Source organism: Chlorocebus sabaeus, chromosome 11, assembly GCF_047675955.1.
Source record: "Chlorocebus sabaeus isolate Y175 chromosome 11, mChlSab1.0.hap1, whole genome shotgun sequence".
NCBI lineage: Eukaryota > Metazoa > Chordata > Mammalia > Primates > Cercopithecidae > Chlorocebus > Chlorocebus sabaeus.
The window spans coordinates 23,683,831-23,828,009 of record NC_132914.1 but is presented as its reverse complement, the minus strand read 5'-3'; positions in this window follow the sequence as shown (position 1 = coordinate 23,828,009).

Genomic DNA, 144,179 nt, shown 5'->3' with positions numbered 1-144,179 from the left:
AGCAGGGAATATGTTCAACAAGTAATCTGTGGTCTTAGGATGACTACACCCAGCAGGTGTCTCCCCCTAGTGTGTCTTTTATATCCTCCAAACATGGCAGTGCAAGGAATAAACAGTTGAGGATCCAAGGATGGAGCAAACAGGGGCCTAGATTATGCTCGATGTCACCCAAATGTTTGCTTCATCACAGACTTATCCCAGCTCTAAAGATACAGGAAAGGAGCTCACTCCAGAAGCAGTCTTGTCAGGATTTTGTCATGGAACATCCTTGTGTATTTGAGAATGAGCTTAAACTTCCTCCTGGATTACTAATTCTCCAATCTTCTCCCCAAACTAAATCCTATTTCCTAAGCCTGATATACAAACAATTTTGTTATTCTCCCCTGAGCTGTTTAATTTCAACATGGACAGAAGCCTTATCAGATACTGGGAAGCTGCTGTTGTGCAGAGGACACTGGGTTCACCAGCCCAGCCCTGATTCTAGCCAGGGTGTCACGTCCAGTGTTCCTAGTGCACGCACTCTGCTCTGCCACTTGCTTGCTGTATTATCTGAAGTCAATCACTTAACTCCTTCCAGCTTCAGTTTCTCATCTAAAAGCAAGAATACCATCACCACCAGTAATAATAATAACAACAAAATTCACATTAATAACCATAATGTGTCAATAATAACAACAGTAATAAAAGAACAACAGTCTTGCCCTCAAATAGCAGGAAAGAAATTCTTGACCTGAAGGCACATAATTTCTAGTAGATATAAAAGAAAATGGCCAATGTCCATGGCTTTCTGTCCTAACAATATTGACCCAAGGTCCATTAAGGGAACTTTCAGGGAGTCCCAGCCATGGGAGGATAATTGAGGGAGGAGGCCTGGACATCTGCAGTCCCTTACATTAAGGATCCTTTAAGTTGCTTTATGTAGTGATTGATGTTGGCCTTTGACTTTGAACTACTGCCAGACATTTCTTAGGTACTCTTGTTAATATATTTTTGAAAAAGAAAAAAGAAAAGCACCATTCTACTAACCTACATTTCATTAAAATGTTGTACTTTAAAAACTTTTTTAAATTATATTTTTGTCAGTATTTAAGTTTTTCTCTTGTATAGCTTCTGCCTTTTCCTCTACTGTTTTCTTTGCTTAATGGTTAAAAGGTGTTTTTCATTTTTAAAAAATACAATTTTCATTCATACTTTAACAACTTAATTGTACTTATCATTGCCCATTTTATTGATCATATAATTCTTTTTGCTTTGTTATGTATTCCAGCTTTTTATTTAAACTGAAGCCCTTCAAATTTTAGTTATTAGTTATTTTCATGTCTTTATATTGTCATATCGCCCTTATTTTTAATCTCCAGAGTTCTTCCCTAAGATTTGACTATATCCTTCTTTTGGATTTTTTTTTTTTTTTTTTTTTTTTTTTTTTTTTTTTTTTTTTGAGATGGAATCGCACTCTGTTGCCCAGGCTGAAGTGCAGCAGTGCATTCTCAGCTCACTGCAACCTCTGACTCCTGGGTTCAAGCAATTATCTTGCCTCAGCCTCCTGAGCAGCTGGGATTACAGGCGCCCACCACCATGCCCGGCTAATTTTTTTTGTATTTTTAGTAGAGACGGGGTTTCGCCATGTTGCCCAGGCTGGTCTTGAACTCCTGACCTCAGGTGATCTACCCACCTCGGCCTCCCAAAGTGCTGGGATTACAGGTGTGAGCCACCGCGCCTGGCCCTTCTTTTAGATTTTTAAAATTCACCCCCAACCAAAAAAAAAAAAAAAAAACCCACAGGAAGGACATGTGGCTGAGATAAAGTGGACACCTGTGAAGCTAATTTAAATCCCAGGTTCAAGAGACTGAATTTCTCTTTTTTTCTAGTTAAACCAACAGTGATAATTTTAAGCTCCCCATTATCGTTTATTCCAGAGTTCAACGTCTGACTTTAAAACCTTCAAGCTAAGTAAACTGGTAGACCCACAGACTAAAGTCTCCAGGATAACAAATCTTCCCCTAGTGGCAACGCAGCTGACCTGCTGGCACAGTATTGTCTTCTCATATTATGCTTTTAAGGGAATCCTTGGGTAAATCTCTGCCTGGGGACTAAATCTCCAAGCTCCTGACAGGCAATGATTTTTCCCTCCAAAGGAAACACAGACTGTAGCCATTTTTCCAACTGTAGTCACTGTATCCATCCCCGTAAAATATCTGCACTGAGGGAGAATAAATAACATGTGAAAATCACCAGCTTAAATATAAATTTCTCTAATCTGCTGAAAAAGGACTTGGCCCTTTTGTTTGAGGTCAAATGAGACTTTGCCTGAGAAGAGGACTTGAAGGAGATATTTTATTTTTAAAAGACCAATTGGCTGGAGTGGGAAGGTTTGAGATCAAGTCACCCTCTTTGCTCACTGAATGGCGGCCCCATATTTCCCTTCAAGGGCTCGGCTGTAGACATGGCACCACTCTGTTCTCATTCACCCTTGGTTATGGCTGAGCCATGCCAGGCAGACAGGGAGGTTCCCATGATCAGACAACAGGGCTTGAGCACATTGATGGAGTAACAAATATTACATCTGAGCAATGCGCACAACCAAGAAGAAGAGGACATAAACCCTTTTACTGTCTTTTTCACTTTGGATCTGAAAAATACATTTTTCTATATATGATTTAAAGATCCTAAACATTACCTAGCCCACAGAAGGAAAGCTCCCTAATTTTTAAAAATCCTAAATTCGTTTTAATTTCTTTATAAGGTTATCTATGACCTAATCACCATAAGCACTACAGTACAAGCCCAAGCACACCAACTGAATAAAGGCTGCAGAGAGTGGAATCTCCTATCAAAGCAGAAACACTCAATATTATAACTTAAGTTTAATCTTAAATCAACCAAAACATCCTGAACCTTCCAATAATACCTATTAAAAGAAGCTACATTAGCGAGTCTTTAGTTCAGCTAAAAGATCATTTTATATCACCTTGCTTTCCTCATAACTAGTTTTTTTTAAATGATCAATTCCTCTCAGTATGTAGATTTCCCCTCAACCCCCTTTCTTTATCATAAGAGATAAGAAAATTGTGACAAAGCCAGAGATTATACTCAAGGAGACTTTTAGAACTGACAAAAATACAAATAAAGTAATCAGAACCCTAAGTTGATAATCCAGGCGTGCTTCGAATTATAGGAACCAGAAGAATGGAGCACTTTAATCATGTATCTTTAGAAGTCTCAACTTGCTATAGAAAGAATTATCTAACTCACTGGTAAACAGTCTCTGCCCTGTAACTATTTCACTCATATATTCTTGGGGATTGAATTGTGTCCCCAAAAAAGGTAAGTCCCACCTTCCAGTATTTCTGAATGTGAGCTTATTTGGAAATAGGGTGTTTGCAGATGTAATCAAGTTAAAACGAGGTCACTAGGGTGCACCCTAATCCAATATGACAGGTGTTCTTACACAAAGAGAAGAGACAGAAACAGACTCGCAGGGAGAGCGCATGGGATGACAGAGATAGAGATAGGAGTGCAGAAGCAGAAAGCCAAGGAAGTTCTGGATTGACATTGACGCCCCCACCAGATGCCAGGGAGAAGCAAAGAGGGACTTTACCCAGATCTCAGTGAGCGCGAGGCCCTGCTGACAGCTTGGTCTTGGACTTCTGGCCTCCAGAATTGTGAAACAATACATTCCTGTTGTTTTAAGTCACATAGTTGGTGGTACTTTGTTACAGCAGCCCTAGAAAATGAATACACCTGCCTAAGAGAAAATAACTTTGAGGGCAGATTTAAAGTCTTCATAAGTGAATTGATTATACATGGATTAAGGCTTTACAAATAATTATACTATCACCAACTAAAACCCTCGTTCATTCCGACCTGACACCCACCAGGGATAGCTCACCTTTCTGCTCCAACACCTGAATGCTTGCAGTCTGACAGTCACAATGCTCAACAGTTTACACATATTGTTCCACCTAATCCTTACAGTGGCACTCTAAGATATGCATTATTTTCCCTGTTTTGCAGAGTTAAAAAAAATGAGGGTTGGAGAGGTTAAACAAGTAACTTGCCCCAGGTCATAAAGCCAGTAAGTAGAGAACTGTGATTTAAATCAGGTCTGTTTGATATTCATTTCCAGACTCTTAGCCATAATGCTTATTGATTTTACTTCGCACTTTGTCCAACAATCTTTAACCTCTTCACATCTTCTTTTCTGTTCATGATATAGAAGATCACTTTAAACAGAAGATGAGGAGGAAACAATAATCATCTAATGGGGCACTTTTTCAAACTATGATCCCCTTTAAAAAATACTAGCACAGAACTTTGGATATTCTCTCTCTCTGTTCTCTCTCTCTCTCTCTCTCTCTCTCTCTCTCTCTCTCTCATCCTGCATAACCCCATCATACCATCCCTTTTTCAGACTAAATACCACCCACCTGTCCTCCAAGTGTTACTTTAAATGCTGTTTATTTGGTGATCTTTCCTTGATGTCACATTCTAGCAGGGGACTATAATAATGCAACCTCACAGCATTTTATATTTCTCTTGTGCAGCAGATATCACGATTAAAACGACATAATTATTTGGATAGCAGGATTGACCTGCTAACAGGTCTAAGGACTGTTGGCATGATTCACGTGGAAGCCTGTGTAGCTGACTATTGTAGTACCATTGCTCTAAGATTGGAAAATACGTAGGCTTAGGCTGCATCAGCTTGGGGAAGCTGTGAATGATCAATAAGGAATGTGCTCATGCTCCAGCGTGCTCTCAGTGCTGTCCTCTGCCATCACGTCACACATTTATAAAAAGGAAATGGCTCCATTGAGGGGTCCTGATCATGTCCAGATCAAATCGTGTGCAGAGCTGCTCTGGTCTTAGGTATGGAAGGCTTTTCTTGGAGGGAGGTAACTGGTCCTAGAAGATCTGATGTGACCCTCTCTCACTCAGCCTTTTGAGGAACATGCAAGTTTCTATCTCTGTGATCAGAGGCTACTGACATTCTTTCCCTCTGCTCTAAGTCTGCCTATGCTGATTTCCTCCTGAATTCTGCAGAGAAGTAAATCCTTTTTTTTTTTTGAGACGGAGTCTCGCTCTGTCGCCCAGGCTGGAGTGCAGCGGTGCGATCTCAGCTCACTGCAAGCTCCGCCTCCCGGGTTTACGCCATTCTCCTGCCTCAGCCTCCCGAGTAGCTGGGACTACAGGCGCCCGCCACCTCGCCCGGCTAGTTTTTTGTACTTTTTACTAGAGACCGGGTTTCACCGTGTTAGCCAGGATGGTCTCGATCTCCTGACCTCGTGATCCACCCGCCTCGGCCTCCCAAAGTGCTGGGATTACAGGCTTGAGCCACCGCGCCCGGCCCCAGAAGTAAATCTTCTTTAATTCCCCAGGTGATCTTAGCTGTGTAAAATAAATGACTGCATTTCCCAAGACTTAGTAAAGCATGAGATATTTCTTTCAATAATTAAAATTGCTTTTAGAGTGAAGGAGAATGAAGAGTTAAATATGAACATTAATTTTCTAACTTTTCCTGAGGACTCTGAAAAACTTTGACTGTAACGAAAATGGATGACAGAAAACAAATTCCTTCCCTAAGAATTTGGCCTATGTGTATAAAATAGTGCTGACAGAGGAAAATGTGGCTGATCCTGTTAATCCCAATAAATGACAAAGAAAATCTCTCCTTTCACTTCATTTTCAATTAGTTATATATCTTCATTTATATGTCTCTTCTGACAAGGAGCACAGACATTCTTTAGGTGTCACTTCTTAAATTCACAGCTTTTTCTTTTCCTCTAAACATTCCATGCATCCAACATTTGGCATAAGGTTTCATTTTTGCTTTTAACCCAGAGATCTAAATGCTAGAATTGTCGATGATACTGCCAAAAATCCATTTTACAAATCTCAGGCTGGTGGCCCACAGGCGGCATCCAGTCTGCAGCTGTATGTAGTTTAAGCTGTTACGGTTTTGTTTTGTTTTTTGTTTTTTGTTTTTTTAAAAAAAAAGTTTTAATTTGTCAGGTTTTGCTGCAATATTACTGCATAAATAACCCCACATCTCCATTACTTAGAAACATTTATTTCTTATTCACAGGTTTGCCTATTGGCGGGGGCTCTGCTGGGCTCAACAGGAATGCATTGGCATCTGCTGGGATTGACTGAACTTGGATCCAAGCAGCGGGTCAGGTTCCAGTCTGCTCCAGGTGCGTCCTCCATCTGGGGCTGCAGAAAAAGCCTCTCTCAAGGTAAATGCAGGAGCACCACAAAGACGGGAAATAAAATGCACTTCTTAAAGCCACAGGTCATTTTTTTCCCTGACATTTCACTGGGCAATCCAAACCACATGGCCAAATCCAAAACCAATGAGGCAAGCAATGTCTACTCGATTCATTCTACTGGGAAGGCCTAAAGATTTACATGGCAAAAGGGTGTCAATGTAGAAATCCACTACAGGAGGAATAAAGCATTGAGAACAATGACCCAAACAAACACAGTTGCTAACATTTAAAAATTGGGACAGTTTCCACGAAAATCAGAAATTCCAGCTTTTCTTATAAATTTAGAAAATTTAGTAATATGAGCCCAGAGCTCAAAATATAATCTATCTGTATTAGTCAGGGTTTCCTACAGAAACAGAACCAACAGGATATATATATAGATCTCTCTCTTTCTCTCTCATACACACACGCGCACACACACACACACACACACACACACGCACACGCGCGCGCGCGCACACGAAAGAGAGGAAGCAAATTCACCCTTCCTCCACCTTTTTGTTCTATTCAGGCCCTCAGTGGATTGAATAAGGCCCAGCCACATGGGTGAGGATGATCTCCTTTATTCAGTCTATTGATTCAAATGCTGATCTCTTCCAGAAACACCCTAACACACACACCCAGAAATAATATTTTACCAGCTATCTTCGTTTCCCTTAGCCTGGTCTTGTTGGTGCCTAAAATTAACCAACCCAAATTCACCACTTATCAACTGAGCATCCATAACATCTCCTTGAACCATAGTTAAATCTCCAAATAAAGAAAATAATATGGTCGTAATTTCACCTAACACAATAGAACTATTATGCGTACCACTGAAACACACTAAGCCTTTTCCCAGAAGAGGAGGTAAGGTGCTTGAATAATGTTTACTGGTATCCTGTAACTTACATACTATTATGTAAAATTAACAATACTTAAATACTGATATAAAGTCAATACATCTTATGTTGCATAATAAGGAAATAAGAAAGTAAACAAAATATTTGCTTAATATATGTGTATATATATATAAACAAACTGTCAGGCCTCTGAGCCCAAGCCAAGCCATTGCATCCCCTGTGACTTGCACGTACACGCCCAGATGGCCTGAAGGAACTGAAGAATCACAAAACTGCCTCACCTTAACCGATGACATTCCACCACAAAAGAAGTGAAAATGGCTGGTCCTTGCCTTAAGCGATGATACTATCTTGTGAAATTCCTTTTCCTGGCTCATCCTGGCTCAAAAAGCTCCCCCACTGAGCACCTTGTAACCTCCATTCCTGCCCGCCAGAGAACAACCCCCCTTTGACTGTAATTTTCCTTTACCTCCTATAAAACGGCCCCACCCTTATCTTCCTTCGCTGACTCTCTTTTCGGACTCAGCCCGCCTGCACCCAGGTGAAATAAACAGCCATGTTGATCACACAAAGCCTGTTTGGTGGTCTCTTCACGTGGACGCACCTGACACAAACATTTTCAGAAGAAAATAGGAAGGAAATACTTATGACAGTTGCAGTCTTATTTCGGTATCTGGTCACGTAGTCATAGCTGATATTTGTAACTACTTTTTTCTTCTATTAATTCTGTATTCCCTCTGACATCAGCAAGCACTTCAGCTGGTCACACTATCCTATTTTCAAAAAGACCTATAGAAATAGGACCCCCAAAAGAAGACAAAGCAGCTTGATTCTTTGAATCAAAATCTATGAATCAATAATCATCTGCACTAGCAGTCCTTCATAGGCTAATGGAAGCCCACTGTGTCCCTGTGTCTGTGTTCAAATCCCGGCTCACCACTTACTACCTGTATAACCTTGGGCAAGTCACTTAATCTCTCTGAACTTCCATTTCTTCATCTCATGGAGTTTTAGTGAAGACTAATTGAGATAATATACATAAAAGTTGTTCCATGAATTGAAACATACCACACAGATGTTGCTTGTCATTATTAGCAGGGGTCACCTAGTGAAACTCAAATTACTATTTAAGAAAATGACCAATTTGCATAGCCACCTGGATTTTTACTGTCAACGACTTTGACTGGGATTCAAATGCTTTAACAGCAGGGTTATTTCATTCACTGAAGATCCAGCTGGTGTAGCAGTTTGGGATATGCACTAAAAGATGCTTGGAAATACCTGCTGGTCTTTCAGCTATTGTGCTATAAAACCAGGTAGGAGAATCCTTTTATCATCTCCACAGCTGAATATGCTTTAAACCCCCTAACAGAGCCAAAATTGTCAGACCAAATTCCACTTGTGATGAAATCCAACCAGGTTAACATGTTCTTTCCTTGTTAACCACCTAGGCTTTTCTGGATGAAATCCTGCAGCCCTAAAACAGGCAAAACTTGACTTAACTTCAAGGAAAGTTTTGGATTTCAATGGACTTTTGAAGTCCCTTCAAAAGAGATAAGGACTTCAATGACAGGTTTGCCTATACAGAGGACCACAGAGGCAGGCCATTTGTAGAAATTCAGTTCATCTAGGAGCAGAAGTTGTCTGGTGAAAATTGGTTCAGTAAGGAGGGGCTAAGTGAGGCATGTAAGTTCAAACTCTGTAGAATGAAAATGAGTCAATTTCAGATGATCGAACTTTGTTGCTTTGTATTTTTCCTCTTGAGTTTATAAAAGCAAGCCTTTTATTTTTACTGTCCCGAAGACCAATCCATTTAATGATTGTAGTAAATTAGAGCCAACATATACTATACGAAATTTAGGAAATGCCTAGTACATAATACATTATCTATATATATTTATTCAATTATTTAATTAACAAACAAGTATTTTAAAGATTTTCACAAAGGCTATGAATTCGGACTTTTACTCATGAATAAAGAACTTCAATTTATATGAAGTGCATTCTTCAACACCAGATAAGCTAAAGTGGCAATTTTTCAAACAGATCTTATCACACAATATTCTGCAATCAAGCTAATAATAATTGCATTTTGGGAATCTTCATCTCAAAATATTGCTAGCAGGGCACATTGTACTGTAGCTAAATCATTTTTACTGTGAAATGTATTGTTTTCTAAGCTGCGATAAGTGTCAAATGGTGCCACAGGAAGTTCAGTATAGCAAACGTATTTAACCAGAGCTTACTGCAGAAGAGATTCCATCAAGTAACGGTAATAGATTTATAGATAGATGATAGATAGATAGATAGATAGATAGATAGATAGATAGATAGATAGACAGATAGATAGAATTGACACTCCATAATGAGAATTTTCTTACTTGAAAATGTAATTTCTGAATATGTATTGGGATTTCCTGGAGTCCTTTCAACCTGGAAGACAGGCACTCTATCAGGTATGAACCAAAGAAGGTTCTCCTTAGCTAAGAAAGGTTTTACTATACTAATCCATCTCTGCTAGAAATTATTAAAATGTTTTCAGCTGGAAGTTGTTAAATAAGATTTAGCAATGGTCAAAATAGGAGTTCTAAAACACACTTTTTTTTCCAGAAAAAAAAAGAATACTGTATTCTTTGCTGAATTCTAATACTTCTTTTGAATCGACGGGTTTTATTTAGTCCACAGATTAAGATCTTAGTGTAAATATAATAAAAATACTTTAAAGGTTATGTATCAACAAGGTGTCAGTGTGCATAAGGATGAGGTATTCCAGTCATAATTAAATTTCAAATCTAATTATAATTTGAGGCGTCCTTTTAATTACATTGCAATATTTTCTTTTCCTAGGAAGATGAGTGGTATAGCATCTTTTATCTGTAATTTTCATTTAATTAAAAATGTAAATAAATCAAACCTCCTTCTTAAAAATATTTACTTTGCACATAAAAAAAGAGGATTTATAAAATTGGGTTTTATCTAGTTAATCATATTTACTTTGAGCCATAAACATATGATGTATGAATATATAGGCACAGAGGTCTAAATTGTCCTTAATATTATGAAGCAGGAGGAAAAAAAAAAAAGTTACTAGTAATTATCTTTCTTGCCAGTGAGAATTCTTATGCCACTTCTGGCAAAATCCTACTAATCCTTCAAAGCCAAGTTCAAATGTCACCTCCTTTGTGTGAAGCCTTCCCTAACTCCAAAAGCCAAATTCAGAGATAGGCAACTGAGCCACAGTCAGCGACTTAAATCCGTAAGGGTCACTAAAATATCCCTGGAATGTTATAAACCTCTGAGGAAAACAGCCTTCATCAGAGTTCCCTCAGAAAGAGGACTGCACATAGTTAGCAAGTTGTAGTGGAGCCACTTGGGGGAGGTAAACTACCCCACCCTGTGCCCCCAATCAGCACAAATGAGTATCAGGAATCACTAACCTGCCACCTAAAGACCCAGCTCCTTGGCAGGCTTTGGGTTTCTCCTGTGGGACAGACAAGCTTACAACCAAATGGGATTCTCGGACAGTAGATGAGAAACTGAGAACAAGCTTGAGTATTTCTCTCTTGTCCTACCCCCCATTGCCAGTAATAGTTCTGCTCTCTAAACTAATGTCAAATAAACACTTACAAACACCTCCTGGTCCCATTTTCTTACACTACTTTTGATGACATCAGACCCTAGAGTATAAACTAGGAAAAAAGAAATGTGAAAACGTGGAAGGGTAAGACACAGGAAGAAGCTGGTAAGATCAGTGAATGACAGGCCGGGCGTGGTGGCTTACACCTGTAATCCCAGCACTTTGGGAAGCCGAGATGGGTGGATAACGAGGTCAGGAGTTTGAAACCAGCCTGGCCAACATAGTGAAACCCTCTCTCTATTAAAAATACAAAAATTAGCTAGGTGCAGTGGTGGGTGCCTGTAATCCCAGCTACTCAGGAGACTGAGGCAGAAGAATTGCTTGAACCTGGGAGGCGGAGGGTGCAGTGAGCCGAGATCACACCACTGCACTCCAGCCTGGGCGACAGAGCTGGACTCCATATTCGGGGGGGGGAAAAAGATCAGTGAATGGCAAAACCTATGGTGTGGGTGGGAGGAATTTTAGAATGGACAGAGAGTTGGAAACTTAGGAGAGGGTAATCAGAGAGTGGGAACTTGAAACTGAGACAACAGAGAGGTTGTAGTTATTGGTAATAATGAAGTTTTGACAAAGGAATCAAAGAGTAGAGGACAAGGTCACTTGAGCAGAGGAGTCCTGAGAAATAAGGCACATGAAGGATTGCCCTTAAGAATAATAAAATCCAGCAGGCACAGTGGTTCATGTCTGTAATCCCAGAACTTTGGGAGGCCAAGGCGGGAGAATCACTTGAGCCCGGGAGTTCGAGACCAGCCTGAGCAACAAAGCGAGACCTTGTCTCTACAAAAAATTTTAAAAACTAGCTGGGAATGGGGGCACATGTCTGTAGTCCCACCTACTCGGGAGGCTGAGGTGGGAGGATCACTCAAGCCTGGGAGGCTGAGGCTGCAATGAGCCATGATTGCACCACTGCACTCCAGTTTAGGTAACAAAGTGAGACCCTGTCCCAAAAAATAATAATATAAAAAGAATAATAAAATCACCAAGAATTATGAAAGACAATGTCGAAGACAGTGACAGTCAGAAACTCAACTATTCAAGGAATTAGAGAGAGTGTCTCCAGGTGCCTCCTTGCCTACAGCAAGGAGGAGGTAGTAGGTTGTTTATGGTTTGATGACTTAGATTCAAAGCTGAAGTTTATAAACAGAAATAAGAGAAAATGCCTAGAAGTAGCAATGAGGAGCAAGAAGGGCATCTATCCTACATTCACACAATAATGAGAGAGGAAAAAACAGGGATCAATTGAAAGGGGAAGCAGTGTCTTCAACAGAGAACCAGCTTTTCCAGCTAGTATAGTGAAGTTACACGGATCTGATCGGAAGTAAAAGGACTGTTAAAAGACGAGGTGGAGCATATAAGAGATTTCTGCTGAAGGGTGATCCAAGAGGCAGAGTGGAAGGGTTGCAGGTATGGGAGAGAGATAGGAAACGGGCTCATGAAAAAAGATGTGCACAGCTATACGGGCAGTGTAAGAGTGGAGTTCTATCACCTCACCATGTTGGGCTTTTTGAGGTAATGAAATAAATAGGATTAAAGAATAAAATTAGATTAGTCCTATGGTCCCAAAACTGATGGTGGTGATGCGGCTCCAGTTGGGCAGGAAGAGGGCACATGGATTTGCCATGATCTGTAGAATCTTGGGGCCCTTCCAGTTTAGAACCCATGAGAAGGCAGTTTTAGCCAGAACACCTAGATCTCCGTGGTACCCTCTGTTGGCTCCTGGAGCACTCAGGGCTTCTGGGACCTCTTGTCATGCTTGTAAAAGGGCATCTAGACAATGGGGAAGGTAGACCTTATCTTGAGCACCTGAGACTCTTAACTCCTGCTATATTTTGATTTTTTTCCTTTAAAAAATAGAGATTCATTGAATTTTTTGAGGATAAGAATGATAAAATTCAAGTTGTATTTTAGGAAAATCCAGTAGCTTTTAGAAGTTGGTCTCAGAGGGCTAGTGGGCAACGGTGATGGGTAGCTTCTAAGGATTCATCCTGGAATGAATATTTTCTGATCATCCATGGCCCAGATGCTGTCCCTGAATTTTCAAAGGGCTATCAGTAATCAGAAGATATTCTCTCCAGTGTGAAACCTTAGAGTCTCCAGATTTTATTTTATTAAGAGGTCATTATTTCTTTAAAGGGAGCCATATTAAAAACCACTAGACTCACTGATCTCTCTGTGAGAACATTCTTTCCTTAGAAATACTTCCTCAGCCCCATCAAGTCATTGATCATAGGTTACTTTCTCAGCAAGCGTTCCTGGACCACCCTATTTGAAAGTAATACCTGCTTAATTTTGCTCCATGATATACCCTGAATGTTTGTTCTTTCCTAATCTCATGTTGAAATGTAACCCCCAGTGTTAGAGGCAGGGCCTGGTGGGAGGTTTTTTGGTCATGGGGGTGGATGCCCCATGAATGGCTTGGTGCTGCCCTCGCAATAGTGAGTGAGTTCTCATGGGATCTTGTTGTTTAAAAGTGTGTGAATGACACTCCCCCAATCTCTCTCTTTTGCTCCTGCTCTTGCCATGTGATGTACCTGCTCCCTCTTGGCCTTCTGTCATGATTATAATCTCCCTAAGGCCCTCACCAGAAGCAGATGCTGGAGCCATGCTTGCACAGCCTGAATAACCATGAGCCAATTCAACCTCTTTTCTTTATAAATTACTCAATGTATTAGTCTGGTTTCATAATGCTATAAAGACACTACCTGAGACTCGGTAATTTATAAGGAAAAGAGGTTTAATTGACTCATAGTTCCACACAACTGGGGAGGTCTCAGGAAACTTGCAATCATGGCGGAAGGTAAAGCAAGCACCTTCTTCACAAGGTGGCAGCAGAGAGAAACACGTGAAGGAGGAACTGTCAAACTCTTATAAAACCAGCAGATTTCTTGGGAACTCACTCACTATCATGAGAACAGCATGGGGAAACCGCCCCCATGATCCTCCCTCCCTCCACATGTGGGGATTACAGGTCCCTCCTTCAACATGTGAGGATTACTATTTGGGATGAGATTTGAGTGAGGGCACAGAGCCAAACCATTTTACCCAGCTTCAGGCATTTCATTATAGCAACACAAGAATGGCCTAATACACTCCATAACATAAATTTATAGCTCACTTATTTCTTTTGTGGCAGTCTTGCCATCCCCATCCCCAAACTAGAAGAAGAACTCTATGAAGGCAAGGATGTTTGCCAAATGACATCACTATTCATACTGCTTAGTAGCCTGATTTTTTACTTAATTTATAGAAAACTACTTTCCATGGAAGAAAATAATGGAGTACAATGATTGTTCAATAAATATTTGTTAAACAAATCTGACTTCATCTCTATTTTTTCAGCCTCATGCTCCTCTCCACATCAAATGATTCAATCACAACAGACCAGTGAAAGCTTTTTATTTGCTGTGCCCTTTCATGTCTTCACACTTTTCCTCAAGTAATTCCCTCCACCTGCACTGCACCTTTCCCATATTCCCCATTTACAGAACTTCTATTCATCTTTCAAACCTCTATTTAAATGCTATCTCCTTTTTTGATAATAGAATCATGATGTCAGTACTGAGAACAGTATTCTGATATCACCAATAAAAATATATTTTCTTCTTCCTCAGTGCTTCCAAAATATTTTAGTTTGGAATACTTTATTTATATGTCTACTTATTATATTTTTGTTCTGTTGATTATTATAGCTAGTCAATCATGTGTTTGTATCTCCAACTAGAATTTATAAGCCCCTTGAAATTAATGATTATATCCTAATCATGATTATATTTCCAAAGGGCTTATCACAATGTCTGACCTATAATCACATAATAAATGCTAGATTGGACTGGATGGAATTACTTTCTTACTTTGAGTTGCCTATGTAATCACCTCAGCCATGGTCTTCATTCTTATTCCATGATCCAGGTTTTGGCATTAATCAGCTCATCACTTGTGTAGAGGCTCTATTAAAGGTAACATGTGAACAATAACTTAAAAATTGTTCTATAGATTTTGTGACCTTAGCGCTCCCTCACTATCTGACACTTCTGGATATGATAACAGCTGGGTCATGCTTAGATTCAAAAGGGGAGCTCATGTTTCTTCATGCCTCCCCTGAGAATGGGAAAATATGAGAGCAATGACATGTTATGGTGTGTGCAAAGAACTGGGTGGGGGGCGGGTGGTTGTAGCTTCACTAAGGCATAAATGGTTAAAAGTTTGATCACATTTTAGCTGTCTCACTGTGGTTTTCCAGGTTTTTTTATATTTTTACAAAACAGAAGAAAGAAAAGAGTTAGAAGTAGAGTTTGTACTTTGAATTGAGATTGCTGAAATTACAGCAAGTAAGAGGATTCTTGATATCCTGAAGTCCATAAATAACTATACCTCCTGCAGTTTCCTCTTAGACGCCAAGCTAGAGTAAAAAACTTCAGGTTCAATTTCCGGGAAAAAAAAAAAAAAAAAAAATCTCTCTACTTTCTTTCCGTCTTTTATACAATCAACAAACTTGTATTAAGCCCATTATGCTCTAATTTTGCACAAGGAAGCTCTGTGGTCACAAAAGCAAATAAAATAAAGTCCTTTCTTTTAAAGGACAGTAAATGATTGATGCCATGATTCAACCATGCAGAGAAAATAGAAAAGAGATACATCTAACCCACATTTGCTGAACATCTGCTGTATACTAGGTCCACTCATAAATGAGATAGTCCTTGTCCCCAAGCTTATAATTCAGTGGGGAAAATAGTTTAATGCCATTCTATATGAAATGATAAGAACATAGTCTATAAGTGCACTAATCTTATTTGTGGGAGACATGGAGGGGTTGGGGGATGGGTGAGGAGAACAATTCTACCTGGTTTGGGAAGAAAGAGAGGCATGTGCATTTAAAAGTTAAAATATGATGTAGTGTTTAAGTTCAGGTTAGAAAATGAAGAATTTACTGTGTACTTCAAGACAACAGTTACTGTGCTGTCTTGCAAAAGTCACTGTGTGAAAAGGTCTCCCCCAACCTATAAGGAGTATCACAGAAATACTCTTGGAAAAGACTGCAGAAAATATCTTTAAAGTAAAAGCATCTAGAGGTGGACATTCCAATTAAGAGGTGATAGGAATACTTTCTAAGGGTCCAAGAAATTTTGATTTGGGCCAGTGAAATATTTTTAAATCTGAGGGTTTCACAAAGGATAGACAAGCTTTATTATGCTACACAGGGCAGTTTATAAAAGTACTATCATCCGAAGTTATCTTATAGATTTTTTTATGGTTTCAGGTCTTAGATTTAAGTCCTTGATCCATCTTGAGTTGATTTTTGTGTAAGGTGAGAGATGAGGATCTAGTTTCCTTCTACATGTGGCTTGCCAATTATCCCAGCACCATTTGCTGAATAGTGTCCTTTCCCCACTTTATGTTTTTGTTTGCTTTGTCAAAGATGAGTTGACTCTTGGCTTTATTTCTGGGTTCTCTATTCTGTTCCATTGGTCTGTATGCCTATTTTTATACCAGTACCATGCTGTTTTGCTGACTATGGCCTTATAGTATAGTTTGAAGACAGGTAATGTGATGCTTCCAGATTTGTTCTTTTTGCTTAGTCTTGCTTTGACTATGTGGGCTCTTTTTGGTTCCATATGAATTTCAGGATTTTTTTTCTAGCTCTGTGAAGAATGATGGTGTTATTTTGATGTGAATTGCATTGAATCTGTAGATTCCCTTTGACAGTATGGTCATTTTCACAATGTTGATTCTACCCATCCACAAGCATGGGATGTGTTTCCATTTGTTTGTTCTATCTATGATTTCTTTCAGCAGTGTTTTGTAGTTTTCTTATGTGGAGGTCTTTCACCTCCTTGGTTAAATATATTCCTAAATATTTTAGGACATTGGCAATTTTTAGACATTGGCTTAGGCAAAAACTTCATTACCAAGAACCCAAAAACAAATGCAACAAAAACAAAAATAAATAGATGGGATTTAATTAAACTAAAAAGCTTCTGCACAGCAAAAGAAATAATAAGCAGAGTAAACAGACAACCCACAGAGTGGGAGAAAATCTTCAAAATCTCTATGTCTGACAAAGGAGTGATATCCAGAATCTACAAGGAACTCAAACAAATCAGCAAGAAAAAAAAAAAATCCCATCAGAAAGTGGGTTGAGGACATGAATAGACAATTCTCAAAAGAAGATATACAAATTGCCAAAAAACATATGAAAAAAATGTTCAACATCACTAACGATCAGGGAAATGCAATTCAAAACCACAATGTGATATCACTTTACTCCTGCAAGAATGGTCATAATCAAAAAATTTTAAAAAAATAGATATTGGCATGGATGTAGTGAAAAGGGAAACTTTTACACTGTTGGTGGGAATGCAAACTAGTACAACCACTATGGAAAATAGTGTGGAGATTCCTTTAAGAACTAAAAGGAGACCTCTCATTTGATCCAACAATCCTACTCCTGGGTATCAACCCAGAGGAAAAAAGAGTCATTATACAAAAAAAGATACTTGGATACATATGTTTATAGCAATACCATTTATAATTGAAAAAATATGGAATCAGCCCAAAGGCCCATCAGTCAACAAGTGGATAAAGAAAGTTTTATACATATATATTACATATATAATAAAATACTACTCAGCCATAAAAAAGAACAAAATAATGGCATTTTCAGCAACCTGGATGTAATTGGAGATGTAACCTGGATGTAACTGGATGTAATTCTAAGTGAAGTAACTCAGGAATGGAAAACGAAATATTGTATGTTCTCCCTCGTAAGTTGGAGCTAAGCTATGAAGATGCGAAGGCATAAGAATGATATAATGGACTTTCAGGACTCAGAGGAAAGGACGGGAAGGGAGTGAGGGATAAAAGACTACAGACTGGATACAGTGTACACTGCTCAGATGATGTGTGCACCAATATCTCAGAAATCACCACTAAAGAACTTATTCATGTAACCAAAATAAATTTTTTTTAAAAAGCACTATCCTCTAGTGCTACAATGAGCTCATAAAATAAAGGCTATTTTTAAAATCTTTTTAATGTATAATGTAAATAGTTGATATCAGCCAGGCACAGTGGCTTAACACCTATAATCACAGAGATTTAGAAGACTGAGGAAGGAGTATCACTTGAGCCCAGGAGTTCAAGACCAGCCTGGGCAACATAGTGAGACCCGAAAAAATTAAAAAGATAGCTGGATGTGGCAGCATGTGCCTGTGGTCCTAGCTACTTGGGAGGCTGAGAAGGTAGGCCTGCTTGAGCCCAAGAGGTCAAGGCTGCAATGACTCATGATCACTCCACTGCATTCCAGCCTGGGCAACAGAGCAAGACCCTCTCTCTCAATAAATAAATAAATAAATAAATAAATACAATAAAATATAAAAAGAAAGAAAGAAAACAAAAGAGAGGGAGTTTGGTTGAGGTAAAGTAAGATTTTAATTCAAGACATAATCAATTTGAGGCTTATAAGGAATATTTACCTAAAATATTGGGTTTTTAAGAATAAAAATTGGCCTATGTATTGTTGGGAAACCATTCTCCATGGTTCCCTCATGTTTTGGCATGTCTTATAAGCAAAGAGCTGACTTCTGTTAGTTCCGACTATTTTTTAAGGGTATGTGTATATTAAATTAAATAGCCTTAGAAGAGAGAGAATGTCTCCCTCTAGAGTGAAGAGCAGAATCTTATGAAAGATTTAGTTTCCCTACATCCAACATTCCTCTCATGTAACACAACTACTAACTGTTCAGATGTCATCTGACCCTCTTTACATTACCCTGTGGAAACTGGGAATCATGTAAAAATGCTGATCCTTTGGCTACTTACAGCCATTGCAGTAAGTAATAAACTGTCCTTTGTCTCTGACCCAGGAGTCCCATGTCTTCAACCAGCATCCATGAAACTGTAGCAAGTTAACATGTTAAATTGCAAGTACAGTAAGATCTTACACCCTTCACAGTTCTTGACATTTATCTTTAAAATATTGCAACGTTTTAATTTATGTAAATCATTTTACTTTTATCAGTTTCAGAGACCTCACCACATTAAGGTCTTAACAATTAACTGATGGTTTCTAATATTTTTCAGACTCCTAGCACGATTAATGCATTAAATCTGACAGTTAAAGGAAATGATTGTCAATATTATGTGAAAGGAAAAATCAAGAAACCACTCATACATATATGGTTGGTTTACTATTACAGTTATTTGACATTTAAAAGACTGTTTCGTATATGGGCTCAGTAAAATGTGAATCAAATCTAATTGGTAAAAATTTGATCAAATATTAACTAAATATCTTTAGAATTCTAGGATCCACTAGAATTCTATAATCCACTGATTATAATATGAATCAATAGTATAATAGAAGTCCAAATAAATTAAGTAACAAAAAGAGCCCTGTGGACAGAATAATGATCCCCGTCGACCCAAAGATGGTCTGAATATTTATGTCCCTCCAAAATTCACATGTTGGCATTGAATCCCCAATGTGTTGGCATTAAGAGGTACCCCACCTCTTTGGGAGATGACTAGGTCATGAGAGTGGAGCCCTCATGAATGGGATTAATGCACTTATCAAAGAAGTCTGAGGAAATGTGTTTGCCCCTTTTGCCCTTCACCATGTCAGGATACAGCAAAAAGGCACCATCTACAAAGCAAAGAGTCCTCACCAGACACCAAATCTGCTGGCACCTTGATCTTGGCCTTCCCAGTCTTCAGAAATGTGGGCAACAAATTTCTGTTGTTTATAAATTATCCAGTCTCAAGTATTTTGTTATAGCAGCCCAAATGGACTAGGAAAGATGCCCATATTTCAATCTCAAGAACCTGTGAATATGCTATCTTGCATGGCAGAAGAGACTTTACAGATATGATTAATTTAAAGATCTTGAGATTGGAAGATTATCTTGAATTATCTAGGGAACCCAATTAATCATAAGAGTCCTTATAAGGAAAAGAGGGAAGCAAGAGAGTTGGAGTCATAGGAGGAGATATGATGACAGAAGCAAGTTCAGAGACAGAGAGAGAGATACAGAGAGAGAGAGACATACAGAGAGACAGATATTTAGATTTGAAGATGCTACACTGCTTGCCAAAGCTGAAGAATACTGATGCCTCTAGAAGCTAGAAACTACAAAGAAATGGATTCTTCTCAAAGACCAGATAGTTGTAGGTGTGCAGTCTTACTTCTGGGCTCTCTATTCTGTTCCATTGGTCCGTCTCTCTGTTTTTATACCAGTACCATGCTGTGTTGGTTACTATAGCCCTGTAGTATAGTTTGAAGTCAGATAGCATGATGCCTCCAGCTTTGTTTTTTGTTTTTCATGTTTGTTTAGGATTGCCTTGGCTATCTGGGCTTTTTTTGGCTTCCTGTGAATTTTAAAATAGTTTTTTCTGGTACTATGAAGAATCTCAATGGTAATTTAATAGGGATAGCAGTGAATCTATAAATTGCTTTGGGCAACATGACAAAAACAAACAATGGGCAAAGGATTCCCTACTCAAAAAATGGTGCAGGATAACTGGCTAGCCATATGTAGAAGATTAAAACTGGACCCCTTCCTTACACCATATACAAAAATTAGCTTAAGATGGATTATTTAAATGTGAAACCCAAAACTATGAAAACCCTGGAAGAAGCAATACCACTCAGGACATAGGCATGGGCAAATATTTCATGGTAAAGACTCCAAAAGCAATGCAACAAAAGCAAAAACTGACAAATGGGATCTAATTAAACTAAAGAGCTTCTGCACAGGGTAAGAAACTATCAACACAGTAAACAGAGACAACCTACAGAATAGGAGAAAATATTTGCAAACTTTTCATCTGACAAAGGTCTGATATTCAACATCTATAAGGAACTTGAACAAATTTACAGAAGAAAGACAAATAATTCCATTAAAAAGTGGGCACAGGACCAAGAGCCACTTCCAAAACTAGGCATACATGCGGCCAACAATCATATGAAAAAAAGCTCAACATCACTGATCATTAGAGAAATGCAAATCAAAACCACAATGAGATACCTTCTCACACCAGTCAGAATGGCTATTATTATAAAGTCAAAAAATAACAGATGCTGGCAAGGTTGTAGAAAAAAAGGAACGCTTATACACTGTTGGTGCAAGTATAAATTAGTTCAACCATTGTGGAAGACAGTGCGGGAATTCCTCAGAGACCTAAAGACAGAAACACCATTGACCCACAATCCCATTACTGAGTATGTACAAAAAGGAATATAAATCATTTCATTATAAAGACATATGTATGCGTATGTTCATTGCTGCACTATTCACAATAGCAAAAACATGGAAACAACCTAAATGCCCCATCAATGATAGAGTGGATAAAAAAAATGTGGTACATATGCACCATGGAATACTATGCAGCCATAAAAAAGAATGAGATCAAGTCCTTTGCAGGGGCATGAATGGAGCTGGAGGCCATTATCCTTGGCAAACTCATGCAGTAACAGAAAACCAAATACTGCGTGTTCTTGCTTATAAGTGGGAGCTAAATGATAAGAACATATTGGCACATAGAGGGGAACAACACACACTGATGCCTATCAGAGGGTGGAGGGTGGAAGGAGGGAGAAGATCAGGAAAAATAACTAGTGGGTACTAGGCTTAATACATGGGTGATGAAATAATCTGTACAACAAACCCCCATGACACAAGTTTACCTGTGTAACAAAACTGTACATGTACCCTAAACTTAAAATAAAAGTTTAAAATAAAAGAAATGGATTCTTCTATTCAGCTTCTATCTAGAAGGAATGTAGACCTGCTGACACCTTCATTTTAGCACTTCTGACCTTCATAAATGTAAGAAAACTACTACATTCTTGATAATTTGTCACAGCATCAATAGAAAATGAAAACAACTCTCAAAGTATCCCATTTCATTACAACAAATCACTTATAAACCTAACTTTCTTGGTTATTTTTTATGGTTATATCGCTTTCTATTTCTAAGCTATGCCCTTAGGCTACACTAGGCTGAAATGAATTTCACTTCTTAAACATGAATTTTCTTAGTAAGAGATAAATCGCTTTCAGAAAAGTGGGAGGAGCAGGAGTTGAAGGGGAAGGAGATGGAGTTGCCTTAAGCAGTAAAAGAAGAAAGACCATCTCTGAAACTTTCATAGTTAAAAATAATAATAAACAAAGCAAAACAAAATAATAACACCAATTTCCAAGGACCAACAATAGACCTACAAGAATAAAATAAATGACATAAATGTATGTGTACCATGGTTGAAGAGAGATACAGACTCCCCAGTTCCCCTAAAAATCTGCCTTTCTAATTTACCCATCTAGGCTGTGGTTCCAACCAATTTGTCTGATCAATCTCTCCCAGAGAAAGGAGGTCTTAATATAGGGAGTAGAAACTGAGGTCTAGCCAGGAAACATACACTGGGTATACTGATGCACATGAATCTATTACTTATATTGACTATAGGGGTAAGAAGACAAAGTTCTTTATAGAAATTCAACTCACATGTTGTGATCTATCCAACTCTCCACTCAAAGGAACTAGGTCTATAAAGAGTGCAGACATGACTCTTCCAGATAGAACGCAGGACAATGACAGAATGGGGATCTGAGAATGTTGTTGAAGGGAAAATGTGAAGTAATTCTCATGCTGACATACTTTTATAGGTTTCTGTGGTATCACATGAAGGTTCAAAGGCAGAGCTTAAAACTGGCCTGAGCTGCCTCTGAATGGTAACTTAGCCCAGTGCTGGAGCTGTTAGTATGAATGCACTAATATGCATTTTCTGCACATGCTGCTGGCCACTCCTGTGCTACCTGTCCAGGCAATCCCCAGATTTCAGCTCTTCCCACTTAGGCTGCACTGGAAGTGCCCTACTGGGAAGCCACTGCCCCTGTTGGCCAGCATGTACCACCATCATCTCAGGAGTGCCTGTTAGCTCCAGTTATCTTACCGGGCCCTTTGCTTACCTCCTTGGAAATGGTCAACACTCACACAGTTTCTGCCCTTCTTGGTTTCAAAGTGTGGTGCTCACTTCAATATCTGACACTCCCAGTGGAGCCCAGAAAGGTACCCTAGTTCAATTTAACAACAACCACTTACTCTGTGCCAGACATACTAGACATGGAGACCAAAGCATGCTCTTTGCTCTTAAGGAATTGACAACTGCGTTATATTTCAACTTTTCTGGATCATGCATCCCCTGTCCCATAAATTGGAAGGCAAGGTAACTATAGCTCCTCTTCCCATACTCCTACACATGAAGCAGTTTATCCTCCCTTAAGTTATGTGGTGGAGTGAACTTCTCCAGTCTTCTTGAATTTTGCACATTCCATGATTTACCCATAGGACCAATCTCTGTGGGGTCTACCTGATTTCATTGTGCAAACATTCTTTTTTTTTTTTTTTTTTTGAGACAGAGTCTTGCTCTGCCACCCGGGCTGGCATGCAGTGGCACAATCTCAGCTCACTGCAACCTCCACCTTCCTGGTTCAAGCGATTCTTCTGCCTCAGCCTCCCGAGTAGCTGGGACTACAGGCACAAGCCACCATGCCCAGCTAACTTTTGTATTTTTAGTAGAGACAGAATTTCACCATATTGGCCAGGCTGGTCTCGAACTCCTGACCTCAGGTAATCCGCCCGCCTCGGCCTCCCAAAGTGCTGGGATTACAGGCTTGAGCCACCAGGCCCGGCCACAAACATTCTTTTATTATACAGTTTCTCTGTTTGGGGAAGGTGGAAAGTATGAAATCATATTCTCCACTTTGCCTTAATCAGATTTCACTTTTACCCTAGGCTCTGGGTCCATTGAGTAGTCTCCAGTTCAACATTTTTCCCAGGGATAGCAACACAAGAAGCTGTCACAAAATCTCTGGCATTTTTATTTTCTTTAACTTTGAGTCAAAATAGGTATACCACCATTGTCTTTAGTCCTAGAAATCTGCATTGCCAAATTTGTCCGTGACAGTGCTCAAAGAGCTTGCAAGTATATTAAAGGCAAATCTAAGCACCCTGCCCCCGCAAAAAAAGACACAATTTCTAACCAAACAAGCCCATACGTAGAAAAAAGCACTACATTTTTGCCAGAATCATAGACTCTAAATCTTTCCAGAACAAGTGGAGGGGTCATTTCGTGTCTTGTTTGGGGTTTGACATTCTCGCAACAAGCAGTTAGTTACACCTGTGCCTGAGGGTTTTTCGAGCCTTTGTCTTCTAAAACCCCTGAAGTATTCTTTCTTCAGTTGGCACCTTATTTTTGCACATGAAGCGTTTTGGATCAGAAAGACTATGATGGAAGCACTCGGTTGGTAGTGTTCTTTTTCTAACTTGGCATGTGTAGCTACCATCCCTCTCAATTCTCATGAAAACACACATGATTCCGCGGTACTTCCCCCTCTCAGTGTATAGTAGCATCCTCCAGGCCTCTCAGAGAGGAGCCCAGGACTTTCCTACACTAATTGTCTCCCAGCCAGTTGCTGCCTTTCCTACAGCAGCCCAAGTCAGACTTTGTTTCAGCCTGCGAATATTTTCCACTCCAGAGTGTGATGCCAAAATCATTCCACAAGGCCTGCTCCAAGTTTTCCTGTCAAGATAAGCTTCCAGCCTGATGTAGAGTGGATTAGCATACAGCATCAAGACCAGACTCATAATCTTGTAAAACTGGCAGCACAGCTTCCTAAGTCAAACAATGAAATGGATACACTCTTTTAAATTGAAAGGTAAAATATAGTTTCAGAAAAAGGTACCTATTGCTGTAAAACCAACTTATTTGAAGATTTCCAGAACTTAGTTAAAACATTTTAAGAAGTGATCATTTTATATGCACAAAAATGTAGTAAATCCTGGATTATATAAGGTTACTAAGCACCACCAACATTTGCAAATTTACCCTTTGTCCATCAGATCTTATTTATTTCTACTGCTTCTTCACAAACATTTAGAAAATAGATGTCTACATGCCAAGGTCCTTCTGTTAGTATGTAATATATTAGTAATAACCCAGAAGAATCATACTGGGTTAGAACAACCTAGAAAAAAATAGACTGATTTTGACAATAATGCTAAGGGACCATTGTGGCATAAGGCAAATATCTTCCATAAAAGCAAGCTATAGATCAACAAATGTTTATGGTCTACCTGCTAAACAAATTTTTCATTTCTGAATCCTCAGTGTCTATTACTGTGCCTATTTAGCATGTTTATTTACTGAATGAAAAAAAGAATGAATAAATGAATGAACACGCCCAATTTCCCTAAAGCTGTGAATTTACCCATTCATACTCAAGCATATTGACTCCTGAAGACATTCCAGTTCCTTGGATCACAAGTTCTCTATGTTGATTACTCTTTTGAAACTGCTCTAAATCTATGTTTCAAAACCTGTTGAGTCTTCTTTCTGTTTAACTTATATTGTTTTGTGGTTTGTCTCGTTTTTTTTTTTTTTAAGTAGATACACATAAGGGCTCCCAGAAAACAATCCCAGCAGAAGTTGAGATATTAGAGTCTCCAAGCTCTATGAAAGGAAGCATTTGAGTTGGTAAGAAAACTAGGAATGGCTCTCCTTTTGATATCTGTATTACCTCTTCCAGGAAGCCTTGTAGAGCATCTACCACTTTTTTCCCTTCCCTCTCACTCCTCCCTTAAGTGTCCCCTCTTAAAGATCCCTAAATTCTTGTGCATAGTATCGCCATCTTAGAATCATCTCCCTTCCCTAGACTGTGGATTCAATACCGGCTATGACTGGGAATTTTTCCTGGCACCTCCAGTTCCTGGCATAGATCCTGGCACGTAGTGAGTGCTCAGTTAGTATTTGAACAAATGAATGAAGAAGTGAACCATGGTATTAAATTTACCTGAGACATTTGTTCTTCTAGAGGCTGGAAAACATTTCAGAGTGGGAGGGGTACTTTCTTGTGTTTGGAGAAAAGATCAAAGGATTTCAGCCAGAGAAGAGGCCTCCATATGGTTTTTATTGTCATCTTTCACCTTTCTTTTTTTTCTCTCACTTATTAAAAAGAGAGAGGGAGTCCAAAATAATCTGGGGGACTGGAAGAACTGCAAAAAGACTATGAAGCCAGTAGGGCCTTCTGGCTATCTTTGTCAACCCAGGCAAAGCTGGCCCCAGGGCCAGAAACCCTCACTTCCTCAGTGCATGGTAGGACAGCTTGTGTCTTGCAGGGCATTTCAGGAGCTACTTGGAGGCTGCCCTATCAACCCTGCTTTCTCTTCCTGCCAGTTCTACAGCCTAGCATGCAGCAGGGCTCACAATGCCTTCTTGCTGTGTGGGCTTCCCGGCTAAGATTAGACTTACCACTCACTCTGCTGACTCTCATTATGGACTCTACCTGAGTGTTTGCCAGCCTCCTGTCCTAGCCTCTCTCTTATTTTGTCTGTCTGGCTTGTCCCTTTATTCCTTGACAAGAGTTTGACACATATCCTGACCTTGAACTGGATCCATCCCTTCCTGCTCCAAAGATTTCTTCTACCTGAAGAATCTGACAGAAGTCTCTATTCAAAGCTGAGAGTAAGTAATCAGACAAAGCTCTGTGCATTGAGCAGGCATTGAAGACCATAAAGGTAACTAGCCCAGCATCTAGAGAAATAACCAGGGCAGTAGGGAATCTAGAAAACAAGCAGGGAGCGTATGCTGTGGGGAATTAAAAGCTCAAACAAAGAATTAGCATTACAGAGAGCCAGGAAGCCAAAGAGCATGGGAAAGAGCTACAGGGTTACAGCAACAAGACCTTCTTTCTGTGCTGATTCATTGCCTCTGCCAAGTGAGTTTGTATTTATGTCCTATTAGTGAAAGGGAAAGAATCCAGAAGTAGGACTGTATATGGTTTTGAATCCGGACTTTCTACCCTTAGTCCTTGTGTTGGACTAAGTACCTAGCCTCGCTGCCTCAGTTTCTTCTTCTACAAAATAGAGCTAATAACAGTACCTACACTAGGAAGCTTTTTGGAGCATTATATGAGATAATACTAAGTAAATCACTGACATATTCTTATTCAGCAGAAAGTACCCAATGAATATTAACTGTCATTGTTATTACACTGAAGAAGACAGTTTTTAATGTGACTAGCATGGGGCATGCTGATAAAGGTTAAGGTTTTAGGATCCCCTTAGAAATTAAAAGAGCCAGCAGGATGACTTTCACTGATGCGTAGCTTTGAAGTGTAAAAATGTTGAAAGTAAAAATTAATTATTTTTGTTAGGAATTTTTTTAGCTTTATTGAGGCATAGTTGGTATACAATAAATTTTGCATTTTTAAAGGGTATAACTTGATGGTTTTTGACATATGCCTACACGCATAGAGCCATCACCACAATCAAGATAATGAACATATCCATCACCCCCGAAACTTTTATCATTCCCCTTTATAATCCCTTTCTCCCACTCCTCCTGTTTCCAACCCCCACCCTCCCATTATCCTCAGGCAACCACTGATCTGCTTTCTGTCACTATAGATTAGCTTACATTTTCTTAGATGTTATATACATGGAATCGCACAGTATCACTTTTTTTGAGGGGTTGGAGGAGGTCTGGCATCATTCACTCAATGCAATTATTTTGAAATTAATCTTCATTGTTGCCTGTTGTCAATAGCTCATTCCTTTTAATTGCTGAGTAGTATTCCATTGTATAGCATGATTTGTTTACCCATTCATCTGCTTATGGAGATTTGGGTTGTTTCCAGTTTGGAGCTATTACAAATAAAGCAGCAGTAAACATTCATGTGCAAGTCTTTGTGTGGACCTGGACTTTCATTTCTCCCGGGTAAATATTCTAGGACTAAAATGGCTAGGTCATAAGTGCATGTTTAACTTTTTAAGACACTGCCAAACTGTTTTCCAAAATGGTTGTGCCATTTACATATTTAACAGCCAAAGACTATCTTTGCAATTATTTTTATAAGGGTACGAAACAGGCTTGGTTCTTGTCTCTGTCTGCAGCTGAGATTGCTGGCTAAGTCCCACCTTTTTTTGGAAACTTAACCTTATTTGTTTTGTTTTTCTAGGAGAAGAAACTTCTTACAATGTAAATTTATAAAATTAAACAAATCAAATGATAAAAGCAAGTATCATAACAACTATTGGATAAGTCACATTTATTGGTTTCACCTCAATCTCTTTTAAGAGTCAACAGGAGATGCCTGAATCTAACAGTTCACCATGTGATAAATAAATCACCTATAAACTCTCTTTATATACATAGCTTTCGAGCCTATCGCCCTCGGTCATTGTCATCCTCTCACACTGGAGTCATAATATAGTACCAAGTCCATCAATCATATCTATAAGGTCTAAGGACACCCATTCCGTATTCTTATTCTCAACTCCCAGCTTTCGCCTCTCTGGGTGCCACATGTGACTGCCCAAAATGTTACACAACAATAATGGAAGAAATTTTCATGTGAGTGTCAAAAAAAAAAAAAAAGTTTAGATTGCTAGCACACAGTATTTTGTTTATTTGTTTGAGACAAGGTCTCCTTGTGTCACCCAGGCTGGAATACAGTGGTGTGATCATGGGCTCACTGCAGCCTTGAACTCCTGGGCTCAAGCAATCCTACCCCCTCCACCTCCCAAGTACCTAGGACTAGAGTATGTGACACAATGCCTGGCTAGTTTTTAAGCTTTTTGTAGAGATGGGGGTCTCACTATGTTGTCCTGGCTAGCCTTGAACTCCTGGCCTCAAGCCATCCTCCTAACCTGGCCTCCCAAGTTCTGGGATTATAGGCATGATCCATCACACCCAGCCAGCAAGCACACAGTATTGTTCAAAATAATTTTTCATCTTAATTCCAAAAGGTTATAAGTCTCTGTTTTAAGAACCTGGTTTGAAGAGAAAGAGAGAAAAAAAAAAAACAGTAGCAAATAGATGTTCTAATAATAGAACCATCAATCCTACTGCATTTTTGGTTGTCAACTGCTCGTTTAAATCAAATTCCACTCCCTCCACATCCTTCTCCCACACCTAAATCCCAATTCTCTCTCTGTAGCGCTCATTTTTTCTCATATGCATGAGAACTCTGCTTTCCTACCTAAAAAAATAAGAGGACATTTGGTTATGAAGAAGGGGCCAGGAAAGTTGAAGAGGGAAATGGAAGATAAGAGCCTATCAAATGAGTTGCAGCACCTTTGGTTAGAGGAGTGAAGGCCAGAAGCTATTCAAGCTTGGGGCACTAGGTAGAATTCTGAGTATAAGCCAGGTTACTTCAGGTCCAGGGCACAAATATGTGCACAGATTTGACTCGTCAGACATGAAAATAAACGTGCTGTTACCCCGAGGATGGGACATGGCAAACTTTCAGAGGTTGCTCCCTGGGCATGGACATTGGCCTACATAGCAAAAAAGGGACTTCACCAAGCAATTTTGCAGGCAGTGGATGTGGGTTGTGGCAGCAACAGTTGTCAACGGTGGTGAAAAAGAGCACCTAACATCTAGTAAGCCCTACTCTGTATTAGGTATCATGCTAGCTGTCTTATAAATATTATTTCATTGTATGGCATATTGTTCGAGGTTTCACAGAGGAAGAAATGAAAGCTGAAGATAGTTAAGTAACTTGCATAGGCCTTACAGCTGGTACATGTTGGAGCCAGGACTGGGTGCAGTCAGTCTGCCTCTAGAACCCATGGTCCCAGAGAGAGGTGGACAGCCTGGGGAGGGGAGTGGATTCATGTGGCACTGCAGCTGGCAGGCAGTTGCATAAGAAGGTTTGTGGCCTCCTTTGAAAACTCTCAGGAACAAGGAGAGGGTACTCTGAAGAAAGAGGGGAAAGTCCCACTATTATGCAGACGTGGGCTATCCAACCTAGCAAGCATCAATTCTAACAGAAAGTTTCAGATATATGCTATGGTCTGAATGTCTGTGTCACCCCAAATTTCATAAGTTAAAACCAAATCACCAATGTGATGGTGTTACAGGTGGCACCTGTAGGAAGTGATTAGGTCATGAGGGTGGAACACTCATGATTGGGATTAGTTTCCTTATAGAAGAGGCCTCAGAAAGCTGCCTTTGTCCTTCTACCAAGTGAGGAAACACCAAGAATGTGCCATCTATGAACCCTCGCCAGACACCAAATCTGCCAGAAATTTGATCTTGCGCTTCCCAGCCTCCAGAACTGGAGAAACAAATTTGTGTTATTTATAAGCCACCGGGCCTAGGGTATTTTGTTACAATGGCCTGAACCAACTAAGATACCATAGAACTGTGTCCACTGGGGTTTATACCTTATGAAACCATGTCAAGATTTTTAAACATGTTTGAGGTGGAAGGTTCAGCTCAGCCAGTTATCAATGTTCTAGAAAAGAGACATGCAAATATATTAATCTCAGGTAGGCTAGCACAAGAGGGGCACTGGCTGAAGTGCAGTAACTGCGAGCATGTTCATGCACAGCTGATTGAAGAAGGCAGCTACCTGAGCCTGTCTGAACTGAAGGCAAGGCAGGATAGGAGTTATCAAAAGCTCATTTCCTGAAAAGGATCTCTTTAACCGTAGGAGCCACTACCTCCCAGAGAGATTTGAAGGTTTGGGTGGCTACAGATTACTTTGAGGCCTGCAAAGAAATCTGCCTCTGGCCTGAGAGTTTTTCCAGCTTCAAGTCCCGACTTCAGGCTCAAGGAGGAAGCAGGCAATTAGGCTCTGCCAAGGCCCAGGACTGAGTCCCTTCCACTCCCCAATGCTTGCCCTCACTGCTCCTGCTCTCAGCTGGGAATGCCCCCGCCCCCTTGTCTACCCAGCGGGCATCGGCTCATTTTTGAAGACACAATTAAGCACCTTCTCGGAAAAGCGTCTCTGACACTCTCCTTTGTGCCTCACTATCCCCAGCCCGTGGTTCCCTTAGAGCTCCTCTAACAATGGAGCGGATTAATTTGTTCTCAAGCCTGCCTCCTCACTCTAGGCAGAAAGTCTCTTAAAGGCAGGCAAGAACCCTGTATTTTTCATCTCCAGCTCAGCACAGGATGCATTTCTTTTTTCTTCTTTTCAGAATGAAGGATGACAATAGGAGTAGGTAGAAACTTCAGCAAAGAAAATCTGGCTTGTTAGAAATCTTCAGCTCTTTTCTGATTTTCTGTACCTTCCCCTAGGCCAGAATTGCTCCTCCCTAACTACAGGGTTTATTTAGGAAAACTGGTAATAATATATGACAGATGGACATTGTCCTCAGAACATCTTCTGCAAGCCCTGGGCCTCAAAGGCACCCAATTGACAGCTCCCATGATGGATGAGATTGCTGGAAAAGGAGGGGCTAGCCAGAGCTGGCAGGGTTGGAGTTGATGCAAAGGGACCAGGACCAATGGGAAATTTAGGGATGTCAGAAAAGGGATCATCACTGTAGTCCCCATCCCTGTCTAATATGCTATGAAACAGGCAAGAGCCATGTTCAGAGATGACTTCAAATTTGAGATATAAAGATAAGGTTCTCTTGAAAATAAAAGTAGGTGCCATAGCACTGTCATTGTGACCACCAAGAGCTTGGGCATTCTTCTGACATGAAGACATATCTTTCAAGAACAGCTTTCTTCATCTCTTTCTTAAGGATAGGGTGATGGAGGTGTCACAAGAAGAGGATTTGTTTTGGAATATTTATCCTGGCATCTTTTAATTTGGTTCTCTCTGCTTCGCTAGAGCTCTGTCCATGGTAGTAAGAGCTGTAACTTTCTAATCATTCAACTTGTAGGTCCATCATAGCCTGGGCCACCTCTGTAGAGCTTCTAGCTTTTAGAAATATTTAATAAAATGTAAAATACAGTAAAAACAAAACTAATGTTAATTATATTAAGATTTTCTTTTAAAGAGAGTATAGGCCTTCCTGAGGCTTAATTATACCTAAAAAGGATTTTGTTGTGGAGGGGGTGGGGGATGTTAATTCACTATATTGATTCCTCAGAGACATCCTTTGAGCTATAAATTGACATTAAGTATTCATGGCCCAAAGAGGTCCTATATTAGGAGAAAAAATTTCCATTAAGACCTAATTCACTAGCTCAACATTTTAAAAAGTTGATTCCTGGGGTATCAGAGGTACAAATGTGCTCTAATCATGGCAGCGTGGGGGTGAGTCAGGCAAGCCTGCCACATCATGAGGGAAAATAGAGTGCAATTGACTATAAAGAGAGAAACAAACCAACAAAAATCCCTCTTTTGCCTACATTATTTACAGAGAGAATCATTATCATTATCACCATCCAGAAAAAAAGACTCTTGGCTGAGACCCCAAGATCATCTTCCTCGATAATAAAGGACTTTGTTCCCTCTCCTCAGACATCTTTTGTGCCCACCCTTCTTGTTTTTATTATTTCCCTACTAGGACAAATGTGCTTACAAAAATATTGCCCAATCTGGTTCCTCAGTAGGGAATTGACCACAGGTCGTGGACCATGGAATGACATACTACATTATCATCCAATCAAACAAAAAATAATAAACAGGAGGAACTAGCTACGAGGTCTTGAAAGCATAGACCTCATAGCCAGCTCTGCCTTTGATGTTTCACTTTTTTATTCAATACTGATGTGGTGTTGTTCTTAGCCTATGACCTGCACGCAGTCCCCTGCAGATGGCGGAGATCTGAGGTCCATTGTTGTAGAGCGTGTTCATTAGATATGAAAAAAGAGACTGTGAATGAATGAAACAAAATGTCAAATCCCTTCAGATTCTTTAAGAATAAAAGCAAACACACCAGATACTGAATACTGCTAGGTTTTATATGTGTTAGGGACCTGAATTAATGTTATCTATTAAATGTATTCTATCAAAGGGGGAAAAATCCGGGAACTGATCACCAAATTGAGTTTTTTATGATGTTTGCCAAATCTAGGTGATACTGTTACATCCTTTTAAAATAAAATACCATGTGTGCCATGTGCAGAGTATATACCAAGGCCTCCTCATGTGACTTTGAAAGGAGATGAAATTCCTCAACAGATGGAAGAAGAATGGATGCCACAGACAGAGATAATCCATATGCTAGAGAATGTTGCTAAATAGCTCACTTCATGAAATGGAAAGGTCAGTTGTTTGGATGAAAATTCAAATTTAGCAGGCCCGTCTCTGAGTTTATGTCTTCCTTCATTTATTCTCTCAGATGTTTATAGAGTGCCTGTTGTCTGCCAACACTGTACTCTGCCCTGTAGTTACAGCAACAAGGAAGAACGCATTCCTACCCTCAAGAAGATGACAGTCCAGTCTGGTTCTAACTGCTCATCACACTGTTGTCACCCTAATTATCTAGTTCCTCAAAGAGCGAGGAAAAAAGCATACCTATTGAGGGTATACAATAAAGCCTGACCCTAAAAGAACCTGTAGCCTCCATAGTTACAGTGTGCCAAAATTAGGTAGTCTACAGTAATTTTGTTAAGTAAGGTTTTCTGTTTCTTTGTGTGCTTTTAATTACATATAAGGTAGGATTGTTAAATGGTGCAGCCACTTTGAAAAGCAGTTTAGCATTTCTTCAAAATGTTTAACATAGAATTGCCATATGGTCCAGAAATTCTATTTCCAGGTGTATATGCTCCAGAAAATTAGAAAAGAACCTAGGTCTACACAAAAACATGTCCATGAATGTTTGTAGCAGCATTATTCATAATAGCACAGAAGCGGAAACAACCCAAATGCCCATAAACTGAAGAAAGGATAGATGAAATGAAATACATCCACACAGTAGAAAATTATTTGACCATTAAAATGGAATGAAGTACTGATACCTGCTACAACCTGGATGAAATATAAAAACATCATTATGCTCAGTGGAAGAAGCCTGACACAAAGGTCACATATTATATGATTCTATTTGTATGAAATGTCAAAAATGGGCAAATCCACAGAAACGAAAAGTCGCTTACCAGTTTCCAGGAATTGCAGCAAGGGAGATGCAGAGGGGATTGCCCATGGGCATGGGATTTCTTTTTGAAGTAATGATGAGATGAGAGAGATCCCTGACCCCTCCATGAGACTTGTGATGGGTGGTGGCTCATTTTGCTTGGCCACTGAGCTCAAGCCCCTTGCAGGAGGGGGAGCATGCAGATGAGCAGGTGCAGGAGCCTGGGTGAGTACCTTTAGGCACCAGCAGGAATAAACCCCATACCAGCCCTCAGCAGAGTCTAGCAGTTGCCTGCAACCTCTGAAACCCCAGAGGGCGTGGGTTACAAACAATATTGTTTTAGCATTTGACATCTGCAGATGGCTCAGTGTTGGCCAGCTCAGTGAAGAGGCAGGGAGACATACACCCTGTCTCTTGGTACCCAGCTTCTTGTCTGGCATCCAGGAAGAATCGGGTCACACGGCCTTGAAGGATGGTGAATGTGGAGGTTTTATTGAGTGATGGAGGTGGCTCTCAGCGGGATGGGGAGCTGGAAAGGGGATGGAGTTGGAAGATAACCTTCCTCAGCAGTTTGGCTGTCCCTGGCTGAACTCTCCAATCATCCAGCTGCCTTTTCAATGTTCAGACACTTCTTCTTTTCTCTCCTTTTCTGCTCTGCCACTCTGCTGCTCTGCCGCTCTTCTGCTCATGGAACCTGGGGTTTGGGGTTCTTGTGGGCACAGGATAGGGGATGGGGTGGGTCAGAGTGGTCTTGGAAAAGGTAACATTTGGGCACAAAAAAGGGAATTCCTGTTCTCATTTAGAGCCGTGGGTCCAGGCTTGAAGGTGGAGCCCTCACCAGGGATCCTGTCCTTCTGCCTCCTGTCTGTATCAATGAGATGTTCTAAAATTAGATATTGGCAATCACTGCACAGCTCAATGAAGATTTTTTTTTTTTTTAAAAAGCACTGAATTGTGGACTTTAAAGGGTGAATTTTTTTGTGATATGTGAACGATATCTCAATAAATCTCTCATGCAAAAATAAATAAGTCTGACCCTTACTTTTAAGACTGAATGCTATTCCTTAATTCCTTCATTCACCTTCTACATGACTGCCCATCTCCAATGCCCAACTGCTCAGGAAGATTACTCCTGTGCCCTTTGCTTCTTCCCCTCTCCCATCCATAAGAAGTATCCTAGCGGTCGGGCATGGTGGCTCACACCTGTAATCCCAGCACTTTGGGAGGCCGAGGTGGGTGGATCACCTGAAGTCAGGAGTTTGAGACCAGCCTGCCCAACGTGGCGAAACCCCGTCTCTACTAAAAATACAAAAAATTTGCTGGGCGTGGTGGCAGGCGCCCGTAGTCCCAGCTACTCAGGAGGCTGAGGCAGGAGAATTGCTTGAACCTGGGAGGCAGAGGTTGCAGTGAGCTGAGACTGCACCACTGCATTCCAGGCTGGGCAACAGGAGTGAAACTCCATCTCAAAAGAAAAAAAAAAAAAGAAGAAGAAGATTCCTAGCTTTTTTGTGAAAAATAATTGAGAGAATGTGTAGAGAGTGACGAGGGGCAGAGAGTGGTCCAGGAAAGGGTGAATTAGAGAGGAACAAAAGATGAGTGCCTCGTACCACAGCCCAGGGACCAGCTGGAGGCAGATTTGAGTGGGGATGAGAGCATGCATTGCTCTGAAACACCAGCAGCAGGGCAGAGATGTGGACAAGAAAATGAAAGAGAGATTTCAAAATACAGCTGTGGGTTATAACTTAAATTTCACCCAACATTATCTGAGAGATGCAATAACAACTGGAGTAACCTCCTCACTCCTTTCTTTTCTTTACCACATCATGTGGGGACCAAAGGTGTTTAAGTTAATAGTTCTTACTCTCACTTTTCAGTTGAAATATAAAAGGCTCAGAGAAATGGGAAGATTTATAGGGTTGCATAGCTATTTAGGTAAAGGATTCAGGTTGGAATCTGGATCTCTAAACTCAAAGTCTTAGACTTTTTTGACTAAGAGCAGAGACTTGGGAGTCAAACTGCTTGTATTTGAATCACAGACCTGCCACTTACTAACTGTGCCTCAGTTTCCCCAATTATAGTCCCTGCCTCAGAGGATATTTGTGAGGACTAAGTGGGTTAATATACAAAAACATTTTAGAACAGCTATGGTAAACACTCCATAAATGTTAGGTAGCAGCTGCAATAGAAGTAGTAATTAATAGTAATAGTAATAATCGTGATAGAAATAACAATAGTAGTAATATTAGTAGAAACCATTTGTTCAAAAAAAATTTACAAGGATGGTTCTGGCTCCTTATACATAGTAATAGTAAATGCCACATAGGCCCACTATAGATACACTGTGCTTTTGAAAAATAATTCCTCTGCCTTTGGAAACTGCAGGAACACCTAAACTCCTCAGCCATTGTATCAGAAGAGTCTCAAGGAAACAAGGAAAAAGGTCTTTTTAAAACTCCTCCAGGCCGGTTGTAGTGGCTCACACCTGTAATCCCAACACTTTGGGGGGCCTAGGTGGGTGGATCATCTGAGGTCAGGAGTTTGAGACCAGTCCGACCAACATGGTGAAACCCTGTCTCCACTAAAAACACAAAATTAACCAGGCGTGGTGGTGGAAGCCTGTAATCCCAGCTACTAGACAGGCTGAAGCAGGAGAATCACTTGAACCTGGGATGTGGAGGTTGCAGCAAGCCAAGATCGTGCCATTGCATAAATAAATAAATAAATAAATAAATAAATAAATAAATAAATACCTCCTCTTGACAGAATAGATGAGGGGCTCAGTGGTTTGGTTATGTGAAACTAATTTCCCATTCTGCTTTCCTGAATAGGATGATGATTATGTAACCCAGGGTTTGGGGTATACACTGTGAAAAATTATCTGCTTATTACTGTTGTACTTTGAGTTCTTGTTTCCAAACTTTCCAGGAAGAATCTCAGCCCTTGAAAACCAAAAATGGGTTGGATTCAGAGATATCTGAGTTGGAGATGAACTTTGGCAAACTTCCTTTCTCACCATACTAAAATCCCTGCTCTGGGAGGAGCTTATTCTTTATTTCCTAAACATGCAATGTAAGTAGAAGTGTGGTCAGCAACTGCATCTGCACTGTCTTTATTCCACCTCTATGTACAATGACTAATAAAAGCCCTGGTTCCACCCTTGTTCAGGGAGGCACTGCTTTGGGAACCATCCCCCGTGTCCTCTTTACTCCTTACTTGTTGCAAGTAATCAAATCCCCTTGTTAAATCCTTCTTGGTTGTGGTTATTGGACTAACACCTCCGAAGCAAGTGAACTCACCCATTTTGTGGGTAACAGTAAGAATTGATGATCTTGATACTTGTGAAAAGCAACATGATTTATATTAATTTTCTGCTAGAAAAAAAAAAAGAGAGAATTGGCCCCCTTGTTGGAAACCAAGACCTATAGCCAGAGCAAGTCTTACACTGACCAGACTCCCATGATGGTAAATAACACAAAGAGAAAGCTGTTACTCATCCATCTCTTCCAGCATATGTGTCCCCCAGTTTGAAAAGGTATAAATTATTCCCTTCTTACTATGGCTGCCATCCACAGGCCCTCTGGGAGTAGGGCTCAGACACTACTCCACACCAGCCAATTTCATACACACCATCTCTTAATCCTCACACTGCTATCACATAGGCGTTCCTTATTCATACCGTAACGTGGAGGAAACTGAGGCTGAAAAAAACACAAGTGCCTACACCAAGGTCAAAAGCCATACTTGGGTTTGTCTAAGATCACAAAGCTGGAAAGTGGCACGGAGTTCAAAACCTGACTCTTATTCAGGCCTCTGTGATACATCATAGCTTCCAAGGATGGAAGTAGAGGCTAGAGCTGGACTCCTACAAAAGTACAAAGATAGCATTAGTTTCCAAGCCATCAGAGCTACCCCGAGCTCTGGTGTTTTTGCTAGCCTTCATCAAGTCAATTCTTCACTCTAAACTCTAGGCCTCAAACATCTCTCTCGTAGGTTAACAACGTTTCCCTGCACCCAACCCCTTATTTTACAAGCTATTTGATTAACTAATTTGAGTTTTACACCCTCCTCACATTCCCATCTGGGTAGCATATGTTCATTCAGTTACTGAACATTTATTGAACAATATCATGTAGAAACATCTTTGCTAGGTATCGATAGTATAGAGAATAAAAATGGATAAAGCAAGATCCCTATCCTAATGGTATTTACAGTCTGGTAAGGAAGAAAAGATGAACAGAAATGATTACAGCAGAAAGCACAAAGTGCGGAGTTCCTAAGGAGCATGACAAATATAAAAGCATGTGAACAGTGACCTTTCTGGAAAGAATGCTGCTCTAACATTTTAAGGCTCAGAGTCAGGGACACCCACAGATCAAGTCGAAAGCAAGTCAATAAAAAGTCAATAAAAATCTGCAATTATGCAAAAAAGGCAGGACAGACACAGAAAATCTACTGAACGTGAGCAAGGCACATTGCCACGGGAGCTGCACTCTTTCTAGAGATAGAGCTTTTACTGGGGAGAAAAAGGAAACATACAAAAAAACAGAGCTTGATATTGATCTAGCAACACGGGCCATCCAGGAACAGCAGGTTATTTTGTTCTAAAAATCTATAACACAATCAATTCCTGATGAAGATTTTATTATTCTTATAGAGATAATTTAGCATTTCTATTGCCATACTAACCAACTAATTTTCACTTATTCAATTTAAAAAGAGATGTCAACTATAGATGTCTAAAGAATAAAGAATGTACAGAGATGAAGCTGAGGTGCTTTTGAACCGGTGTAGTGCTCTTTTGTTATGAAAGCATATTGCTCCAGTGCCTAAATTTCATCTTTCCTTTTTTAACCTACCACACTTGAAAAAGTCTACAGAAATGTGAATCTATTTCCATGATCATGAAGTATTTTTCTTTAGGCCAATTAGGGGAAACTGATGAAGGACATTAGATACAATGATACAGGCGGAATCACTGAATTATGGATCTCCTCTTCTACCTGCTAATTCATTCCTGCTGATAGTCAGGGTTCTCCAGGTCTTAACTTTTTTTCAGGTCCTAATTACTCAATGTAAACAAATGAAGAGGAAGTATGGGTATTCAATGTGATTCATTTGAACAGAAGGTAGGAAACATTAGTATCGATGTATTCCGGGACTTGCAAGCAAAGCACAACTAAATTTAGCAGCCAGTGATATTGATTTGATTAAAAATGGTTTAAGACTTGTAAATGTCACTGGAACTTAGCAAAATGAATATTATTAAATCCTTCTGGTGATGGGGAAAACTAACAAAGGGATTTGCAGTGGTTTCTGTAATTAATTGCTCTGTCATGATTTATATTAACTTACAGTACAACTCCATTAGCTCAGACCTGTCATCTCTGCTCAAGGAACCACCAAGTAATCACTAGCACATTAAAGAATAAATTAGTTTTTGGCTTGGAGCCTAGTTGTAGAATGTTTCATTTGTGTCTGCTGTAGACATATGTACCTAATAAAGTTGGGACGAATGAGTTAAAGTACATATATATCAATGTCAGCGGGTTATATTTGAGAGACAATATGCTCAGCATTGTTCATTAGGGCTAATGAATCATGGTATTTCAGCTACATCACCTTGTGTTTAGCAAATGCCTTCAGGTAAGCTGAGATGCAAAAGATTCCTTGAAAACAGGTATGTCTCCAGAGAGTTTACCCTCTTAGCAGTCTGTGGCCTGTGGTTGTAATAATAGCTTCATGTGGTTTTTGTTAACACTTCATTACCCTGAAGTTGGATAAATTATCCTCCTGCTTCTGCCCTACGTGCAAAGGCAGAGCCAAAGCCTTAGCTACTACTACTTACCATAGATTATGAGGATTTGTAAGGTTCTATCAAATCATCTTTGACTTTGATAGTTGGATGATGCCTTAAGCAGTGCTTGATAGAGAACTGTTTTACATTTCAAAGAAAGCTACAATTGCCTTGAGGGTTTGTAAACTAAAACTTGAACCACTTCCTTTTCATTTCAGGCCAATGAAAGCTCAATTGGCACTTCCAGGATGATAACTGACACAAGAGGACCGGTGGGCAATGTCCTATGGAGGCTGTGTACAAGAAAACTTGTGGCCCCAAGAGTTCACCAAATCTGCAAGGCTCCAAGGGCAAAGTCATTTCAGCTCAAAATCTCTGGGCACTACCCAGACGTTCATAATTTGTCCTGGATCATTTCTGCAATTTGAATCATCAGATGTCAGTAGCTCCTTCACAGATGCTATGCCTGCAGTGCAAGGAGCTTGCTACACAGGGGCTTCTCCTGCCTGGCTGAATAGAGTGACAAATGTCCAAAATGCAGAAAGATTGCAGTTTTAGCCAGCTGGAAAATGCATACATTATTGAGGATAAAATATGTAGAGTGTGAGTCAATTTGTGAAATATGGGGAGGCTTATTTTTGCTCTTCTAATATGCTAAGTGATTAGATTTCATATTTGCAATGATTGGTGCTAATGGTTTTGTATTTAATTGGGGAGAAATCTGGAAACACCCCCAAAATTATTCCATTTGTTTTCTGCATATTATTACATAGTCCTGACTTCATTTTAAGTAACTAACCATCTAAAAAAGAAACATTTGCTCCTGAAATAAAAGAAATTCTTAAGAAAAAAAAAAAAGGCAGTGGCAGGGAAGGAAGTGAAGAGAGACAAGACATCAGAAAGGAGGGGGATGATGACAGGGAATATGGTAACAGAGAGGCAACGGTTCAAGGAGAATATACAAGAATTTTGTAAAATAGAAACATATTTCTAAATACCGATTTCAGCTAACCAATAAGCAAAGAAGGAAATAAAACTAGGCTTTCCATGAAGTTTTTTCCATTTATTCATGTTGATATGATGCACTAACTAAAATCATCCCAGGTATGGGGACAAGATTTAAAATAATGTCTGTGAAATAACTTCTCAGCTCCACAGTCTCATATTTATTTTTATGAAGTATTTTTGATGATTTACCTTTGATCCTAACATATCAGCAATTAGATATAAAAATATGTCCCAAACTAGACTTCAGTAGTAAAATAGCCAGCATTTAATATTTGTTCAGCAGTGAGTGAATCATTTCATCAAAATAAGAATAAAGTGCAAAGAGGGGACGCCAAGAAGAAAAAAATAAAATCAATTAATCAGTCAAAATAATTAGATTGGCTGGTTACTTTTTATGAAATTGCCCCTTTGTTTTTTGGTCCCTCTTATTTTCAGTTGCTCTTGGAGAAAAGCCTCTGCGCTCAGAAAATTCGCAGGATGGTGGGCAGATAGAATTAAGAGGGACTATGTGGAACACAAAGAGAATCTTTTCCTTAGGCGGTGCTTTGTGATTCCTGCCCTTTTGTTTATGTGTTTCCCAAAGGATTTGGAAATATCAAATATAGATTCTAAATCTATTAGAACAGTAGATTCCCTATGCACACAAAAAAAGAAGCACATGCAGATCAAACATCCGCATTTTTCTAATCTTTCCTTGATGGCTAACATAGAAGCAACTAGATTATCCAGTTATAAAACTGGGGTGATTCAGAAAGCATTAACGATTCCCATTTTCATAGTCTTTTGTTTTGAGCCAACTAATAATTTAGAAAGATAAATTAAAATATCTTTTTTTTTCTTGTTTCTCGCATCTGTTGGCCAGTTTTTTTGTGTGTGTGTGCTTGACAACTTCAAACAAATTATATCGCTTTCTCCCTTTTTTTCCCTCCACTTTGAGCTCTGGCGGAAGTTTCACATGCCGGGTTGAGCCCCAAGTCCTTCAGTAAAGCAAATGTTTCATTTTCAGCAGAGCCAACATATTCCATTCAGACTCCTTTCTTTCACTTCTAGATATAAAGAGCAGCTGTGTCTCCCTAGTTGCTAAAGAAGATCCTATGTACAAAGTTAACAAAACATAGCTCGGACAATGGATTTGATCTCTACAGCAGGGAAGCCGTACTTTTCAAATTCATCTCTTTCTGGCTCCAACAAATTACAGGTCCCTGAAAAGATCTGGTGACCCTTTTTAAGTGTGCTTGTTGAACAAGCTCAGAGGTGACCATATGATTTAGTGCAGCATGTTAACACTTTGCAAAGCACTATGGTCCAGGATAGACCATCTGTGGAGTACAGGCTCCCTCAGTTGGTGACATTAGGGGATCCATTAACTCTGCACAAACTGTTTATTCAACCACTTTCTACTGATTGATGGAAATGTTTACCTCTCTACAGACAGGACTGGATGCTAATATGGGTACCTCCTTTGACTCGCCACAAGATGCTCTTTTACCTCCTCAAAATGGTGTTGTTTAAACATTTGTTCTCCATTTCTTTGATGGGACTGGGCAAGGCATACATTTGTTAGCAAACTTAAATAGTCCTGTATTTACACACTTGGAAGACATATTCAAGCACTTGGAATATAAATAAGAAATAGGTCATTCCTCTGGAAAAGCACTGTGCTATATATTAAGTCTATTTCGAGTTTTCCACTCACTTCAGATAATGTGCAGTCTATGGTCTCAGAGTTAGAGGTGAAGTCTATGCAACTTGCACATAGACCTCACCAAGGATATTCAACAAAGTTAGGGCAAGGCTAGAAAAAAGGTATCACTTGAGTACGTAGCAGAAACAGTAGTGATTCCATCTATTTTTTTTTTCCAATAAGGAAGTGTATATGGAAACACAAATTGAAGGGGGCTGTGTTTCTGATTGAGTGCACTGATTTTTTTTAAGTCTCTTAAACAGTGGTGCTCTGATCAGCTGGTTGGGCAACCCAGTCCTTAATCTAGCTCTGCCTTTCTGTCTTCCAATCCAACCAAAGTTGCTCATCTTCTCCTGGGTTGGACTTTTCCTGACTGGCAGAAAAGGCACATTCCTCCCTCTTGAAGAAATAATTCCTGTTGCACAATTATTTCCACATCTTACCATCTGTAGATACACATTTTTAATTATTTTTGAGAACTCATAAGAGATTGGATTCTGAGGTCTCTATTCTCTCTCTGTTCCTAGCCTAGGCTCTTGAATTCTATGTAAGAACCCTCTGGACATAAAATAAAGATTAATTACAATGATAATTCAATAAAGACCAAATTAGAATATTGTGACAAACAAAGGTCCTCCCTCTATTCCATCTTTACTCACATTTCTACATGTTCTGTGAAGCCATATTTACATGTCTGATAATTATATGCTGGCTAAGATGATGCCCAAAAAGTGGCACCTAGTTGACATCAAATTTGACTCAGGTGGTGTAATGCCAGGGCAAATGTTTGCCCCCTTTTAGGATTTAAAAAGAATCTATTCATGAGGATTATTTATGATCTGCACAATGAAAAATTGGTGCCCTTTGTCTAGAATTAATAGTAATTTGATGGCCTTAGACTCAGAAAATGTCAAATCGAACAGGAGCTGTTTCAAAATACTGATTCATGAAGGCAGGTACTAAATTTACTTACATAATAACAAAATAAAATTCAGAAAAGACTCTGTCTATATTTAACTAATTAATCCTATAGAGAGCTTGACATGCATCAAAAAGAAAAAGTGCAAGAGTGGAATGCTCTGATTTAATAAGCATATTAGAGTGTGCTCTCTCTCACTATCTCTTTGTTCTCTAAAGAAGCTGTATATGGTAAATATAAAAGATCCATTGTCTGGATTCATTTAGACAAAGGGCTGAGAAAAACAAAGTCATGAGTTTAAAATTTATGCAGGTCAATCAGCTTCTTCAGCTCCCATGACTCAGAAGGTGCCCTTACCCCAGAGGATCAAAGTACGGCCTACTGGCCAAATAAGAATGTCAATAGAAGAATATGAGTGAATCAGCACAACAATGTTTATTCCCACATTTTACCTTAAATCAATATATGATTTTAATTCTTTTTATGAGCTCATAACTAAAAGGAGAAAAACACCTTTAAAGCACATGTCGTCTAACAATGATAAATCCTACATTAAATGCAAAGGCAACAAACATATCCTACAGGGATTTGGTGTAACTTGGCATGGACTTTGGTGTTTATTCAACGTAAGACTGTAGCTACATGACTTTGGTTGTGTTACAGTCTCCCAAAGCTTAAGTAGAAAATCTAATACCTTCTAGTGTTTTTAAAGAATTATTCAATAAGTAGTAATTAGAGGTATAGGTATAGATTTAAATTCTATTTTAAAAAGGAATACATTGGAGATGCTCTCAACACAAGGCTTCATGTCTGTCTTTCTTGTTGCTCCATTGAGTTAATTCTCCGTATAAACAAACAGCAAGGTGATTCTTGCCTAAGATTTCATTTTGTCTATTAATGTTTGGAAGAGCATTTTTGTTATGCACCACTTCAAAGACATAAAATATCAAATACAGGATATTACAACAGGTACATATCAGCCCGATAATGACTCCTCACTTCAAGTCAGTCATTTGCTGTTTGGGATAACTGCCTACATAGGGTCATTTTTGAACCTTAATCAAAAAACTTCTCCCACATAATTTTACTAGGATGACTAAAGATTCCAGAATTATAACCATTCATCAACTACACAAAAGATTTCTTAAGCAACTAAAATGTTCTAGGGAATAGAGATTTGATAATAAATGACATGGTTCGTTCTTGCCTTCAAGGACTACACAATCTAGCGATAGAGACAGACATATAAATTGCTATGCATTGTACAAGGCAGAATAAACATGGTTTATTATAGAAGAATAAGCTAAATGCTATTGAGTCACAGACAGTAGAGGGATGAATGATAAAAGAAAGTTCAGGAAAGGTTTCACAGAAGAGGCAAAATGTGGACTTCAATAGTGAGTAGAACTTTAAAAGTCAAAGAAAGGGATTTCTACAATGAGCAAAGATCTGGGGCATCAGTCACAGACAGCAATTTGGTATGGTGACAACAAAACCTGAATGGATAGATGCCAAGGTCAATGAGGCAGGTCATTAGGTTAATAAGAAAGGGTGCTGGGCCCCATGCTAAGGAGCCAAGAATCGAAGGAGTAAATGTAATCAAAAGTTTTAGAGAGGAGTCATAGAGACAAATCTACATTTTTCAAAAGAAAACCCTTCAGCACAGAGCTGGATTGGAGAGGAAAGAGCTTGGAAGAATAGGGAATGCTAGGAGTGAATACCTAGAAAAAGAGACAAGCCAGTGAAGCTAGGAAATATGGTATGCATTGGTAGGTAGAAATTAAGAACTCTTAGCAATTTGGTTGGCTGTGGGCTGGAGAAGCTGAGGTGTGGAGTGACTCAGGGATTCCAGCCTGAATGTGGACATTACCCAGGGAAACTGCAAAAGAAGAGCAGGTTTGGGAAAAAGGAAATCACCAAGGTTGGCTTTAGACATTGAGGACAAAAGGATAGAAGAAAAAGAAAGGGGAAGAAAAGGAAAGAGGAGGATAGAAAGAAAAGGAAAATAGCAAAACAAAGATAAATTAGACAGAGAAGGAGACTCATGTCCCAAAACAGAGTCAGTGTTTCAAAAAGTCAAATTCTTTGATATCACAAAGAGAGGAAAATCAGGTGATTTAATTTATCAATTGTATTTAAATTGTCAATTTTAGGATTTATCACTATCTTTCTTGCAGTTTTATTCATCCATCACTAAACTACTTAAATTTCAGATTACTCATTCAAAACCATAATGTAATGGGTCAACTATAAATGCATTCATTCATTTATTTATCTAACAAATATTAATTGAGTGTCTACTATACACCAGGCACTGTTGTAGTAAATCAAAAATCCTTGCTTTCACAGATTCTATCATTCTATCAAATGGGATTTTTGAATCCTTTGAAAAGCAAGTTGCTGGAAAATAAGAGTTGTCAAATTAAGGCCTTATTTCTCATTTTCACATGAAAGGAAATTAGAAGCACTCATTAATATTTACAATGTAAGTTCAGGGACATGAGATTTTATGGCTGCAGGAACCTTCAGTCCTTTTAAGGAATGTTGTCTTTTGTCAGTCATGGCTCTGTGCCTCGCCTTCACAGTCTCTGTACTCATTCACGAAAATGAGATCATTTAGATTAAAATGAGTGGTTTGCAACTGGCTGCTCATTAGGATTAGGGCGAGTCTGAAACAAACAGGCACTGGACTCCACCCCAGACCAATTAAAGCAGAAATCTTTGGGGATGGGGAGTTGTCATTTTAAACCTCTCCCAGGTGATTCTAATGGTCATTGCCACAGTTGAGAACCACCAGTTGGACGAGGAATTCTTAGTTTCACAGAAAGGAAAAGAGAGACCTACCTACCTACCACACTCTATAATTCCACTGCTCTACATGACTAATTTTCAGCCTGTTAGGTTTGGACACACTCTTTCTTTGAAGGTGCACTTCATTTTACATTAGTGAGCTGTTCATCCCTAGAAGGCAATGTGGGTAACACAAGCTAAAGTGGGGAGCTGGCAATTCTCCAGGAATTTCGGATAATTGTACAGCCAAACTGGTATAAATCAGAATAAAAGTGCATCACACATCTACTGACAATATATATATATATTTTGTTAACCCTTTAAAGAAGAGGAAATACAGATTTTTAATCCTTAAATATTTGAAGAAGCCATTTACATAAATATTTGTTTGGCAGGAGAACATCTTCAAATAAATATTATTGATGACCTAGGGCAAGTATAATATTTCCTAAATGTCTACATTTGCAGTTGACTATTGCATTTTCTTAATAATTTATTTGCTTTTACTTCAGTTAATACTGGATGGATCTTTCCAGAAAGAACTGCCCTCTTTAAGTTTTTAACTGAAACCCCATTCAGAAGCCAAAGGTCATATTACCTCAGCACTAAAAACTACTTTTTAGGGAAGATATAATAGACAAAGTGACCATGGCCTTAATAAACGTGGAATTCTGTAGAATCCAAAGTAAAACTAAGTTTCCCTGATCACAACGCTAAGTTGATTATGTTACTTTGCAATTCATATAAAACGTCTTCTTTTATTCTTCTTTCAAATTGCCCTCACCGTCATAGGGCCCTAAGAACTCAGTGCCTCAAATGGTTTGATTAAAATTGATTGTTAAAAGTTGAGATCAGAGACTCCTCTTCATGCATTCACTCCCGGCTTCAGTGGCTTCTTGGCTTTACAGGAGGCTCATTAATAGACCAGCTTGCCCAGTTTGTCATCTATTTCATTATGCAAAATATATACTTTTCAATTACTTCTCCTGTGTGGAAATCTCTTAACTCTAACCTGATATAATGATTTCTTTGGGTTTCTTCTCACCCTTTGAATGGCACAGCTTTCCTAAAATCTCAACTGGGGGTAGAATACTTGGAAACCCTGATGAGAATTAATTTTAATGTAATGATCTTTATGTGCCCATTAAAATAGGAGTGAAATAGCTTGCAAAGCTGACCACTGGGGAAACCTAGTATTGACCTCAAAGGAAGAAAAAAAATGTTTAAAGCTTTCTGATCATTTTGTTTAATCTATTTAACATGGAATGTAAAGAAACTATTCCTAAAATAAAGCTTTGGTTTGCATCACTAATTTTATTTCAGTTCTGTGAATAAAGTGGAAAAAGTTAGAATGGGGATCTTCTTCTGATGGTCTTATCTAAAGTTAAATATTTTACAACAGTAGCAATCACACATACACACATACACACACACACACACACACACACACACACACACACACGGAGCCAGAACAGTTACTATAATAACAGGTATTTGGTGGAAAACTTTGCACTCGCATTCAAAATATAGTTCTTTTATTTACCATATTTTCCTTTTCCTATACAAGAATCTAGATGCCCCAAAAGTTGCCCAAACATAGGTCTTTCTGGCTGTCTTCTAGGTTGACCCTGATGCGCTTACATGCCCACAATGCTTCTTACCAAGCCCCCATAATATATGGGTATATCAACCTGGATATCTTGGTTCACCTGACTCAAAAATATTTTACTTCTCAAAAACTTAGTGCATGATACACTTTTTTTTTTCTTTTTTTCTTTTTTTTTTTTGAGACGGTGTCTCGCCCTGTCACCAGGCTGGAGTGCAGTGGCCCAATCTCAGCTCACTGCAACCTCTGCCGCCCGGGTTCAAGCAATTCTTCTGCCCCAGCCTCCCGAGTAGCTGGGACTACAGTCACACGCCACCATGCTCAGCTAATTTTTGTACTTTTAGTAGAGATGGGGTTTCACCATGTTGGCTAGGATGGTCTTGATCTCTTGATTTCATGATCCACCCATCTCAGCCTCCCACATAATACATATTTTAAAAAGTACTAATACCTACCAAAATTATCTAGATATTAAGAGGAGGCATGGAAAATGAGTCTAAAGATATTCTTTGATTGCCATGATTCTTCAAAACATGCAGGCAGTGCTGGCCCAAATGATATCTTTGTGAGATTTAAGGAAAACTGCAGCTTCCTCAAGACTGTTTACTGCTATCTGCCTCAAAATTGTTGTCAATCAATACATAAAATCTATCATACTATAAATGTGAATAATGTCCCCCTAGAGGTAATACACAACTTGCACAACTGTACATAGCTGCCCTGGAGAAGGAATACTGAAAAGAAAAAACTGCTTCTAATTTTGCTTCTTTGGGGGTTTATCCTAATTCAATCAGGTACCAGAAAGGAGCAACTTTCATTACACAAATTGATTATATACATATAGCGTGTGTGTGTGTGTGTGTATATATACACACACACATATATATGTATACATATTCATCAGGAAGAAATCATACTTCTGATTTTTTTGATTTGGCACCTATAAAAAGGACTAGGGTAAATTTAAGGTGGTTCTTTTCAAGCCAGTAATAACCCAGAAAAATCCACCCTTATACTCCACATTGTCTGAATTGAAACTTGTTTGACAGCAGAATTGACCAAACCACGGAGGGTTTGAAGGGCAGAAAATAAATGTGCAGAGGAAGGAAAATTAAGCTTGGAAGACTTCAGGAGCAAAAATCTGAAAATCTCAAGCTTGGCAAGTATGATCAAGGGATTGCAACGGGAAGGCCAGGCAGGCTATGAGTATCACAGTAAATGCAAAAAGGATCATCTCAGAGACTTCTGGAATTAGGCAGAAGGCAGAGAGGCAGAAGGTAAAGAGCTTTGACACAATACATACATCATTCAAATCCTGTATCTGCCTCTTCCTCCCTGAGTTACTTAGAGAAAATAACTTAATTTCTCTGATTTCAGATTCTCTTCTAAAAAAATAGAAATAAAAGTAACCTTCAGGGATACTCAAACTAGGCAAGCAGCAAGTTCCCTTTACCTTTCTGCTTTGCTATGTGAAGTATAACAAGTAATTAAACAGATCTAATGTGTGTGTTTATATATCTGATATTCATAATTTAGAAAGAAAGTGACATTATTTAAAATAAGTGCTTGTCAGTAAACCAACTTCATACTTCTGGTGCCTATTCTTGCTTCTTATAAAAAATTCACTTGACACTAGCTATTTTTTAAGTACATGGATTACAGTATTTGACAAAATGTAAGGATATCCACAATAGAAATATTTCCCAGTAATTTATTAATTATATTTAAAACTGAATTACATCCATTTAGTGCTTTTCCTGTCACAGCAGACCAGTGTGCACCGACAAATTTACTGACATAAAGTCACTGTGATCTTACATAAAGAAACAAGGATGTCAAAAATATTCTACAGTTGCAAATGATAAAATAGGCAATGTCTGGAAATGAGAATGCTATTACCAAAAGTGCCTCATCAGTTACCAGAGGAAGCTGGCAGTATGCAGAATGCAATGACTTCACTGTGATTGACTATGACACATAAAAGCTGTCAGAATCAGCACCCACCCAGGAATTAACCCTTTACTTTCCCAGCAAATTACTGATGGCACCTCTAAGCAGAATGAAGCTTTGCCTTACATCGATTTGGCTGGATAATCCAGAAGATCTTAGCTGGGACAAGTCTGGAGGAAGAGTAGAAACCAAGTGTTTTATCAAACCCATTTCACATTGTCCCTGGGTAATTGGCACAGAAAATGTGCAAAATGGTTTGCCAAATCTGGCTGAGATCGACAGACTTTACCAAAATGACAGACAGACTCCCATTACTCTGAGCTAAACAATAATGTTCCTAAATGTACAGATGCTTACAAGGATATAATTAAAAATCTGCAAAAAAATTTTCCAACCCCAGTACATTAGAGACATTTGCTGGGAGTTGTATAGGATTTAAAGAAACATATTTAGTGCCCTGCCTTCAGAAACAAATTTTATAAGAGCAAACCAACACTTAAATGTATAATCAAAGAAAGAGAATCATCAGTCAGTTTAGGGTAAGCTATGCTGCCTACACTCTTCAGCTGATCTTTTATAAAAGGCCCTAAAGAAAGTGCTTTCCATAGCAGCTAGAGAGAAAAGAGGGTGCATCGGTCAGCTCTTGCTTTACAATACAATAAATCCAAGTGGCTTAAAACAACGAGCATTCATTACTTCTCATAAGTCTATGTGTTGACCAGTTGCCTGGATCATTTATCTTATTTTTGTCTTTGCTTATAAGTCTGAATTTGAAGCAGGATATTTCTCTGAACCCTTTGAGTGACTCCTGACAGGGGTGCCTCATTTACCCAGCCGCCGTTTTCAACTCCTCCAGGGACGGAGAGTGTGAGCAAATGAGGCAGGAACTGGAGTGCGTGAATACCAGAACCAGCTGGCTGTTTCCCCGCTGGCGGGAGCGAACACTCTGCTCACTCAAACGGGCTAGGCTCCACCCCTCGTGGGAGGGAGCGTGCAGGTGAGCCGGTGCAGGAGCTGGGGTCAGTGCTTTTGGGCGCAGGCAGGAGCAAACTCTGTGTGGGCCCAATGGCAGCATCTGGGGGGTGTCCACAACCCCTGAAACCCCAGAGGGTGTGTTACAGTGCTTTTTTAGTGTAACGTATTTTAAGTGTTAACAGCTCAGTGGGCCCTTTTGTGTCCTCATTTGTAGCTCCCGAGCTCTTGTCTGGCGTCTAGGAAAACTGAGGTCACACGAACAATTGAAGGATGGTAAATGTGGGAGATTTTCTTGCCAATGAAAGTGGCTCTCAGCGGGAAGGGGAGCTGAAAAAGGGATGGGGCGGGAAGGTAATCTTCCCCTGAAGTCTGGTCATCTCCGGCCAGATTCTTCTTCTCCAAAGTTATGCCATCAAGCTGTCCCTCCAAAGTCAAGTCACTTCTCTTCAACGTCCAGCTGCTTCTCTCTGCTGGTTTGGTCTGGGGTCTTTATAGGCACAGGATAGGGGCAGAGTGGGCCATGGGTGGTTTAGAAAAAGGCAACATTTGAGCCGGTAAACAGGGATGTAAGTTCTTACTTTGGGCTGTGGTCTCGGGCTTTTTGGCTTGAGGGTGGGGCTTTGCCAGGGACCCACCCCTGTGTGCCTAGAATTTCTCTGCCTCCTGACACAAGTCAGCTAAGGACTGATTGGTCTAGGCCAGCTCAGCGAATTGGCTGCAATGGCTCAATTCTGTCTCAGGTGGCCTTTCCTCACTCAGCAGGCTATCCCACAGAGAAGGGGGTACCATATAGAAAGATATGTGCAAGGCCACCTGAAACTTGGGCTTGATACTGCCATAAGGATATATCCATTGCATTCTATTACTAAAGCAAGTCACAAGGTCAGTCCAGATTTAAAGGGTGAGGAAGAGGCTCTGCCTCTTGATGGCAGCAGCTGCAAAGTCACATTGTAAAATATGTGGAAACAGGGAAGGGGGAAGAACTGGAGTTCTTTTCACAATCTATCACAGTCTGCTCTCTGGCCACAGTTATTCGTATTCTTCCCATATGTTAAATATACTTACTGCCTCGTATCAGTGAAACACCTGCTCACTGAATTGTCTATTAACTTACACTAAGATCACTTTTTAAGCTTACATTCCAAGAAGCATAATAACATCTGGCACCACAAATAAGTTGGTTTAGGAAGAACTCTGCATGCATATGGAGCTAACTATTCATAGCCCCTAAGTTTGATCTGTCAGTGAATAATATTTGCCAAGGAAAAAATAAAGGAGGAAAAAGCAACACAACCATGGCCAGCAGTCATAGTCCTGTTATTTTTTTTTAATATAAGTTTTGGAAGATGATAGAGGAGATATATACACACACACACATATACATATATATACACATATATATACATATATATACACATATATATATACACATACACACACACACATTCCCAGTCCATCCAGCCCATGGTAGAATCAAGAAGCTTCCAGGTAACCTATTGGGAGTAGCTAGGGAACTAAACTATAAATGATCTTTGCCAATCTGTCCTTTTATGTCACTGAAACACTTGGCAAATAATAAAACTATTTTACAATAGTAATTTAACACAAATTGGAAGATTGTGTTTCAATCAGAGAAGTGTAAATGTGGCCAGCTTAAGCAAGTTTAATTTTCTGCCCGAGCATTTGACCACCCAGAGACATGTAATGAAAAGCAATTGAACTTGCTTCTGTAAAACTATTTACTCCCTTCAGTTGCAGGGTTTATGGACCCATTGTTCAATAGTTCTCTCTTGGATTTCAACACATGCTTGAGTGGTTGCTAAGTAAAAATATAAAGAATGCCAAAAAGTATACTAGATATTTGGACAGATTAGGTGATAAAGTACCATAATTATGTAATCAACAATTAAAAGGCCAACTTGAACATCTAAAAGGCCAGGAGCCCAAGCTTTTGTTTGTGCTTATCATTCCAGTATATGCTTGGAAAAATGTACACCAACAAATGTTGGCAGCCAATTTAAATCTTTCAAACAGTGCCACCACTGTATTTTCCCTGTCTAGAATGCACTAAAATGTAATGCATTCTAATGCAATTTAATAAAATATATATCATAGAGGAGAGCTACTACTAATTCCAGGTTTATACGCAAATTTATGACTGGTGAAAATGAACTTTCAGAAACATTACTGAGAAGGTAGTGAGAGGAGCTACTACATAAGACATAATTTGTTGCACTCAAATTTTAGCTATATTAATTCCAAGTCCTAGGAAGTCTCTGGGAAGTAGAAGCAACAATCAACAAAACTTTTGTCACACAATATAACAGCTGTGGAAGATTGGCATAGTAATGATCCTTAATGAATGATACCTCCTTCATCTAGACCCTTGTATCATTCCCTCCCACACTGAGCTTGGCCATGGGTCTTGCTTTGGCCAATGGAACATTAGCCAAATGACATAACCAAAGACTTGAAAAGTGCCTGTGCACTAGGGCTTGTTCCCTGGTAATGCAGGCATCACGTGAAAATGCCTGAGTTAGCCTGCTAAACACGCTTGGATGAGAAAACAGGCAGCAACAATTGCTAGGCATGTAGTGAGGCCATTTAGACCATCCAGCTCCAGTTGAGCCATCAGATGACTATAGTCACATGAGTGACCCCAGCCAGAGTTGCAAAAGAACTGCCCAGCTGTACTCAGCCAATGTGATTAACGTATAGAATTGTGAGCAAATATAATAGTTGTTGTTTATGTGACTATATTTGGTGTGGTTTGTAACACAGGAGGGAGCTGATACAGCAGCAAAGTGTCACGTCCTCCCTTTGTTCTCTTAAGGTCTGATCATGCCTTTGCTCATATCCTGCCAGTTTCTTCAGCTTCCTAGACTGGCCCGTCCATCCTGTCATGTCTGTCCTTTGTCTCTAAGCTGGTATCAATTCAATTCAATCCAATTCAACAAGACTTTATTAAGCACCCATTCTTTCTTCAGCCTTCTAATAAATTACTAAAAATAATATCAGTTTCACATTCACTAAATGAGCTTCTATTCTGGGATAGCCTCTTTGTGCAAATATGTGTTGGATAAAACAAGTATTACAGAGTTAAGTTATTTGAAAAACAGTTGATTTTTACAAGAGTTTTAGCCTATCAAGGGAGCTTAATATGAAAGTGAGTGTTGGAGAATAGGATATGCAGTGAGTGCATGAATGCACAACTGTGGGTGGTGGGACTGAGAGAAGGATGGTTGGGAGGAAAATGAAGAATCTGCCAGAGAGCCATGGGAATCAATCAATAGCAACAAATGACATGCCTTTGTTTTATGTGTCCAGAAGTCCTCCTTCCTGACCTCTCTTTATACCTCCTTCTTCTTCAAAGCACACTCTAAATATCATGCAGCTTTGGCATAAATGGAAAAGTTTGTAAAATGTATTATTTTTTTAAATGCTCACAGGAAAAAGCACAGTAGTCCACTGGCATCTCCCCTACCATAGTGTTTATATCATCATTAGCCACAAAATCTGGTTGAAAGTGCAACACAAATAAAGTGGTGGGTGAGGATGAGACACATGGCTGGACATGCTTTCAACAGCAGGCATCTGGCCAGCCATGTCAACAAATGTGGTCCACATGGCACAGAGTAGTGTGGTAAGAATGGGCCATGTAGTAAAGAGAGGAGAAAGAGCCAGTCCTCTCCCAATGTACAGGCTGCCCCCAAACACACACCCTTCTATTTAGTCAGCACCACCACATTACTCAATTCCAGGCAGACTCATCTGGAACTTTGCCATGTGACAGCTTTATTCTGCCTTAGGAATGAAAATTTAAACAAATTTCTTATAGTTTATGCCTATTTATTTGCTTGACTGGCCATGTCGACCTAGTAACTATGCAGGAAGATGCTACTTCTAGGTAGAACCTAACTTACATTGGGTCTTGGACAGCAGCATAATAATTCAGGATGAAGGAGGGCATTGCCATTTTGGAGATGGGGCAACAGAAACATGCCACCAAATTTTATTGGGCTTCTATATATATAAGCAAGAAGAGCCACAATAACCAAAATCAATGCGGGACATGGTTAGATTGTCTCAGCACAGCAAATGAAGGACATTTTGTTTAGAAATTCTTAAGTGAAACGGAAAAAAAAGTTACAATTTAAAACACAGTATCTTAATCACTTTTTTTTTTTTTTTTTTTTTTTTTTAGGTATCCCTTTGTTGCCCAGGCTGGAGCACACTGGTGGGCTCACTGCAGCCTCAACCTCCCAGGCTCAAGTGGTCCTCCCACCTCAGCCTGTTGAGTAGCTTTTGGTAGAAAAGTATGAAAATATTCCCAAGTAGTTCTTCCTTTATGCAAGAATAAACAAGAAGTAATCTTATTCAAGAAAATTTATTGAATTGAATGATAAATCTAAATCTATAATGAACTCTACACTATGCTGTGTCTAAAAGAAAACTAAACCCACATGTGTTTATGAACTGAAATTATGTCAAAAATCACTTTAATTTAAAAATGGTTTACCTTCTCTAATTTTATTTTTTATTTGCTATTCTTTCCTTCACTTTTCTCTTTAGCTCCTTTGTTACAGTTAAGATTTTCTAGTAACACTTTGCTTACATTTTGCCCGTTACAGTTAGGCAAACAATTTCTGAAGTAATTTCTTATTTAATAGACATGGACCTTTAGGACCTGTTAGATATTCAACGCATTGTTCAGAGGAGGAAACTAAGATTTGGTCCATTTCATTGATTTGGCCAGACCCATGGGGAAAACGGTGGGCATGGTGGGCCCCTATCCAGGCTAGATTCCTGCTCTTCCTTCTGCACCATGCCTCTGCCCTGGAAAATCACCAGGTTTTTCCCCAGCCTGGTGATAGGACTGCTTCATGTAACAGAAGCAGACAATGTTTGCCCACAGGTATTGTCTTCAGAGGATATCTTTTCATTTGCTCAAGTTCTGTTTTTGTTGTTTCTACTTATTTGTATTTACTGCAATCTGTTTCTCCAATTATAAATAAGTTGTATTTGAAATGCTCAGGTATGGGGGCCTTTGTAAGAGAAAGACTTTTGTGGCTTATGTTAAATTTGACATGTAAACCATTGTGGACTATCTTTTCACTTTAGTATTTTATGATTTTCCTGGAAATTGAATAAATCAGCAATTCCAGTGTCTAAAAGAAAATGTGAAGAGAATGTGCTTTTTATCATTATAACTGTACCCAAAATTCCCAGAATGGAAACTTGAAAAATACCTTAAAACATAATTTGGGATTACATATTTGAATTACTTTTTTAAAATGTCCTATTTTAAAAGAAAGTAACATATTTAAAAGAAAAAATTCCTATAAAGTTCTCTTTATATTTAAAAACACATTTTTTTCCATAAAACTAGTGGCTTTATAGGTCATCACACTATTAAATAAAAATAGTTGGGCAATAGTAAAAGTCTAAATTATCAAGGAATTTGGATTAAAAGATCAAAACAACCTTTCTACACTTAAAAAATTATTTTCCTTTAAGAACATTTTTGCTTACCTATTCATAATATGGAATTAAAGTATATATTTCTTATCTAACATACAATTATATGTGTTAGAATGATTAAGTATATCTAATATAACTATTAAGTATTCTCCTTGTACTCTTTGTTATCCTTTAGAGATTTTAAATCCATAGTAATATTTAAATCACAAAATCAAGCTAAAGATATTAGGATTTGCTTGTCAAATTTTTCCTTGAGAGTATACTACTTAAAACCTACACATTTTTCAAGACTCTAAATGGTAACATGAAGATATTTTCATATACAAACTTGAATTGGATTATATCATTTAAGCCCTATTTAATACTAATATGTGACATTCTCATAGTACTTTATCACTTACAAAGTACTAACTTTTTTAAAAAGCTTGTTTTTAATTTAAAATCAAAACAAATATGTAATTCCAAATTATTATTTTTTCTTCACAGTGAAAAACGTACACAGAAACATTTGAACTGTTTTCAGCAGAGGTGACAGCTAAATGAAGACAGCAGAGAAAATCAATGAAAATGAAAACAGAGATCATAGAAGAAAGAAAGAATACTTTTAAAAGATGGAGAAATAAGGAAAGAGGTTTAATGTAAATGTGATACAGTCATGTTGATTTAACTCATACATAAGTGCACCAGGCAAAAAAAAAAAAAAAAAAAAAAAAAATGGCAACATAAATGTGCTGGGTAAACTTTAAGGATCCAGAAAGGAGCCATTTATTGCTCTGTAACCTCAGCGGCAAGCTAAAATTATTTCCTAAATAACAGATTTCCAGTCTTGCTGAATTATTGTATAACTGAGGGGCAATAACTTTCACGTAATCTCTCCCTTGGCTACCTGTAAAATGAACAACGTGAACTAGATCCAGGTAATCTTAGACGCCATTTTCAGAAAATTCAATCTTGGAAACTTTTCTATGGAAAATCGAGTCACCCAACAATTCAGGTTTTGGGAGTTTTAATTAACAAAGTGGTTAACATCTAAAGAACAAGAGAAAATAGTATGTTAATTTTGAAGTTTAAATAGCATATGTTATTTTCTTTTTCAGGCCCCATTATCAAGAATAAGTAAGTTAAGTTTGGCCAGATATTTTTGAGAACTTCAATTGCTAGAAAAGTTTAACTCAGATGTCACATAAAAGTTTCTCTTGTGAAATACTGAGATTTCCAAATAATGCTTACATTTTCTAACAAAGTCATAAGTCAATTTTAAAATTTGCTTGTCTCTTAACTGGAACAAAGAGTGGAATATGACAAAGTCATATTGCTTCTTATATGCATTCATTCATACATGTACTTAATAGGTATTTTACCCAACTCAGATATGTAGATTTGGCCAATGGAGATTTTTTCTTTTAGTATTTATCCAGTTTCAAATTTAATACAACCTACCATTATGATTTCACCGGTTGATGGTAATTTTGTCAAGCATTACAATTCTTACATGAGAATTCTTATGAAAATAAACTAGATATAGATTTAGATAAGTTCAGGTTATGCTTATTCATATATAGGGCTTGACAAATCTAATCAATATTTTTTCTCTGTAAAGATTTCAACTTGTTTTATAGATCCATATTGATGCATTGTAGTTTTTAAATAATGTTTCACAAAGCTGAAGAAAATGAAAAAAAAATTGTTTTGATCCTGTATCTTGTAAATATGAGAATAAAAAATTAGAGTTCTTCAACCTGGTAACAAGTTTATAATTTAGGTGACTAAGTTGAGCCATCCTTTAAAGAACTGGGTAAGTGTTAAAATTTTCAACCCTTAAGTCTAGTTCTAGTTCAAGAAGGTAAATTGGGCACACACTGTGGCCAACTATATTCCCTGAGAATATATTGTCATATAACCTAGGCTTTAAAAAAAAAAAAAAAAAAGAAACAATGGAGAAACACTATACCCAAGACTGTTCTATCTTCAAATCTGTGAAGAAGGTGGATGCTGAGCTGTTGAAATAATAGACAGACTTCTATTAAAATAGTTCAGAATTGCAAAAATTCTATGGAGGGAAGGAGTTATAAACGAGGTGAAACACTGAGAATTAATTGAAGGCATCTTTATTGCATCAAGCAGTTGGCATTTACTCCCAGGCCGAAAAACAAAAAAGGTTATCGGCAGGTGGGGAAGGCAGGGTGGGAAAGGGGTCCTGTAAATAAGTGGCAGAAAATGCCAGTAGAAAGCTGAAGAGTCAAGTGAAGATATTGGTTCTTGGAGCAGCTGTAATTCTAGAATTTGGAGAGTTCTTAACTTGTCAATAAGAGTTTTTGCCCACTCATTCTAAAGTGAAGTTTTCTAAAGGACACGACTCGCCCCATTCCACTTTACTTCACATAGAATCACCAGTTACTAGAGGAACTTAATGGGAAAACTGTCTTACATATAGAACAGTAGAGGAAACTCACACCATTCTATATATAGTATTTCTTCTTAAAATATAAGTGAGAAAAACAAGATATTTGAGAAGAATCAGTAGCATGGAAGAAAAAGACTAAGATGAACAGAGATAATTCAGGGAATGGAAGAAAACATACAACACCTAGCAAATATTCAAGGAGACCAAAGAGATGTTACATCCATGAAACAAGAATGGTTTGCAATAAAAAAGTCTTCATCAGAGACCAAGGCAGAACTCTCAGAAATGAAAACTAACTGGAGAATTTTAAAATTTTGATTAGAAAATTAATACAGTTAAGAAAACATTACAGAATGTAGAACAAAGAAACAGAAAACAAATTAGTGAAAAATATTACACACACATACACACACACACGCACACACATCTCTCTCTATATATATATATTTAGTTTAGGACTTGCAATATAGGCATCCTAGAGATAAACAGTGGACAAAGTAGAAGTAAAAATGATCAAGGAACTAATAAAGGAGATTTTCCCAGACTAAATGCAGTCATAAGTCTGCAGTTGGAGTTTGCTTAAGTGTCCAGCACATTAAATTATAAAAGGCTCACCACCTAAACAGATTTTTGAGACATTTGAACATCCAAATGAAAAAACAAAAAATCCTAAAAGCTTTCAGAGACAATAAATAACTACAAAGGAAGAAAAATATGATAATAGACTTTCAGCAGCAACGTGGAGGCTAGAAGGCAATGAAGCAATGCCTTTAAAATTCCAAAGGAAAATTATTTCCAACCTAGAATTCCATACCCAACTAAAGTACCAATCAAGTATGAGGGGAAGTTATAGACATTTACATATATGCATGGGCTTACAAAATTTAAACCCTTTCATTTTTCTCAGAAAGTTAGCTGAACATATACTTCTGTATATTAAAGAGGTAAGCTATAGATTCATCCCAGAATAGTAGACAAATCCTGAGGAATGGCAATACAGCATGTCATAGAGAGAAACCCTGCCAAAGGAGAGTAGGAGGAGAAAGGATAAGCTTCATAAAATGAAAAGAGTAGCTCTCAGATAAAAATAATTAATAAGAGCATACATAAGCCTCAGGATTCAAAGTAAATTATGTAGAAATGATAAATCAAAACTTTATGAAATGTCAGAACATTTTTATCAGAAAGTCTCAGACTAAATATAATGCAAACAAAAATGTGGTTAATGCAGGGGTCCCAGGCCCCTGCCCGCACAGTGGTGGGCAAGCGTTACTGACTGATCCCCACCTCCTGTAAATCAGCAGTGGCATTACATTCTTATAAGAGAAGGAACTCTGTTGTGGACTGTGCATGTGAGGGATCTAGGTTGCATGCTTCTTGTGAGAATCTAATGCCTGACGATTGGAGGTGGAATAGTGTCATCCCCAAATCACCCTCCTCCACCACCCCACCGCCACCCTCATCTGTGGAAAAATTATCTTCCGTGAAACTGGTCCCTGATGCCAAAAGGTTGCAGATGGCTGGTCTAATTGATTACAAGAAAAGAAAATTCACTTGATCTTCATGCTAGCAATATTCTCCTTCTACTGGCTTGGGACATTGGACCTGACCTGGCCCAAGAGGGAATAACATTTACAAACTCACAGATAATATATATAAAAATATATTATATTAATATATTAATATATATTAATATAGAAATATATATTTATATATAATTATTTTATGCGTGTATATGTTTAACTATTCATTTTTTAATTTTTAGGTGAACATAGAAAAGCTTGGAATAAGAATTCTCAGCTGTGATTACAGGATAAACTGTAAACATTACCAACCCCAAGAATATAAAAGCAAAAGTGCAGTTGACAGAATACGGGATGTGGCAGATCGGGGCAAAATTACTCCCATCATTAAGTTTGCAGAGCGAGGAAATATTGTCAAAATGTAGTGAAACAAGAAATAGAAGTTTAAGTGTATTTTTAAAGTTATAAATATAACAAACTAAAGAATATAAGTATATAATGATATATAATGAAAATCTAATTAACAAACATTGAGAACAGGATTGAGACAGGTCAACATGCAGTGAGCTACATATGCACCTTTCACAGGAGGTGTTCAATAATGTGGCATAAGGTTGTTGAATCTAGAAATTTTAAAAAGTAAAAAAAAAATTTATCTAGAGATATGAAGATAGTCAATAGGGAACTTAAAAATGAAAATGGTTGACTTTCTCTCTGTGCAAGCAGCCTGGGGAAAGCTGTGACTATTGCTCCGAATTGTATGTCCTCCGACAAATACTATGTGTTATTTGTTAAATGAACATTTGTTACTTTGATACAACTATTCTTTTCAAAAATAAATGAAGAATTTTAAATCATCAAGATCTTACTTAGACATGAAAAAGAACAGTCTAGACAACATAATTCTGGACTGGTTCATCTACTGGAGAAAATGATCATAGCTGCCATTTCCTGAGCACCTATTTTATATGAGGCAGGATGCTGAGTACTTTCTACACTGAGGATCACAACAAGGTAGAAATTATAATGCTTATCTCAAAGATGTGGAAACTGAGCTTCAGGGAATTTAAATAACTGGTCTGAAGTAATAAAGCAGTTGAGTGGTAGATCCAAATCTATTCCAAAGTCTAAAAATATTTAAAAACCAAATGATAGAGGTCGCATTAAATGGTCCCTCAAAGCATATTTCAAGTCTGACATTCTCTGATTCCAAAGCAAAATAAGATAACATTCTACTCAATTTTTCACGTTAGCCTAAAAATCAATACAGAAACCCAATATAATGTGGGTAACTAGACAGTTTCATTTTCAGGGGTTGCGTGTAAGGGCCAAAGGGTTTATTATCTAGCACAAGTGCCGGAATGTTCACTTGCAGGCCCCTCGTACATCTGGTGTGCCTGCGTCACACTTACACATACTTTATTTGATTAATGTTTTCTTGAGCCTACAACATTTCTGCATGCAAAAATATTACACTGTTATAGGAAAACAGTAAATCAAACAAAAAAGGGGTCCCTTTATCAAAGCCTAGTTTATGTTTATTTTAAGAGTGTTCAAAAATCCACTCCATGCGGTTACGTTTTACCGCTCATGAAAACAAGCTCCAAATGTACAGATATTTCATAACATTCCTATCAGCATATAAGAGCTTCTTTCACAGCTGGCACAGAGTGTCCTTTCTTCTGTCTCTTCTAAATCGGTAGGAAGCTCCTTAGATCTCCTTTTGCGAACATTTTCTCTCCTGGCAGTGGGGAATCACAAAGGGGACGCTATTGATCTGGCGCTGAAGGGAAAATTTCCACACGATGAGATAGCTAACATAAGTACAAGTTCAGGCAGGAAACCAATGATTTTATTAATTATTGCTGGTCATGTCATTATAAAAAATACTCAGGCTAGAAGGAAAAATACAGAATGCTAGTATGAGTGTGTGTGTGTGTATGAGAGAGAGGAGAGAGAGGAGAAAGAAGGGACGGGAGATGGGAATGAATGCCATCCTGTAGACACCCCACCAGCACTCACCAGAGGAAATCAAGTTGCCGCCAGTTTGGCTGGGGTTCAGCGCCATCTGCATAGTATTTAAAAGTGAGAGCCAAACTCTGAGCTATTTTATTGGAGTTAGTAAGGAAGCTCTCCAATCTATATCTGAAACTCAACCGTTCCAGCTTCTGAGCATCACTAAAAAGAGCTTATGGAGGTCAAGGAACTTAAAAACAGCACGAAGAGCCGCTTTGCAGTCCATATAAAAGTAGGAATCAGGAGCCTGGGCATTTGCAGAGATCACTTGGTCTCTAATGAATGGTGGGAAAATCCTGAGATGGCTCTTGGGAAGAAGATTGTGAGATAGAGGACAATAATAATACAGTATTAATAGGTAAACTAGACACAGAGTACTTACTCTGGGTCAGGCAGGGTTTTGAGGTTTTTAGATTCATTAATTCATTCAATATCCATGGTAGCTTCATGGAGTATTATTATTATTGTCTGTATTTTGCTGAAGAATATTCCAGGATGAGTTCCTACATTATGAATTCTCTTCCTAATGTGATTTTTAATGTTTGTTCCCTCAGAATCCAAGACTGTACTTGTTTTTTGTTTCCAAGTGACTCAGAAGTATGCAAATGTGATTCTCAGTTTCTTTCAATATCCATGAAGCCTTTAAGAAAAACAGATTTGAATGGATTAATAAGATTTATTGACAGATATAGTTAATAGTGATAACAGCTATTTATTGAATGCTTTCTAGTGCCAAACTCTCCTTTTCATATAATAAATTAAATTAATCCTTATAACAAACCTATAAGGCAAATGCTGTTATGACACCCATCTATCAATGAGGAAACTAAGTCACCAAGTATCAGGTAGTGTACCCAAGAACACAAAGCTAGTAAGAGGCAAGAATTAACCCAAGGCCACAGACTCTAGAGTCTATTCTATTGTTCTCATATCTATTGTTACCGCCCCAAAACTTAGTGGCTAAATCCAATACTTTATGATTATTTCTTTCTCAGTTCTGCAGAATAACTTGGCTCAGTGAGTGGTCTCACTGGGATCTCTCAAGAAATTATCATCACTTGGCAGCGAGGGCTGGAATCAAATGAAGACAAAACTGGACTGGATGTCTAAAAGGCCTTTTCACTTACAAGCCTGAACCTTATCAAGGATGGCTAGAACTGTTGGGAGTTGGCTAGCCTCTGCCTCTCTCCCCATGTGGCCTCTCAGTGTAGGCAGCTTGGACTTCCTCACAGTGTCGTGGTCTCAGGTCTGTCAGATATCTCATATAGCCTGTGGTTTTGCCCAAGTGAGCAGTCCAAAAGACCCAAGACACTGTAGCAAAGTTTCTATTCACTTAGCTTTGGAGGGATGCAGCATCACTTCCACTGCATTCTATTAGTTGAAAACAAGTCACAGAATCAGCCCAGATTGAAGAAGAGGGGATTTCACAACAACAGTGTAGACACCTGGAAGCATGATTCACTAGGGGATTATGTTTGGAGACCAGTACCATAGCTCTTAGCTACATTTATTTGCTGCTTATTCTGCAAACTGGAGAGCTGGAGTTTTGGTTTTAGTTTGAATGAGGCAAAACAATGCTACTGAAAATAAGTATGTAGGAAATCCTTTCCAAAATAATAATCTTTTTCTACTAGAAAAATCTGCAGAGGTGGCATTGAGTCGGCCTCAAGATGGTAACAGCAAGAGGAATTACAAAAATGTCTGGAAAGACTCTAAGCCTCATTAGGTAAGATAAAAATTAGCATTTTTTCTAACTTCTTCATTCTTTGGAGCAAAGTTTAAAGTCTCCCTAGAATGCAGGCATTTTCCTATTGAGTTCTTGTCCTGGCTCTGCTGCTAATTAGCTTTGACCAAGTCACTTAACTTCCCAGCAACAGTTTTCTCTTCCTTTAAAAGCCAATTATAAATATTTTCCATCATGGAATTGATGGGAGGATCAAATGAGATTACGTACATAAAAGTGATTTGAAAACTGAAAAGCAAAGAAATTCTTACTATTGGATCTTGCTATTGGCAGACTATTAGTTTGAAGGATGTATCCTCTCTTAGGCAGTAAGCTCTGGGATATCAGGGACTCTCTTGTGCAATGTCCTCATTGCCTAGAACAGAGAAGAGCCCATAGTTAAGGGGAGCATATACTTTAACATCCAAGTAGGAATACTTTTAAGGGTGAAGAGGACATTTTTAATAATTGTGCTATACAAGAGAAGGTATAAAACAGATGTATGGAATCCTATCCTAGTAGACACTCAATAAACATTTGTTGAATATAAATATTATTTGTATTATTTATTTTTATTTTTGTACTTCCTCATTGTAAATTTCTTGTCATTCTCTCTTATCTCATCCTTCCTTCACTCTCATCCAAGTTAATCTTTATTTCCAAAGCCAGAATTCAAAGTTGATCCCATATCTAATAGCAAGGTGGCCCTTTCATTAATAGATTTTCACTACTCTGAATGTCAACCTACCTCCCAGAAATTAGAGTGACATTTTATTAATGCCGTATGTAATTTTTTAGCACCTATGACATAGCAAGCTCTGTCATAGCTGGTCGGGGGGAAGCAATGGCTAAGACAAGAAAGATCCCTGCCTTCAGGGAACCTACGTTCATGTGTAGGAAGACAGACGATATACATATAAAGATAATGATCTCAGATTCTCCGTGTTGTAAAAGGTAATAAAACAGGAAGATTTGGTAGTCAGTGATGCAGGTTTTAGAAAAGGCAATCTAGAGAAAGGAGGCGTTTCAGCTGACATCTGAATGAGCGAAAGATCTAGACATTTGAAGAGCAGAGGAAAGTGCTCAAAACAGAGAAAGCAGAAAATACACAGGCCCAAGGTGGGATGAGCTGGACAGTGCACTGAGGAAAGGAGAGCTCATGTGGCCAGAACCTAGGAAACCAAGGCGAGAGGTACAATTGTGATTGGAGAACACTGGCTTTGAATTCACATAGACCTCTGTTAGACCTTCTTATTCCTATGGTATTACCAATTACACCCTCCAAGCCTACTTTTTAGAATTAATGTGAGGATTAAACAAAAGAAATGTATTTGAAGGCTCCTACACAGTGTAGACGTCATACAAATGAAGAATGCCAAAGAGTTTCAAAATTATCTTAAGTTTCTCAAATGAATACTCCTGAAATAATTCATGAAGGGCTGTATTTGTAACCCACTAATCCAAGGACTAGGTGTAAAAATTGAAACTAATATCATCTGTAAGGAATTGGGGGTTATATTTTTACATTTTTCCTGATGGTCGTTGAGAACTTATGTATGTGGTCGATCTGAATACAGATTAGCAGAATACAAATTTGAATAACCTGGCAATCATTTGTGGGAAACTCCTCTTGCACCCTTCTCTTGTGCCCTTTTCCTGTTTCCCAATCTCCTTGTCTCAGTGTTCCTTACACATACTATTAATTTTCCCACTAATATAACCGGGGCTCAGGCATTAGGTTCCCCATCTTCTTTTTAATCCTCACCACATCCTACTCCCTTTCATAGAATAAAATACTGCTGTTTCTAAAGAAACCTCAAGCTAGTCAGTCCATACTGAAAGGGTTTAAGCTTTCTAGTTAGAACTTGGCCTTTTTGTGCTTGTCCTGCACTACACCTGTTGTGCAGATGCCATTCCAGCCGCTCTCCACTGAAATGGACAGTGTATGAAGTTCTTTGTGCAACTCTGCAGGTGCATTAATTATAGACTACCTGGATGCATCTAGAACATTTGGCAGTAGCAAGACTGCGGTTAATGTTCTGTTAAACAATGTTTCCAATGGTGTATATTGTGGAGAATTACAAGAGACAGTCAGATAATGGCTTACTATAATCCAGGAGCCATCTGATCACCTCAACTGCATCCCTACTCAATTTTGTTGCAAAATAAATCTTTTTCTTTGATAATGAGTCTTCAAAATTGGTAATAGGTATCTGCCTTGGAATAAAGTATGAAAGAGTAATATTTACTGCCACAAAAATAATTTCTAGTCAGGGAAATTCATTAGCATTACTGAAATGTTGGCTCTTGTATGAATGTGCCCTAGTTCTTCTCTGAAGCCAGGAATCCCAAAGGCATTTTCTTACTTTGATTTGAAATGTGGAAAAACTCAGCACTGCCAAAGATGGCATTTTTTTAAAAAGGTGAATCTGAGTGGATTTTCCACCAAATGCATAAGAAACCAAAGCAATCTGAGTGACCTGTATTGAAAATTTAAAAGCACTCATGTGGAATAGTCAGCGTGTAGATCTCTCATTTGAAAAAGAATAAAGGTAATTAAATCATCCTTTTTTAGTTAGTCCAAAGAATACCCACTAAGATGAAACCAGTTTGCCAGCTCATTAGGTAAAGTACATAAAGGCAGCCAAAATCATCTTAGCTCCCCGGAAGCTCAGAGAGCTTCAGGGAGTGGACCAACCAATACAGAAAGATTGGTCAGGTATGTGTCCTCTTACCCAGGGAGAACAGCATCTCCACTAGAGGAATGGCCTGTTTCCCTAGTCTTTCAACTAGATAAGAAAATGTTTTTGAGAGCAATTCTTTGACTCAAGGAGGAAGGTGCAGGTGACAGCAGGGAGGGGCTGGAGGTTTTTTTATTAGAAGGAAAAGAAACTTAAGAAATCACGCTGTTGAAACTCACTATTTTCAGAGAAAGAAAGTTTTCAGTTACTCATGTTCAATCATCTTGTAATAACACTGAAGGGATATCAAGGAAGTATTCCTAAAAGAAAGTTATTTAAGGCTAAGTTTGGGCAACTCCTTCAGTTACATTGGGCCATTAGTACCTAATGATAGAAGCTGTCTTGAATATGAAAAGGGATAAAGCAGAAAAAAACAAGAAAGGAATGCTGGGAAACAACCAGACGTAAGTCAATACTTCAATTTCATACTTGCACTAGTTCCTCTGCTTTTCTTTGTTTCCTCTTGTTCTTCCATGTTTGCCTCTTCCAAAAAAAATACAGCCCAAATCTCACCAGAAAAAAAGCTAACTTTCATGTCTCTCAGTAATTTTATTTAAAATACCATCACCATAGACTAGGAAAAGCTATTTAAATGAAACAGCATAACAGTATTCCATTTGCCTCTGGAATCATGAAATCAAATATAAGAAAACTATTTTTTTTCAAGTTAAAACCTTGAAGTTTCCATGGAAAACGAAGATCATATTCCCTAATCATTAACAACTATGTTGTATCCCAGCCTCAGTCTCAAATTTATTGAGTCCCATGTGTACAGTATGGGATATCTCCACTGTGATCCCTTCAAAACCAGCATTTATACTGAACCTATAACCTCCTCTTCAGATTTTTTTGTCATGGCATACACAGATTCCCAGATTCTCATACTCCTACCTCCGGGATCGTTGTGGAGCTACTGCTACTCTCCTTCACAAATAATTCAATCCCATATACTTCACTAACTATGTACTGAACTCTATTAAGTGCCTGAGAAATAAAGCTAAATAAAAGAACAATCCTACCTTCCAGAGACTCAGAGTGTGGTGTGAAAGAAAGACACATATGCAAGTGACTACAACACAAGTTGGACTAGGATCAGCTCTAGCGTAGACATGCAGAATGAAATGACTGAGGAGTAGAGTTTCAACAGGCAGAATGTGAGGGAAAGCATTCGAAGCAACTGTGACAACACGAGTACAAGCACAGCGTGAGAGACTAGTGAGTATATTCAAGGAAACGAAAGCGCTCGGTACATGGCGTGCCTGGTGGAATTTGGTGAGAGAAGAGGCTGGAGAGCTAATCCACGCCCTCTGTCCATCAGAGCACAGATCACACCAAATGTGATCCTTCCTTACCCTGCGTTCTTTTAACAAATCTGTTCCTATTCATGTTGCCAGGAGGAGATTTTTCAGTCCGTTCATCTCTTCGTGTTTGATCTGCCTGATTACATTATAAATCCTTAAGGAAAGAAATCATGTCTCTTTCCATGTACTCCAAACAAAAGCAAGTATCGTGCACAGAAAGCATGTTTCACTTCTTGGAGATTCTAGTGGAGATACTTGGCGTATTGCTCCAGAGCCCAGGGTTTTAAAAGCAATTTTCTTCACATGTGAAGACTTCAGTAGAGAAGAAAACATCCTTAGGAAGTATCATGAGTTACCAACATGGGGGCAAGGGAGAGGAATTTAATTTTTGCTATTTAGAAGCAGGCCTGGAAGTGTATAATATTCATGATTCCCTGATTATTACAAGATGGGAAAAATCATGGAATGCTAAAAAAAAAAAAAAGAAAAAAGAAAAAAGAAACCTCCTACTGCCTAAACAACCATCTCAAGCTAGATACAATAGATTATGAAAATCAAACTTCAAGATCTACTAAAATCATCAGTCTGAGACATCTTATTCTCTTTTTATCTCCTCCCTATAACAATATTTCACAGTTCAAGTTTTGTCATCACTTGTCCTTTTTACAATCTTTTTCACAATTTTAAAGAATGTAACATGCGTTCTGTAGAAGAAAAAAAAAGACAGGATTGCACCAGATTTACTCTGACCTTTTTAAGGTTCCAAATTTAGTTAGTTAGCCATTTCTATCCTCCTAGCTTTTCAGAAGCTCATGTGTTAGAACTAAAAATGGCAAACCTCTCCAAATTACCAGCATTTAAAAGGTTAAACAGTTTATTTTTATCCCACTAGCAGAGCATGAAAGCTCCAGTGTGTTCAGACTTGCTATGACAAAGATCACAGCAAGAATCCAGAAATTATCTGTGTTTAACCCTTTCCATTTACAATCCTCAGTTCTCACTCTGGGGATTTTCTTCCCAAATTTTGCAAGCTGTTAGACGGTGGCTCTCAGAATCAGTCAGCTAAAGTCCTGTGGTGCAAGGCTACTACCTTTCTTCCTCAGAGTAGATCATCTTGGTCCGTAGGAGTCCAGAGTGCAGAATTCAAAGACTCCTAAGTATGGAACTCTCACTGCAGCATATGGACTCCACCCTCTGGGCTACTTCAAGGAACATCTGATTTTTCTATGTAGGGCAGTTTTCCCTCAAATGAACATTCTGATTTAGGTAGATAGATTGCTTTTTTCGTGGCCAGAAATAAATATTTTCAACGATATTGAGTGAAGCAAGAACCAGACTCACATACCTTTTGTGTAAGGAGACACAATTTCATAGAAAAAAAACAGGAACTTTGGAAGTAAATACCATTTACAAAATACATATTTTGCTTCTCGCTCTCTCAAACTCTCTCTCTCTCTCTCTGATTAATTCTCACAATTGCTTTTTAAAATTCACCATTTTAGGGCACACAGGCAAAAAGCGAGAACCCCAACAGTAATAGCAGAGGCTTTGTCTTGATACCTATCAATTACACTTGTGTAAGACTTCTTTTTAAAGATAAATGGGGGTCACCAAGAGGGAAGGCTTGGCAAAGGAAGGGAAATTAATCTACAGGTGCTCCTCGACTTCACATGGGCCTGCAATCCTGATACAGTTCTTAACAGCCTTGTTTCTTGATTCCCTTCCACCTGAGTACTTTCAATTTTCTACCAAAATAGCCATGGCTTGTCTTTTCCTACCCATTTCGAAACCTGCTTTCAGAGCACATAAATGGGTGGCATAATTTTCAAGCATGAGAAAAGTGAACTACCCACTCTCACAAAACAAAGCCTGCTGGGCTGTTAAAAAATGAAAGAATTAAAACAGAGTTTTTTGTTTCTGATACGAGAATGCTTGGTCTGGCCTTCGGAAGCATGGCTTAGGCTTTTGTGACCCATGCTCTGAAAGCCAGACTAGAAAGCAGAGTCAGGATGTGTAGTTAAAATACAGGTATTAGATAAAGAAATTCACGACTTATGCAAAACTGATTCTCTCTGGGGTCCTAAAAACTACGCCTCTATTCTCAGAAAACGAAAATGTAAGTGATAATAATGTGTTACATTCCTTGAATATATCAGCCGTACAAAACCACTGCTAGCCTAGGTTTTAAAAAATGTATTTGCTCTCTTCAAGGAATCTTTCTGCATAATATAAAAGTTCTCTTTTTTGCCACCTTTTTGAACACAGGGATGATGAAAACGCAGAGAAGTCAAATCTTATGTAGAGTTAAGTTCTAAATTCAGGATGTAAGGTGAAAATTACATAGTTGAAATTACCCTTGAAAATCCCTCAAATTATCCATAAAGTAGAGTATACATATTTTTGTATGTACAACATTATACAGTAATTTTTATTCATGCTAAATTATGGGAACTTCAACACTGGATTAATGGAAGGAATAAAAAGAAAATCTATGCAACTCTCTGGACATTCAAAATATTCTGTATGAAAAGATACAGTTGTAAATCTTCTTTTTGCTTGCTTGATTTGCTCTATATCCCCTTAATATTTATCTTCTATAACCCTAATATATGTTAATAGATTTTTTTGTGTGTGCGAGGATTATCCAAGTTAGTAGAGCCAAATCCTACCCCAAAACATATGTATGGAGGCTTGATATCATCGCTTGTGATCAATTATGATTTTATAATCCTAACAATTCTAATAATGCTATAAAATGTATTCAAATTCATTACATTATCTGCCTCTTATTAAGTAATGGGGACAGGTATGAGCATTGTCGATTGTAGATGAAGGGAAGATGACCTGGAGTTTAAGCTTCTTGTTCAAGGGCACACTGCTCATTAAGGGCAGAACAGGGGATTAAAACCAGATTATCTCATTCCCAGTTTAGTGCTTCTGCCAAAGGATCAGAAGAAGGCAAGTGACACAGAAACAATGTACCTTCATTTGGGAGATTGTAGGGTATTAAAAAAAAAAAAAAAATCAAGAGGAAGGAAGGAAAAGCAAAGCCTGTTGTGGTCACCCACTTTAAGATCCATCTTTTGGAGGAGAAAAGGATTTATGAATTAACAAAGACAAAATAAAAAATATGGGTGATTTATGAGGATTCTAGGAAAGAAAGAGGAGATGATAAAATCCCAGTAATCTGGCAATGTTTGGAACGTCAGTTATTTAGAAAGACTTACACTGACACCAACCACAGCTGAAATACTTTTTGCACACACCCTTAAAAGCTTTGCAAAATATATCAAGAGAAAAGAAGAAAAAAGAAGGAGAATAAAGAAAAGAAGGAATAGAAGAAAAACACAGAGATATATCCTCAGGGATAATTTCTTCTGAACCTAGAACCCACTGAGAGCCTACACCCTTCTCTCAACTACTGTCATCTCTCAACTACTCCTTACCCCAACACTCACATGCAAACACACAATCATCACCCACATTTATGTTTACAAAGTGTGGAGAAAAGGGAATTCCACTTTTACAGTACTGAATAAAAATTGACATGATTACACAAGCACCCAAAGGGTTGGTGTTCTATAGAAAGGTTCTGTTTTAAAGCTGGATGAGAGAAAGGACTGCTCTTTGGTATTGAGGAAATCCATTCTGATTTTATCCAGAGTTTCCATTTTGCTTTAATCTAATGAGAAAATAGTCCATGCTGGTAGTAACCAAACGAGTTATTTTTTTCCAGATTAGGATTATCTTGCCCATTTTCTTGAATTAGACGCAGACATTCTCATTTTGGTTTCCATAACGAAATAAAAAAATTAGTTGTGCCCAAATTCTTCTTGGAATAATGGTACAAAATAATCTGTTTTGCTAAAAAATAAGAAAATTATTTTATCATCCAAATAAACAAATGCATTATAATTAGTATGAATGTGGACTTGAGGGGATCCAGTGCATCACACAAGGAAATGTTAACCACTCATATTTGCAAGGAGGTGAAGAATGTAAGGAGTGCTACAATTCTGTTGGTAAGAAACTCGAAGGAAAGAAAACATGGATGAGAATGCTGAAAACAGAGGAGGAGAGAAGAATCAGCAAGAGGGAATTCCAAAAGAAAGTGGCCAGTGAAAATTTTACAATGGTGGAGCTACTGAAGAACATTTTAAGAATGAAATTTTCTAACATTGTTATCATTTAAATTGCTTATTTGATTTAAAGCTTCCCACTCTCTCTCTCCCCATTCCAATATGTGTATGCATGACCCTGTGTGTGTGTATGTGTATGTGTGCATATTACATGGTAGTTAAAGTGCATTATCTTTACAAATGTTTTGCATAAAAGAGATTTTGGTGAAATCAATGAGTTGAGTTTCTCATTTTTGTTTTCTAAGAGTAGGATAAAGGAAACAGAAAAGCAGAGGCCACAGTTTGCACTCATTCCTCCATTTAATCAGAAAATAGTAATTGCACACTTGCTATTCTAGGCAAGGAGGATGGAGACAGAAGTTTCCTTTCCTCATAGGACTTCGATTCTAGAAAGTAAGAGAGCTAACAATAAATCAAAACATAAAATAATGCCAGGAAATACTAAGAAAGATTAAAAAAAAAAAAGTTAAAGCAACTAGATAAAAAATGATATGTTACATACCAAGGAACAATAAGTATTTTCACTGACTTCTCATCTGCAGAAGGTAAATTCAGAGGCAACGGAACAACACCTCTAAAGTGCTAACAAAGAGTAATTGTCACTTCAGAATTTTATATCACAAAACTATCTTTCAAAAATAGGGTGAAATATAAACTTTTTCAGATTTAGAAAAAGCTGAGCAAATTCACTGCTGGGAGATGTACATTAAAGGAAGTTCTTCAAACCAAAGGAAAATGAGACCAGATATAAAGCAAAATCTGTAGAAAAGAATGAAGAACAACAAGAATGGTAATTGTGTAAATGAAAGACTTCATTTTCTTCTTGAAATTTTCTTAAATGACCATTGAATTTTTATAACAAAACTATGGTGATGATGTACAGTGGCATCTTGTGTAGAGGAGCAGTGACACAAATGTTTTCTAGCTTTGATCTACGTAGGATTATAGAGTGTTTACATAAGTTAAAAATTCATCAAATTTATGCAAGTTATACCTCATTTACTGCATGTAATTCTTCCTCAGTAAAGTATTATTAGAATAAAAGACCATAAGGACACAGAAAGATTTAAAGTTCAGTGATAGAAAAAGATATAACAGGAATATATAACAAAAGAAAGCAGTGTGGCTGTGTTAATATTAGTCTAAATGGTCTCTAAGGAAAAATTATTATAGCTAAAAAAGATGTGTTATATAATAATAAAATATTTAATGCACCAAGAAGATTTTAAAATGTAACCTCACAATATAAAGCAAGAATGAACACAACTATGAAATAAAAACAGAAAAATCTACCTCCAACATAAGATACTTCAACATATCTTTCTCAGGAATTGATAGATCAACAGAAGGACTTTTAGTAAGTTGTATAAAATGTAAACAATAAGCTGGGCACAGTGGCTCACGCCTGTAATCCCAGCACTTTGGGAGACTGAGGTGGGAGGATCACCTGAGGTGGGGAGTTCAAGACCAGCCTGATCAACATGGAGACACTGCGACTCTACTAAAAATACAAATTAGCCAGGCATGACTGTGCATGCCTGTAATCACAGCTACTCGGGAGGCTGAGGCAGGAGAATAGCTTGAACCCGGGAGGCGGAGTTTCCAGTGAGCCTGAGCCGAGGTCACGCCATTGTACTCCAGCCTGGGCAATGAGAGCAAAACTCCATCTCAAAACAAACAAACAAAAAAATGTAAATAATACAATTAATAAGTTTGATCTAAAGGGCATATGTAGACTATTCAACACAATTAGAAATTGTATTAGTCCATTTTTATACTGTTTAAAAGAACTTCTCGATACTGGGTAATTCCTAACAGCAAGAGGTTTAATTGACTCACAGTTCAGCATGTCTGGGGAGGCCTCAAGAAACTTACCATCATGGCAGAAGACAAAGAGAAACCAAGGCATCTTCTCCACAAGGTGGCAGGAAGGAGAAGTGCCAAGTGAACAGGGAAGAGCCCCTTACAAAACCATCAGATCTTGTGAGAACTCACTCACTATCCCATGAACTGCATGAGGAAAACCACCCCCATGATTCAATTACCTTCACCTGGTCTCTTTCACGACATGTGGGGATTATGGGGATTACAATCCAAGATGAGATTTGGGTGGGGTCACAAAGCCTAGCCATAGCAGAGAAGCCCTTTTTTTTTTTTTTTTTTTTTCCCCAGGTACAAAGGGTACATATACAACAACTGACTATGTGTCAGGCCATAATTATAACAAGCCTCAACCAATTCCACTGATTGCAACATAATCAACATTTAAAAGTCAGTCATCAAATCCCTAGTAGTTAAGAAATCTTAAAAAACGCATTTCTAAAGTACTCATGCATTAATAATAATAACGGAAATAAGAGAATCAAATTTGAGACTTTTGCCATCAATTAGACCAGAGAATGGTGTGGTTGTTAAAAAAAAAAGTGGAATTCATTTTTGTCTTAAGACGGGAGATATATGGTGTGTTTGTGTAATGATGAGGAAGCATCCTCAGAACGCAGGGAGAAATGATGATGCTGGTAGGGTAATGGGAAAGGTAGAGTCCTTAGTCCTTAAGTATTATTAGTATAAAAATCCATAAGGACACAGGAGGACTTCACTTTAGGGCAAAGTGAAATGGAATAGAATTCTGCCTGTAGGTGGAGAGGTTTCCCTTAGGGTCCATCTATTCAAACGTGAAGAAAGGCAGAGGCTTTGGGAACACAGGTGGGTAGATGGGGACATTTAGCAGGGAACAGATTAGAAGTGATCCTCTGATTTTTTTTTTTTGAGAAAGAGTCTCACTCTGTCACCCAGACTGGAGTGTAACGGTGGGATCCGGGCTCACTGCAAGCTCTGCCTCCCAGGTTCAAGCGATTCTCCTTCCTCAGCCTCCCGAGTAGCTGGGATTACAGGCGTGCACCACCACGTCTGGCTAATTTTTGTATTTTTAGTAGAGACGGGGTTTCACCATGTTGGTCAGCTGGTCTTGAACTCCTGACCTTGTGATTCGCCCGCCTTGGCCTCCCAAAGTGCTGAGATTACAGGCATGAGCTACCGCGCCTGGCCGATCCTCTGATTTTTAAAAATATTTTCTCAGTAAAATAAGCAGCAAGGCAATCAGTTGTAGTGAACAGTAGAGAAGGGATGTTGGAGACTTCAGGGGAAAGGACAATGTGTGTGGTCTTTGTCTTGGAGAGTGGGATAAGAAATTGGCCAGGGAAATACAGTGAGGCAACTATAAGAGCCCTCTTGATTTTATTACTCATAAATTTAAAGGGAATCCAGTCAGCTAGCCAGTCTGTTTCTTTCTCTAGCTGTGATAAACTGTTCCGCTGCATTGTGAAGTGTGCAGTGACCTGGACATATGCCCAAAGGATGGGATTTTGTCAAGAGAGGAAGGAGGAGAAATAAACCATCAAGAGAGAGGACAGAAGAGATCACAAAGATGAACAGAGTCTAAACTGGGTAAAAGGAATGTAAGACACAAGGAATGAAATCAGTAGTGTAACAGCAATTGGGTCAAATGTGATATGAATGTGTAAGTCCACCAGTGCATTTCAGAAGTCTTCGGAGATTTTTTTAATCTCTTGAGGTCATGGAAATAGGGATTCTAGTTTATTTTCACCATATTTCAAGAAGCAAGGGTGTCACCTGGCATCTAAAATGGAAGGTTTTAAGCCACATTATGTATTTTATCAAATTTGATTTTCAGAACCTTAATAAATTAGAGTTAAAATCCCTAGTGGGCAAGAACTATTGTTTATCTTGATCACCGCCATATTTTTGGCTTTTAGTCAAGTTCCTGGCCCACAGTACGTGCTTCATAAGTATGTGTTCAATATATTAACTAATCCAAAATTTACAGATTAAGAGATGGAAGTCAGAATGGTTACAGAACTTTTCCAAGGTCCAAGAGACAGAAATAAATGAAGCCACTCTAGGACTCAGTCTTATGACTCTTAGACCAGCTCCCTTTCCACTTGCTGGTGCTACTCTGGGATTATACAAGACTGATAGAAAGGTGAAGAACTGTCCTAAAGAAACCAGCTTACCCTCCTACGTTATCCCTTTGTACTCCTTGTACTGTCTAGCTAAAGTACGAGGCATCTGAGGGACTGGGGTAGACTTGAAGGGGAAAACACAGCAGATGATCTGATACAGATGCATATAGAGTGGTGGCTTTCAAAACTTTTAAACTGTGATCCACTGATTGTATATACATATTATATCACAACCCAGCACAAGTATTTGCATACACACACACACTGAAAAAAAGTTTCCTGAAGTAATACTTACCTTGACTTCTGGCTACTAACCCTTACTTATAAGAGATAAACTGATATTTTCTGTCCTATTCTATTATTTCTATATTATTCCATTCTTTTAAAAATGGTAGTAGCAACCAACATATGATTTCACAACCTTAGCAGGCAGTAATCTAACATTTGAAAAATACTATATAGAATGATTTATGTAAGTCCATGCCATTCTTTCCTCCTGCTTTCCAAGTTGAAGGAGTGGTCTCAACAGTTTTTTACAGACTACAGGGTAGCTCATAGTCATCATCATGATGCAGTCATTCTACATTTGTAAAATACTTTGTCATCTTCTGAATGCTGATTCCCACTTTCTTTTCTATACAACACCCCTAGACCTGTGATTTAGGCAGAGAGATGCATTATCCATATTTTATAGCTTAGGAAAATAAAGTTCAAAGATGCTAAGTAACTTGACCACAATCACACAGTCAATTAGCAGCAGACCTATAACTGGTAACTGAGTGTTCTGCCCCCAAACCAGGACTCTTTTAACTGTGTCTCTATCACCAAAACCCAAATTGTTACACAAGGAACACTGAATTCTACCAGATTTCTGGATAAAGTAAAATGTGGGTAAAACAAATTCAAAAAGGAATTTGGCTGAAAGTCAAAGGAGTCGGGAGAGGCCTGCTCTAAGGCATCTGGGAGGCCAAGTAAATGCAATGTCCTATAGACAAAGGGATATCTGAATGCATGTGTATATGAATACATGCAAGGTAGCTAGTTTATTACCAAGATCACTTAAACCTGTAAGTGCTTATTTTTACTTGTTGCCTGATTTATGTGGGACTGGCATTCAGACTTAAAATAAATCTCTCTGTACTAAATATAAAGTTAATAGATGTTTTCAACAATAAAACATGAAAAAGAAAGGAGCTATTCAAAAAACGTCTTGCCATTCTATTTTTTTTTTAAATCATGTCTTCATTTTCCTTGGCATCCTGAGAAATATTCCCTCAGGAAATTAAAAATCATCCACCATTGTATACTTATCTTTCTACCCTGTTACAATTACAGAAGCGTTGAGATTTAAAAGACAAAGGCTTAACTGTTTTCAGAGACAAATTTATTACCTGTAAGAATATAGACCATTTCTTGTATTCATATACACCTTTCAGATCCTAGGTAAAATAGATGGTGGTAACAAAATAAGCCCCAACTTAGACTGAAGAATCACAGAATATGAACAAGCACTGGTTCCAGATAAAGAACAAAAGGAAGCACATGTGTTTTCCTCACAACATTGTCTGATGTTGCTAGAAAGCTCACACACAACAGGAATACATTTTGGGAGCTCTTTGCATTGCCAGCCTTGGTGAAGCAACTTCTTTTTAAGATTTATCAAGCATAAAGTGAGGCCGCTTCTATAAAGGATAAAGTACTCTGGAAATGCAGTAATACCGATCAAAAGGTTGTCTCAAGGAAGGTTTTAAGAATGCTCATTGGAAGCCAATATGGGTCAGAACTTGGAAAGTACATTGAAAGAATCTTGAATTTGCAATTTTAGGAAACACTTTCAAGGTGACATAAGGACAGCCCTTTGGAATTGATTTTAGAAAATGGAAAGCAGGTTTGGTGCCTCCATATGGGAAACCAAAGATTTAATTGGAAAACAACTTAACATTGTCTGCTACGTTATAGTGGTTCTTTTGTTATGTAGTGTTTTTATTATTTTTAACTACTCTCTTTGTATAATCTTGTCCTGTGTTTACTCTACAGTTTCCTTTTGTTTTCTTGTCAACACACTGACTACAGACAAGAAGACTATTATTTTAGCTTACTCAGTGGCTCTTACATTGTTCATTGAGAAGATCACATCACATCTTAACACAGATGTTGGCAACATGTCTTGCCTGAAAAATGCGAACTGATTTTATTTTTTCATTACAGCGTTCAGCTCATTTATTTTGTAAGTGGACTCAAACGTCCTTTAAAAAATCTGAAAGTTTTGAAATATAAGATAATGTGAGTATGCCGGTTTTAAATGTCCTTTATTAAGGTTAGGAAAGAGACATAAATATCCACGATACTATTAAGATACACAAGCCATTTTCTAAGATTAGGAAATACTCTACATAAACTCCCCCTTCCTTTTCTTCCTTACTTCCTCCCCTTCCCCTTCCCCTTCCCCTTTCCCTTCCTTCCTTCCTTTCTTTCTTTCTTTCTCTCTGTCTTTATTTTTTTTTGACAGAGTCTCGCTCTGCCACCCAGGCTGGAGTGCAATGGCAGGATCTCGGCCCACTGCAACCTCTGCCTCCCAAGTTCAAGCAATATTCCTGTCTCAGCCTCCCGAGTAGCTGGGACTACAGGTGCATGCCACCACGCACGGTTAATTTTTGTATTTTTAGTAGAGACAGGGTTTCACCATATTGGTCAGGCTGGTCTGGAATTCCCGATTTCAGTTGATCCACCTGCCTTGACCTCCCAAAGTGCTGGGATTACAGGCATAAGCCACCTTGTCAGCCAGCCTTTTTTTTTTGGGGGGGGGGGGGGACAGGGTCTTACTTTCTCATCAAGGCTGTACAGTGGCACAATCTTGTCTCACTGCAGCCTTGACCTTTCAGGCTGAAGCAATCCTCCCACCTCAGCCTCCCAAGTAGGTGGGACCACAGGCGTGTGCCACCACATCTGCCTAATTTTTGTATTTTTTGTACAGAAAAATTTTTGTACACCTTATTGCTTAAGCTGATCTCAAACTCCTGGGCTCAGGTGATCCACCCATCTTGAGCTCCCAAAATGCTGGGCTTACAGGTGTGAGCCACCTCACCCTGCCTGCATCCCACTTGCAATTACTAAGCCTCCACAGTGAAAACTGTTATACCATGTGGAAACCTCAAAGAGTTTTTATTTCTAGTCCATGTGCTTCAGGGCAGGCTCCCTGTCTGTTTCAGAAGTGACCGTAGCACTGCCCTGTGAACCCTGATTGGTTCAAAGTTGGGCATGTGACACAGCGAGACCAATCTGAGGGATTTTTGCTCTGCAGAACTTTTGCGGGGATGGTTAGGAAAAGGGCATTCTTTCTTTTTTATCTGCGATAAAAGTGGTTCTAGACCTTACAGGTACCATCTCTACCAATGCATGAAGAGAGTCTGCCAGAGAAGGAAGCCAACTTGGAAAAAAACAAAGCCAGAGTTGGAAAGAGCAGTACCCTAATGATAGCATTTCACCTTGTATTAATGGATCCAGCTATGCTGGAAGCTGGATGTGGACTTTGAGTTCCTCACTTTTTTTTTTTCTTTCTTTGTTTTTGAGACAGAGTCTCACTCTGTGGCCCAGGCTAGAGTGCAGTGGCGTGATCTCGGCTCACAGCAACCTCCACCTCCCAGGTTCAAGCGATTCTCCTGCCTCAGCCCTTTTATATGCTCTGGATTCCTGTCACTTGCAAACAAAATGTCTCTGGCAAATGTTATAGATAGCCAAAAAGGTTAAGCGTTGCCTTTCATTCTATGCCACCTTCACAGAAAGTGATTGAAAACAATAATGTGTGGGTTTTTTGTTTGTTTGTTTGTTTGTTTCTCCCATTGGCCCTTTGGGCTTCCTTTTCCCTACTCTGGGTCTCCTCTTGGCCCCATACCAACTGCACTTCTACAGTTCTCTGTGCACCAGTCTCCTCTTATCCTAATCAGAACCTGCTCACAAAGGGAGCTCTGATAGAAATCATTTCTATTTTAGTGTAAACATATTCGCTAACAACCCTCTTAGGAGTATTTGCATGTTAAGACTGATCTCCAATTATAGAGCAAAAGTCATATTAGGGCGTTGCATGTGATCCTATTTTATTTCTGTGACACAAATACCTAAGCCCCAGGGCTATAAATCTCAGGTCACATTTTGCTCTGTTATCTTCTTCATCTTCAAGAATCTAGTATCAAGTCATAATTTTTTAAAGTTCATTTGCATTATCTTTTAAATTTGCCTTTTTATCTCATTCAACTTCTAACATTTAAGCCCTAGAGAATTTATTCTTATAGTTAATCTCCCCACCTTGCCTCCTTCTTATTTATCCTATTATCAAAATAATAATTCTCAATCATTCTCACAGTGTCATATTAATGGAAGAGGTGGCCCATCGGGAGTGGCCACTGCCAAGATGCTGGCTGCAGTGAGGAGGCATGGCCAGGGCTGTGTGCTCCACAGAGCAGGCAGGAGCCCCCGCCCTCTGGGGCACAGCTGCAGCCACTCAAGCCATGCCTGTGGACCCAGACATCTCTACATTCTCAGGGACCCAGGAAGGCTCCCCCTGCCCCTGCAGGTTTGGAAGTGCCTGCTTCTACTGCCAGGCCTCTCTCCACTCCCGGCACCCACTCCAATCTTAGTGCAAAGTTGAGGCCGAGCCCAGGTGCTATAGCAATCCAGCCAGGTGTGTGCATGCTCAGGGCAGCACTGACACACTAGCTCCCTGACACCTTGGCTGCCTCCAGACTTTAGGTACCAATAAGCACTGGAAGGAGGCCCAGGGGGTACTGAGGGCAGCTCAACGCTGACCTGTAGGCACCCCTTGGCATGAACAACCTGGACACCATGAACAGTGGCAGGAGGCAGACAGGCTCCAGAACAGAAAGAGACAGGTCCCTGGGGAAGACCCACCTTCAAGCTGGGGGAAGGCCTGAAACCTGGGGGCTAGGCTGCCAGTCCCATGGATCAGAGTAAGAACTTATGGTCCTTTTTCCAGGTCTATCCATGGCCTCCTACGGACCAAACAGCACCCACTTCCTCCCCTCTGAAGCCCATAAAAACCCCAGACTCAAACAGCCTTGAGCACTGGATGGGACAACCAGCTGTGGAAAGGAGCTACTCACTCTAGGGTCTCCTTTCTGCTAAGAGCCGAACACTCAATGGGGAGACCTGCCTGCAGAGAAGAGCTAAGCACTCCAGGGTCTCCTCTCTGCTGAGAGCTGAACACTTGTTGGGACACCTTGCCTGCAGAGAGGAGCTACCTACTGTGGGTCTCCTCTGAGCTGCTCTGTTGTTTGATAAAGCTCCTCTTCAACTTGCTCACCCTCAACAGGTCCACATACCTCATTCTTCCTGGATACAGGACAAGAACTCAGGACCTGCCAAGTGGTGGGGCTAAAGGAGCTATAACACAAACAGGGCTGAAACACACCCCTTGCTTGCCATGTTGCGGGTGACAAGAAGGAGAGAAGAGAGAAGGAGGGAAGAGCTGTGGCCCCTCAGGGAGCCCAGACCTAGGAGATTCCTGATACAGGGCTGTGACACTGTCTTTGGGGCTCTGCAGTTCTTGGTGTCCCCAAGCTTCTGGCCACCACTGTGTTCTCCAGTGCCAGCTGTGGAAGCTGCCTGCTTACAGTACACCTGGTCCAGCTGCAGTCTTGCAGGAAGCAGACACCTATGCTGGCTCCTAGATGCCCAAGCAAAACTTGGGCAAAGGTGCCACTGGCCACAGAGATTTCCATCCAAAGAAGCAATACTCCAAGAGTCCCGTGACAGTATTAACAGTGATCTCATCTTTCCAGTTACTCAGGCCTAGAAACTAGGATGAAGCACCTATTCTTTTGTCATTCTTTGCATTTAGCTGGGTACCAAGTCCTGTCCAGTCTACCTACATAAGGTCATCTCTAAGTATGTTCATTGGAGGGGCTAACAGATGAGAAGATAGTTTAACAAAAAGAAATGCAAATGATCCTTAGCCATATAAAATCATACTCAGTTTCATTAATAAGAAAAATGCACATTAAAATTGCACCATTAAGACCTACTAGAATGGATATATTCACATACACACACACAACAGAAAATCACAAGTGTTGACAAAGATGTGGAGAAATTGAAATTGCTGTTGGGAATGTAAAATGGTACAGCAGCTGCGGAAAACCATTTGGCAGTTCCTCAAAAAGTTAAACATAGAATTACCATATGGCCCAGCAATTCTACTCCTTTTGGGTATGATATATACCCACAAGAATTGAAAACACGAACTAGACATTTGTACGCCTATGTTCATAGCTGCATTATTTACAATAGCCAAAAGGTGGAAACAACCCAAGTATTCATGAACAGATGAATGAATAAACAACATGTGGCACAGAGAATACATACAATAGATTATTATTCAGTGATGAAAGGAAAGAACGTCTGATACAACATGGATGGACCTTAAAAACATTAAGCTAAGTGAAATAAGCCAGTCACAAAAGGGCAAATACTGATTGCACTTATACAAAATATCTAGAATAGGCAAATTCATAGAGCCAAAAAATAAAGTGGAGATTAACAGGTGTAGGGGAGGAAAGATTTATAAATTATTGTTTAATAGTTACAGAGTCTCTATTTGCAGTGATAGAAAAGATTTGGAAGCTGATAGTGGTGATGGTTACACAACACTGTGAATGTACTTAATGACACTGAATTGTACACTTAAAAATAGTTAAAATGCATATTTTGTGTTATATATATTTTATCACATAATGTTTTGAATTATGCTATGATACTTCTCTGCTGTTAAATTGATGAAGGTCTAATAATTTGACACCACAGTTTTGTTGTTGAAGCCACATAGAAATTGGTAGTACACACAATGCCAGTAGGGATGTAAAAAGGCTACAACTCTCATATAGGAGAATGTTTAAATATCTAGCAAAAATGTCAGATGCCCAAAGTGGCTCATGTCAGCACTATTTATAACAGCAAAAGACGGGAAACAAGCTGAATGGCCATGAATAGGGAATGTAGTTGACTCTTGGGTTCCTAAACTTTCTTGATTCACAGAATTCTTAATATATCAGTAATTTTTTTTTTTCTTTTTAATGGCACACTTTGACCAAAAGAAATACTTAACAGTTTTGTTTATTAAGTAGCTGGACCCAAACAACTTAATAAATATTTCTCTCTCAACATCTTAGTTGCTATTTGAAAAAAAATACACATAAGTTGAAATAAAAGACAGTATTTCTACTTCATTGTTAAATAACCAGAATTACTTAGCTAGACCATGTGTATGCCATGTATATACAACACAGTTTCTTAAACTTTGAACTCAGATTAAATCCCACCTGATTTTTATGCCACATTGATTTTCATGTGGTATTTGCTCTCTATCATAGTAACAACCAAAAACCCAGCTTTGCAAAGATAAGACACCATCAGAAGGAAGAAAGCACAAACTACTGTTGAAACAGTGATTTACCTAAAGCCAGTTTTTTGTGCAGTTCTTGACAAATACTAAAAATTACTGTGTTTCTGTAAATAATTTGAAATACCCCACATTGCCCCTGAGAATTTACTGTGGTACGCTGGGGATCAATAAAAGGTACATCCACCCAAAGGAGTCACATATGACTTTCACAGGTGTGAGGGATATCTTTATGTTCTCCTATAAGATAGTATTTGGTATATGTTGCTAAATAAGGTGAGAAGAAAAAGTATATAAAGCATGTTAGCAAAAGGAAGTAAAGTGATGAATATAAATGCATCTTTCTTATATTTAAGAAATGGAAGGAGAAGCCATAAAACTGTTTCTAATATTTACCTATAGACACAGGAAGGTAACAGAGTGGAGAGATCTGAAATACAAATTAGACTTTTCTAAATATACTTTGTTTTGCACATTTGACTTAGGAAGCTTACACATGTTTTACATAATTATAAAACAATTTTTGGAAGCAGTCTCTAAAAATAGAAAGCTAAATGAAGCAAAATGATCTTAACTGCCTATTGATTTTGTGACATTATCACACAGAGTAACTATTTCATGTGATTTTAAAATACAAAAATTAAAAACTAGTGGGAAGCTCCTCAAGATAATAAGAACTGCAAAAACATATTAAGCTGTTGTCACTAATCACATTATTTATGACAGTGTTGGTATTGTTATCCTGAGACTATTTTGTGTATATTATGGGTTTAAATAACTATCTTGATGTCATTAAGAACTGGGATTCTTAATATAAAAGAAAGTGGATACAGATTTAAGCTATAGGAGAATAAACAAAAAGTCTCTAGCCCTACAGTTGTCTTGGAAGAACCAATATGAACTCATTATGTATTTTGTCCTAAAATATACGTACAATTCTTTACCTCCATAGCATCATCCAGCATCAGTCTTGCCCTACAGAGATAAGCAAATGTGACACCTTGACTAGTTCTTTCTTTTGCAATTTGATGAAAACAGTGTTCTCTGGGCCCTCTTGGGAAACAGTTAACGGGTATGTTCTCTATATTTTATATAATAAATCCACTCTATTATCCCCATTTCTATTAGTCTTTTACCCCTTTCTCAATTCTCAGACAAGATAGTTTCAGCATCTCAATCTCATTTACTGTAAGCAAGTTTTGTTCCAAACTTCGAGGAACCACCCCAGCAGTGTAACAGGATTCATTCCAGGTTTACTAGTCAGAACACTAAGTCCTGAGTCACAGAAGGGTGTTCATATATCAGCGCACTCTCCATTATCCAGCTTTACATTCTGTCCCTCTACTACAACACTGTGAAGTCTATTCCAAGACACTTTACCTTGGTTTCTGCAAGGATATTTTAGCCAGGTCCTGCAGGTTTTTCAGTGACTAAGCCCTTTCCTTCCATAACAGGGACAATAATTTTCAATAAGGCCAAGCCGAGACCTTACCTTAGTTATTGGTTCAGATTAATATTGGAATGTAAAGGCAGATCCTAGGAGGATGAGTGCTTTTTTCTAAGGCTACTGCCTTAGATGAGGACTTTGCATGGTCTCCAGGCAAAAAGAAGCATCTATCTTCTAGAAATTAGGAGTGGGTGAGTGGGTCAATAGAATTGTTCCAAAGGGTAAGGAAAATCTGAGAGTTGGAGGTTTTTCAGGCACATCCACCCAAATATCCCTCTTCCTTCTTAAAGTCTCATCTCTTCCCTAAGGGAGCAAACTTTACTATAAAAGACTGTTGGGGCTGTAAATATAACCTTCCTTCTAACTTCATTAATCTCACAATAAGGTGCTGGCTTAATTTTCAGCACTGTCTGCCCTCTTACTTCAGAATGTGAGACTCTCTTTGAATGCCACCCTAGAAGCCTTCTGACTTTTACAGTGTACCCTATGTTGATAGTTGGCTAATCAGAACCAGTCATTTTCTTTCTTTGACACATTTGTGACACTTAACAGCAACCAACCAAATTTATATTGTTTTATAATTACGATTGCCCTCATATTTGTCAACTAACAGAAAATTTGTATAAGCAGTGCATTTCCTTCCATCTATTCTCAAGACAATTAACCAAAGGTAATTGTGATGTCACGGAATATCAAGCGCTATCATTACCTATTTTCATCAGAAATGTGAATTACCACCATGTGGTCAACAGTTATCTAATTCTAGAATCCCACTGTCATTATCAACTGTCTTAGTCTTCTCCAGAAGCAAACATTTATGAAAGAATGTAGGCCGGGCGTGGTGGCTCAAGCCTGTAATCCCAGCACTTTGGGAGGCCGAGACGGGCGGATCACGAGGTCAGGAGATCGAGACCATCCTGGCTAACACAGTGAAACCCCGTCTCTACTAAAAAATACAAAAAACTAGCCGGGCGAGGTGGCGGGCGCCTGTAGTCCCAGCTACTCGGGAGGCTGAGGCAGGAGAATGGCGTAAACCCGGGAGGCGGAGTTTGCAGTGAGCTGAGATCCGGCCACTGCACTCCAGCGCGGGCGACAGACCAAGACTCCGTCTCAAAAAAAAAAAAAAAAAAAAAAGAAAGGATGTAAGTGCAAGCATTTTACTTTTTAAGTGATCCTAAGAAATATCAGTAAAGTGGAGATACAAGGTATGAAAGAGAAGGAAACCAGTAAAATGTGCATTATCAAGCAATTTACAACTGTGGGCAACTGTAGCTTAATCCCACTGGGAGGCACTGAGAAATGGTGTAGAATTATGCCTTAGAGTATTCTCACCTGAGGACCAAGGGTTCTGTCATTCATTACTTATGGGCTGCATAAACAGAAGTGAAGCACATTTATTCCCCAGAATTTTTATCCTGCCCACAAAAGCTCCTGTGACCAGAGATAGACCCAAGTCAAAGAAGTAAAGAGGGTGGCAGTTGGAAACCACCAATCATGAACTGAATCTGTAAGGGAATAAGAATACGAGTGGGGCATTTCTAAGTCTATTTCTTTTTCTCACCTACAAAGCATCCATGACCACTCTCTATTCCTTAAGACAGAGAGTTCTTCTCCACACTAGCAGATTTTCTCAGGCTGTCTTCTCTCTAAATAAGGTTCTCCTCATCTTTCCCCATGCCTGATTGGATCTGTAGAAATCCTGCTTTGGTTTCAAGGTCTCATTAACCTACCAAGTCTTTCCTTATCATTTCAGTTACAATTAGTTCACCTGTTCTCCACCTTCCCATAGCTGTTGCTATAGAACTTTGTTTATATCTCTATCTCATAACTTTGTACATTTTGTACAGTAATAGAATTACTTGAAAAATATCTATGTTGCCCACTAGATTTTAGCTATTCAAAAGCAAGGTCTAAATTATACTGTCATTTCAAAACTTCATAAAGCCAAAATAATACTTAAAATAGAGTTTTATTTAATAAGCAGCAATTAAATTTTTCCATTCATTCATTCAACAAGTATTTATTTAGTGTCTTCTATGTATCAGACCTAATGCTAACTACCTGAGATATAATGAAAATCCAGAAAGACATGGAAGCCACTCTCTCCCCTACCAAGAAACTTCAGTTTTTCTCCTATTACGCACTATAGTAAGTCCCGAAATTTTGGGCCTTTTATGATGTGTTTTACCTCTTTTATTTTACTACTTTTGCACCACTTTACTCTCTCCCATGTAATAATGATAATTGGTAATATGTATTTTACATACACTTCTCTTACCTCCATCCACCTAAACTCTTGAGCTAAGTAATTGCAATAAATTGTATCTTTCTTTGACATGGTGCTTATGTTTTTTATTGAGAGCATCTTAAACACTGGCTTTCTATGTTTTGAGCTACGGAAAAAAATTATTACCAATGGTGAAGTTTTGATATTAAAAATTTCAGTCCCTCATTATCTTTCTTTGATGTTCTATACATCTACACAAAAACATTTAAACTTTTCTTTGAAATACAGGCAGAAAAAAAACCGCAATGGGTAAAACCTTTCTTCCTTCAATTCAGATAAATTTTTGTTGAGATATTGCTCTCATTTCCTTAGGTTAAATAATAGGTCATGGGGGTGGTGTTAAAATGTTATTAGAGAAATAAAAAGCTAAGTGTTCTCAGGAAAAGAACAATTTTGACATTTAATCAAATGGAAAGCAAAGTACTTTACTTGTAAGGAGCAATGGTAAAATTAAAACAAAATGTAAAGTGAAGGGCAATAAAAAATTTAAAAAGAAGAAATTATTATTTTATTTTAGAAACTTAAAACATATAGCTTACCAGAAGTTATTAATGATTTTTAAAGCCCTTTCTAATATAATTTATAATAGTATTTAATTAATTATCAAGTTCTAAATTGTATTGGTCACTAAGGCAGCCTCTATATCATACACATATTAAAACTTTGTTAAATATTCTTAAGATTCTATTGTAATGCCTGATATGGAATTGCAGTACTTAAATGATTCTGGCCTGTAGCTCATAATCCCAGGTTGTGCATTCATTAAATCTGAAAAGAGGCAGGGAATGATTGATTTTGGATAGGAACCGTCTAGAAGAATTAGCAGGTTGGCCCAGGAGTTCTTTTGGGTGCCTTTAAAGAGTGATACCACACCTTTTCCTAGGTAAGAAGTGAGTGTTTCAGCATACAGTGCCTACAAACCAACATACACTCTCTTGGTTAAAAAAGAAAACAGCCTTTAATCACCTAAGCTTTCCAAATGGAAATTATCCAACTGTCTTATCCACCAATGCCATATTATTTATTTCTTATTCTTGGGCTTCTATATAACACAAGTGCTATGCCATATTTAGTATTTCAGGTTGGAAATGTGAAGTGATGCATAGACACTGTACTTAGTTTGTGAGATGATTACAGAATACTGTGACTTGTAAAGGGTTCTCAGAAATAAGTAAGTCCATGAGTTAACTTCAGGCCTTAAAGATAAAAGAATGACAGCCAATGAAATTGTCTGCAATTTCTGAGGATGTGGCTTTCTGGTGAGATAATATTGGATTCTGAAGCTTCTCTTACTCACAATGAAGTACACTTGAAACTGGATTTAAAGATTCATTTTGTAGGCTTAAAAATCTACCTTTAGGAAAAGTGGGACTGGCAGGTCACCTAGTGTAGAAAAAGAAAGAAATGAAAAAAAATACATATTCACTCTTCCTGTGAGAATTCCTCGCCTTACAAGTAATACGAAGAGACAGTTTGCTTTCCTTTTCTTCCTAAAATGACCATAAAGTGGTAGTGACCTCAGGAGTCTGTGTGTGGCCCATTTGATGTGGTTTGGGCCTAAGGAAAAGCTAAAGGCTAAATGTATTTTAAGTGGGCTAAAACCAAGATAAACAACATCCCTGAGGTCATTATTTCCATTAGTTGACAGTGCATACACAATATTAAAAGCATTGTAAAAACATTATACATTTTTCCAGTGTTTTAGTTTTGAAGGTCATTTATCCACACCCAGTTTCTAAACACCGACTCAAAGTAAAAGTAGCTTTCATTTCACTGGGGAAGCAATGTTTAAACAAACAAGCAAACAAACAAGTTTAAAAACTATGGTTTACACAATAGAATAGCAGGCTAATCATAGTGCACATTACATCTATCAAACTTGCAGAGGAGTTTTTAACAGTTTTTAGCAGATTGTATAGTTACTGATCTCTATAAAACTTATCCCACTTATTTCTAAAATCCATTTGATGAGGCAGGCTCAGTGCTCAATATAAAAAAATAACTGTAGGATGGGCACGGTGGCTCATGCCTGTAATCCCAGCACTTTGGGAGGCCAAGCAAGCTGATCAGCTGAGGTCAGGAGTTTGAGACCAGACTGGCCAACATGGCGAAACCCCGTCTCTACTAAAAATATTAAAAAAAAAAAAAAAAAAGACAGGCTTGGTGGCGCGTGCCTGTAATCCCAGCTATCTGGGAGGCTGAGTCACAAGAATTGGTTAAAACCAGGAAGCAGAGGTTGCAGTGAGCCGAGATTGTACCATTGCACTCCAGCCTGAGTCACAGAGCAAGACTCCATCTCAAAAAACACAAAACAAAACAAAATGAAAAACTGTAGGGTTTCTCATTTTTATTTCATTCACGTCTCAAATTAGTTTGAGTTAAAAAGAATTTTACATTATGATTTTAGTGTGGTCCTTTAAAAATCAACAGATATTGGCCAGCCATGTGTAAATACAGTTGTGGAAGCTGATTGTACAAGTCTAAAAGCTGTAATCCCATTATACACATCAGATTTATTTGATATCTCTAAGTCAACAATAAAGATAGGTCAAACATAACTATTTATCCCTTTGTGAGGATTTCCTGTATCAGAGAGTATATTTTCATATCACTCAATATCTCTGTGCCACATGTAGTTGTAAAGATTTAAATGGTTCACGGGACTCTGAAATGAAGCCTAATAACCTTATCAATCACCTTTTCTTTTTGAGCAACTACAGATCTGTTTAAACTTGTCTATTAGGCATTTGCTGTTTGTGTTTTCTAAGAAATTTAAGAGGAGTGTATTGATTTTGATGACATTTATTGTATTTCTATTACACTTAAGCTAGTTGTATTTGTGACTAAGCATGCCATTTTTCAGAAGATGAAGGGCAACTTTTCTTCAAGTTACTTATGTGTACATCAGAATGGCTAAAAAAATAAAGACCAGAATACCAAATACTGGCAAAGATAAAGAACAATTGATGTATTCATATGCTGCTAGTAGGAATGTAAAATATTACAACCACCATGATAAACTATTCAACAGTTTTCACCAAAGGTAAACATATGCCACAGTGTGACACAGCAGTTTTGCTCCTAGGTTTATTCCTAACAGAAACGAGTGCATGTTTAGAAAAGGACATTTACAGAGAAGTTTATAGTGGCTCTGTACTTAAAATCCACAAACTAAAAACAACCCAATGTCCCTCAGTAGTAGAATGGATATACCCAAGAACCAGGTGGGTGACATGTCTATCTGTGATCCCAGTAACAGACCCACTGACCTCAGTTCCAACTGTAAACCCTGAAGCAGCCCTTTGACCTTGCCCCAGCCTTGGTCTACCTCATTCCAGGAGCAGTTCCACCTGCCCAGGAATCCAGCAAGAGACATGCTCTCCATGCCCCTGGTAACAGGCCCACTGACCTTGGACCTGAGTGTGGACCTGAAACAGCCCAGTGACCTAGCTCCAGCTCCACTCTACAGCAGTCCTGGAGGCAATCCTGCCTATCCAGAAAACTGCCCAAAGACCTGGTGGAAACCCACCCAGGGACCCATGGGAAACCACACAGATTTATACCTTGCCATCTGCAAACCTGATTGCAGACCCAGCAGCAACCCTATGACCCAGCTCCAGCCCTGCTTGATCACAATCTCAGAGGCAGGCTCATCCACCTGGTAACCTGTTGAGAATCATGCCAAACTATGACCCCAATAATAGGCCTACCACAGACCCTATTGTGGACCTGGCAGCAGCCACATGGCCCAGCTCCAGTCCTGCTCAACTGTGATCCCACAGACAGTACCATTTGTCAAGGGACCTGGCAGGAGAAGGACCTTCCCTGTTTAAACCAGCCTGTAAACATGGGAAGAGGAATTTTTTTCACCTTCATATGCACAGATACCAATACAAGGCTACATGGATCATAAAGCATCAGACAAACATCACATCACCAAAGGAAACTAATAAAGCTCTATGTATCTGTTTGTTCTCACATTGCTGTAAAAAATACCTGAGACTGGATAATTTATAAAGAAAATAGGTTTAATTGGCTCGTGGTTCTATAGGCTGTACAGGAGGCATGGCGGCTTCTGCTTCTGGAGGCCTCAGGAAATGTATAATCATGGCAGAAGACAAAAAGGGAGTGAGGCGTCTCACGTGGCCAGAGCAGAAGGAAGGAGTAGGGAGGTGCTACACACTTTTAAACAACCAGATCTTATGAGAACTCACTATCACCATGACAACACCAAGAGGGATGGTGTTAAACCATGAGAAAACATGATCCAATCACCTCCCACCAGGCCCCACCTCCAACTTCGGGGATTATAATTCAACATGAGATATGGGTGGGGAAACAGATCCAAACCAAATCTCTCTAACAGCCTACCCTAAGGAAATTGAGATTCATAAACTGCTTGATAAATAGTTTAAAATAATCATCTTAAAGAGCTCAATGAGCTTATAAGACAACACAGACAAGTTAACACATCAGGGAAACAATACATGAACAAAATTAGAAGTTTAATAGAGAAATAGAAACCATAAAAAGAACTAAATAGAAATTCTGGAGCCGAAGAATACAATGACTAAACTGAAAAACTCAATAGAGCTTCAATAACAAATCAATCATGTAGAAGAAAGAATCGGTGAATTCAAAGGTAGGCCATTTGAAATTAACCAAAGCAACAGAAGAAAAAAGAGTAAAAGAGTGAACTCATGGGACTTATGGGATGTAAGCAACCAAACCAATATACAAATTATAGGAGTTCCAGAAGGAGATAATAGGAGAGAGAAAGGGCATAAAGCCTATTTACAGAAATAATGGTCAAAACTTTCTAACTCAAAAGAGAAAAATAGATATCTTGATTCAAAGCCCTGAAATAGACTGTGCTCAAAGAGGTCTACAAGGAGACAGATTCTAATTAAACTGTCAAAGGTCAAAACCAAAGTGTATTTTGAAAGCCAAAAAGAAAAGCAACTTGTCACAAGGAAGCCACTATAGACGATAAGCAGATTTTTTTTTTAGCAGAAACCTTGCAGGCAAGGAGAGAGTAGGATGATGTACTCAAAGTACTGGGAGAAATCTTTCAACCAAGAATACTTTACCTGTAAAATACCCTTTAAGAAGAAAGATAAAGACTTTCCCAATTGAGAAAGTCATCACTGCCAGAACTATGTTACAAGAAGTGCTAAAGGGAGCCTTCAAATAGAAATAAAAAGATGTTAAACAACAACATGAAAGCATACGAAAGTATAAATCTCACCCTAAAGGTAAATGTAAAAATAGAATATTGTAATACTGTAATGTTGACAAGTAAATCACTTTAAACACTAGTATATAAATTCAAAGACAAAAGCAGTAAGATTAATTCCAACCACAGAAACTTATTAAAGAAAACAAAATGTTGAAAGTAAAATCTGATATCAATTACATAACAGAGGTGAACAGTAAAGTGCAGAGTATTCGTATGCAGTTAACGTCAAGTTGTTATCAGCTTAAAACAGCATGCTTTGGGAAGCCAACGCAGGCAGATCACCTGAGGTCGGGAGTTTGAGATCAGCCTGATGAACATGAAGAAACCCCTTCTCTCCTAAAAATACAAAATTAGCTGGGCTTGGTGGCACATTCCTGTAATCCCAGCTACTCAGGAGGCTGAGGCAGGAGAATTGCTTGAACCCGAGAGGTGAAGCTGCAGTGAGCCAAGGTCCTGCCATTGCACTCCAGTCTGGGCAACAAGAGTGAAACTCCATCTCAAAAAACAAAAACAAAAACAAAATAGCATGCTATTACAGTTGTCTGTTCTTTGACAAGGGTGCAAAGAACACACAACAGGACCAAAATAGGTTCTTAAATAAGTGGTATTGGGAAAACTGGATATCCACATGCAGAAGACTACAATTAGAACTTTATCTAACACCATATTAAAAAAGTAACTTAAAATAGAAAATAGCATGGAGGTTCCTCCAAAAATTAAAGACAGACTTATCATATGATCCAGCAATCCCACTACTGAGTATATATCCAAGGGCAGTTAAATCAGTGTCTGGAAGAGATATCTCTGCTCCCATGTTCATTTAAGCATTATTCAAAATAGCCAAGATAAGGAAACAAACAAAATGTGATCTATAGATCACTAAATAAATAAAATATGATATAAAGATAGAGAAAGATACACACCATGAAATATTATCCAGCCCTTAAAAAAGAAGGAAATCAGTTACCCAGGAGGCTGAGGCAGGAGAGTCGCTTGAACCTGGGAAGTGGAGGTTGCAGTGAGCCGAGATTGCGCTGCTGCACTCCAGCCTGGCTACAGAGCGAGACTCCATCTCAAAACAAAAAACAAAAAACAAAAAACAACAACAAAAAAAGGAAATCCTGTGATTTGCAACAACATAGAAGAACCTGGATGACATTATGCTAAGTGAATAAGCCAGATACAGAAAGATAAGTACGACATTATATCACTCATATGATGTCTCAATCCATTTTCTCTTACTATAACAGAATACCACAGACTGGGTAGTTTGTAAAGAAAATAAATCTATTTCTTACAGTTTTGGAGGCTGGAAAGTCCAAGGTTGAGGGCCACATCTGTGAGGGCCTTCTTACTGCCTTATAACATGGCAGACGGCAAGAGTATGCCAACTCAAGTCTCTCTTGCTCTTTTTATAAAGCCACTAGGTTCCATTATGGGTGCCTTAACCTGATGGCCTTTTCTAATTCTAATTACATGCCAAAGGCTCCATCTTCAAATGTCATCAACCGATGAATCTGGGAATTAAGTCTACAACACATGAAATTTGGGGTACACATTCAAACCATAGTATTCTACCCCAGCTTCCAAAGTGTATGTTTTTATCACATGCAAAATACACATATTTCACCCTAATAGTCCTAAAGCCTTAACTTGCTCCAGCACCAACTCAAAAGTCCAAAGTCCAGAAAAATCAGATATAGATGAGACTTATGACACAATTTATCCTATGGCAAATTTTCTACATCTGTGATCCTGTGAAATCAAAGTAAGTTATCCACTTGCAAGCTAGTTCCAAAATACTATGGTGAGTCAGGCTTAGAACAGACATTCCTATTCCAACAGAGATAAATAGGAAAGAAGAAAGGAGTAACAGGCCTCAAGTAAGTTCAAAACCCAGCAGAACAGAAATTAAATCTTAAGACTCCAGAATAATCTTTCACTCCACGTGCTACCACCCGGAGGGGTTGGGGCCCCAAGGCATCAGACAGCCCTACTCCCAAGGCTTTTCTGGGTTTAGCCTATGTGGCTGCCCTCAAAGGTTAGAGTTGCACACTGGTGCCTAAACCTTTCCCAGGAGGGCATTGCATACAGAAGGCTGTAGAGTTCTGAGGTCCCACAGCAGCTCCACCTGTGACCCCACATTTCTGCCTGGCATTGGCCTGGTGGAGGCTATCAGCAGTGACTCTGCCTCTGTAACAAGTCTCTGCCTAGGCTCCCAGGCTTTTTAATATTCACTCTGAAATCTAGGTGGAAGTCACCGTGGTTCCATAGCTCTTGCATTCTGCTCCTCTGCAGAATTAGCACCATATGGTCCCGTCTGAGGCTTACTGCTTGTGCCCTCTGGAGCAGCAGCATGAACCACATCTGGGCCTCCTTGAACTATGATGTGGTGTCACCACAATATGCAGCTTGTACCTTTTGGACCAACAGGTCAAGCTGCACCTGGGGCCATGTAAGCCACAGCTAGAGCAACCAAGGAGCACTGCATCAGGATCCGGTACAGAGTCCTGAGTCAGCCCTGAGCAGCAAGCTTATACAGGGTGCCCAGGCCCACCCTGCGAAACCATTCTGCTCTAATAGGCCTATGATAGGAAGAGCTGCTTTAAATACATCTGAAATGCTTTCAGGATCTTTCTCTTGTTGTCCTGATGAATAGCCTCTGACTCCTTTCTATTAGTTCTACTCTCTTTAACAAACGGTTGCTTTGCCACACTCAAACATTTTTTCATCCTTTATGTGGCCAGGCTGTAAATTTTCCAAATTCTTACCTTCTGCTTCTCTTTTATTTATAAATTCTGCATTTCAGCCATCCCTTTGCTGCTGAACCTCACTGTAGGAGGCCAAAAGTAACCACCCAGCGTCTTGAACGCTTTGCTGCTTAGAAACTTCTTCCACCAGATACCCTAGCTCATTCTCAAGCCCTTCACAAAACTCTTGGGCATAGACACAATGCAGCCAAGTTCTTTGTTACTTTATAACAAAGATGGCCTTTCTTCCAGGTTCCAATACTTTGATTTTTATTTCCACCCAAGACCTCATCAGAGCAGCCTTTACTGTCCACATTTCTATCAGCATTCTGGTCATAACTGCTTACATAATCACTAAAAAAGTCTAGACTTTCCTTAGTGTTCTCTTCTTCTTTTAAGCCCTCATCACAATCACCCTAATCTCCTTTCACAACAATACAGGATTTTTCTAGCCTGCTCCTCCAAATTCTTCCAGCCTCTACCTATCACCCATTTCCAAAGCTGTGTCCACATTTTCAAGTATGTGTTATTATCAACAGCCCCACTTCTTGATACAAATTTTCTTTTTTAGTCCATTTTCTGCTACTATAACAGAATACCACAAACTGGGTAATGTTTAAAGAAAAAAATATTTCTTACAGTTTGGGAGGCTGAGAAGTCCAAAGTTGAGGGGCTGTATCTGGTGAGGGCCTTCTTACTGCATCATAACATGGCAGAGGGCAACACATGGCAAGTGAGCAAAAGCACGCCAGCTCAGGCCTCTCTTCTCCTTACAAAACCACCAGTACCATAATAGGGGCCCAATGTTGACTACATTAGCTAAGCCTAATTACCTTCCAAAGGCCCCACCTCCAAATACTATCAAATATGAATTTGAGGATTAAGTTTCTAACATATGATATTTGGAGGACACATTCAAACCAAAGCATATGGGGAATCTAACAGAGTTGAACTTATAGAAGGATAAGTAGAATGGTGATTTCCAAGGCATTGGAGTGTTTAGAGAAAATGAAAAAATACTGATCAAAAGGTCCAAAGTTTCAGTTACATAAGATGAATGAGTTCTGGAGATCACCATGTACATCATGGTCACTACAGTAAATCACTACCGTATTTGCAGAGTCATGGATCCCCCACCCAGGTTACTTATGGGTATAAGTCTGCTGCTTGGACCCTGAAGACTGGATGGTGAGCCAAGGCCCTGGTGCCCAGCTGAGGAGCGGGTGTCCCTGAGCACTCAAACATCCTGGAGCACACCTGGGAACATACCAGGAAAAACAGTCTCATTGCAAACAGTATGCAAAGAGCCAGAAAAATCAGCTTATATGCAACTTAGAGATGGGTGGTGGGGTAGATCTGCAAAGCTGTCCTGTTGCCACCCAAGGGTGCCCTGCATGAGTCCTAATAAACTCATGTACTCTCCAAGCTGGACTTGTCTGAGTAGTTCTTTGGTCTCTTGGTTCCTTCCCAGTTTGGAGGGATGCTTCTCTATATAGTGCCTGGTTTTTCCTGTAACAGTATTATATACTAGAAATTTGCCAAAAGCATAGGTCATAAATGTTTATAACATACACAAAAAGTTTAAGGTGAGTTTGTGAGATTATAATATGTTAACTAGTTTGATCGTGGTGATCACTTCAAAGTGTATATGAATAGCAAAACATCAAGTTTACACCTTAAATATATATAATTTCTATTTGTAAATTATACACAACCAAGTCAAAAAAACTAAACTGAAGATCTACCTTTTTTTGAACAAATAATATAGTAGTCTCCCCTTATCCATCGATTCACATTCCATGGTTTCAGTTACCCTTAGTCAACTGCAGTCTGAAAATATTAAATGGAAATTCCAGAAATAAGCAATTCATAAGTTTTAAGTTGTACACCATTTTGAGTTGTATGATAAACTCTTATGCCCGCTATGTCCTGCCCAGGACGTGATTCATCTCTTTGTCAAGCATCTCTACACTGTACACACTGCCTGCCATTCCTTAAACATTCCCACATCTCAGAAATCACCATTCAACACTCTCCTATGAGTTCAACTATTTCATTTAGTAGCAGTCTCATTATCAGATTGACTGATGCGATAGCACAGTGTTTGTGTTCAGTTAACCCTTATTTTACTGAATTGTTTTATTTTATTATTGTTGATCTCTTAACGTGCCTAATTTACAAACTGAACATATATTATAGGTAAGTGTATATAGAAAAAAACACAGAACATATAGGGTTTGATACTACCCACAGTTTCAGGCATTCACTGGGGGTCTGGAATGTATGCCCTGCAGACAAGTAAGTTACTGTAGTAGAATGGATAAACAAGTTATAGTGTGTGTGTGTGTGTGTGTGTGTGTGTATATATATTTATATATATATATATATATTTTTTTTTTTTTTTTTTTGAGATGGAGTCTTGCTCTGTCGCCCAGGCTGGAGTGCAGTGGCCGGATCTCAGCTCACTGCAAGCTCCGCCTCCCGGGTTCACGCCATTCTCCTGACTCAGCCTCCTGAGTAGCTGGGACTACAGGCGCCCGCCACCTCGCCCGGCTAGTTTTTTGTATTTTTAGTAGAGACGGGGTTTCACCATGTTAGCCAGGATGGTCTTGATCTCCTGACCTTGTGATCCGCCCGTCTCGGCCTCCCAAAGTGCTGGGATTACAGGCTTGAGCCACCGCGCCCGGCCCAAGTTATAGTATATTAATCCAATGAAATATCACACAGCAATTCTCCCTACTAATTCTATTAGTTCTGTATTTCTGGAGAACCCTGAGTCATACACCATCTGACTCTAAAACCTGTTAAATTCAACACCCATTTCAGAGATTGTGAAAGTCTAAAGTAACTTGCCTCAGGCAAACCACCAGTACATTTGGACTCAGCCTGTGCTCTTTTCACTAGGCTACGTTTCCTCTCAGCTTCCTCATGGAGCAAGCAACATGCCCTATGCGTCGCTGTGCTGCCCCTCAAACACACTGCATACTGCTCTGAACATAACGGAGCAGCAAAGAGCGTTAGAGCTGGTGGGCAATTTCCAAACCGAGTAGAAATCTCTCATTTTGCACATTGGGAATACTGAAGCGAAGCTACACAGCAAGAACCAGCTCCAAAGCACATCTCTCCCGAAACCACGATCTACATACATTCTTTTTCCTTTCTTCCTCTACCCAATAAATGTTTGTTTATTTTGTCCTATTCCAGACCTGAAGAGAAGAGAAACGTGAGGGAAGAACAGGCGGTGGCAGTCAGATGAGAGTGGGTGGAACAGTCCCTGCAACTCTTCAGAGAAAAGAAAGGGGCGCTGGCCCAGGCCCAAGAAGTGTCCCTGGGGGCCGATGTCGGCAGGAATCCCCGCATCTCCACATGCGGAACTGAGAGAAGTGCCTGGCAGATTCAATCATACAGTGACTCAAATGTCACAGCATGACTATAGAGAAAGAATAATAGTGGAAGCATCCCGGCCAATTTTCAACAGAAGGGCTCAGGATAAGGAAGCTTAAGAAAATTGCCGAAGAGAATGATAATGACAATAATAAAAACAAATAGCTACCATTTATTGAGCACTTATGTGTCTGGCGCTGTGCTACACACTTTACATATCAACCTGATGAAGTACAGTTATTATCCCCATTTTATGAGGAAGAAACTGAGGCGTGGCAAGGCTGAGGAAGTTGCCCAAGGGCACACAGCTTGTGAGGTTAAGTCTGGGTACCTTAGCACATAATCACAAGAGCAGGCATTCCGTATTTAAGGCTGTAGCGAGTGCTTGGAGTAGGCCATCTCCTTTCCTTCTCATAGAAGCCCTGCTAAGCGTGTATTAGTCTTTTCATTTTACAGGCGAGGTAAATAAAGCTCAGAGAAACTAACTGTTCAAGGTCACACGGTGAATGAGTAGCAGGGCAAGATTCCACCTCCAACTGGTTTTATTTTGAAGCCAATCATAAGCGTGGAAATAACTGCCACAAAAAGTTAACATACCGGGCTACTGGAATAAAATTTTAGTGGAATTTGTCCATTTGATGTATTACTCATAACTAAATCCCAGTGACTCTGATAAGCTGCCTGCAACCCAGGGCCTAAGGTACTGAAACAAGAGAAGCATGAGTTTTATTTAGCCATTTTTCCTCTGAATGTCAAACCACCTCTCTCCACAACCCTCACCATCCTAAGTGACAACAGCAGACACTTGTGTAATCATCAGCACTCTTGGAGTAAAGGCATTCATTCTCTCCTACAGGATCTTGGTCTAACCCCAAACCACTTTTGGTAAGAAAAAAAAGATATAATAAAATACAGAAGATAGACACAGCAAGAACCAGAAAGAATTTCTCTTTCTGGAAAATTATAGAAATCATCCTAATAAAGATCCAGTTCTATGACCCTAAAGACTTCTGCTCAACTAGTGTTAACATCTTTCATGCATCAACAATTCAACAAAAAGGAAATATTAATAAATATAGCTCTTAAATATCTAAACAAATGCTCCTCCTCAATCATAAAAAGAAAAGGGCAAATTAAAAACACATAGCAAGATTAACTTTAACCATAAAGTAGTGGCAAAGTTGTGGTGGGGGGGGTCACTCTTACGAATCGATGGTAGGAGTATATAATTTATATGACTCTGGGGGAGGGCAACTTTGTAGCACTTATCAAATATAAAATGCAAATACCATTTGATCCAGCCATCCACTCGTAAGAATTTATCCTACAGATTTACTTAAGTACAAAATGACCTGTTTACAAAGTTATTTATTGCAGCACTGGTTTTAATAGCAAAATATGTGAACCAATGTAAATGTCCATCAGTAAGGGACTGTTCACAAATCATGGTTCAGCTGTGCAATGGAACACTGCACACCACAGAAGGAATGAGAAACTCTTCACATATAGAGATTGTAGAGATTCTGACATCTATTATTAAGTAAAATATGCATGGTACAAGACAGCGAATGCTGTATTCTGTAATATAATATGTATAAAAAATTAGGGGATAAAATATGCACTCATATATGAATAAAATGCATTTGAAACATATACAAGAAAGTGCCAACATGCATTGGCCTTAGGGAGAGGAAGCTGTTATTTGGGGAACAGAGGTGGGAGGGAGATTCATCTAGCCCCTGTACTATATGAATTGTTTTTCCAGCTTTACTGAGGTATAATTGACAAATAAAAATTGTATATATTTAAGGTGTACAACTTGGTACTTTGATATCCATATACTATACCTTTAAAATTTTTAACCATGTGATTATATCTTCTATTCCAAACATTAATAAGTTAAATTAAATTAAAATAAATTATTTTAAACTTGCTTTCCCTACAGTGGGTAAGGTGCAGAATAAACAAACAGTAGGGAAAGATAAGTTTCTTGATACATTTCTGAGTTGTTATAAATATTTAAACTTTTTAATTTTAAAAAATTCAATAAAGATTAAGAAGGCAATTTTTTTCGTAATTCCTAAGAGAATTTTTTTGACTATTAAAAGAAAACATAGACTATTGTGCCCTTATAGTTTCAAAAAAGCTGAACCAACTATATTCTTTTTCCCTTAAGAATAGATTTTCCTTATTTTCCATTTGGTAAAGATTTAGAAGGGTTGTTTTGCTTTTTTCACCCCCCTAGGTAACTGAAAGCCCAGTTCAATACCTCCTTAGCAAAATAGTGATGCTTGGATCACTAGGGAGATGTGGCTAGAGGTTTCAATGCTCCTATCTGTGGCTTTCATCTGTACACGACAGTGTCCTGAAATTTGGCACCCTGGTTATGTTCTGATCATTCCCCTTCTTAGAAAATACATAACAGAAATTTCTATATTTTCTCTGTCATTTGGGAACATGGCTCTAGAAAGCTTTTTAATTCTTTAAATGTTTCCAAATGTTAATTGAAGAGCACAACAGCTGCACCAAGTCATAAGTAGCATATCTTTAAGACACTCTATCCTTTATGAAGTGACATTTCCAACACTTCCAGGAAAGTATGAATAGATAGAAACTATGCAGCTACTAAATCAATAAACAGATAGGTGTTTTTTGATATGTTATTTTAATGTACACAAAACATAAGAAGCTTCCCATTAGAAATGAACCTGGTAGAACAAAAACTGAGTTAGTGGCCAATAACACCACTATCCTAGCTGAGTTCCCTGGAAGGAAGTATGTCCTAGTTCATGAGGGCTGCTATAACAAAATACTGTAAACAGGATGGCTAATAAACAACAAATACTTATTTATCACAGTTCTGAAGGCTGGGAAGTTCAAGACCAAGGGGCCAGCAGATTCAACATCTGGTGAGGGCCTGTTTTCTGTTCATAGATGGCAACTTCTTGCTGCATCCTCACATGGGGAAGGGAGCAAGGCAGCTCTCTGGGGCCTCTTTTATAAGGGCACCAATCCTACTCATGAGGGCTCTATCCTTATGACCTAATTACCTCCCGAAGACCCCACCTCCTCACACTATCACATTGATGATGAAGTTTCACATATGAATTTTAGGGGGGACACATTCAGACCATAGCAAGGTATAAAGTTAAAGAAGTTAAAGAAGCTTCAGCTTCTGTTAATGTATAAATACATGAAACAGAATCAAATCTAGACATGATCATATTTTGGTCCCATACACAGACTAAATATTCTTTCAACTAAATATTAAAGGGTACTAAGTGGGACAGGAGACCAGTACACAAAGTCTATTAGAAAATGGCTCTTGAGCATTGTATCGAAAGGTACTTAGAACTAAGAAGAGTAATGAAAAGATAAAACCACTTCACAAGTGTGATAGAACTGCATCTACAGTTAGCAGTGAAACAGGAACTGTGGTGTCCCCAACATTGGTATTGCAGCCCTACCCAACTATCCAAATGGCTAGTAGGAAATCAGATAAAATGGTTTTTTTTTTAACTAAATATGTATTGTGTCACTACAGGATATAGATCTTTTATATTCAAAATGTAGTCCATAGACCAGCAGTACTTAGTATCACCTGGTAGGATGTTAGAAATGTGGAATCCTCGTCCACCCTCAGACTACAAAGTTAGAATCTGCATTTTAACAAGATCCCTAGCTTGTGATTCACATACACATTAAAATTTGAGAAGCGCTGGTATAGAGTATGAACACAAAAGGCAGACAGATCTACACTGAAATCATAGCTCCAGCACTTAGCTTTGTAAATGAGCAAATTATGGAACCTCCTGAAGCTCCAACTTCCTCATTTTAAAAATGGAAATTATAATAGCTGGCTTATATGTGTTATGACAACTAAATGGGAGCACATATAAAAAAACATCAAGCAGCGTACTAGGCACCAAGTAGGTGTTCCTTGAACATTAACTCTCTTCCTCTACACCCCTTCCCATTTTAAAAGAAAAAAAATTTTTTTTACTATACAAAAATTGTAAAGTTTAGAAATTCTTAAATCCCCTACAATATTATTGACAACTGACTTTTGACTTCAATCCACATCTAAGCTAAATGTCTTTGACTGATTCCATTAATACAGCCTGGAGTTTATAATCTTACATAGCTATCATGGAAAAAAATATATATATATATATATGATTTAGGCAAGCACAGTGGCACATGCCTGTAATCCCAGCTACTCAAGAGGCTCAGGCACAAGAATCGCTTGAGCCTGGGAGGTGGAGGCTGCAGTGAGCTGAGATTGTACCATTGCACTCCAGCCTGGGCAACAGAAGGAAACTCTGTCTCAAAAATAAAACAATAAATAAAATAAAAATTAATTAAAAATATATATGGTAACAATAACATAAGTGAATCATTAATTCAGACTACAGGTCCTGTTGACTTATTTTCATATACACAGAACAGTCACGTGTCAAATTTAGAAGCAAGTTTGTATATACATACTTTTTATCTCCCAATCACATAATCAAGTGCAACTGTGGCTATAACTATATATACTTATCTTGAGTCACTATAAATAGTAACATTAAAATAATAATAATGGACTAATTGTATTGTATACCTACTCTTATTTCAGGAACTGAGCTAGGCTATTTATATATTTGCAGGAAAACTGTAAAGAGAAATGTGGAGTCTTAATTAGGGAGCGGGAGTTGGGCTGGCAGGACTGAGGAAAACAAAAAGAGAAAGAAACTAAGCTGTAAGTCTGCCTTTCTTCATGATCCAGAACACACAGCCCTCCTGCGCATATAACTCACAATCTTCCTGCACCCAGCTATTACCAGACCCTCAGCTGATAGAAAAATGCAAGTTAGTTCACTGCAACCTTGGCATTATCAGTACTGCAGAAAGCCCTCTTCAGCAAACAGCACAAGAACCATCCTATGAAATCCCCAGCAAGCATCTGTCTCTTTGCAGTTAGCTCCTCTCTTGCTAACCTTCCTGTTGCTTTCTTGCAAGGTATTTTCCTACTTTTTCCAATAAATCTGCCTTTCTTTCCTTACTGTCTTGGAACAGTAAGTAAAGAATGCATGGCAAGAGTTACAAGACAGTAAATGAAGAAAGGAAGATTGATCAGAGAAAGAACTAAAAGTTCTTTTCCAAGAAGAACTGTCTTGAAAAATTCTTTTTACTGCCTGTGCCACCAGGCCAGATATTTGCTAATCACTCGTGACAAGAAACACTACAATGGGTTGTGACATTTTGAGAGGCACCTTGGTGGGAAAGGTGTAAAGTTGTTGAGGAGATTGAAAACATCTTTCTTCACAGTAAAAATGACACTAGCATAAAGTAACTGGCTCTCTTCCCATCTGCCTCTTCCCCTAATCTAGTCCTGGAGGTGCCACCGGAAAGTGACCTCAGCTTGAGGCTGGGGAGGAAATAAAAACCTAGGAGGAAATAACAAACCTAGAAGAGTTTGGCAGTGCTAACCAGGAGCTCAGGAGGGCAAGAGGCTTCTAGGAGGACCCACTGTTTGAAACCACATGTCACGCCTGGGCCATTGCCTGTCCAGTCACAACTGAATTTTGAAAGGATCGGGAGCAGCCAGCCCAGCAGCACTGGACATGTAAGCAACCGAGTGGGAGCAGTGATCAACAGATTCACCAGGCCCTGAGCTTCCTCCTCATCAACCAAAGGGCAAGGTGATTACAACTGAGCAAGAACTTTTAAGAAAGAAAAATGCCAAGGTGTAGGCTCTCAATCCTGAGGAAATTCTGCCCCAACCCAGGAAGGACACAAACTCAGACTAGGCTTTAGCCAGAAGAAGAGGTGAACACCTCTAAGGAGTATGGGCTCCAGATAAAATTGTGGGACTGTCTTAGCAGAATAACAGCTAAGAAAGACAGGTAACAAAGTAGACAACCCACACAAAAGAAAGCAAAAGGAATGGATCAGGCTGAAGAAGAATTTTAAATCATCTTAATAAATAGTCTTGAGGAGATAAGGAAAGATTTGCAAATCAAAGCTAAAGCTAGAAGACATAAAGAAGATCTAGCTGGACAGACTATGCAGAATATAACAATTAAGATAAAATGAGGCCGGGCATGGTGGCTCATGCATGTAATCCCAGAACTTTGGGAGGCCAAGGTGGGCGGATCACCTGAGGTCAGGAGTTTGAGACCAGCTGGCCAACATGGTGAAACCCTAACTCTACTAAAAATACAAAAATTAGCCAGGCGTGGTGGCACATGCCTGTAATCCCAGCTACTCAGAAGGCTGAGGCAGGAGAATCGCTACAACCTGGGAGGTGGAGATTGCAGTGAGCTGAGATTGCACCACTGCATTTCAGCCTAGTGAGAGCCTGTCAAAAAAAAAAAAAAAAGATAAAATGAACGCAAGTTAACATACTCCTGAGAAAAATCACCATAAACCGTATATCCACCTAGCAATATGTCAACAATGTATAAACCACCCAGGAATCTGAGAAGTAAATATCAAACTTTGTACTCAATGATTTTAAGATGCCCCTTTTAGAAACTAAAAAAGGTGATTCCAAAATAAGCAATTGTGTGGAAGAGCCAAATAACCATTGTTTTTAGTTTCATTTAGTTTTGTTTTTTTGAGATGGAGTCTGGCTCTGTTGCCCAGGCTGGAGAGCAGTGGCAGGATCTCGGCTCACTGCAATCTCCGCCTCCCGGGTTCAAGTGATTCTCCTGCCGCAGCCTCCTGAGTAGCTGGGATTACAGGTGCCTGCCACCACGCCCAGCTAATTTTTGTATTTTTAGTAGAGAGGGGGTTTCACCATATTGGCCAGGCTGGTCTTGAACTCCTGACCTTGTGATCTGCCCGCCTCGGCCTCCCAACATGCTGGGATTACAGGCGTGAGCCACTGCACCCGGCCTAACATTGTTAATTTATAATTTATTGATACACATAAATCTTTATAACCCCAAAGTAATGCCGCTCTTTTAAAACACAAACGAATATTTACAAAATTAAATGTACCAGGTCACAAAGGAAGTCTCAACAAATTGTACAGAATCAGCATCATGGAGGATATGTTTTCTGATCATGATGCAATAAAATTTAAAATCAACTCCTAATGGCAGATTTTTAAATCTCATACATCCAAAAACAAAATATTATGCTGCTGAACAATCATTTACAAGAAAATTAATTACAAGAATTATAAAATATTTTGAATGAAATAGTAATAAAACATCAAACATTTGGTATGCAATTAAAGTAGTACTTCAAAGAAAAGTTACAGCTTTAAATGCATTTATCAGAAACCAAGAGACCATGAAAACAAATTAGCAAAGCATTCAACTCAAAATAAAACCACAAAAAGAATAATAAGTAAACACAAAGACTCATATAGAAAGGAAATAATAAAGATAAAGACAAAAATCAATGAAATAGATCATTTTTAAAAAATAGTGAAGTTCCTCATAAATATATATATACCTACTGTATACTCACGAAAATTAAAAATTTTAAAAGTGAAGTTTAATAAAATCAAAAGCTGATTTTTTGACAGGATTAATAAGATACATTTCTGATAAAACTGCAAAAAAAAAAAAAAGCAAAATGCAGGATGAAAGGGGGAAATAACACAGACACAATAGATTTTTAAAAATACGACAACAAAATAATGAATTCAGAAAACTTCGACAAAAGAGAATTTCTGGGAATGTACAAGATGCCAAAAGTGGCACTAGAAATATACTTTTAAACTTCAATTTAAGTTCAAAGGAGCTTACCTTAGACAAAGCTAAAAAAAAGTAACAGATTAAGAGACGATATCTGCAGTATCAAAATCAATGAGGAAATTCTATTTAGAACATTTAAGGAACTTGAGCAAGCAACAAGAAACATACAAGAAACCCAGTAGAAAACATAGGCAGAGGAAATGAATTGTTGATAATTCACAGGAGAGAAACCAAACAGTTAATAATACTTGACCTTTCTGGAATTTTTTAAAACCCCACATAAATAACACAGATTAAAACAATGTTTTACTTTTATAACACTTTATACCCTGGGAAAAAAAAGAAAAAAAAAAAAAAGAAAGTCAGAAATTGCTAAATGGAGGCAAACTTTTGGGGAAAAAGGAACCTGCATCTGCTGCTGCTGGGACTGTAGATTGGCAAAGTCATTCTGGAAAGGAATTTGGCAATATTTTCTGAAAGTAAGTATGCATATTCTAAGATCTAGAAATCCTATCACTGAATACATACAGCCCCAAGAAAACCCAGGCATAGTTCCACAAAGGTATATGTACAAGAATGCAGCCTCTTTATGCAAGTGGGTTGTTAGTTACCACTCAGATGTCCACCTTCAGCACTGTGTATGAGTAACATGTGGTGGATGAATATCATGAAACTAGAAATGCATACAGTAATATGGACAGATAATCAACATATATTGCTCACACATGCCAGACATAAAACCAGCTCTATAGTACTAGAGCATTTAAGTACAGTTGACCCTTGAATGATTCAGGGGTTGGAAGTGCTGATCCGGCATGGTTGAAAATCTGCATATAACTTTGACTCACCAAAAACTTAACTACCAATAGCCTACTGTTGACCAGAAGCCTTATTGATAACAGACAGTCAATTAGCACATATCTTGTGTGTTACATGTATTACATACAGTATTCTTATAATAAAGTAAGCTACAGAAAATAAAATGCTATTAAGAAAATCATAAGAAAGAGAAAATACATTTAATACTCATTAAGTGGAAGTGGATCATCATAATAGTCTTCTTCCTCATCCTCTTTGGGTTGAGTAGGCTGAGGAAGAGGAGGCACAGGAGGGGTCGGTCTTGTCTCAAGAGTGGCAAAGTTGGGAGAAAATCCGCAAATAGGTGGACCTGTAGTTCAAATCTTTGTTGTTCAAGGGTCAACTGTACATTTGAAAACATTCACAAAATAAATACAATTATTTTTCAGGGTACATACATATCTAAGTGCATATATCAAACCCATTACACTGGATGCCTTAAGTGGGGAGTGAGGGAAATGGAGGTGAACAGCAGTACATTGGAAAACATGCAGGTGTGTAGAGAGAGACGGCAATGGGATACAAACGCAATCAGGTTTCCTGGTCAGCATGAATCCTGCTTGTGCTCTGCATGTGATCCATGGGTTTCAAATGAGGCAAGATAAGCAGACTCTGGCCAGAGACATGAGCAGTTTACAAATCCTGAGAAATTGAACAGTAATACAAAAACCAAAAAGGAAACCCCTTGGGGATGAAGGATGAACACTGGCTATTGTAAACCAGATGAAAAAACCAGTGTGATATAATAAAAAATAAATATTTGGCCTTTGTCCCCAGTTCCTGGCACAGAGCTCTTTAAACCCTTTGAATCTCCTAAGCGATAAGAGTGTCTTTTGTATGCTAACGAGGTGACTCCTGGCTGGGCCCCTGGATAGCTGGATAGCTTCAGGATGGGGAATAGTCACCAGAAAAACCCAGCCTTCATTATAGAGTTGGAACTTGCCCCCCTCTCCCCACCTCTGGGGAGGGGAAAGAGGCCAGAGATTTAGTTCAATCACCAATGGCAGTGATTTAATCAATCATGCATAAGTAAGGAGACCTCCAGGAAAACCTTCAAGCAAAAAGTTTGAAGACCTTGCAAGCTGGTGAACACACCGATGTGCTGGGAAGATGGCGCACCTGATGAGAACCTGGAAGCACTGAGTCACACAACCCACCCCACACCTTGCCCTATATATCACTTCTCTTTGGCTGTTCCTGAGTTACATTCTTTATAATAAACCAGTAAACATACATAAAATGTTTCCCTGAGTCTTGTGAGTTGTTCTAGTAAGTTATTGACTATCCTACTTGTAGCCACTTGGTTGGAAGTACCAGTGACTGGAGACTTGCAATTGGCATCTAAAGTGGGAAGGGTTGTTTGGGACCAAGGGCTCTGACACTAACTCCAGATAGATGGTGTCACAAATGAAGTATTTGACGCCCAGTTGGTGTCAGAGTATCAGAGACACGGTGTCAGAACCGGCTACATCAGTAATGGCTTGGCTAATGGACGGATTTGCCAATTTCCTGTAATAATTACCAAATAAAAACAGTTCAGTCAATTCAATTTATCTTAAATGTATGATGAAACTCTAGGTTTGAAGAGATAATGTGTGTAGAAGATCTCTACCAGTCCTAAATTTGTCACATAAAGGTGTAGCATACCAAAGTGAAATAATCCTGAAATTCCATCAACCAAGAGTCAATCTCAGTAAAATATGGGAAGAGATTTATTCTGAGCCAAATATAAATGACCAATGGCCTGTGACACAGCCCCCAGGAGATGCTGAGAACGTGTACCCAAGGTGGTTGGACTACAGCTTGGTTTTATCTGTTTTAGAGAGATACAAGACATCAATTCATACACGTAAGATGTACACTAGTTCAGTCCAGAAAGGCGAGACAACTGGAAGCAGGGCCTCCAGGTCACAGACGGATTCAAAGATTTTCTGGTTGGCAGTTGGTTGAAAGAGTTTTATCTAAAGACCTGGAATCAATAGAAAGGAATGTCTAGGTTAAGACAAGGGGTTGTGGAGGCCAAGGTTTTATCATGCAGATGAAGCCTCCAAGTGGCAGCAGACTTCAGAGCTCTTATCAGACCTAAAAAGGTGCCAGACTCCGTTAATTCTCTCCTGAACCTGAGAAAAGGCCTGGAAAGCAAATGGGATTCTCTACAGAATGCAGATTTTCCCCCCACAAAAGACAAGTCAGCTTCATCCTTCAAATTGCCACCAGGGCTATATTCATTTATTCAGTTTTGCAGGGCCATCTCAAAATATGTCAAAGAAACATATTTGAGGGTAAAATACTTCAATTTCTTCCAGTGCCTGCTATCAGTCATGTGATGCTGTAGTAGAGTTAGGCTGGAATTTGGTGTCTTATTGCTATAAAAAGTCTGTTTTGTTGGTCTTAAGATCTCTATTTTAATGTTAAAGCTGTTCAACTGTGCTTGAATTCCAAAGTGAGGAGGCATAACCCTCACTTTTTATCATGATCTGAACTAGTTTTTTCAGGTTTACTTTGGAATGCCCTTGGGCAAAGGAAGGGTCTATCAGTCAGTTAGGAGGTTTCGACTTTTATTTTTGGTTTACAATTCTAATTCCCTTTTTTGTTGTTGTTTTTTGGCAGCAACAAGAGGCATGAGAGTTACTCATTAAGTACAATGTGCTCTCCAAATTAGTTTGCACAGGACAGGATTTTCTTCTGACCAGAAAGTTCACTAACACACTGTTCTATCTGCATACTTTTTAATGGGACACAGAAATAGCAAATATTAGCTGGTCTAATGCTGTTAGAGTGGTTTATTTGTTTTGTTTTGTTTTGTGTTTTTAGTCAAACTCCTTTCATGATAGCAAAATGGCCTCTCCACATCTCAACATGGAAAACCTAGTCTTGGCCAAGATTTGTGCATTTACTTAATGACCAGGTGGGTTGAAGCCTGCTTTTCCAACAATAAACATTTGTGGACTTCCATTAGAACTATAAAGAGTCTTTATCTACCTAGAAGTTACGTCCTCTTGTAACTCCATGGGAATTCAGTCACGAGGAAAAGAAAATAAATATTTTACACAAGGTATAAAATGCAGGCCACAAACACAGGTGTGAAAAATGCAACTTTATTATTGTGTCATGATTTAATTTCTAGTTTGGGCTCCCAGTTCTCCAAAGTTCAGTGGGGGTTGTGTCAACATTCTGGGGGTCTGATATAAGGGTTAGGCATTGAGAAGGGGGTAGGTGATTCTTAACGTTCTTGCTCTCGCATGCATCTTCTGAGCCACCGTGGGTCCACCAGGTTGATAGGATGTACTGAGTTATCAGCACATGCAAACCCTTATACTGAACCAAATGGCTCCATTAGGTCCAGATGTGCTCACTGCTGGTTCCACGTTACTCTAGAAGACATAGAATCATTCTGCTGGAGCCCAGGGATGTCAGTGCTGCAAACTGTTACGGCACCTAATCTAGGGACTTGTCCTTCTCCCCAGAATGCCAACCTAGCAAACAGGCCACAAGTCTCCTACCTTTAGGACACTGCATAACTCCATTCAGCTCACTTCTCCACCAACCTAAAAGAATGTCCTCTGCTTGAGGGTCAAGGGAGCCTGCTCTCCCTCAAGGTGCTTCCTGTCAACACTTTTACCTATGCCCAGACCTCCACTATTCTGAGAAGGGGAAATCAGCAAGAACCTTTTTACTTTGTTTTGCAATCTGTCATAAACGTTCCCTAAGTTGGTACAGAAGATCTCACTTGAAGGGAGCAGGGAAAGTGTTAGCTAGACAAAAGGGAAGAGGGAAAAAGGTGAATTTCCAGGAGAATAAATATAAGCTTCCCTCTCAAAAATTTTATTCCACAACATTATTATCACTTCTCTCTAGATAATTCACTATATTTCATGTTCAAAATAGCAACATGCTTAAATAAGCACTTAATAGACAATAATGACCAAAAGGAAGAGCAGGCATGTCACAGAATATTGAATTTAAGTCAGTGATTTGATAAGGATTAGGCATGGAATCCTTTACATTCCAAACCACATCACTGGCAGTTAATTTACATTTTGAAATGTATACCTGCGAGTACTAGATTCAGCTGTCAATATCTAAAATAAGGTTGCTGCCTTTGAAACTCCGCAGATGAAGGAATTATACTAAAACTTCTACCTAATGTATTATCAGTGGGACAGAAATATGAAGAAGCCTGGTACTTAGCCCAGTTCCAAGCTGACAAAAGTGTACAAACTGAAGATACAGAGTGCTGGTTAGGACTCACTCCTGTGCAACCAGCAGAACTCTACCTCAAATTGGCTGAAACCCTAGGAACATTTATTTTTCATGTGACTGAAGCATGTAAGGCCAGCACAGTCTTCAGAGGTGGTTTGATCCTAAAATCATAATGTCAACATAGCTGAGGCCTTGCTTTCTCTGAGGGTCCTTTGCATCGGCCCTTCTCCTTGCGTCAGCTTCATCCTTCAAATTGCCACCAGGGCTATATTTATTTATTCAGCAAATATATATTAAATATCTTTGCCATGGTCTGAATATGTCCCCCTCACCCCAACATTCACATGTTGAAATCTAATCCTCAGTGTGATGGTATTATGAGGCAGGGCCCTTCAGAGGTGTTCAAGTCAGGAGACTAGAGCCCTCAGGGATGGGATGAGTGCCATATAAAAGGATTTGAGAGGAAAAGTCCATTTCTTCTATTTCTTCCACCATGTGAGATTGTACAGTTTGTCCACTCCAGGTAACCAGCAACAAGGAACTAAGGAACCACCGTGAAATAGAGAGCAACCCTCATCAGACACCGACCCTGCTGGCATCTTGATCTTGAGCTTCTCAGCTTCCAAAATGGTGAGAAACAAAATTTTGTTCTTAAAGAATTACTCAGTCTCAGCATTTTGTTATAATGGCATGAAAGGACTAGGACGCTCTCTAATATGTCAGGCTTTGTTCTGTTTTGGGAATGCAGAAGTGAACTAGTGAGATAAAGCATACATTCTAGTAGGAACGACATGCCATATCTACAGAGGAAACAAATAGATATAAAATATGGTATTAGTTCAGTAAGCACTCTGAAAAAAATAAAACAGAGCAAAAGAGAGTAACAGGAATGCTGCTTTATCCAAGATGATCAGGGAGCCCTCTCTGAGGAAGAAACATGACATCTGAGTCCTAATTATACTGTGGGAGCTGGCCATGATAATATTTACAGGAAAAGAGCTCCCAAGCAGTAGGAACAGCAACTGCAAGGACTCTAGGGAAGGAGTGTTTGTTGCGTGCTGGAGGAAGAGTGAGAGGGCCCGTACAGTTGAAGTCCTCTGAGGAAGAGGGATAGCAGTGTGAGATGAAGAAAGAGCAGAAGCTAAGAAACAATGGTAGGCATTTGGGAGACCATGCAACAAAGATGGGATTTTAGTTTAAGGCTCCCAGGAAGTCATCGGAGGATGTGGGCAGGGGTTATCTGACATGTTTTAAAAGGACCATTACACTGTGGGCAGAATAATCCGTAGGGGTGAAAGGGCAGAAGTGGGGAGTAAAAACAGCAGGTGTGGTGGTTGGATAGGGTCCCCTAAAAATACATGTTCAAGTCCTAACCCCTGGCACCTGTGAATGTGACTTTATTTGGAAAAAAAATTCTTTACAAATATAATTAAGAATCTCAAAATGAGATTATCCTAGACTTACTTAGGGTGGGCCCTAAATCCAATGACAGGTGTCTTCTGAGAGAAAGGCAGGGAGAGATTTGGCACATAGGAACAGTGAGAAACAAGTCATATGAAGACAGAGGCAGAGACTGGAGTTATGCGGCCACAAGCCAAGAAACATCTGGGCCATTCAAAGCTGCAAGAGGCAAGGAAGAATTCTCCCCTCACACTTTGGGAGAGAGCATGGTCCTGCTGACACCTTGATTTCTAATTTCTGGCCTCCAGAACTATGAAATAATACATTTCTGTTGTTTTAAGCCATCAAATTTGTGACAACTTGCATAGCATCCCTAGGAAACCAGTACAAGAGCTATCACAGGATCCGGACAAGAAATGCTAGTGGCACAGACAAGGATGCGAGTAGTGCAGATGACGAGATATGGTTGATGGGGTTTACAATTTGAGGGTGAAGCTGAAAAAGAACAGTTTCCTAGAACTAGTAAGATTTGTTATTCTACTCTCTTTTAGGAGAAGAGAGAGGCTCACTTCCCACCATCATCAGGCGATCTGCCCCTCTTGAAGGCAGCCCACAAATCTCAGGAAAAATGGACGCCATCTCTCAGTCTGGGGTAGACTCAAGTCGTTTCCAGACAAAATATCCCGCTAATACGCTGCAGAAATAGGCACTTTGCGTGCTGAGTTACTGTCCCCCTCAGCCCTCATGATAGCCAGGAGAACCTAGGTCAGCTGCAGTTCCCAGGATTAGTCACTTTTAGCCCCAAACCTTATTCCCCCATCCTTGCCCTACAGTGCCATGAGATAGTCTCATTTCAAACGTGTGCCGTGATGCCAAAAAGAAAATGGGACTGTGATTATCTATTTCATGGCTATGCAAATGGTCTCTCTCTCTCAACATGAACAAAGAAACGTGCTTCTGCTCCTACTGGTAGCACCTTGTGACCCAAAGAAGCCAGCCAAAGATAAGTGGCCCTGAAGAATGATACAGAAATAGAACTGAAGGCCTGCTCATACCATTGGTCTTCAGCCCACACTTTTCTCTGGACTTTGAGCTACATAAGCTAACAAATTGCCCTATTTAAAACTGGTTTGAATTATGGTTTCAGTTCCTTGCACCTCAAAGTATCCTGACAATCTAGTACCTGTCTCAGAACCATAGAGGCACATGGGATAGATTCACTCTAACAGGCTTAGTCTCATCAGGGGCCACTTCTGGAACTGGAAAGGGGTCAGTCTCAATCAAATCACATGGCTAAAATGTCCAGCTACAATGTGAAGTAACTTGCAGAACTTTTAAATGATACATTACTTTACCAATTTTTTCAGTTGGTGGAGAAAATCACAGAGTTGAAAGAAGTGCTTACTACACCATGTCCACAAAAATATTGGGAGCAAGAGAGCTAACACAATTTTATTATCCAAATTCTTATCATCTAAGGAATGGATTTAGGTGATCGTTTTAGGTATGTGAGCACCAGATCCATCAAAATATAATACACAGACTGAGTGCCTTCATTTTTATAGATATAACAGTTGTTTCTCTGGCTATTAACCTGAGAGAGGACAATCAAGTTGGTAGAGGAACTGTTTCATGGCAAAACAAACCAACCAACAAATACAGAGCATACTTGATATAATCCAATGTGACCTCCATCCTCAAGTCACTTATTCCTGTTCAGAAATAGAATGAGATTTAGGGGCTTATGACTCAAAAGCACCATAGACACTGTTCTTCTCTGGGAAGGAAGATCTAGCAGAAGCCACAAACTGGCCATTCACAGACAAATTCAGCCCACAGACATGACTTGTTTCATATGCACACTGTATATTATTAAAATTATCATTATTATTGAGCCTACACTAAAAAACAGATTTCATATAAAAATCTGGATTTCTGGTTTCTCTTTAAAAACTGAAAGCTCATTTGTAATTGAGTCCATATTCCCATATGGTAACAATGGCTAGAGTGAGCATACAAGCTCAATTTTGCTATACTCCCCACCAATCCCTGTTATCTCTCAATAATCCTCATCTACATTTTCTTTTTAACCCATGTAGGCAATTGTGTTTGTGACCCTGGTCTTGAGGCTGCTGGGAGGTTGCAGCTACTGCTTATGGTCTCTGTGATCTTGAAAGACATTTGCTTATACTGCCAGAGCTTCTACTACATTTGGTCAATGTTGCCACTATCACGGTTACCCCAAACTTCTTTTCTTTCCTCTTACCTCAGATGGATTGAGTCTTTGCAAAATAAGAATTCTTACTGATACATTGAAGAAAATAGGTTCCGTGAGCTTCCATGAGGATAAGCATTGGAGCAGAAGCTGCACCAAAATGTCACTCTAGGGCTGTGATATGGAGAAATCCATCCCAGCCTCAATGGGAAACATGTGCCTAGTCACACTGGTTCTGCCCAAGACCTAGTGCGAGGGATATGGTTTCCTTCCCTAGATCAAAACAGATCCTAGAATGGAAATTAGCACCGTTGACAAGGGGGAGCAGAGAAAGAACCCAGAAAGATGAAACAAAAATATGCAATACATTGAAGGACTAAAGTAGGTCCTTCCCAATTTTCAGTAGCAGTTTTCCTTCCTTAAAAAATAGACAGGTTTCATCTTTGTAAGGGAACCATCCTTAGGCTGGAAAATTTGATTTCTCCTCTTCCTGGGGGCTCAAGCTACAGTTTTCACATTTATTCTTTTATTAATCTTGACATGAAATTCTGTAAGAAGTCGAAGCCAGTTAATTACCCCTTTGCAAAATGAGAATTTAGGGACACAGCAGTCAATTGACTCACCCATGATCTCATGTTGTAGCAAGAGAGGCCATGCTGGAACTGAGTTCTGCAGAATTCAATTCCATTGCTCTTTCCACTGAAGCTTGCCGTGTTCACTCACTCCACCTCCCTCTTTAAATGGAACTTCAGTACTGCTATTGTGGCTTTGTATTTAAGTAGTGACATTCAAGGGAAAAGAACATGAAATTCTACAATTTTTATTGATATGCAATAATTGTATTTATGTGTGAGGTATATGTAATATTTTGATATATGCATATAATGTGTAATAATCAAATCAGGGTAATTGGGATATTCATCACCTCAAACATGTATCATTTTTATGTTTTAGGAACATTCTAAATCTTCTCTCTTAGCTATTTTGAAATATATAATACATTATTTTTTAAGGAAAGAGTGATAAAATCTTGGCTTCTTCCTAAATGTTCCTGATGCTGTAATAAAACACTAAAGTATATGGATGTGCCATCCTTAATATATGAAAATAATGCTACTAAAACATTTTATGGGAACAAGTGCTTTAAGTTACATTTTTATTGGTACTATCAAATTTGTCTTGACTTAGCCACTTTATTCCACCTTATTCAGAGGCAATGGCATGCCAGAGTGAAGAGAAATTTCAGGTGCAAAGCCACAATACTAGCTCCATTAACATAATGAGTGAATGGACTAAATTGATCAGTTACCAATATAGCATTGAGTAAATTTTTTAGCACAGATGAGTTAGAATAGGGAGCAAAAAATTATACATTTATTTAAGTCTAGGGAGTAAAAGAATAAGAAAAGAAAAACAGTTACCCACACCAACATTTGTTCAGAACTGTGATGCAATTACTACCTGACTACTAGAATGATGGCTGCATGGACCACAGAAAGAAGAAAGGCCACTGATAGAGGACTGAATCAAGGTCTTAGATTTCAATTATATCTCAGCAATACCATCATGTATACTGAGTGGAGGGCATTGGCTAGAAATCACTACTAGGCTAAAGATTAATTCTAATTCAAAAAATTTTCCACAGAATTAACAAACTATCCAATTTTAGCTATGATTTCTAAGACAGTTTCCTTCTGTGACACCACATTCAAAGATCCATAAAGCAGTCTTTTTTGGATTTATTTCACATTCCTCTAGCAGATCCCACAGTGTTCAAAGGAGCCACAGCCAGAATTGGCACAGTGGTTTGCAGTATTTTCCTTGTATCTGAGGAGAAACAGGTTGTAAAGGACTAATCAAATGCTGTCCTCGCAAGAGCAGGGGACAGAAACGCAGGGAAGGAAGGCACTTCCTGCCAGTCTTCACTCCCCCTCCACTGGCCCTCATGCACCTGCAGTGACCCCCAAACCCCAGAGGCTGAAATCAACATGGAGAGAATCCAATTAATATTTGTGAGTAGACAAAGTAAAATCTTAATAAAATATAAGAGCAACCTGGATTCGTGCTTTTTAGTGGGGAAAAAATCATTAGGATAATTGACTAATATATGACAAGCTGCAGCTGGTTTGTCTCCTGCTGGGTCCTGGGTTTGCCTCGTGCAGAGAAAACCCCAAGAACTTGTTCAAATATGTCACTCATCCCTCTTGTGACAGCTTTCACTAAATAGTTGGGGTAGAGAGGCTCTGAATGGGGCTTTTATTTTTTCCCTCAAGTCATTCTGCATTTGCAAGATCGAGTTGTTTTTAAATAAGTGGATTTCAACTTTTTAGTAAAAGTCATAGAGAGCTGTTGCCTGGGAGGAATGAAACTTCCCTGGAATTAGCCTAGTGACTGAAAAGGTGCTAGCCAGTCCTTTTCACACCTGTTTAGATACATGGTGCTCTTCAGGGAGCAGAAGGCTAGGGGTGAGAAGACAAGCTCAGGGTGCCCCCATAACCACGGCTGAAATTTGGTGGGTGCCTGATAGAAAAACAAAGACTAAGATGGGATTGAAAGGCATGGAATTGACTATACCCATTAAAGGAATGAAGAAAAGACCATAGAGAAGAAAAACACTAGGGAATTGGAGACCGTATTAGTCTGTTTTCACACTGCTATAAAGATACTACCCGAGACTGGGTAATTTATAAACAAAAGAAGTTTAATTGACTCACAGTTCCACACGGCTGGGGAGGCCTCAGAAAACTTACAATCATGGCAGAAGGCAAAAAGGAGGCAAGGCATGTCTTCACAAGGTGGCAGGAGGGAGAGGAGAGCACAGTGGGGAACTGCCAAACATTTTCAAAAACCATCAGATCTCGTGAGAACTCACTCACTATAATGAGAACAGCATGGGGGAGACTGCCACCACAATCCAATCACCTCCCACCAAGTCCCTCCCTTCACTCTTGGGGATTACAACTCGGATTACAATTCAAGATGAGATTTGGGTGAGGACACAGACCCAAACCATATCAGACACCCTGTGCAACTTCAGCTAAAATACCAAAGATTGCCCATGCTCCATTGAGACATGAAATTTAGAAGATTAAATGCATTTATGGAGGAAGAGCAAGAAAAAAAATCCCATTGTGCGTGACTTGTAGTGAGGGACTGAAGTGTGAGAAGCCTAAAGGGTTTCCATCCAGTGTGCCTTCATGTGCTGAATTGGAAGAGCTAGGAGTGTTCCACAACAGTGAAAACTTCTTTAAAATGTCCTCTCCATCACAGACTGATGCTCTATTTTTCCTGCCACCCAGGCTGGTGTAGAGTGGCTCACTGCAACCTCCACCTCTCAGGTGCAAGCAATTATCCTGTCCTGTCTCAGTCTCCTGAGTAGCTGGGATTACAGGTGTGTGCCACCTCACCTGGCTAATTTTTTGTATTTTTAGTAGAGACGGGATTTCACCATGTTAGCCAGCCTGGTCTCAAACTCCTGACCTCAGGTGATCCGCCGGCCTCAGTCTCCCAAAGTGCTGAGATTACAGGTGTGAGACACCATGCCTAGACACAGACAGATACTTTTATAAAATAAATTGAAAATGAATTATTAGGAAAATAACTGCACATTCAGATGCTGTGGCAATTCCAGATTGCTATAAGATTATGATATTCTTACTCTTGATTTCTTTACTGTCTCATCTCAGACCAGTAACATATAGTTGAAAGGTGGGCACTGGTTTGTGGACCAGACTTTGACCAATACTGGCTTGCTCCACAGAGACTCTGATCACAAAGGACTACACATTCACTTCATCTTTCAACTTGGCAGATGGAAGCTTCCATGGCATGACCCCTTTAAAGCAAGAAATTTGGAGTCCCAGCTTCTCCAGAAAAGCCTGAGCACTGAAAATAGAGGTAAAGTTTTAATTATGGGGAGAGCGGTGGTACAGAAAATAAGACAGTTAGAAATTTGTTAAAATAGAAAGGATACCATGAAAAATAATCAAATGACCAAAGATTCCCAGAGAGGTGCTAGGGAGGGCAGGCAAGACACATAAATCATAGGTGAGTAGAGCAAAGAGTACCCATAAGAGCAATTTCAGGGGCAGGAGGCAGATGGCCATCGAAATTGCCTAGGTGGTGGTTCTGCCTAGATTCTGCCCCTAAGACATAGTCTGAGCCTCCATGATTCAGAGCAGGCCAGTGTTGCTCAAGGCTCAGCGGAAATGAGGAAGCCAGCCTCAATGCCTGCCTGGAGGCTGAAAAGGGGGCTCTGTGCATCACATCTGTGCATGAAGGTACCCATCATTGTGCTGTATCTCCTGATATCTTGAGTCACATCTTGTCTCTTTATTTTACTTATGTGTTTTGGAAGCTTCACAGTTTTTCCGTTTATTAAATCTTCTTTCAGCTTCTTCCCAGAAGCTCCTCTTTAAAAACACATAAACAGTTCAATGTGAAAATTTGCTGTTGTTGATTTATAATTCATTCTGGAAGAGCAGCTTTTAAAAAGACAGAGGGAATTAAGCTGAGAGTTAGGCTTGAGATGTACGTGCTTCCCTTGGCTTTTGAATTAGATGTGTTTAATGGGAACATGGACACTAGGGCTGAGCGTAGTGGAAAAATCTGTTGGCCCTGCTGATACTAAACATTCCAGCTGAGAATGGAATTCATTTTGGAATACATAAAGCGAATGAACCTGGACAGGCTTTGAAGCACTGTTGAAAAGATTTGGCCTCTCCCTACCTTCATCAGTCCACCAGGCAGCTCTTCTGTTTAAACACTGCTCTCTCAAAGAGAAGCTCAAATCCCAGAGCCCTTCATTGTAGTCATTGGTGGAAAGTAATTTTGAAGTTTTCATTATAGTCCCTATTGAGGACCAATATTCCCCCCAAACATTGACAGTTGGGGCTTTCCACCTGCTTAGCAAGTGATGCTCCTGCCGCTCCATTAGCCCCAGGTGAAGAATGGATACCTATAAGGACTCCCAGAACTCAAAGACTGAGAGAGGGAAGAAGGCGGCGTTGCTCCTTCAGCCCAATTGTTTTAAGTGGTATTAACAAAACTACCAAAGCAAATAAAGAGAAAGTTTTTGCAGAATTCTGTTGGGAGAGTGGAAGTTGGGCTGGAGACAAGAAGGTGAAAGGAATGTTTAGAAAGTAACTTTAGAGAGTCTGTTTCAGCAATTGCCCTTTGATTAGAGTAAAAACACTTCCAACTGCTATGCATGAAGCAGCTTCTGACAAGTTTATTTAAAAGAGGTTCAAAATGATGTTAGAAGGCAAAATCAGTATCTAGAAGAAAAAGAACAGCTTCTATAATAGGGTCATGCTTTCATATCTTTAGTTGAGAACAAATGCCCCAAAAGATGGCACTCCTGGTTCATGCAGTCTAGTATTTTGTGTTTGATAGTGACCCCCAGGGATGTACCTGGAAGAGCTTGGATGTGCTGTTTAGGGTCACGCTACAAGGGCAGAGCAATCCCAGTTTCTCCAGGGAGCCTCAGTCATCAAGAAAAGCATGCACAACCTATCAGAGTTCATGTGTGTCTCTGCCCATTACCATCTCTTGGTGTTTCACACAGTGAAGACTGGTTGCTGCTCTGGGTAATAATTCCGGTTCTTACCTGCTTATTTTTTAATGTTTTGAGATTTAATAAACAACTCGATTTTTTATCTTGCACGTCCATTTCCAGATTTATAAATTTAAAACATGTCTCCTTCAAGTCTTCAACTTCCCAGGGGGGAAAAGCAGTCTTTTTAATTCTTCCACACATTACATCTGTCTTCTCATTTTAGTTGTCTTTCTATGGAACTTTACCAGCTACAGTACTCAGAAATTAAATAGACACTTTAACATCATAACCATACCTCTTATTAGCTGTATAGTCTTAGGCAGTTCTAATTTTAGAGACAGAGTTGAAAACTTTCTCACACTGCGTTGGATCTGCATTTCCTATAAGCAACTTAATTTTTCTCCTGAGCACATCACTCTCTGGTGTAGTAAAAGAAAACACACACACACATGCACATGCACACACATACACCCACAGTGCCTTCTACTATGCAGCTTCACATACAGTACCTCTTTTAATTCTGAAAACATTATATGGGGCCTATACCACATTTTGTTTATACATTCATCAGTTGTTAGACATTTAGGTTGCTCCAAATTTGGGGATATTATACAAAATGCTGCTATGAACAGCATACAAGCTTTTATGTAGATGTATGTTTTTATTTCTCTTATGTAGATAGCTAGAAGTAGGATTGCTAGATCATATGGTAAATTTATGTTTAACATTTTGAGGTATTTTAACTCTTTATCAAAGTGGGTGAACCATTTTACATGCCCACCAGCAATGTATAAGGATTTCAATTTCTCTTAACCACTTGTCAACATTTGTTATTGCCTGTCTTTTATTATAGCCATTCCAGTAAGCGTGAGGTGATACCTCATGATTTTAATTTGCATTTCCCTAATGATTAATGATGTTGAATATCTTTTTATGAGCTTATCAGACACTTGTATATCTTTGAAGAAAAGTCTATTCAAATCCTTTGCCCATTTTAATATTAGTTTACTTGTCTTTTTATTATTTTCATTATGTTTAATTACCAAATCATAACTGTATTACATATAGCATACAATGTGATGTTTTGATATATGTATACAATCTGAAGTAAGTAAATCAAGCTAATCAACACAGCTAGCACCTTGCTTGACATTTTCTGTGGTGGTACATTGGAAATTCACAATACATGGTTATTGACTATAGTCACACTGCTGTGCAATAGAGCTCAAAACTTATTCTTCCTGTCTAGCTGAAACTTTGTACCCTTTGTCCAGTAACTTCCCACCCCCTTGTTCTCCCAAATCCCAACCTCTGGTAACAACCATTCTCTCTCTACTTCTATAACTTTTGTAGATTCCACATATAAGTGAGATCATGAGGTATTGGTCTTTCTGTGCCTGGCTTACTTCACTTGACATAATGTGTTCTAGATTCATCTGTGTTGTCCCAAATGACAGAATTTCATTCTTCTTGGAGGCTGAATATTTTATTGTGTATATATAACACATTTTCTTTATCCATTCATCTGTTGATTGAAACTTAGGTTGATTCCATATCTTGTCTGTTGTTAATAATGCTACAGTGAACATGGAAGGGCAGATATCTCTTCAAAATACTGATTTCAATATTTTTCAATGTATCTCCTCAAGTGGGATTGTTGGGTTATATGGCTGTTTTATTTTTAGTCTTTTGAGGAACCTCTATACCATTTTCCACAACAGCTGAACTAATTAATATTCTTACCAATAGTGCATCAGTGTTCCCTTTTCTCCACATCCTCCCCAACACTTGTTAATTTTCATCTTTGTGGTAAGAGCCATTCTAATAGATGTGAGATATCTCATTGTGGTTTTAATTTGTATTTCCTTAATGATTAGTAATTATGAGCATTTTTTCATGAACCTGTTTGTCCATCTGAATGTCTTTTGGGAAGTGTCTGTTCAAGTCATTTACTTAACATTTAATCAGGTTATTTGTTTTCTTGCTATCGAGCTATTTGAGTTCCTTATATATTTAGATATTAACCCCTTACCAGGTGTATAGTTTACAAATATGTTTTTCCCACTCCGTGGTTGTCTCTTCACCTTGGTAATTGTTTCTTTTGCTGTGCAGAAGTTTTTCAGTTTGATACAACCCCATTTGTCTATTTTCACTTTTGTTGCCTGAGCTTTCAGGGTCATATTCAAAAATCCTTGCCCAGACCAATAGCATGGAATTTTTCCCCTGTTTTCTAATAGTGGTTTACAGTTTCGGGTCTTACATTTAAGTCTTTAATCCATTTTGAGTTATTTTGTACATAGTAAAATATAGGGTCCAATTTGATTTTTCTGTGTATGGATAACCACTTTTGCCAGCAGCATTTACGTGAGATTGTAATTGCCCCATTGTGTGTTCTTGGAACATTTGTCAAAAACCAATTGACTGTAAATGTGAGGGTTTATTTCTGGGCTTTCTGTCTTGTTTAACTGGTTGATTTGTCTGTTTTTACACCAGGACCATGCTGTTTTCATTATAATTGCTTTATAATATATTTTGAAGTCAGGTAGTATGATGTTGCCAGCTTTATTCTTTTTGCTCAAGATTGTTTTGGCTATTTGATGTCTTTGTGGTTACATATGCATTTAAAGTTTTTTTTTTTTTTTTCCTATTTGTGTAAAATGTGAAAAATTTCCAGCGTCATTGTGAAAAAATAACATAGTAAAAAATGACATTGGAAATTGCATTGAACCTGTAGATTGCTTTGGGTAGCATGGAAATTTTAACAATATTAATTCTTCCCATGCATGAACACAAGATACCATTTCATTTATTTGTATTTTCATCAAATTTTTTAGTGTTTTATAATTCTCAGTATATCTTTTACCTCCTCAGTTAAATTTACACCTAATTATTTTATTTTTGTTGTTGCTACTAAAAAATGGGATTTTCTTAATTTTCTTTTCAAATAATTTGTTATTAAGTACATAGTAATGCTACTTTTTTATGTTGATATTGTATCCTGAAACTTTACTGAATTTGCTTATCAATTCTAGTAGTTTTTTGAGATTAGGATTTTCTATATAAAAGATCACATCATCATCAAATAACTTTTCTTTCTTGCCCATTAGGATGCCTTTTCTTTCTGTTGCCTAATTGCTCTGGCTACGACTTCCAGAACTATGTTGAAGAGGTGGTAAGAATGGGCATGGGCGTCTTTGTTCCTAATCTTAGAGGAACAGCTTTCAACTTTTCACTGTTGAATATGATGTTAGCTACAGGTTTGTTATATATGGCTTTATTTTGTTAAAGTACATTATCTCTATATCTATTCTCTTGAAAAATTTAATCACGAAAGTGAGGTGGATGTTGTCAAATGCCTTTTCTGCATCTATTGAGATGATCATTTTTTTCTTCATTTTATTAACATGGTGAATCACATTTATTGATTTGCGTATGTTGAACCATCCTTGCATCCTCGGAATAAATCCCACTTGATTACAGTTAATCATTTTTTAAGGTGTCGTTGAATTAAATTTGCTAGTATTTGGTAAGGATTTTTGCATCTGTCTTCACCAATTATACTGACCTATAATTTTCCTTTCTTGTAGTGCCCTTTTCTAGCTTTGATATCAGAGTAATGCTGGCCTCAGAAGATATGTTTAGAAAATGCCAAAGCCAAGTATGTATCCATAATAATTAAAAATTTCAAAAAATTAAAGAAAATCAAAATGAGTTTGAAAGTATTCCTTCTTCTTCAGTTTTCTGGAAAAGTTTGAGAACTATTGGTATTAGTTTCCCAAATGTTTGGTAGAATTCAGCTGTGAAGTTGAATTCTTTGATGGGAGACTATTACTGATTCAATCTCTGTATTCATTATTAATCTGCTTAGGTGTTTTATTTCTTCATGATTCAGTTTTGGTGGGTTGTACATGTATAGAAATATATCCATTTATTCTAGACTATCCATTTTTGGTGTCTAAATGTTTATAATAGTTTCCTATAAACCTTTGTATTTCTATGGTATCAGTTGTAATATCTCCTCTTTCATTCTAATGTTATTTGAGTGTTCTTTTTTCCTAGTTAGTTTAGCTAAGGGTTTGTCTATTTTATCTTTTATCTAAATGAACGCTTAGTTGTATTGTTTTCTATTGCTTTTCTAGACTATTTCATTTATTTCGGCTGTGATCTTTGTTATTTCCTTCTTCCTACTAATTTTGGGCTAAATTTGGTATTCTTATTCTTTTTCTGGTTCCTTGAAGTATAATACTAGATTGTTTATTTGAGATTTTTCTTCTTTTTTGATATTGGCATTTATTGCTATAAATTTCCTTCTTAGGAATGCTTATTCTGCATCCCATAAGTTTCAGTATGCTGTGCTTTCATTTTTGTTTGTCTTGAGGTATTATTTATTTCATTTTTTATTTCTTCTTTGACTCATTGATTATGTATAAGCATGTTATTTAATCTCCACATATTTGTAAATTTTCCAAGATTTCTCCTGTTAATTGATTTCTAGTTTCATGACATGTGATCAGAAAATATACATGACATAATTTCAGTCCTTTTAAATTTGTTAAGACTTGATTTGTGGCCTAACATAATCTAGGCTGAAGAATGTTCTATCTGCACTTGAGAAGAAAATGTATTCTGTTGCTGTTGAATTGAATGTTCTATATATATCTGTTAGGTTCATTTGATCTAAAGTATAATTCAAGTCCAGTGTTTCTTATTGACTTTTTGAAGATGATCTGATCATTTTTACAAATGGAGTATTGAGGTGCCCAACTATTACTGTACTGCAGTCTGTCTCTCCTTTCAGAGTATTTAATAATTTATATACTTACATCCTCCAATGTAGGGGTATGTATTTATTTACAATTGTTGTTTCTTCTTGATGACTGATCCCTTTATCATTACATAATGGCCTTCTTTATCTCTTTTTATAGTTTTTTTTTTTTTTTTTTTTTACTTAAAATCTATTTTATCTGATATAAGTATAGCTATCACTGCTCTCTTTTGGTTTTCAGTTTCATGGAATATCTTTTTTTATCCCTTCACTTTTAGTCTATGTGTATCCTTACTAGTGAAGTGAGTCTCCTGTAGGCAGCATATGGATGAAGCTTCTGGGTTTTTTGTTTTTTTTTTTTTTTCCTTTTTTTTTTTTCAAATCCATTCAGCCACTCTGTGTCTTTTGATTGGAGAATTTAATCCATTTAGATTCAAGGTAATTATTGATAGGTAAGAACTTGCTACTGCCATTGTGTAATTTGTTCTCTGGTTGTTTTGTAGATTCTTTGTTTTTTCTTCCTCTCACTGTCTTGTAGTCTGATGGTTTCTGTGGTGATCTGCTTTAAATCTTTTTTTATATTTTATGCATCTACCACAGGTTTTTGCTTTGTAGTTAACATGAGGCTTACATAAAACATCTTAAGGTTGGGTGCGGTGGCTCATGCCTGTAATCCCAGCACTTTGGGAGGCCGAGGTGAGTGGATCACAAGATCAGGAGATTGAGACCATCCTCGCTACACAGTGAAACCCTGTCTCTACTAAAAACACAAAAAATTAGCCGGGCGTGGTGGCATCCGCCTGTAATCCCAGCTACTCGGGAGGCTGAGGCAGGAGAATCACTTGAACCCAGGAGGCAGAGGTTGCAGCAAGCCGAGATCATGCCACCCACTCCAGCCTGGGTGACAGAGCGAGACTCTGTCTCAAAAAAACAAACAAACAAACAAACAAACAAAACTTTAAATTTCAAATAGGCTGTTTTAAGATGTTAACAACTTAACTTTAATTGCAAACAGAACTCTACACTTTCACTCCTTCCCCCCACCCTTTATGCTTTACTGTCAAAATTTACTTTTTTAAATTTGTATTTCTTAACAATGTTTTTGTTTTACTTATAACTGACATATAATAACTATAATATATGTGTAGTACAGTGTGCTGTTTCAATACATGCATATATTGTATGATGATTATATCAGAGTAATTAGCATATCTATCACTTTGAACATTTATAATTTCTTTGTGGTGGTGGTGTTCAAAATCCTCTCTTAGCTATCTTGAAATACGCAATACATTACTATTATCTATAGTTGCCCTATTGTGCAACAGAACACCATAACTTACTCTTTCTGTCAAACTATAACTTCACATTTGTTGACCAACCTCTTTCCATTCTTCCCCCCTCCCTACCCTCACCAGCCTCTGGTAATCACTATACTACTCTTTACCTCTATGAGATCAACTTTCCTAAATTCTACGTATGAATGAGAAGTGGCACTATTTATCTTTTTTGCCTGGCTTATTTCACTTAATATAATGTCATCCAGGTTCATTCGTGTAACTGCAAATTACAGGATTTCATTCTGTTTTATGGCTGAACAGTATTCCAATGTACAGTTGCCCCTTAAACCACATTTGAACTGTGCAGAGACAGTTATACAAGGATCTTATTTTGCCTCTGCCACCCTGAAATCACAGCAAGACCAACCCCTCTTCTTATTTCTCCCTCCAGCCTATTCAAGATAAAGATGATGAGGATGAAGACCTTTCACTTAGTGAATAAATATATTTTCTCTCTCTTACGAATTTCTTAATAACGTTTTATTTTCTCTAGCTTGATTCATTCTAAGAATACAGTATATAACACATATAACATATAAAATATGTGTCAGTTGGCTGTGTATGTTATCAGTAAGGCTTCTAGTCAAGAGTAGGCTATTAGTAGTTAAGTTTTGGAGGAGTCAAAAGCTATATACAAATTTTTCTACTGCATAAGGAGTCAGTACCCCTGACTCCCCCCATGTTGTTCAATGGTCAATTGCATATATATAAAATATATTCTAGCCTAGTCTAATGTAATGAAGCATTTCTCCTATGTTTTCTTCCAGTAGTTTCATAGTTTTGGGTCTTACATTTAAGTCTTTAATCAATTTAGAGTTGATTTTTTGTATATTGTGACAGATACGGGTCTAGTTTCATTATTCCGCATGTGAATATTCAGTTTTCCTAGCATCATAGTTAACAATTTATTATAACTACAGTTGTTTTTAATAGTTTTATCTTTTTAACCCTACTAGTAAAAATAAAATTGTTATATATACCATGCTTACAGTTTTAAACTATTCTGAATATGACTATGTATTACATATGCCATTTAGTTTTTTATTTTCATTTGTTTTTCATTATTAGTTATCAGCTGCTCATTTCAACTTAAAAAACTTCCTTAGCAATTCTTTTTGTATGGGCCTAATGGTGATGAATTGTCGTAGCTTTTGATTATCTGAGTGAGATTTTATTTGTCCCTCATTTTTGAATGACAGCTTTGCCAGGCAAAGTATTCTTTGTTGCTAGGTTTCTTTCCTTCAGCACTTTGAATTTATCATCCCACTCTCTCCTGGCCTCCAGTGTTTCTGCTGAGAAATCCTCTGATATTGGGACTTCTTTAAATGTGACTGTGTTTCTTATCTATTGCTGCTTTCAATATTCTTTCTTTGTCTTTGGCTTTTGATAATTTGATCATGATGTATCTTCTTGAATTTCTCTTTGAGTTGAATTTGATTGGAGAGCTCTGAACTTTCTGTACCTGGATGTTGTCATCTTCTTTTTCTGGTATTTTTTCTCTCTCTGTTGTTTCAGTGACTCTTAATTATGCATAGGTTAGTTCTCTTGATGTTGTCTCATAATTCCCATGAGACCTTTTCTTTTTTTACTCTTTTTCTTCTTTTGACCCCTCTGACTAAATAATTTTAAATATCCCATCTTCTAGTTCACTGATTCTTTCTCCTGCTTCATCAGGTCTGCTCTTGAATCTGTTGATTTTTCAGTTCAGTATTTGTATTCTTTGCCTCTAAAATTTCTATTTAGGTTTTTAATAGTTTTTATTTCTTTGTCAAACTTCTCTTTTTGTTAATGAATTGTTTTGCAATTTTTATTTAATTTTCTATCTGCATTTTTCTATAGTTCCCAAACTACTTTAAAAGGATTATTTTAAATACTTTGTCAGTCATTTCATAGATCTCCTTTTCTTTAGAGTCTGTTATTAGATGTTTATTAGTTTCTTTTGGTGGTGCTATATTGTCCTAATTTTTTATTATTTTGTCCTTGTGTTGTTGCCTGCATATTTGAGGAAACAGACACCTACCTCTTCTAGCCTTTGGTGGCAGTAGACATTCACTATTTAATCTAGCCTATGATTCTAATTGAGCCAGTTGGTGGCAAACCCAGACAGATAGACTTTGCTGTTGTGTTCTCTAATTGGGATGAGCTGTTAACTATGTTCTGGGTCAAGTGGAAATGCAGGCTGTGCTCCACAGTCTGGTGAAATCACAGGCTGAACTCTTGCAATGAGGCAGAGCTACTATCTAGGATCTGATCACCCCTGATCAGGCTACGTTGTAGGTTGTCTTCCCTGGGCAGCCAACACTGTCATTTGAGATCTGTTGTTTGGTAGGGCCATGTGCTGGACTCCAAGGCAGAGCAAGGTCTCTGGGATTGCTACTCAACCACTCAGGGTGGGTAGGGCAGAGGCTATGCTCCACAGATACATGGAGGGCTTGCTTCCTTTTCTAGGTAACCTTAAGCAGATCATCAAGGATTGATATTTTAGCCACTTGGCCACTGAGCTTGGGCAGGGCCAGGTGCTTCCTCCATGGCTAATTACCACTCTCCCCGTTTTCCAGGCTAGGGAAGGGTTGAGGTGCTCACTAGGGCTTGGCTGGGTTGAAGTTTGGCAACTAAGACCAAGGAATACCAGAGGCTTCTTGTGCAAATAATCACTGACTTGCCCCTATCTTATGGCCTGGGGAAGTTTCAAAGAGAGCCCTAGGGCTGGGTGTAGTAGCAGTCAAGGCTTCCAGCCTGGGAGAACCATCAGCCGTGCTTCCTGCAACACAATACTGTTGGCTAGCCTCTCTGATGGTATGCCTCCAACTGGCTGGAATGCTGAGCAACTGCCAATATCCTTGCATTAGTTTCTGTGAACACCATCCCTGTACTTTGATTCTAACTGACCCCAGGTGGTCTGGTGCTGCCTGTACCCCCAATGTTTCCTACGTGTGTGGGAGGTAGACAAGAGAGTGCCTCCTGAGAAGGGTCCCAGACAGGTAGGGAAGCTGAATGTTCACCTTCAACTCTCTTCTTCTGTAAAAACAGTGAGTCCCAGCAATCTGCTGTGCTGGATTGAGGGAGGGGCAGTATGGTCAAAGTGAAATTAAAGTTGCTCCTCTTACCCTTTATGTGCTGCTGTTCTCAGTTCTGTGGTCCATGGCAGTATCGCAGTCTTACTCCTGAGTTCTAAGATATTCACTAGAGTATTCTTGTCTGTGGACAGTTTCTAGCTGCATTTCTGTTGGGGGAAGTGGAACTGGAGAATTCCTATTCCACCACCTTGCTGAATCAGTCCCTGACTTCTTATTGTTTAGCTATAATAATTCCTTTTTTTTGTTTTTAAGATGGAGTTTCGCTCTTGTTGCCCAGGCTGAGTGCAATGGCATGGTCTTGGCCCACTGCAACCTCTGTCTCCCGGGTTCAAGTGATTCTCCTGTCTCAGCCTCCCATGTAGCTGGAATTACAGGCGCCCAACTTCACGCCTGGTTAATTTTTGTTTTTTCAGTAGAGACGGGGTTTCACCATGTTGGCCAGGCTGGGCTCCAACGTCTGACCTCAGGTGATCCGCCCACATTGGCCTCCCAAAGCGCTGGAATTATGGATGTGAGTCACCACACCTAGCCAATAATTCTTTATATATTCTGGATATAAATCTCTTATCAGATACACAATATGCAAATATTTTCTTTCATTACATTGATCATCTTTTCACTTTCTTGATGGTATTCCTTGAAGCAAAAGTGTTTTAAATTTTGATGAGGTCCAAATTATCATTCTTCCCTTTTGTCACCTGTGCTTTTGGTATCTCATCAAAGAAATTATTACCTAACCCAAGATTATGAAGATGTACTCCTGTATGTTTATCTAAGGCTTTATCATTTTAGCTCTTACATTTAAGTCTGTGGCCCATTCTGAATTAATGTTTATATTCAGTATAAGGTAGGGGTCAAAATTTGTGCTTTTGCACGTAGATACTCTGTTGTCCCAGCATCATTTGTTTAAAAAACTCTTCTTTTTACCCATTAAATTGGCCTTTACCTATAATATTTTGTAATGGTAAATTTGAAAGACCATAAAAAATGCTGCTTATGAGTGTGGTTTATTTTTAGGATAACCAAAAAATAGAAATTTATTTATATTATAGTATATACGTGCACCTAAAACGTTTTAATAGAGTACATATATACATATATGCATACTACGCAAACTAAGATGATAAAAGAGCCTTAGTTAGAAATGCTATTTCTAGTGGTTGGTGTGGATGGGAAAGCTATTAAGAAATTATCTGAAATACTAAAAGAAAATTTGCTGTCAATGCCAGAAGGCCAGATTACAGAGAAAATGGAAGACCCACACATTGATGGGGGAAGACAAGATCCCCATCTTTGGTGAGAGTTTAACAACTAAAATGGATAGATCAAGACCTATCAGTTAATAATTCAGGCTACATTCAACTGAGGGAATACAAACCTTAAGTATGCCAACACATACAGATCAGTCTTACTGATTATGCTCAATTGTTTCATTCATTCACCTCTGAGCCTAGGAAAACTGTACAGGTTTGTAATATTAGCTATCAGAATTGGGATTTATCACGTTAAGAACCAGCTAAAACAAGCATAAGTTCCCTCTTTTACACAGCTTCCTTTTCTGGTGTTAATATTCTGAACAAATAGTGTTGGAGAGAGGAATGAGTAATCTTTTAAAGACTTTTGTCCTTGTTCTTTAAGTAGCCTTGGTACAAAACTCTCAGTTAAAAAGGAAAAAATTAAGAAGTTTAATTAGGGTTTTTGAAATCTAAATGCAAAATAATCCTTAGGAGTATTATCTCACCCTTGTCTGCATTAAAATTCATCTGCCACTTGTCAGCCCACTTAAACAACCTTTTAAGATCTTTCTGTCATCTCCATCTGCTTGGCACTTCTAGTTTTACAACTTCTGCAAACACAAAAACTTCACAACTTTGGGATCCCAGTAAAGTTTTTCATTAAGAATAGTCCTACCAATAATGACACAAACTGATTTAGTACTGGATTGGAAGTGGGGAGGGACTATAAGTGATATTTGGGGGGATAGTTGGGAAAATTATAATATGGCCTATTAACTATAATTTTATTCATCCTAAATATCTTGATTTTGATAATTATGTTGCACTTATGTAGGAAACTCTTTGTTCTTAGCTAAATGCTCAAGTACTTAAGAGTGAAATACTACGATGTCTGTAACTTACTTTAAGATAGTTCAGCAAAAATAGATTAAATACACACAAACAAAAACATCAAAAGTGCTGCAAATGTGTAAAGTGTTTCATTTGAAATTGACATTGTTTCACATCTAAAATAGTTGTATATCAACAATTGTATATGGTTCAGCCTAATAGAGAAAGACTATATGAGTGAATCTAAATCTGGGTTTCTGAACTTCAGGATTATTAACATTGTTTTAATTCTGTGTTGTAGGGGGAGGCTGTTCTGTGAATTGTAGGACATTTTTAGCACTCACGGCCTCTGCCGACCAGATGCAAGTAGCACCCTCAATTGTAACTACCAAAAATGTCTCCAGATATTGCTGAATGTCCCCTGGGAGGCAAAATCACACCTAGTTGAGAACCACTGATCTAGAGAAATATATAAGGACATATAAAGGAAGGATACTTTTCTTTCAACTTTTCTGTAGAGTTAAAATTCTTCCAAAAAGAAAGAGTTAGAAAAATAATAATAAATGAAGTCATATATAATATGATTTATATATTAATAGTGAGAGATGAGCAGGAAGAAACTGGTGCGGCAGGAAGTTAGGGTGGATCCTAAGTTGAATTCTTTCAAACAAAAGAATAACCTGGAGGCAGGGCAACTTGCACAGGGGGGCTTGCCTAAGACATGTCTACAGTTTCACAGATAAGAAAGGCTACACAGGTGACTTACCCAGACATGCTTGCAATGTAAAATTCCATCCCCTGACACATGCGCAGTAAGGAGAACAAAGCACTATGAAGTAACTCAAGCCAAGGGCCAGCATGTGCATTAGGAGGACAGGGTGGAGCTACCAGAAATTTGCACCTTATGCAAATGAGACACTGAGCCCTCATGGGTTTCTTATAAAAGTCTTTGCATTAAACTGTAAAAACAGCAACCCTCTTCTGGACCCCCACTCCATGGTGGAGAGCTTTCTTCTCTCGTTTATTAAACTTTTGCTCCAACCTCACCCTTTGTTTTCATGCTTCTTAATTCTCTTAATCTTGAAACAAAGAACTCAGGTGATACCTCACAATGAGGGACTTCCACATTGTAGTGCATTGGCAGGACTATAACAATAGTATTATAGTTGCTGTTGATTAATAATTTATAAAACTAGATCTGGCACCAAATTTGGATGAATTTTATGGTTTTTTTCTTTTTTATTTGACGGAGTCTTGCTCTGTCACCCAGGCTGGAGTGCAGTGGCGCAATCTCGGCTCACTGCAAGCTCCGCCTCCCAGGTTCACGCCATTCTCCTGCCTCAGCCTCCCAACTAGCTGGCACTACAGGCGCCCGCCACCACGCCCAGCTAATTTTTTGTATTTTTTTAGTAGAGACGGGGTTTCACCGTGTTAGCCAGGATGGTCTCAATCTCCTGACCTCGAGATCCGCCCGCCTCCACCTTCCAAAGTGCTGGGATTACAGGCTTGAGCCACCGCGCCCGGCCGAATTTTATGTTTTTTATACTTTTGAAACATCAAAATCCTTGAAATATTTAATTCATACACTCCCCCAGTACTTTCAATTGACTCTGCACCCCCGAAGGAAACCCTTCACTGGGCTTCTATTCACCTGAATTACAGAGAATACAACATAACAGAAAGGGAATGAATATTTCTTGAATACTTGCCATATGGCAGATGTCACTTGATGCCTGTCACTTATTAGAATTATTATAAAAGGTGATTTCACTTGTATACATCTAAGGAAACAAACTTATAGAAACTGAACAACCTGATCATGGTGACATGACCTATAAGAAGTTAAGAATTGGAATATGAGACTGGAACTCAGGACTCTCTAACTTCAAAGTCCATGTTATTTCATAATTTCAAGGAAAGATGTTGGCCTCTGGCCTGTCTCTGATTTAATAATACAAAAATGCCTGTTGTATCCAAATAGGTTAAATTGGATATTGGACATCCTCATTTCTTAAATTCTTACTTTAATTCTACTTTATGGTTTGGTCAATTCTTTTTTTCCCTCAGTGTCCCTTCATTTCTGTTCGTTCTTTCTTACTACTACCATTCTTCATGATTTTTTCATGGAAGCCTGCTCTCTATCTCTGTCTCTTCTCACCACCCCCCGCTTTTTCCCTCTTTGCCTTTTTCCTCTATATATCATGTTCTCAAGGTAGTTATAATATTCTGAAACTTCCACCAAAAAACACAAACTAAAAAGAAATAAAATTCTCCTTAAGAGGAATGCTGGTGTTAGTTGCTAAGACTTTTTGACTTTATGAACATGTTTTCTTTCAATTCTTTTGTAACTTTAAAATTTTTCAAAATAAAAAGGAAAATAATTATGCCTTGCACATAGTAAGCACTTAATAAATGTTAGATGTCTCACTGTTGTTCTTCTTATCTCAGAGTATCCAATTTTCCAACAGGAGTTTCTTCAAACATGAAGAAAAGCAAATATAATACATATTTTGTAATTACACAATTAAATGTTCAATTTGACTGGCTTCTATTTGGCATGGTAATTTTTTAATTTTGGCATATAATTTGGAAATTCATTTATCCTTTAGATTATATTCCACAAAAAGTAAACAAGTATTCTAAAAATATTTGTCCATTGAAGATCCAAGATGACGTTTTAGAAAATGTCTTTTTTCTCTCTTTCACTATTTTTGAATCACTCATGTCATTCAACCTGCCTCTTCTCTACTCCCCATTTCTTTCCACACACTATGTTATATTTACCAAAACATTAAAAATGGTGTCAGTTTTAGGAAAAGACAGCAAAGAGAAAACAAAACAGAAGCTGTTTCCTTACTTGCTTTGAACTTCAAGCAATATGCAGGCCCTCCGGAGAGGACAAAAGACTTAGGAGGGAACTATCCAGGGCTCCAAAAGCAATGGCCTAGGGACAAGAGAGTTCCATTTTGGGGTGGGAGAAACCCCTTCAATCCTGGACATCACGTTTCTTTTTTAGAAGGTCTGAAATTTGTATAACATTTTCTCATGTTTGTATTAAACTGACCAGAATGATTAAAAGTTCCAAAGGGGCATTTCTTTCTAATGACATATACACACAGATACATTTATCAGACCAGAAAAGACAGAAAAGTGTCTTAAAGGAGAAGGTAGTATCACAGCTTAGGCAGGGTAGGAAAGCTGAGGTGGTATAAGGAGAGAAGGAAGAGTGTGCCAAGAGAACTGGGCATGTGAGAGAGACCAGAAAATTGGAGTAGAATAGGGAAGGGGGCATGCAATGGAGTAAATGTACAAAAGCATGATGTAAAAACTTACTTCACTTTTTTGTCTTTGGAAGGAGTGCTTTCTTAGATTTCTCTCATTTGGAAAGCTCGACCTTAAATAGACCTCAAATAGACAAAATGTTTTTACTTCATGTTATGGTATCCCAATGTGTTAGTGACTACTCTTTGCAAATCACACAATTCCAGTCCACAGTGTCCTCCTGGACTCTGATGAATCAAAGCAATGATGAATAGTTGGAATTTCTACCTGAATAAAGTTTTTATACTTCATAAGTTTTCTGAACATCATCAAGAAAAAAATGAAGAAGAGGAAGAAAAAAGTAGCTGAATGCCAAGAACATCCCAAAGTAAACAGCAGTTCTCTTTAAATAGGGAGAAAACAGTATTTTACTGCTCAAAACTCTAGGTAGCTTCCTTCTTTAGGGAAAGATATTTGAGCTGTAAAATATCTGCTCTGGCAACAAATTCATGAATCACAACAATTACCTGTTTCTTTTGGATATTGGATTTGCTAATTATCCACCAAAGTTTAGATTAGACAGCTGCTACCTGACTTTGTTTAGTATCCAATATGGAATGCTTTTGGCAGTGAATTGGTTTCTTTTTCCCACCAGGAAAATGGAAAATGAATCGGAAGACTTTACTAAGAATTAGTAAAGTATTAAAAGCAACAACAACAACAAAACACCCTGTAACTTTAGGTGTTTGAATCTTGGATTAACTGTTGAGGGTTTAATCGCTGGGTCAATGGAGAGTGCTGCTGTAAGTGGACGATTAGTAGAAGGTGGATTAAAGATGGAAGAACTTATTAGTAAGAACTAGAAATGCTTGCAGATTAAAAGAATAGCTTGTATGTTTTAGCAAAATCTGTATTTAATTTTGGCATGTATCTGAAAGGAGACATCTGGAACTTGGGTGATGGTGTTGAAATTACCAGTAGCATCTGTTCATCCTTAGTTTTAACCCTTATATCAAAGGAAAAAATGCATTGTATTCCAGAAATCTGGGTAAAACTGTAGATAAAAATATGACATGATCCACTTAATACGCCAGTGTAAAAGTGTATGCAAGTGTACTATAATTTTCTAATTTTAGTTTTGGGTTCTATTTTTACCCATTAATTAACACAATTAATAAATGCTTACATTTTCTATAAGATTTATTATTTGTGATGTATGAAAGTACCAAATATAAAAGCTAAGTTTTCTACTTGTCTTATACTTAAGTAATTATCAGCTAGGAAAAGTCATCTAACTTGGAAATTTGAGTCAGCAAATGCCCAATAGGCTGTGTAAAAATTAGCTACTTAAATGTCTTGAAAATCCTGAAAATATCTAGCATAATTCAACCGGACAAATCACATAAAAAAGTGAGAGTGGGGGAGGGAGTTTACAAAACAATTGTGAGAGAATAATTACTCTAGGTGTGTGCCAGTTATGAAATTTCACTTATTAGTGGGAAAATGTTGATTTCCCCTAACCTTTAGCAGAAAAAAACAGTCTTATTCATGGATGCCCAAACAACCAGTTAATTTACTTCTTAGAAGTAAATTCTTGCATGAAAAAAAAGAAACACTCTTTGTTGCAAAAGCTCTGCCACCATAATGACAATTGAACAAAAGCAAAGTAGAGGTTGCAACAGTAATGGTGTTCCAGCAACTATATACAAACTAGCAAAATGACAAAAACACCAAATCAAGATTTTCTAAGTGGCCCTTTCCTTCTCCCTCCCTCCCTCTCTTCCTAACTTCTTTACTTCTTTCGTTCCTTTCTTCTTCACTTAAGTACATTCATTCTTCTTTCTATGTTTTGACATTTTAAAAGTTAACTTCGGCCGGGCGCGGTGGCTCAAGCCTGTAATCCCAGCACTTTGGGAGGCCGAGACGGGCGGATCACGAGGTCAGGAGATCGAGACCATCCTGGCGAACACGGTGAAACCCCGTCTCTACTAAAAATACAAAAAATTAGCCGGGCGAGGTGGCGGGCGCCTGTAGTCCCAGCTACTCGGGAGGCTGAGGCAGGAGAATGGCGTGAACCCGGGAGGCGGAGCTTGCAGTGAGCTGAGATCCGGCCACTGCACTCCAGCCTGGGAGACAGAGCGAGACTCCGTCTCAAAAAAAAAAAAAAAAAAAAAAAAAAGTTAACTTCATAGTTTATTTAAATCTCACAAAACAATTTTCAACCAACTATAGAATTTGAATGCTTTAGTGTTTAAATACTCCCTCCTTATCATTTCATAATTGAAGAAATTGAGGGCCAGAGAGGGTCCCACTCCACTAGCTTGTTGCAAAGCAATGCTGACTTATGTTATAATTAACTGCCAAACTGTTTTATTTCTAAAAACTTTTTATTTATACATATATACACTTTAAACTTTTATTTGATGTCTCCCAGCAAGTTTACACTTTTTCTAACAAAATCAACAATATAAGGATAATTTAAGTGAAGACATTATCTTTCCTCTCCACACCACTCTATTATCCATTCCACCCATGTCGGGTTTCCAACTGACTACAAATCCAATAGATTTGCATGGACTCGTTGCAAAACTTTCTTGTCATTTATAACAATCTACCTATCTATAATAGATATCTATAATAGATAGATGATAGATAGATAGATAGATAGATAGATAGATAGATAGATAATAGGTAGATACACACACACAGCATAATTAGACATCTGTAGAGTATTTGTTTACATTTTCTGTGTTTACTCCAGTACTGAATCATAATATCATAATATATACACTTTATACTCTTTTCTCTGTTGTTTGCCTTTTTCACTTGACAGCTCTACAAATATATGTGTTTCATACATCCTAAAAATTTATGCATATACATAAATATGTAAATGGGTAAAATCATACATATTGGGGAGTTTTCAAAGCAGTATTTTTTTGTTCAGTAATTCTTTCTTTCACTTTTTGTTGTTTGCCTCTCACTACCCACTCCTGCTCTACTCTGAGATCATCTATTTTAATATAACCACGCACATATATACATCTATTTTGTGGATTTCTACTTCTTATATCACACACACACACACACACACACACACACACACTTAGTTTGCCAGAAAATCAGTTCTCTTGATTCCCCACTGTTAAAGTATAATTTCAAAAAATTAAAAGCAGGGCTCTCATACAAATTTAGCATGAGCACAAATCAAATATTTATTTAATTCATTAATGAGGGAACCAGCAAGATAGTAAAGCTGCATCAAACATAGAATTTAAGAAATAAATGTTTATACAGTTAGTTAGGAAAGGGATGTTAAAATGAACTTGCCAAGTTGGACATAATACCCGTTAGTATCCTGCCAGGCAATACAACCATAACCTTTGAGATCTTCTCTACCTGGCAGAAATCATTTGCTTCTAATGGACCAAAAGCTACAAGTTAACAATTAACTTCACAGTGTTTGTGTTCTAATCAATAGTAAATAGTAAGTAAAACAAACATACATCTCCTCGCCTGGGCCTATTAGGCAATGCTCCAGTGATACTGAAAGGACATGCAATCGTGTTTTTGCCCTGTTTCCTGGTTTTTAATAATTTTTCTTAAATCCAGGCTAACATCATAAATTGTGCCAAGCTTGAGTCACACTCTAAACAAATTTAGAGACTCATCAGAATGACCACTTTATGTTACTTTTCCTCCATAGTTATGATGACACCCTAGACTTGTCTTTTGGGCCATTTAATTCTGTATAAGCTAAATTATTGCTGGTTTCCTTTAAGACTATGGGCTCTTCTGTCATCCTTAGTGGACATGAAATCTTTCATATAAATCTAAAGATTTAGATTTCATCTAAATCTTTCATATAAAAAGACTTCATATAACTGATGAATTTATTATTACTGCAAATAAATTTAATAGTTGTAATAATCAAAAAGCATGAGTGTTAATTAGCATTTCTCACTAACCAGCATAAAAGAATTTTGTAATATGATGTTTACATTTCAAAGTTGCACTATCTTACTTCATTTTTGTAGTAAGAAATGAATGTTCACACTCTTTTAACATAAATCTAGTGGCTATGCCCATTGTCTTTCTTTGTTGCACTAGAAGGATAAAATCAACTATTTCTTCTTACTTCCCTGTTTGTAAGGTAAATTGTAGGTTGAATGGTAATTTTTAGACTGATAATAATTTGGCCTTTGTGTTCAATGGACATTAACAGTCTATTGTGAAAAATCAGAAGAGATGCCAGTTTAAGGTAAGAGAGGTAGGGAAGAAGGACCTCAGACTGGAAAGGAATTAAAAACCATAGTTCCCTTTGCCCCTGTCTGTGGCTACTCTCAGAGGAAATGGGCAGCCCCCAGAGCAAATAATAGTATAGTTTATCTAGAAAGGTAAGACCCATGCACTAAGTTGTTCTTCAAATAACTAAAATAATCTAGAAAAAAAAAAGAAAAAAGTTAGAGAAGTCACACTTCCTAAATCCAGAACTTACTCTAAAGCTACAGTAATCAATTGTGTGATACTGGCATAAGAACCGATATATAGTTAAATGGAAGAGAACTGAAAATCCAAAAGTAAACCCTCATATTTATGGTCAACTGATTTTCAACAAAAGACCAAGACTACTACTCAATGGGGAAAAAACAGTCTTTTTCAAATAATGGGACTGAGACAATGGGATATCTACATGCAAATTGGATCCTTATCTCCCACGATACCCAAAAATTAACTCCACATAGATTACAAACCTAAAAGTAAGATCTAAAACTATAAAACTCTTAAAGATACACAGAGTTAAATCTTTGTAATATTGAATTGGTCAACGGTCTTTTAGATATAACACCAAAAGTTTTGAAATTAAACCAATTTTTTAAAATTTCTTTCAGGATAGAAGGAGAGGGGAATATTAATAGTTCCTAACTCATTCTATGAAGCCAGAATTACTCTAATACCAAAACCAAGACAGTACAGGAAAATAAGACTATAAAACAATATCTGTTATGAACATAGATACAAAAGTCTTCAACAAAACATTGGCAAATCAAATCCAACAATGTATTAAACAAATTAAACACCATGACCAAGTTGTATTTATCCCAGGTATGCAAAATGTGTTTGACATTCAAAAATTTATTAATGTCATCCATCATATCAACAGGCTAAGAAAAAAGCTCACATGATCTTACAAATAGATACAGAAAAATCATTAGACAAAATCCAATACCCATTTATAATGAAAATTCTCAATAATTTAGAGATCATTAGAAGGAATGCTTCAACTTTTAGAAATCTACAGAAACCTACAACAAACATTATACTTAATGGTAAGAAATTTTCCCACTAAGATCAGAAGTAAGGCAAGGATGTCCCTGGTTACCACTTTATTTCAACATTTTACTGTAATTCCTAACTAATGCAGCAAAACAAGAAAAAAAAAATAGAAGGCAGACAGATTGGGAAGGAAGAAATAAAACTTTGTTCATAGGTAACTTGATTACTATGTCGAAAATTTGAAAGAATTGACCCCCCACTCCCAAAAACACCCTGCTGGAACTAATAAGTAATTATAGCAAGATTGCAAGATACATGAGAAATATACAAAAGTCCATTGCTTTCCTAAATAGCAGCAATGAACAAGTAAATTTGAAATTAAAAGCACAATACTGTTTACGCTAGCACTTCCAAAAATGTAATATTTAGGTATAAATCTAACAAAATATCTACAATATCTATGTAAGGAAGACTACAAAATTCTGATTAATGAAATTGAAGAACTAAATAAATGGAGAGATGTTTTATGTTCATGGATAAGAGGATTCAATATTGTCAAGATGTAACTTCTTTCCAACTTGATCTATAGATTCAATACAATCCTGATCAAAATCCCAGAAAGTTATTTTGTAGATATCAACAAATTGATTCTAAAGTTTATATGGAGAATCAGAGAACTCAGAATAGCCAACACAATACTAGAGAAGTACAAAGTCAGAGAATCAACACTATCTGAGTTCAAGACTTACTCTAAAGCTGGAGTAGTCAAGACAGTATGGTATTAATAAGTAAAGGAACAGACAAATAAATCAAGGGAACAGGATAGAGAATATAGAAAGAGGCCTGCATAAATAAGGCCAACTGATCTTTGACAAAGGAGAAAAGGCAATGAAATGGAAAAACAAAAACAAAAACAAAAAACGATATTTTCAACAAGTGATGCTGTAACAAGTGGACATCCACATGCAAAGAAGTGGATCTAGGCAGACCTTATACCCTTCACAAAAATAAACTCAAGATGAATTATAGACTTAAATATAAAACTCAAAGCTATAAAACTCATAGAAAGAAACACAGGAGAAAACCTAGATGCCCTTGGGTATGGTAATGACTTTTTAGAAACACCACCAAAAGGCATAATCTATAAAAGAATTAATTGACCAGCTAGACTTCATGGAAATTAAATTTTCAGCTCTGTGAAAGAAAATGTCTAGAGAACAGGAAGACAAACCACACACTGGGAGAAAATATTTGCAAAAGATACTGCTGACAAAGGACTGTGAACCAGAATAGATGAGGAACCCTTAAAACTCAACACTAAGAAAACAAAAAGACCACTTGAAAAATGGGACAAATGCCTTAACAGATACCTCAAGGTGGAAAGGATGGAAAGCGTGCTTAAGGGGACAGAGTTTTTAGATAATGTTAATAGTCGCACAACTTTATAAATATACTAAAAAATGTTGAATTGTGTACTTTAAAATGTAAATTTATGATATGTGAATTACACTTCAGTAAAGCCACTATTTTAAAAGATCCATTAGACAAAAAGTTATGGAACCTGGATTCTAACTAATCGAGTGCTATCATATTTTTATAACACGACTTCAGACAAGTTTTTACACTTTCTGGCCTTGGTCTCCTCATCTGTATAATAAAAAGTCCTTTCATTTCAGAAATGTATGGTTCTATACCTCTAGCACTTTCTTCATGAAACAGTCCTTTGCTGATCTGAAAGTGACCACGCCCTGCTTTGAACTCTAATACCATTAACTGGCTTATATGACTATTATTTGTGCTTCACCTTATCTCCTCTCCTAGAAATGTGAGCCAGTTGAGGAAAGACATGAAATTGTCTTGTACATGATGGGGATTCAGTGAGTTTTTACATGACTAGATACATGAAATTATTTATATTTAGTACACATTGTAGGGAATTAAGCAGAGAAATGAACAATTTTTAAAAATTTTCATTCCACCAATATAAATTTCCCTAAATTTGACAAAGATTTGATGTTAACTTTTGGCATAATAAAATTGTAAACTTTGTAGAGTTTGAAACACCATATTAACTCTCGTTATACAGATGCGCTTCTATGCTATTCGAAAATAAATTGTGTATTATGCCATGGCAGCTTCACTGATGTTGCTATTAAACATGATGAAAATAATCCAAAATGAAAAGAAATAACATATTTGAACCAGTGTTACTTAATTGTAAATAATCAAGTTTTTAGTAGTCTAGTAGGTGTCCTGAACTACATTGTTTTTAAGCAATAAAATCTTCCAAAGAGAGACCTCAGTAAAATACACTATTATTAAATCTGCATTGAGAGTTTAGGCTACTGTTTTCCTGCAATTATTGAGTTTGCAAATTCTTAAAAAATAGAAAATTATACAGGCCTTGTTGCCATATATATAACTTTCCATAGTGTGTGTTTGACAAGCTGAAATTTTTAGACAAAGAAGAAAGTTGTGTATAAATGTAATCAACTGCTTTCTCTTTTTTTCTTTAAATATAAAAGACAATTATCTGAAAACTAATCTTCAGTTTTGAGTTCCTTCCTCCACTGATGAACTACATAATTTAAACAAAAACATTTATCTCTCATTAATAACAATACAAAGGGAAAAATTACGAAAAATTAGTCCTAACCTGCCATTATTCAACTATAACCTCGTAATCCTACTATATTCCCTTTTATTGTGTATAATTACTAGTTCAGAACAACTGAATCCATTCCTAAACGTACAGTTTAGAAAAATTACTTGTAACTGATAAGAACAAATTAAGGCAGCATCAAAATACTTAAGAACCTAGGCAAAATTAAATTCTGAGTAAATAACTGGTAACATCTGAAACATTTTTTATTCTATACTACATTTTGCACAGAATGTACTTGAAAATTATGTTTTACATTATTAGAGATGCATTCAGTTAAGTACCTACATATCTCAAGTGTATTGAGGTAAAGTTTCTATATAGAATTATTATTCTTCATTTTGGACATGATGCCTTCTATCTTGTGTTATTATAATTTTTAATTTAATGAATATTCATTCACAGTAACTATTCTTCTGGTGTAGATAATAATACACAAAAATAACATTTATTGAGTGTTTAATATAGCACTAAGCACTATACTAAATTCTTTATAGACTTACCTCAATCAATCTCAAGAGCAATTCTACCTCAAGAAGTGGTAGTTTACTCCTTTACATGAGAATATTGGCCAGGCATCATGGCTCATGCCTGTAATCCCAGCACTTTGAGAGGCTGAGATTGGCAGATCACTTGAGGCCAACCTGGTCAACATGGCGAAACCCCGTCTCTACTAAAAATATAAAAATTAGCCAGGCACAGTGGTGTGCGCCTGTAATCCCAGCTACTTGGGAGGCTGAGGCACAAGAATCACTTGAACCTGGGAGGCGGAGGTTGCAGTGAGCTGAGATGGCGCCACTGCACTCCAGCCTGGGCAACAGAGGGAGACTCTGTCTCAAAAAAAAAAAAAAAAAAGAGAAAAATTGAGACTTAATGACATGAAGTAATTTGCCTAAAATCACACAGTTAGTAAGTGGTTCATTTCCATAATAGACAGTTTGTAGATATATAGATTTTCAAAAACATCCAGATATCCTCAAAGAACTTGTCATGTAGGGAAACTGTCAGAGAAGGGACCAAGTAACAAACATGAACTATAAGTTAAGATTCACAGTTGACTATGGAACTAATCAACGTAAAGGTTGCAATTTAAAATATTAGTGTTACAGTGTGGGCTGTAACATGAGGGTGTTCTCCAGAGAAACAAAATGAATAGAATGCATATGTACATATTTGTTTATAGAGAGATTTATTTTCAGGAATTGGCCTGTGCTACTATGGAGACCCAGGGAAGAGCTGATTTAGTACAAGTCTGGAAGCCATCTCCTGGCAGAATTCCTTCTTGCACAGAAGATGTTAGTCTTGTAGTCTTGATTCTGTTAGAAACTTTTAACTGACTGGATGAGGCCCACCCACATTATGAGGGGCAATCTGCTTTACTCAAAGGTCACTGCTTTAAATATTAATCTTATCCAAAAACATCCTCACAGAAACTTCCAGAATAAGGTCTGATCAAATATCTGGGAATAGTGGTCCAGCCAAGTTGACACATAAAATTAACCATAAGGGGGTGCTTTAAAAATATACAAAAACTCATATCCTAAACATCCTGCCCTGTGGTGGTAAGTCCTAGAGATTTGTCTTCCCCAACAGAGAATTGAGGACTGCATTATATTTAGTTTTTTATTCACAGGGTCTATCACAATGGGGCAGGGTTGGCAGGGGAATATAGAAAGTTT